Source organism: Hemitrygon akajei, chromosome 16 (assembly GCF_048418815.1).
Source record: "Hemitrygon akajei chromosome 16, sHemAka1.3, whole genome shotgun sequence".
NCBI lineage: Eukaryota > Metazoa > Chordata > Chondrichthyes > Myliobatiformes > Dasyatidae > Hemitrygon > Hemitrygon akajei.
Genome location: NC_133139.1, coordinates 24,781,225 through 24,925,403, shown reverse-complemented (window position 1 = coordinate 24,925,403; position 144,179 = coordinate 24,781,225). Strand labels below are relative to the sequence as shown.

The 144,179-nt window shown below is 43.7% G+C and overlaps 4 protein-coding genes across 4 annotated transcripts in view; all 4 read left to right on the top strand.

Moving 5' to 3' along the window:
• LOC140739841 (gamma-interferon-inducible lysosomal thiol reductase-like) overlaps positions 1-17,839 on the top strand; it is a 19,131-nt gene extending 1,292 nt beyond the window's left edge. The window contains exons 2-7 of the mRNA XM_073068434.1: positions 1,250-1,429; positions 2,070-2,144; positions 7,444-7,539; positions 11,487-11,639; positions 14,919-14,987; positions 17,261-17,839. Of these exons, the coding sequence (XP_072924535.1) occupies positions 1,250-1,429; positions 2,070-2,144; positions 7,444-7,539; positions 11,487-11,639; positions 14,919-14,987; positions 17,261-17,335 (648 nt within the window). The 3' untranslated portion in view covers positions 17,336-17,839. The remainder of the gene's footprint in view (positions 1-1,249; positions 1,430-2,069; positions 2,145-7,443; positions 7,540-11,486; positions 11,640-14,918; positions 14,988-17,260) is intronic.
• A 9,005-nt stretch (positions 17,840-26,844) lies between these two features.
• Positions 26,845-59,229, top strand: LOC140740324 (gamma-interferon-inducible lysosomal thiol reductase-like). Its single transcript, XM_073069476.1, has 8 exons — positions 26,845-26,920; positions 39,717-39,910; positions 42,069-42,245; positions 47,253-47,327; positions 51,684-51,779; positions 53,312-53,464; positions 55,192-55,260; positions 59,090-59,229. Exons 1-8 carry the CDS (start codon positions 26,845-26,847, stop codon positions 59,129-59,131), a joined length of 882 nt encoding a protein of 293 aa, XP_072925577.1. The 3' UTR covers positions 59,132-59,229.
• Positions 59,230-66,214: 6,985 nt separating this feature from the next.
• Positions 66,215-111,516, top strand: LOC140739840 (beta-1,4-galactosyltransferase 2-like). Its single transcript, XM_073068433.1, has 7 exons — positions 66,215-66,595; positions 85,709-85,798; positions 90,358-90,593; positions 95,643-95,830; positions 102,652-102,774; positions 107,634-107,738; positions 109,675-111,516. The coding sequence occupies exons 1-7, from the start codon at positions 66,472-66,474 to the stop codon at positions 109,808-109,810; spliced, it is 1,002 nt and encodes a 333-aa protein (XP_072924534.1). The 5' UTR covers positions 66,215-66,471; the 3' UTR covers positions 109,811-111,516.
• Positions 111,517-126,175: 14,659 nt separating this feature from the next.
• pex11g (peroxisomal biogenesis factor 11 gamma) lies at positions 126,176-142,869 on the top strand. The gene is made up of 5 exons (XM_073068431.1): positions 126,176-126,456; positions 135,940-136,118; positions 137,128-137,196; positions 141,502-141,747; positions 142,103-142,869. Exons 1-4 carry the CDS (start codon positions 126,217-126,219, stop codon positions 141,719-141,721), a joined length of 708 nt encoding a protein of 235 aa, XP_072924532.1. The 5' UTR covers positions 126,176-126,216; the 3' UTR covers positions 141,722-141,747; positions 142,103-142,869.
• The last annotated feature ends 1,310 nt before the right edge of the window (positions 142,870-144,179 follow it).

The window sequence follows — 144,179 nt, the reverse complement described above, 5'->3', positions numbered from 1 at the left end:
GTAAAGGTATTTCATGATTAAGTAGAACCATCTCCCATGGCTTTATCAGAGCGATTCGGAGTTACTCACACTGCTGTGGATCTTGAGTCACAAATAGGTCAAAGCGGGCCACTTTGGCAGAGCTGCTGTTCTGCACCTTATCTATAGACCAGGTGGGTTTCTGTGACTGGGCAGGAGCTTCGTGGACATCCTTTTTGACGCTGCCATTTTATTTCTAAATCTATTCAATTGGTGGAATCGATTCAAGATTGTTGAATGCGATTTTGCAAAAGAAGTGTAAAAGGAAATGAAATAATTGTATCTCCAGATCCAATGCAGCACAAAAGGGATGCAATAATAAAAAGAACGCAATAAATATAAGTACATGAGATAGCTTATATACACAGATTGATTGTATGTCCATAAAGTGACGCTAGACACAGGAGTGTCCGTACAAAAGGTGACTCCGACAGGAAGTGATAAAGGAGTGGTGCTGGGGGGATGTGGAAGGGTGGGTTGTTGGCTGGAGATGTTGATCAGCTTTACTACTTGGGGAAAGTAACTGTTTTTGAGACTGCTGGTGCTGCCATGGATGCTACGTAGCCTCCTCCCTGATGGGAGTGGGGCAAACAGCCCATGAGCAGGGTGGATGGGATCCTTCATGACGTTACTGACCCATTTCCATGTCTATAGGGGTTTCCAACCTGGGCTCAGTGGACCCCTTCCTTAATGGTGTTGGACCACAGCATAAAAACCTGATGCTGTAAAGATGCCCTTGATGGTGGATGCCCATTGTAGAGTCTTGCTGTCTGCTGTAGTTCAGTTTCCGTACCACGCAGTGACCCAGCACGTTAGGATGCTCTCTACTGTGCAGCTGTAGAATGATGTGAATACTGATCTTCATAGTCCAGCTCTCCTCAGAAAGTAGAGGCGTTGCCAAGCTCTCCTGACTGTGCAGGATGTCTTCTGGGACCCTGAGAGGTGGTGGGAGATGTGCATCCCCAGGAGTCTGAAACTGCTGACAGTTCCCACTGCTGTGTTGCCAACGTGGAGAGGGGTGTGAGTGGAGCGAGTTCTCCTGAAGTCGTTAACCATCTCCTGTTTCTTGCTGACAATCTTGTGGATCATTAGGCCGTTGATCTGGATGGATTTTTTTACGACAGGTACATGGGTACTTGACGGCTTGCATGGATTTGTTGGGCTGAAAGACAGTATCTTCTTTATACTCTGTTTGGGCTCAGTATTTGACCACCACTGCTTTCTGTTCTAGGTGCTGCACCAGTGTTTGGAGTTCAAGCAGCTGGAACCCGCTGAACCCGTCCAGGTCAGCCTGTACTATGAGAGTCTCTGCGGAGCTTGTCGAGGCTTCCTTGTATTGCAGCTTTTCCCCACTTGGGTGATGCTGAACGATGTGATGAACGTCAGTCTCATCCCATATGGAAACGCTATGGTAAGCTTTGGTCTCAGTCGATGGGGAAAGGTGGGCCATGTAGGTCCATGTTCTGTTCCCCAGCAGGTGAGGAGTGAGGCCATTCCATTTCCCTATGGTGACCGAGGCAGTTTGACTCTCCTGTGTGAAGGAAGCAATTCAGCCAAGTTGTCTCAGAGTGCCCTACGTCACAGCCTGTTGTCAACCTACACTTAACCGCTTCTGCATTCCTATTCAAACTACTTCTCTTTCCTTCGGTTCTCTCTGCATTAGAAAATCTCTGAATCTTTGTCTGTGGTGGTCTGTCCGAACAGTGCAAGTTCGGGTACTAGAAAGAACTTTAGATGTTGGGAGAAATCCTGAATTGTAGGATTGGTGGGGCCTCCACGTTTCCCAAAATTGCCCCTTAGTCACCTAGTGCTTCCTTCACTGTGGTACCAGACCCCCGGCTACAGCCACCTCCTTCACTCATTAACACTGAAATCTGTCCTGTGGTGAACCAAGTCCGATAAAACAAGAAATTGACACCAAATCTGGAGGGGTGAGATAAGATTTTGCATCAGCTCTTTACTGAGTGACGCTGGCCTGTTTTCAAACCACTCTGGGTTCTGTTGAAATCTCCCTTGATAACCCTGAAATATTTTCTTTCTGTCTCTTGTAGGAGAAAAATGAAAGTGGGAAGTGGATTTTCACCTGTCAGCATGGCGAGGATGAATGTACCGGAAACTTGATTGAGGTGTGTATTGGATCCAAAAAGGAATAAAGGGCAGGTGAAACTTTCCTCAACATCATGACCTGTGTCCTTTGGCCTTTGCCCTGCTCCCCAAGGCTTCCTGTCAGACTACTTCATCTGTTGCTTCCTATTGATCTGAATTCATCCTCTCTAATTTTCCTCCACCTTTTCTCTTCGTCCATCCCAGATTGTCCCTCTCAGCTCTCTCGAATCCCTTCAGCACGCCTTGGCTGTCAGATCCGCTCCTTGCCATCTGCTTGGGGGGGGGTCCCCTTTGTGCACCCCTGGAGAGGCAGTGGCTACTGAGCAGTGGTAGATCCTGCCTCTTCACTGATACGTCCACCCTGCTGGAGTCTGACTGTACCAACTACACCGTTCTGCCTGGATGCCTAATGGAACTGCAGAGAGCTGTGTACACAGGAAGCAGACTGATTCCACTTCTCACACCCTGGGTAAAGCAGCCAGCATAATAAAAGTCCCCACCCACCCCACACCTTCTCTCTTTTCCTGTCTCCATCGGGCAGAAGATACAAAAGCTTGAAAGCACGTACCACCAGGCTCAAGGACAGCTTCTGACTCACTGTTATCAGACTCTTTTACGATAAGGTTAAGTCTCGGCCTCACAGCCTACCTCGTTCTGATCTTGCACTTTGTTTATCTACACTGCTCTTTTCTGATACCTTTTACATATATTCTGCATAGTTATTGCTTTACCTTATTGCTTTAATTCAGTGCACTGTGTAATGATTTGATATGTATAAACAGAATGCAAGATGAGGTTTTCATTGTATCTTGGTACCTAATACTTTACTTTGTTGTCACCAAACAATTGATACTAGAACGTACAATCATCACAGCGATATTTGATTCCACGCTTTGCGCTCCCTGAAGTACAAATCGAAGTAAATATAATAAAAATTTAAATTATAAATCATAATTAGTGACAATACGTGTGAGAATAAGGAACCAATACCCGCTCATCAGACCCAGCCCACTGAATACAGTCTCTATGGAATCTGCCCTTTATCATTATGATACTCATATCATGGGGCTTAGCAGAAGCCAATCAGAAAGAGTGGTGGAACCTTACCTGAATGTTTCCTTACCCTCTCTGGATCCTGACTTTCTTCAGTTACCAAACATTACGATACTTGTCTCCAAATCCGAACAGTCCACGTTGGCTGCTTCTCTTCCATTTTCTCCTTTAGTCACCCCTTTTTGTATCCAATTTAAAATCCTCCCCCAATTGGAAACAGAAGTGCTTGCTTCATTCTTATCCAATCAGAGCAGCTCCAGCAAAGACCAGGGGTGCTCTGATACTGCTGGGACCGCCAAAGATTCTCCAGCTGCTCCTCAAATACATCTAATAACATGCCATCTCTTTCTTCAGATCTATTTATTTATCACACCTACATCAAAACATACAGAGCAATGTGCCGTTCATGTTAACAACCAATACAACCTAAAGATGTGCTGGGGGCAGCCCGCAAGTGGCGCCATGTATTCCCGTGCCAACGTAGCATGTCCACCATGTTCGGTGTAACAACACAACGAACAACAACAGCAGCAAAACAAGCCCATTCCCACACACACGCACGCACGCACGCACGCACGCACGCACGCACCTTGCTCTAAATTGCCCACTATCCAGTGCAGGAGGGCAAAAACATTCTCTAATTAAACTCTGTGTCTTCCGTTCTCCTTAATAACTCGGTTTGCCACTATCCCTCTCCCGGCAACTGGTTAAACTATTAGCCTATCCATGAATTAGTCTATTCATGGATTTTGTGTCATATTTCTCTCTTTCATTTTCATCACTCTCTTCCACTCATGACCCCTTTCCCCTATCTCACTCTCTCTCTCTCGTCTCCTTGTTCATTCCCTCAGACTCCGCCACGAGTATCGAATCAGGCATATGTCATGTTGTTTTGCAGCAGCAGTACATTGCAATACCTAGTACAGTAATAAAAACTATTAATTTCAATAAGACACATAAAATAAATTAAGTTGTTGGTATAAAAAGAGAAGGAGAAAAAGTACTGAGGAAGTGTTCATTGGTTCATTGACTGTTCAGAAATCTGATAGCGAAGGGGAAGAAGCTGTTCCTGAAACATTAATTGTGTGTCTTTAGGCTCCTGCACCTGCTCACTGATGGTAACAATGAGTAAAGGGCATATCTTGGGTGGTGGAGATCCTTAATGATGGGTACTGCCTTTTTGAGACATCACTTGAAGATGTCCTTCATACTGGGGCGTCTAGTGCCCATGATGGAGCTGGCTGAGACTACAACTTCCTGCAGCTTCTTCCAATCCTGTGCAGTGGCCCCTCCGTACCAGACGGTGATGCTCTGCACATTTTCCAATCCTGTGCAGTGGCCCCTCCGTACCAGACGGTGATGCTCTGCATGGTACATCCCCGTAGAAATTTGCTGATGTCTTTAGTGACAAACCAATTCCCCTCAAACTTCTAATGAAGTATAGCTTCTTCTTTCAACTTTGAAGTTTACTTTGAACTTTGTCATTGCATCGATAAGTTGGGCCCAGGACAGCTCATCAGAGATGTTGACACCCAGGGATTTCGAATTGCTCAGCCTTTCCACTTTTGATCCCTTGATGAGGACTGCTGTGCATTCCCTTGACTTCCCCTTCCTGAAGTCTACAATCAATACGTTGATTTTATTGATGTTAAGTGAAGGGTTGTTATTGTGACACCACTGGATCTGTCTCACTGCTGTATGCCTCCTTGTCACCATCTGAAATTCTGGGAACAATAGTTGTGTCATTGGCAAAGTTATAGATGATGTTTGAGCTGTGCCTATCCACACAGTCGTGGGTGTAGAGAGAGTAGAGCAGAGGGCTAAGCACACATCTGTGAGGTGCGCCAGTGTTGATCGTCAGAGAGCAGAAGTGTTATTTTCAATCTTCACAGACTGTGGTCTCCCAGTGAGGAGGTCAAGGATCAGTTGCAGAGGGAGGTACAGAGGCCCAGAATTTGGAACTTTTTGATTAGAACTGAAAGTATGATTGTGTTGAACGCCGAGCTGTAGTCAATAAACAGCAGCCAGAGGTAGGAATTGCCATTGTTAAGGTGATCCAAGGCCCAGTGGAGAGCCAGTGAGATTGCATCCACTGTAGACATATTGTGGTGATAGGCAAATTGCAGTGGGTCCAGGTCCTTGTTTAGGCAGGAGTTGATTCTAGTCATAACCAAACTCTCAAAACACCTCATCACAGTAGATGTGAGTCCCACTGGGCGACAGTCATTGAGGCAGCTCACTCTGCTCTTCTTGGGCACTGGTATGATTGTCGCCATTTTGAAACAGATGGGAACCTGGAATTGCAGCAGTGAGAGATTGACGATGTCCTTGAACACTCCCACCAGTTGGTTGGCACAGGTGTTCAGAGCCCTACCAGGTACACTATCAGGGCCTGACGCCTTGTGAGGGTTTACCTTCTTGAAAGTTGTTTTGACGTTGGCCTCCGAGACAGATCACAGGGTCACTGGATGCTAGAGCGATTCACACAGGTATAGTTTTATTCTCCCTTTCAAAGCGTGCATTAAAGCCATTGAGCTCATCTGGAAGTGATGCATCACTTCAATTCATGATGCTAGGTTTCGCTTTGTAGGAAGCAATCACTGCCAGGGCTAACGTGCATCTGATTCCGTACCTAACCTCAGTTGAAATTGTCTTTTCACTCCTAAGATGGCCTTCTGCAGCTTGTACCTGGACTTCGTGTATAGTTCTGGAACACTGATCTTGAATGCCACAGATCTAGCCCTCAGCACACTATGAATCTCCTGGTTCATCCACAGCTTTTGGTTTGGGTATGTCCAGTACCATCTTGAAGGCACACACTCATCCACAGAGGTTTTGATGAAGTTGGTGACAACTGTGGCGTACTCATTCAGACTCAAAGATGAATATTGTCCAGTCGACCGATCCAAGGCAGTCCTGTAAGCACTCCTCCACCTTCCTTGACCAAACATTGATTCTCACCACCGGTGGATGCTATGTATCTCACTGCTATCAGGCTGATTTTTTTCTTTAAGCAGCTATTTCCTGTTCACATTGATAAATCACATCTCAGTTTAGGAAAACTGGCCTTTCCCAGTTTAAGACCATCACTACCAGTGTATTTTGGTCCTTTTCCATAACTGCACTAGATGGACTCCTTTTATGACCATTTCCACTACCTGCAGCTTCACTTTGCAAAATTTGAAACTAACCCTCACATAGTGGACCTCTTATGTAACGGCTGAAAGATTGACCTTTCACACTGCTGCTATCCCGTTTAATATTAGGGTGGATAACATCCTGTACAATTAATGTGCTGTTTTTGTACTTCTTTCCTGTGTTACACGGGGGCGACAGAGGAGAACCCAAGGGCAGGACACTGGCACGTCAACTCAGTTGGGGAGGCTGGCGTAGACCTGAACGTAGAGCAGGAAACCAGAGGAACCTTGACAAGGAGACGGGATTCACAGGGACTCTCTAGAAACTAGAGCAGAACTTAGAACTACCGGTTCTAATCGGAACAGGGAACGAAGTATCACACGAGAATTGATCAACGAACTGGCAACCTGTGATACAGTCGCCCTTGTATTTATTTCCCAGTCTCTGATGAAGGCCAGATGTACGGTAGTTGGGTAACTAGCAGCAATTGACTGAAATTGGGGCATAATCAGGGAGAAAGAAGTGTTAAAGGGGAGCGGCCAACCGGAACCATGACATCCTGCGTCATTGCTGTATTCTAGCCAAGTATCTGGGGCCTGTGTGCTCTTCTCCCTACAGCAAGATCCCCACCCCCCCCCCCCCATTTTTATGATAGTCATTTCAATGTTTCAAAGGTTCAATTTAATCTCGGAGAATGTGTACAACCTGAAATTCTTACTCTTCACAGACATCCATGAAACCCAGAAAACTCCGAAGAATGAGTGACAGATTGTTGGTCTTTGCAGCATCTGTCTGTTAACACAATGACTGTGAAAGGCATCACTTTATTATCAGACTGTTTTGGGGATATTCAACATGAGATTCTGCAGCTGCTGGAAATCTTGGGCAGCACACACTAAGTTCTGGAGGAACTGAGCAAGTCGGGCAGCATCTATGGAGGGGAATAAACAGCTGATGTTTCAGTCCAATGAAAGGACTTGGGAGGAGAAGTTGTCTGGTTATTCCCTTCCATAGATACTGCCGAGTTCAGTGCTATTCTTCAGATGGCCATCCGGCTGCTGCAGGTACATGTAGCTGTGTCATTATTGTATGCAGTTTTTCAGTTTTTCTGTGTTTTTAAATTTTCAGGCTTGCTTGATGTACACCCTCAAGGACACTGAACGATACTTCCCCATCATTTTCTGCATGGAATCGGCACCCAATGTGCTTTCAGCTGCTCCACTGGTGAGTGCTCAGTTACCTACTGGTCAGGCATGGGCATTCCCACTCCCCACCTACCCTCCCAAACTAAGCCCATCTATGTCTCCCATGTACATCTCCATCCATGTAAAGGTCGGATGTTTAATATTTTTACAACAAGATAGGTGATTGCTGACAAAAGAAGTCGAGTTACTCAAAGGGTTTGGACTTTTAAGAAACTTTTAGATCAGCACATGGATGATCTAAAACTGGAGGGCACTGTAGGAAAAAAGGGTTAGATTGAACTTAGAGTAGATTAAAAGGTTGGCACAATATTGTGGGCTGAAGGGCCAGTACTGAGTTGTAATATTCTATTCTCAGTGGCCACTTTGTTAGGTACACCTGCTCGTTAATGCAATTATCTAATCAGCCAATCACGTGGCAGCAATCCCATGCATAAAAGCATGCAGACATGGTCCTGTGGTTCAGTTGTTGTTCAGACCAAACATCAGAATGGAGAAGAATTTGTGATCTAAGTCACGTTGATAGAATGATTATTGGTGCCAGGTGGGTGGTTTGAGTATCTCAGAAACTGCTGATCTCCCAGGATTTTCACCCACAAGTCTCTAGAGTTCACAGAGAATGCTGCAAAAAATTTTAAAAATCCAGTCAGCGGCAGTACTGTGGGTGAAAACGGCTTGTTAATGAGAGAGGTCAGAGGAGAATGATCAGACTGCTTCAAGCTGACAGGAAGGAGACAGTGACTCAAATAACCATGAGTTACAACTGCGGTGTGTAGAAGAGCTTCTGTGAATGCACAACACGTCAGACCTTGAGGTGGAATGGCTACAGAGGCAGAAGACCATGAACAAACACTCAGTGGCCACTTTAGGAACCTCCTGTACCAAATAATAAAGTGGCCACTGACTGTATGTTCTACGCTTAACCAATTAATTTAAAATGTTAAAGAAAGAAGCAGGAATAAGTTATTCAGCCCCTCAACTGTGTCCTGCCCTGAAAGGTATTTTCTCCAGTGTCATTTTTTCTGCACTTTTCCCGTACCCCTTTATTCCTCATGATGTTTAAAATCCTGCCCATCTCTGTCTTGTATATGCACAGTGACTGAACCTGCACAACCTCCTTAAGTGATGAATTTGCAGAGTCTCTACCCTCTAGGAGAGAACTTATTTTCATCTCAGAACTGAGTGATTGATCCTTTCTTTTGAGACAGTGCTCCCTGGTTCTCAACAAACCAAGCAGAGGAAACGCATTACCTGCAGAGTTTCAGCCCAGTCAGCATCTTCTTTTTCTCTCGAAGGACACTGTTGTAAGCTTTTGCAGCTTTATAGAATTTGAGTTAGGCCGTATCTGGAGTATTACTTTCATTGCTGGTTGCCCCGTTACCGGAAGGGTGCCGAGGATGCCAAAGCGGTTCTGCGAGATGCGGCCGGGATTAGATGGCAAATGCTTTAAGAAGAGATTGAACAAACTTGAGTTGTTTTCTCTGTAGTGGCGGAGGCTGAGGGGGGATCTGATCAGGGTTTATAAGATTATGAGAGGCATAAATAGATTAGACAGCCAGTATCTTTTCCTCAGGATTGAAATATCTAATAGCAAAATGTAGGTAATTAGGGTAAGAGGGTGTAAATTTGAAAGAGGTAGGCAGGGCAAATTTATCATGCCTCACTACAGGAAGGATGTGGAAACTATAGAAAGGGTGCAGAGGAGATTTACAAGGATGTCGCCTGGATTGGGGAGCATGCCTTATGAGAATAGGTTGAGTGAACTCGGCCTTTTCTCCTTGGAGCGACGGAGGATTGGAGGTGACCTGATAGAGGTGTATAAGATGATGAGAGGCATTGATCATGTGGATAGTCAGAGGCTTTTTCCCAGGGCTGAAATGGTTGCCACAAGAGGACACAGGTTTAAGGTGCTGGGGAGTAGGTACAGAGGAGATGTTAGGGGTAAGTTTTTACTTAGAGTGGTGAGCATGTGGAATGGGCTGCCGGCAACGGTGGTGGAGGCAGATTCGATAGGGTCTTTAAAGAGACTTTTGGATAGGTACATGGAGCTTAGTAAAATAGAGGGTTATAGGTAACCCTAGTAATTTCTACGGTAGGGACATGTTCAGCACAACTTTGTGGGCCGAAAGGCCTGTATTGTGCTGTAGGTTTTCTATGTTTCTATTGCTCAGACTATGGTGGGTTCTTGGAGTGCGTTGCCTGGGGTGGTGGTGGAGGCAAATACAAAGGAGGCATTCAGAAGATCCTCAGGCACATGAATGTGCAGGAAATGAAAGGATATGATCATTATGTAGTTTAGTTGGACATTTGTTTACTAGTTTGGTTGGTTCAGTACATCATTGTGGAGTGAATGGCCTACTCCGGGGCTGTATTGTTCTATGATCTAAGGCAAGCCCACCATTAGGAATCAGTTCAGCAGCAGACCAGGCTTGAACTGATGCTAGTACCCGAGACTGAAGGATTCAAAAACAAGGAGGAGGTTTCTCAGATAAAGGCCTAGGCTTGGGCAAGGTGGTGCTGAAAAAGGAGGCTGATGGTTTGGAAGGGAGGGCAAATGTCTGAAATACTTGGAAAGACTGCTTCATGTGGTTTAAACAGAAAATGTGGAGCGTCAGAAGTTAAAATCGCTCTTTGCCCACACCTTAACCAAGCAAAGCCAACTATCAATGACCCCTCAGGAGAACTATGTAATGAACTGCTTACCCAGCACATAGCAAGTCCACGAAATGAGGCATAGTTCCAAATCTTCGAGAGTGAAGCTATTGACAATGGATGGGTTGTGGGCACGGTGGCCAGGAGTTGGGGGAAGACTGGACAAAACCGGAGGTCAGATGAGACCCTGTATCCTGAGCGCTGCTCCATAAGGATTTCCCCACTTTGACTCTCGTTACCTGGACCCTGGTTGTGCAGGAGACTTAGTTAGGTAGCTGACCCTCACTTTAGAATCAAAGCACAGAAGCGGAATTAAGTGATTGCAAGTTAGCGTTGCTGTGACAAGAGGTAGGATCCCATCAACAGCTTGCAGATGTAAGGCAAGTGCAAAACCAACCTGGAGTTGCACAGTGTTACATACAGCGGAATAGTTTGGTTGACCGCACTGCAGAGAACCTCAGGGAGTGTTCCGAGTACAAGGCTGTGGGTTGCTACCGTGCCAAAGCTGGAATGCGGGTTGGGGGGCGTGGTTTAGAAGAGGTGGCTAGGAGATAGTTTTCATTGCTGAGGGTGGAACTTTAGAACAGAGATGCAGAGCAATTTCTTTAGTCAGAGAATTTAGTCAGGAATTCTTTAGTCAGTAAATCTGTGGAATTCATTGCCGCAGATGGCTGTGGAAGCCAAGTTATTGGGTATATTTAAAGCAGAGGTTGATAGGTTCTTGAATAGTAAAGGTATCAAAGGTTATGGGGAAAAGGCAGGAGGATGGGGTTGAGAGGGAAAATACATCAGCCATGACAGAATGGATTCAATGGGCTGAATGGCCTGATTCTGCTCCTATGTCTTATGGTCTTAATGTCTTACTGTAGCCTGGGCTACAAAGCAGTGGGCTCAGTGGGACTGGGGGTTAGGCGTTCAGCAATCTGAGTCTGGGGCATTTTCTGACACACTCCCACTTCCTGTTTTACAGAAGTGTTTTTGTGTCTGCAGTTCCCCTTTTTTGCACAAAACATCTGTGCTGTGGTCTGCCAGAGTGCCGAATGTCACTTTTGAATTGAATACTCTCGGCAGCAGTGGTCCCACAAGTGCAACACAGTTCCTGAACCAGCTGGCAGAGAGCCGGCTCTTGAGTCTGAACAGGGGGACTTCTCCTTTCCCCGTGCCATCACAGACTCGGGGCCCAACTACTAACCCATGGGTCCCTCTAAGAAATAACGTGTCCTGTGCAAGAGCGAAGTTCTCACACCCTGTGACAGGAGCAGTGATTCTCTTAAAGTTCGCTTTTGAAGTTACAGTTTCATTCTGTCATCTCTGCAGTGCCTAAAAGTTTACGAGCCCAATGTCACCTGGAGCGTTATCGAAGATTGTGTGAAAGGCGACTTGGGAAACAAGCTGATGCACGAGAATGCAGAACGAACTTCTGCGCTGAGGCCACCTCACAACTATGTTCCCTGGATCCTGGTCAACGGGGTAAGCTGCCAAGCTTCCATTGCTGTTACCGTCGTATCCCAGCGAGAGCAGACGCTGCACGTCTGAAACCGAACTGAGAATGGTGAAGATGCTGCTCGGGTTGGGCAGAATCTGTAGAGAGAGTAACAGAGTTGAATTTTAAGATTGATTACCTTACATCAGAATGTTTTGAGGTTTTGTTCTCCACTGTTCTTTAAACTGTTGAACAATACCAATATTTTCTCTTCTTTAAAGAAGCATACTTAGGTAAAAACAGCAACTGGAGATCTTACTAGGGATCACATGGGATATACAGCACAGAAGTAGTTTGTGCATGTGTTCCTGCTCCATTCACAGGTTCATTTATTATCAAAGTATGTATGCAGTATACAACTCTGAGATTTGTCTTCCCCAGATAGCCATGAGACAAAGAAAACCATGGAATTCAGTCAAAGACAGACGTCCACTCCCACCCCTGCACAAAACATCCAATTCTCACAAACGGCAACACGATTATCAACTCTTCACTCCACGTAAAAAAACAAATTGTGTCAAATGGCAATAGGAACATCAATCCCCAAACCTCCAAACCCCCTCCCTCACATTAAAAAACTAACAGATTGTGCCAAACGCCAAGGGTATCAAACTCCACACCACCAAACCCCCTCCCTCGCACAAAAAAGACTAACAGATCGCACCCAATGCAACAAGGGCGTCAAACCGCCAAACCCCTCCCTCGCACAAAAAAACCCAACAGATCGCACCCAATGCAACAAGGGCGTCAAACCGCCAAACCCCTCCCTCGCACAAAAAAACCCAACAGATCGCACCCAATGCAACAAGGGCGTCAAACTCCAAACCCCCTCCCTCGCACAAAAAAACCAACAGATCGCACCCAATGCAACAAGGGCGTCAACCTCCAAACCCCCTCCCTCGCACAAAAAAACCAACAGATCGCACCCAATGCAACAAGGGCGTCAAACTCCAAACCCCCTCCCTCGCACAAAAAAAACCAACAGATCGCACCCAATGCAACAAGGGCGTCAAACTCCAAACACCCTCCCTCGCACAAAAAAACCAACAGATCGCACCCAATGCAACAAGGGCGTCAACCTCCAAACCCCCTCCCTCGCACAAAAAAACCAACAGATCGCACCCAATGCAACAAGGGCGTCAAACCGCCAAACCCCTCCCTCGCACAAAAAAAACTAACAGATCGCACCCAATGCAACAAGGGCGTCAAACTCCAAACCCCTCCCTCGCACAAAAAAAACTAACAGATTGCACCCAATGCAACAAGGGCGTCAAACTCCAAACACCCTCCCTCGCACAAAAAAAACTAACAGATTGCACCCAATGCAACAAGGGCGTCAAACTCCAAACCCCCTCCCTCGCACAAAAAAACTAACAGATCGCACCCAATGCAACAAGGGCGTCAAACCGCCAAACCCTCTTCCTCACACAAAAAGCCAATAGATTGTGCCCAATAGCAACAAGAACATCAAACCCCAAACCCCTCCCTCACTCAAAAAAACTTACAAATCGCACCAAACAGCAACAAGAAAGGATGGACAAAAGCCAGAATGCCAAAAAAAACATAGAACTGAAAGAGAGTTAGATTGAACGACAGTCTACAGTCTAATCCATAAATTGCAGAGCTTTGGTAACATCCTCCAACAGCATCGAGCGAGAGAGCCTCTTACTTTTCTTCGTCTAAGCCTCTATTCCCTTCTCTCACCCATTCTTGCCCAATCCCTTAAAAACATCTGAATATTAACTTCAACCATTCTCTGTTGTGGCAAGTTCCACATTCTGGTAAAAAAGTTTCATCTGAATTTCCTACTGGATTTTTTAGTGCCCATCTTGTACTAACGCCCCTTCCTGTCAAACGTAGACGTTCTCTCACATCCACTTTGTTAAAGTTTCTTTTTGTATTAAAGGCCTCTATCAGCTCCGCACTGAAGCACATTTTCCCTAGACTGGCAACTGAGGGAAATGGTTCCAGTCTCACACAGCTCAACACACTTTGGCAGTTTCACCAGATCTAACATACTCTACTGGAACCTTAAAATATTCAATTTTGCTAAATTGCATAATGCAGATATTTAAGAATATAGTCCTAAGCTGTCTCCTGTACAGTGCTTGGCATTATTCATGATCAACTTCCATCTAGCTCTTTGTTCTCCAAGAAACAAAGTCCATTACCTTGATTATTTTGCTTGCTTTCAGCTTCGATTAGCAGTCAAGTCGGTTGTTGAATGGGTGGTGTTTAAATGTAATACTCAACGTGGTTGCCAGCAATCAATATACAGTAGTTTTATTACTTTGCTGTTTGTAGTTCATTAGTTAACAAAATAGCAATCATTATTATTATTTACCCATTCTCTAATAGAAGAGCATTGGATGAAGCTTGGGAAGTATAGGGCCATGTCTGTGAATATGCCCATTCTCACTAATTTATATTGGTGCACATTTGGCCATTGGCTCTCCCCCCGCTGTTTGATTAGGAATTACAAAAAGGTGGAATTGAAATTTCAGAACATTGCATGTGTCCGGGGGGTGGGAGGTGGTGATCTGTCAAGGTGTTGTCAATCAAGTTACTTGCGGGATTGCTTCAGGTTAAGTTGCACAGCAAAACTTACCCACGTAATGAAAACTTGTTGCGTTAGTAGTTTTATATATGGGTGACGGAGTGGAGATACGTCTCTACCAAAGGAGGTGTAGGTTCTCCATCCCGCTGCTAGCCTGTAGGTCACCCTTGGGCAAGGTGTAGCCCCCCCATCACCCCTCCCTGATTAGGGTCATGTGAAGCCAAGGGAGGTGGATGGATGTATGACCAGCTAGTGTATCTCACGAGTCCTGGTTATGCAACCACTGTTGTCAAACAGTCTCTGAAGAGTATTGATAATGGCTGGGGTCACCCGTCTTGTAAAGCCACTGCCCAGGAGAAGGCGATGGCAAACCACTTCTCTAGAAAAATTTGCCGAGAACATCATGGTCGTGGAAAGACCATGATCACCTACGCCATATGATAGGGCATGTAATGATGATAAAGATAGAATTGTCTCAGACCTGGCATTGGTTCAGTGTCTGGGCACACATGGGCATGATTTTGCTTGTGCAGTCTCCAGGTACAGCATTGTCGCGGACTTTTCAGAACCGGATTAATCGCTGAGATTATATAAAGTGTAAATTTCAGATTTTGCCCTTAATTCTTTTTGTTGAGGTCCAGTAGATTAGGAAAGTAATTTCCTGTCGGAAGCTTGATCTGACTGGGGTAAATCTCGATTCCTTTCACAGAAACACACCGATAAGTTGGAGCTCCAGGCTGTAAATTCTCTGTTTAACCTGGTGTGTAACACTTACAAGGTGAGTGGCTGAACTATTGTTATTATATCTCAATCACTGTGCCAAGAAGTTCAAGTTTATTGTCATTCAGTATACACATGTATACAACTAAACGAAACATTGTTATTCCGGGGCCAAGGTACAAAATACAATACATATAGTCATGCACAGCATAACACAGCACATGCAGTTAGAAATCTGCTTCTTCACTGTAGTTACCCACTTCCTCCAAAAAAAACTGCTGAGCCCTTTTGCCGTGACTCCATTTTATACCGTTGGCACTCTAATTGTTTTTCCTAGTGGTATTCAACATGGAGGAAACCTGAGAGAAGGCTGTAGGTGGCCACCTGGTGTGACCTGATGCTATTTGACTTCCTGGGGTCTGGAATGAATGCTGTGACCAATCTCTTCTGCCCATGTGCAAGTGTGTGTATGTGGCTTCAGGACGTGCACATTCCTGGCAATACCAGCATTTGTTGTCCATGTGACCATGTGCTCCCCAGATGAAGAAAATAGTCAGGAGTCAAACCTTGTTGGTTTCTCTGGTCACATGTGGGCCAAACTGGGTAAAGATGGTAGGTGACCATCCTTAAGTCAAGTCAAATTTATTGTCATTTAAAGTAGACATGTATACCATCAAACGAGACAAAGTTTCAAACCGGGGTATAAAGCACAGTAGTACACATATAACGCACAATAACTCATGAAAGTATGATAAAATCTACAGATGGATTAGATATAAATAAACAAAGTAAAGGCACAGAAAGGATTGACTGGTGACACTTCGGATGCGATGCGGCAGGGCATTCAGAGGACTAATGGCCTGGGGAAAGGATGTTTCTCACCCTGACCGTTCTTATTTTTATGCATCGGAGTCTCCTGCCTGATGGTAGAAAGTCAAAGAGGGTGCTGGATGGATGGGTGGGATCCTCAATAATACAGGTGTCCCCCCCCTTTACAAAGGTAGAGCATTCCTACGAATCCATTCTCAAGCCAAAATGGCGTAAAGCGAAGAACCATTAATTTATATGGGAAATTTTTTTTGAAAAGTGAAAATCCTCTTTGTAATGCAAAAACGGGTTACTAATGTAGGTCCTTTGTAAAAGCGAAGTGAACATTCGTAAAGCGGGGGACACCTGTACTAAGAGCCCTGCATATGCAGCACACCTGGAGTCCCCAATGCATGGTAGGGAGACCCCTATGATCCTCTAGGTTGTTCCCACAGTCCTTCATGGGACCTTCCAGTCCGATGCTCGGCTGCTCCCATACCACATGGAGTTGCAACTTGTCAGGATGCTCTCAATGATGCTCCTATAAAACTCACCTAAGATGGGGATGGGGGGAGCCTCGCTTGCCTCAATCTCCTGAGGAAGAGGAGGCGCTGCTGTGCCTCCTTGTTCAGGGAGGTGGTATTAAGGGACAAGGTGAGGTCCTCTGTGATATGAACTTAACTCTCTCTATGGAGGAGCTATGTATTCACAGAGGAGATGGTTCATCTGCAGCTTCCTGAAGTCCACAATGATATCCTTGGTCTTCCCCAGGTACAGACTTAGCTGTTCTTCTCACACCAATCTGCCCACCACTCCACTTCCTCTCTGTACTCTGTCGCATCATCATATAAAAGGCATATAACTTCCTTTAAATAACCCTGTGGTCTCATGGTCATTGTTCCAGATTGATTGATTGATTTTCATCTCTTGAATTTAAATTCTTATTTGCTGTACTCTGAGACTCAGACTTGCATCACCCACACTTGTCTGACGTAACCACAAGGCTACGTATTTCTGAAATGTCTCTATCTGCCGGATAGGGCCTAGACAAGGGTGATAGTGGGGCAAACAGGGTTATTGGTAACTTGGATTTCATAACTAATCTTCCAGTTTCCCCACAAATGCTTAGGTATTCAAGAAGATAGGATTGTCTTGGCCGGGGTACTTTGTTATTTCCACAGACATATGTTGCAATATTCATTGTTTTCTGGCAACAGTACAGTGTAATAAATAATATGTGCTATAAATTGCAATAAGAAATGTGTGTATATATAAGAATTAAATAAGTAATACAAAAGCAAAAACAGTGAGGTTGAGGCAGTACTGACTTGGGTATCACTGACCTTGAATAAATTCCCATTTAGGAAGTGGTTTCGCTGTGGGTGAGCCAATGCCCCAGCTTTTGCTGGTGAACCTAAAGCAGATTATGACTTAACAAGTTTCCAAGGAGTTGGTTATGCTCTGCTAATGACCTCAGTACTGCAGTGATGTTCTAGCTTACTGACAAACCTTTTTGCCCCGCAGGGGAAGAAACCAGTGGCTTGCGAATTAGCCGAAGGAAGGGGTTCATTCCCACAGTGCATGGCTCCACTAAAGTGAGCGGCGCCACCCCGCGTTAGTTTAATGTGTGTGAGAAAGGAGGTGCATTTTGTGCAGGGGTGATTGAAAGCTTCGTGTTCATCTGAGACTACTACTACTAACCAGCAAAGCTGCGGCTGCTATCTGAGTTCGCTGAGCCGCGGGCCAGCGGAGACCAGAAACTGATTTCTACTAATCTTTGCATTTTTTTAATACCCCGAACCGAATCAGCGGATAAAGTTTTTGGTAATCATTCCAGAATAAAAGGAGAGAAAAACTTATCATTTCTTTGAAAGTCAAAACACAAATTCATATAAAGAGATTTTCGTCTTGGCCCGAAACGTCGACATTGCTTCTCCCTATAGATGCTGCCTGGCCTGCTGAGTTCCACCAGCATTTTGTGTGTGTTGTTTAAAGGAAGATTTTTAAGGCTTTAATGCAATATCTCTTTTATTAAACAGGAAAAGTGTTCAGTGGAATTCATCACACTATTGAAATGAAAATAAATGGAATTATTTTAACAAATATATTTTTTAATGTATTTATTCCTGAACCTGTCCATGGTATCAGTCAATCCTCTTCAGCATTCGCCCTTCAGAAGATGTTGGTGAACCACACTTACTCCGAAGCTACTTAACTCGCTCCAGCTATGTCAGGATATATGAGGCCACATTTCTGTGCAGGACTTGCCTGCTTTTATCATTTTTATAAAGAATCATGATTTTTTTTGAGATTTGGAGATTATTGGTAAGGACAGCACTGTTCATCCATGATGTTTCCCCTTCAGGCTGGGTGAGAGGTCATCATAGGTTAAAGGTGAAAGGTGAAATATTTAAAAGGAATCTTAGGACAATCTTCTTCACTCAGATGGTGGTGCGAGTGTGTTCTGAACTGCCAGTGGAAGTGGTGGATGCAGGTTCAATAAAGAGAAGTTTGGATAGGTACATGAATGAGGGGGGTATGGGATGACATGGTCCAGGTGGAACTCGGCAGAAAAGCAGGCACATTACTTGTGACAAGACATCACTAAACTGCGTAGGTTGACTCTGTGGTTAAGAAGGCATATGGTGCATTGGTCCTCATCAATCATGGGATTAAGTTTAGGAGCCGAGAGGTGATGTTGTAGCTATATCGGACCCTGGTCAGACCCCACTTGGAGTACTGTGCTCAATTCTGGTTGCCTCACTACAGGAAGGATGTGGGAAATATAGAAAGGGTGCAGAGGAGACTTACAAGGATGTTGCCTGGGTTGGGGAGCATGCCTTATGAGAATAAGTTGAGAGGTCTCATTCTTCTTGGAGCGACAGAGGATGAGAGGTGACCTGATAGAGGTGTATAAGATGATGAGAGACATTGATCATGTGGATAGTCAGAGGCTTTTTCCCAGGGCTGAAATAGCTAGCATGAGAGGGCAGTTTTAAGGTGCTTGGAAGTAGGTACAGAGGAGATGTCAGGGTAAGTTTTTTTTATGCAGAGAGTAGTGAGTGCGTGGAGGTGGATGCAATATGATCTTTTGAGAGACTTCTGGATTGGTAAATGAAGCTTAGAAAAATAGAGGGCTAAGGGTAACCCCCTAGGTAGTTTCTAAGGTAAGGACATGTTCAGTACAGCTTTGTGGGCCGAAGGGCCGGTTTTCTATGTTTCTTATGTTAAATGACTTTGAACCACTGCAGGCCCTCTGATGGAGGAGCTGGCCCAGGTAAGGAGTTCCACTTCTTGGCTACAACTGTGATAAAAGAGGAATTTATTCCCAAGTTGTACTGTGTGTGCTCACCTTGTCCTTGTTGGTGATGGGGTCTGTGGCTATGGGAGTAGCTGTCAGAGTGGCCCTGCGGTAATCCCAGGACCTCTGGAGGTGGTGCACGCTTTGACCATGGTGAAAGGATTATATGTTCTAGGTATGGGACAACATGCCAATTGGGTAAGCCGCTTTTTCCAAGATGATGCTGACCTTTGTGATGAATGGGAAAGGAAGTGGAGCTTATTCCATTGCACTCCTGATGTATTGTCACTGGAGGAAGCCCAAGCACTGACCTGCTTTCTGATCTACAGTATGTGGCTAGCCCAACTAAGTTTATAGACGAGAGCAATCCCAATGATGTTGATAGTTGCAGAGCACCACAGCTCAGAAACAGGCCCTTCAGCCCATCTAGTCCATGCCAATCTGTTATAATGACTAGTTCCATCAACCCACACCTAGACCATAGCCCTCCACTGCCCTCCCATCCACGCACCCATCCAAACTTCTCTCTAATTTTGCAGCAGAAACTGCATCTGCAGGCAGCTCATTCCACACCCGCACCGCACTCTGGCTGAAGAAGTTCCCATTCAGGTGCCCCTTAAATATTTCACCCTTTCACCCTATGACCTATCACTCTGAACCTATGACCTCTACTTCTAGACTCACCCAATCTCAGCAGAAAAAGCCTGCTTGCATTTACTCTATCGATGCCCCTGTAATTTTGTATACCTCTGTCAATCTCCTTTCATTCGCCTACATGCAGGGAAAAATGTTCCAACCCATCCCTGTAACCCAGCAACACCCTTGTAAATTTTCCCTGCACTCTTCCAAATTTATTGATGTCTTTCCTGTAGGTAGGGTGACTGGAATTATGCACAATACTCCAAAGTTGGCCTTGATGTTGGGGACTTAACATAGAACATAGAAAAGTACATCACAGTACAGGCCCTTCGTTGTGCCAACCCTTAAACCCTGCCTCCCATATAAACCCCCACCTTAAATTCCTCCATATTCCTGTCTAGTAGTCTCTTAAATTTCCCTAGTGTATCTGCCTCCACCACCGACTCAGGCAGTGCATTCCACGCACCAACCACTCTCTGAGTAAAAAACCTTCCTCTAATATCCCCCTTCAACTTTCCACCCCTTACCTTAAAGCCATGTCCTCTTGTACTGAGCAGTGGTGCCCTGGGGAAGAGGCACTGGCTGTCCACTCTATCTATTCCTCTTAATATCTTGTACACCTCTATCATGTCTTCTCTCATCCTCCTTCTCTCCAAAGAGTAAAACCCTAGCTCCCTTAATCTCTGATCATAATCCATACTCTCTAAACCAGGCAGCATCATAGTAAATCTCCTCTGTACCCTTTCCAATGCTTCCACATCCTTCCTATAGTGAGGCGACCAGAACTGGACACAGTACTCCAAGTGTGGCCTAACCAGAGTATTATGGAGCTGCATCATTACCTTGCGACCCTAAAACTCTATCCCTCGACTTATGAAAGCTGACACCTCATAAGTTTTCTTAACTACCCTATCTACCTGTGAAGCAACTTTCAGTGATCTGTGGACATGTACCCCCAGATCCCTCTGCTCCTCCACACTACCAAGTATCCTGCCATTTACTTTGTACTCTGCTTTGGAGTTTGTCCTTCCAAAGTGTACCACCTCACACTTCTCTGGGTTGAACTCCATCTGCCACTTCTCAGCCCACTTCTGCATCCTATCAATGTCTCTCTGCAATCTTCGACAATCCTCAACACTATCTACAACACCACCAACCTTTGTGTCATCTGCAAACTTGCCAACCCACCCTTCTACCCCCACATCTGGGTCATTGATAAAAATCACAAAAAGTAGAGGTCCCAGAACCGATCCTTGTGGGACACCACTAGTCATAACCCTCCAATCCGAATGTACTCCCTCCATTATGACCCCCTGATTTCTGCAGGCAAGCCAATTCTGAATCCATCTGGCCAAACTTCCTGGATCCCATGCCTTCTGACTTTCTGAATAAGCCTACCGTGTGGAACCTTGTCAAATGCCTTACTAAAATCCATGTAGATCACATCCACTGCACTACCGTCATCTTCATGCCTGGTCACCTCCTCAAAGAACTCTATCAGGCTTGTTGGACATGATCTGCCCTTCACAAAGCCATGCTGACTGTCCCTGATCAGACCATGATTCTCTAAATGCCCATAGATCCTATTTCTAAGAATCTTTTCCAACAGCTTTCCCACCACAGACATAAGGCTCACTCGTCTATAATTACCCGGACTATCCCGACTACCTTTTTTGAACAAGGGGTCAAATTCGCCTCCCTCTAATACCATTCCTGTGGACAACGAGGACATAAAGATCCTAGCCAGAGGCTCAGGCCCCGGGGACTTACCCATCCTAATGTATTTTAACAACTCCAACACCTCCTCTCCTTAATATCAACATGCTCCAGAACATCAACCTCACTCATATTGTCCTTACTGTCATCAAGTTCCCTCACAGTGGTGAATACCAAAGAGAAGTATTCATTGAGGATCTCGCTCACTTCCACATTCTCCAGGCACATCTTCCCATCTTTATCTCTAATCGGTCTCATCTTCACTCCTGTCATCCTTTTGTTGTTCACATAATTGAAGAAAGCCTTAGGGTTTTCCTTTACCCTACTGGCCAAGGCCTTCTCATGTCCCCTTCTTGATCTCCTCAGCTCCTTCTTAAGCTCCTTTCTTGCCACCCTATATTCCTCAATAGACCCATCTGATCCTTGCTTCCTAAACCTCATGTATGCTGCCTTCTTCCACCTGACTAGATTTTCCACCTCACTTGTCACCCATGGTTCCTTCACCCTACCATTCTTTATCTTCCTCACCAGGACAAATTTATCCCTAACATCCTGCAAGAGATCCCTAAACATCGACCACATGTCCATAGTACATTTCCCTGCAAAAACATCATCCCAATTCACACCTGCAAGTTCTAGCCTTAGAGCCTCATAATTTGCCCTTCCCCAATTAAAAATTTTCCTGTCCTCTCTGATTCTATCCTTTTGCATGATAATGCTAAAGGCCAGGGAGCGATGGTCACTGTCCCCCAGATGCTCACCCACTGAGAGATCTGTGACCTGACCTGGTTTGTTACCTAATACTAGATCTGGTATGGCATTCCCCCTAGTCATCCTGTCAACATACCGTGACAGTAATCTGTCTGGGACACACTTAACAAATACTGCCCCATCTAAATCATTGGAACTAATCAGGTGCCAGTCGATATTAGGGAAGTTAAAGTCACCCTTGATAACAACCCTGTTATTTTTGCATCTTTCCAAAATCTGCCTCCCAATCTGCTCCTCGGTATCTCTGCTGCTACCAGGGGGCCTATAGAATACTCCCAATAGAGTAACTGCTCCCTTCCTGTTCCTGAATTCCACACTTAATGACTCAAAAGAGGATCCTGCTACATTACCCACCCTTTCTGTAGCTATAATAGTATCCCTGACCAGTAATGCCACCCTTCCTCCCCTTTCCCTCCCTCTCTATCCCTTTTAAAGCACTGAAATCCAGGAATATTGAGAATCCATTCCTGCCCTGGTGCTAGCCAAGTCTCCATAATGGCCACTACATCATAATTCCATGTATGTATCCAAGCTCTCAGTTCATCACCTTTGTTCCTGATGCTTCTTGCATTGAAGTACACACACTTTAGCCCTTCTACCTTACTACCTTTACACCCTTTATTCTGCTTCTCTTTCCTCAAAGCCTCTCTATATGTTAGATCTGGCTTTACTCCATGCACTTCTTCCACTGCTCTATCGCTCCAGGTCCCATCCCCCTTGCAAATTAGTTTAAACCCTCCCGAACCATGCTAGCGAACCTACCTGCAAGGATATTGCTCCCCCTCAAGTTCAGGTGCAACCCATCCAATCAGTACAGGTCCCACTTTCCCCAGAAGAGATCCCAATAATCCAAAAATCTAAAACCCTGCCCCCTGCACCAACTCCTCAGCCACGCATTCAACTGCCATCTCCTCCAATTCTTACCATCACTATCACGTAGTACTGGCAGCAATCCTGAGAACACCACCCTTGAGGTCCTGTTCTTCAGCCTTCTGCCTAGTTCCCGAAACTCACACTTCAGGACCTCATCCCTCTTCGTGCCTATGTTGTTGGTGCCAACATGTATCATGACTGCTGGTTGCTTTCCCTCTCGTACCAGGATGTCATGCACCCGGTCAGAGACATCCCGGACCCTGGCACCCAGGAGGCAACAAACCATGCAGGTGTCCTTCTCACATCCACAAAATCTCCTGTCTGCTCCCCTGACTATAGAGTCTCCAATGACGACAGCTCTCCTCTTCTCCGTCCCATCCTTCTGCACCACAGGGTCAGACTCAGTGCCAGAGGCCCTGCCACCGTGGCTCACACCTGGTCGGTCGTCCTCACCAACAGCATCCAGGACGGTAAACTTATTATTCAGGGGAATGGCTACAGGGGTGCTCTCCACTACCTGTCTACTCTCCTTCGCTTTCCCCCCTCGGACTGTCACCCAACGACCTGCTTCTGGCAACGTAGGTGTAACTACCTCCCTGTAGCTCTCATCTATGACTGCCTCATTCTCCCTTATGAGTCGAAGGTCATCCAGCTGCTGCTCCAGATTCCTCACACGGTCTTCCAGATCGCCCAGCCGCATGCACTTCTGGCAGATGTGACTCTGCGGGAGAGGGGAGTTCCTCCAAGACTGCCACATCTCACAGGAGAGGCACATCATAGTCTCAGGAGGCGTTGTAAAGCCTAACTGGGAATGAGCTCATCCTCCACCTCTTCTTGTCGAAGCCTCTCGAGTCAAAGCCTCAAATCTCCACTCCTTCACTGGCCCACTCACTCACTGGCTGCTCCGCTTGAGCTACCCCTCTATTTATTTGTTTGAGCTTTTCAAACCGCTTGGTCACCTGACCTCAACTGCCCAATCAGCTGCTTTCTGCTGAGTCTGAGCTATTCAAATCTTGATTGACTTAATTGCACAGTCCAACTGCCAAAACTGCCAGAATCTCTTGAGTCAAAGCCTCAAAGCTCCACTCACTCACTGGCCGCTTTCCACTTGCTTGAAACTGTGCAACTTTCCCACTGACTGCTAGAAAACTTCTGACCCACGAGTGCTCAAAGTGGAGGAGAGGAACTCTAGGTGATATTGACCACCTCCAGATCATGCACTGGGAAGAGACAAAGGCTGTTCCAACAGACTTGGTACTGATAACCTGCTGAATGCCAAGGGAGTTGTTGGAGAGGGCCATTGTCTGTGATGTGAATGTTAGCTTCCCTGCAGGAATATATTACTTCATTGATTAAACCAAATGGAGCTGAACGCTAGTTATCAATGAACATCCCCACTTCTTCCCAGGTAATGCTTTAGACTCGAGGATCACTTCCCAGTTTCCTGGGTTCTGAGCTGATCAATGTGGGAACCACAGACTGTCCTACAGATGGGGCAGGAGGTGGTTAACGGAGTGGGTGAGGCAATGTGCTCTTTCTGCTGCTTACACATGCCCTTGTCTCTTCCCAGTGCATGATCTGGAGGTGGTCAATATCACCTAGAGTTCCTCTCCTCCCCTTTGAGCACTCGTGGGTCAGAAGTTTTCTAGGAGTCAGTGGGAAAGTTGCACAGCTTCAAGCAAGTTGTAAACACAAATAAGATTATTAAGGGATTGGACATACTGGAGGCAGGAAGCATGTTCCCGCTGATGGGTGAGTCCAGAACTAGAGGCCACAGTTTAAGAATAAGGGGTAGGCCATTAAGAACAGAGATGCGGAAAAACTTTTTCACCCAGAGAGTGGTGGATATGTGGAATGCTCTGCCCCAGAAGGCAGTGGAGGCCAAGTCTCTGGATGCATTCAAGAGAGAGTTAGATAGAGCTCTTATAGATAGCGGGGTCAAGGGATATGGGGAGAGGGCAGGAACGGGGTACTGATTGTGTATGATCAGCCATGATCACAGTGAATGGCAGTGCTGGCTAGAAGGGCCGAATGGCCTACTCCTGCACCTACTGTCTATTGTCACATCCTCAAATCTTGTTCCCTGTTCCACAATCTCCTCCCACAGCAGAGCTGGGAACTACAATTCCTCGTGGTATTGTTCCTCATTCTGTGAACTACACTGTCTGGACTGTTGTAAAGACAGCAGCTTTTAATCAGATGTTCCGGTGTCTGGTAGAGACAATTCACACACAGGAGCTGCCTGAGGTATCCACTTTATGAAGTGTCATTCTAAAGTCCAACCTCAGCCCATTCAGCTGCTCCAGTATTTCTCTGTCAAAGTCAGTTTCAAAGCAGGGCCCTTATTTGGTGCTGGAATGAAATGCTGCTGGGAGGGTCACAGTTTTTCCAGAGGTCATATCAACTCCTTGATTGGATTCAACATCCTCTTGAACTTCACATGTAAAGCTTTCTTGGCCTCACTTGAGCAAGATGTACAGCAATTTCTCCCTTCACTTAAAACAAAAGGGAACTGGATAGGCGCTCGTAGCAAGTGCATATGAAGAAAGGGACAATGCCAAGGGTTCTACAGAACCAAAAACGACAAGTATAGGGTTAAAAAGGCAGATTGAGAGGCATGTCCACCAACAGAATGTACGAGGTTACAGGTAAAAGAACAAGGGGATTAAGAATATTTGTTGAATTGAGCAACACATGCAAAATGCAGGATGAAATCAGCAGGTCAGGCAGCAGCTATGGATGGGATTAAGCAGTCAGTGTTTTGGACCGAGACCCTTCACCAGGACTGGAAAGGAAGAGGGAAACAGCCAGAATAAGAAGGTGGTGGGGGGGGGGAGGGGTAGGGTCAGAGTACAAGATTAGGAGTTTAATTCAAAAGGCTTTCACGGAAGTGGATGCAGTAATTGATTAATTATTGAAGGAACAGTGTATGGGAGAGCACAGACAAATAGCTCAGCATTCACAGCACCAGATAGAATTACAGAGTCAGGTGACAAGGAAGCAATATTAATTGAGTCTGTACCAAAGATCATGAGACCATTTACACTTCCCATTTCAGTCTCCCACATTGCTAATAACTCTCAGGTTCCCTCACTCACCTGGACAGCAGGGGCAATTTACAGCAGCCAATTATCTACTAACCGGCGCGCCTGGGTCACAGGGAATGTGTAAACTTGGCACAGACAGCACTAGAGCTCAGGATTAAACCTGGGTCACTGTAACTCTACGATCTGCACCACTTTGCTGCCCTGATCTGCTATGTCCATGACAATTCAAGTTCCAGAGATGCAAGCAGTACAGGCAAAAGTCTAGCTTTAGACTACCCTACACTGGGAAAGAGGTTGTGATCCTTTACTCTACCAATGTCCTCATATACCTCTAAAATGTCACCATTCTGCCCCCTACAGTCAAGGGAAATAAGGCTTAGCCTTTCCAGTTTCTCCTTATAACACAAGCCTTCCATGTCCGTTAATACCTTTGTGAGTCTTTTGGCCCTCCAGGAGGACCACAGCCTTGTTGGGTTCGGAGGCTTGCGTGCCTCAATGACCAGGAGAGTGATGTTGGCTTGAGTCAGGGCCTTGTGCTTTGGCTCTCGGTCGGGTCACCCATGCCACACAGGTCAAAATGTAGAGGCCAGAGGCCACCAGTCCTCCAGGTTCGGGGGTTCAGCTCGGGGCTAACAACCCTGACTGGTAAAACAACGGAAACAGCAATGCAGAATCCTTCTTCACCTGAGTGTGACGGTATTCCCGAGTCTCCACCCAGGACTTTCATGTCTGACGGTAGTGAAGACTGAGCTACTGACACGATGAGGGAAGCCCTGAACACCGCCGGAGATGGAGGTTCCTTCATTGCTGCCCTCGACGCCACTGGTGTAATGCACAGTAAGTAAGAATCTTTTGGCACCCTGATGCACCATCAATAACTCACGCTGAGACTTAGGAAGCGAGTTATCGGCTTTTATTGACTGGAAGAATAAACAGCACTACATCCTGGGGAAAATGAGGGAGAGCAGCAGCCCACAGTCGCCTTTATACAGGGGTCTGTGGGAGGAGCCACAGGAGCAGTCAGCAGGGGGTCTGTGGGAGGAGCCACAGGAGCAGTCAGCAGGGGTCTGTGGGAGGGGCCACAGGAGCAGTCAGCAGGGGTCAGTGGGAGGAGCCACAGGAGCAGTCAGCAGGGGTCTGTGGGAGGAGCCACAGGAGCAGTCAGCAGGGGTCTGTGGGAGGAGCCACAGGAGCAGTCAGCAGGGGGTCTGTGGGAGGAGCCACAGGAGCAGTCAGCAGGGTCTGTGGGAGGAGCCACAGGAGCAGTCAGACAGGTATATCTAGTTCACCACACACCCTTTCCAGTTTATGATCCCCCTTCTTTATCTTGCCAACTGGAACAGTATGCAAAAGTCCAATTGTGGTCACACTGACGTCCTGCACAGTTGTAAAACAGACCAACTCCTGTGTTCAGCATCCTGACCAATGAAAGCAAGCAAGCCAAACACCTGCTTCACCCCCCTGTCCACCTGCGTTGCCACTTACCAGGAACTGTGCACTTGTACTTCTAGATCTCGGTTCTCCAGGGCCTGCCATTTGATATATTACCTTCCATAATGAGTGCTAATTATAGTATCAGATATGATTTCTGATACTCAAGTCCATTTTCGATCCTTAAGCTAGGCTTTTGTGCAGGTGTAAAATTTGAGCAAAAAAGCAAGGTAAAAGAATTCCCTTGTTAGAATATCACACACATTCAATACATTGAAATGTTGCCAGTGTCAATAATCCTGCAGAGAAGTTAACCTGCATCAAAGTCAAAGTCAATGTACTATCGAAGTACGTACACGCCAGCAGCTTCTCCTTGGCGTTCATTTTCCTCCAGGCATTTACTGGGAAATAAAGAGTCTATGAAAAACTATACATAAACTAACAACCAACCAATGTGCAAAAGATGGGAAATAGTGCAAATAAAAAAAATAATTACAAGTAAATAATACTGAGACTTTGAGTTGTGAAGTCCTTAAAAGTGAGTTTATAGATCATGCAAACAGTTCAGCATTGGGCTGAGTGAATTGTCCATGCTGGTTCGGGAGCCTGATTGTTGAGGGGTAGTAACTGTTCCTGAACCCGGTGGTATGGGACCCAAGGCTCCTGTGTCTTATAACCAATGACAGTAGCAGGATGGCTTGGATGGGGGGGGGGGGGGGGTCCTTGATGATGGATGTTACTTTCTTGTGGCAGTGCTCCTTGTAAGTGTGCTCAAAGGTGGGGAGGGTTTTGCCTGTGATGGACTGGGCTGTGTCCACCACCTGCCATTCCATGGCACTGGTGCTTCCAGACCAGGCTGTGATGCAAACAGTCAGGTTACTTTCCATGTGTATCAATAAAAGTTGGTCAGAGTTTTCGATGATGTGCCAATGTACGCAAACTTCTAAGGACGTCGTCGTGATGCCATGCCGTCTTTGTGATGGCACTTACATGCTGCTACCATTGAAGGTGCTTTCTTATTAATTGTTTAAATCCAGATATTTTCCCTATTCATTCATCATCTCAGCTCATTGTGGAGAGCCGCAATGGGTCCTGTACTTTTTAAAACATGTCATTGACTTTTCAAAGTGTTACGTACCCCGTAACTGGGTGTCTTACCAGCAAAGATAGAAGTGTCCGTTGGAGTCTGGTGGTACTATTTTCAACAGTGTTTATTAGTAAAAATATACAAAACAATATTAATGCAAATATACAGATAATATACATTAGCAATACTAAACCTATAAGTGTGGGTATAATAATAATCAATAATAAACAAGCTCTATCGTTGTCTAGGGGATAATGAATTGTCATATGAAAATATAAAGTTCAGTTCAGTTCATGCAGGCTGAGGTAGTTGTTGGTTGATGTGTTGTAATTGTTGGAGAGAGAGAGAGAAAGAGAGCGCGCAAACAGTAACAGCTATTGTCTTGCCAACCTTCCTTTATGATCTTGATCCATCGATGTGTTGTTGCTGTGGCCATTCAAGTATGACCCCTCCGTCCTTTAGCTAGACCGTTCTTCTGTGGTGGAATCATCACCCAGGCAAGGGTGGACACACACACAAGCCTCCACCGGCCTCGCTATAAACACTGTGAGTTAAAATTTACCGATCCTTCGTTCAGTCTCCGAAGCCCCACACTTTCCCGTGGGTGTCTGATGCTCACTAGTGTGTCTCCTGGTGCATCTGAGGGGTGTCACCCCAGACCTCACTTTTATCCCCACTCACGGGATCTCAAGTGTCAATCAGTTTTGAATGGCTTAGCTCATCAAACCAGCCCACTCCAGCTGTCCACCGAGGAATTTCAATGAATAGAATAGTATCAAGTAAACAATCCTTCTCCAAAGGACAATAACAGTAAATCAATGGCTCCTCTCCTCTCTTATCAGTAGCAGATGTTCCAACTTGTTTACCTCTTATCAGTGTCTCTCTCTCATTCTCTCTCATGAGCTATTATCAGTAACAGCTGTCCTGGCATGTTTTCTTTTGTCTCTCTTACTTCCTTGTTAGCAGCATCAAAATAGTAACGGTCTGAGATTCTCCAAAAGGGGGGCATGGGCAACTCTGCACCCTTCTGCCCATCAGAGTTGTTCATCCTTCGTAACACCCCCATCCTTCTAGGAATTTTCACCAAAGGGGAAAATTAACTAATACAGAGTCTTATAGAATTACAGAATCTAACAAAATACAGAAGTTTTTTTTAACTATAGAGCAATACAGATATACATTCAACTTACAATCTAGATAAGCTGTCAGCAATTACATTACCACTTCCTTTAATATGCTGTATCTTAATATCAAATTCTTGCAGCATCAGACTCCAACTTAATAACCTCCTATTTTTATTTTTCATGTTAGCCAGGAATGCCAACGGGTTGTGATCTGTATAAACAATTAAGGGTCTTTGCGCTGAACAAATGTACACTTCAAAATGTTGTATTGCCAAAACAAGTGCCAACAATTCCTTTTCCACGGTAGAGTAATTCCTCTGATGCACATTGAACTTCCGAGAGAAATACGCTACTGAGTGTTCCACTCCATCCCCTGCTTTCTGCAATAGGACTGCCCCTGCAGCCTCATCACTTGCATCAGTCGCCAGGGAGAAGGGTTCTAACAAATCAGGTGCCTTTAACACAGGGTGATGGCACAATATGGTTTTTAACTTTTCAAAAGCATTCTGACAAGAATTGCTCCATTCAAATTTTTCCTCCTTCCATAGGAGTTTTGTAAGTGGGAGAGCAATATCCGCAAAATTTTTACAGAATTTTCGATAGTATCCCACCATGCCCAAAAATCTTCTCAGTGCCCTTTTATTGGTGGGTTCAGGAACCTCGGAAATAGCCTGTACTTTTGCTTGCACAGGAGCCAACTGCCCCTTTCTTACCACATACCCCAAGTACGTGATTGTGGCAAGACCAGATTCACTCTTTGCAAGGTTCACTGTAAGTTGGGCTGCAGACATTCTTTTAAATAGGTTTTCTACAGCCTTAATGTGCTCCTCCCAGGTGTCACTCCAAACTACCACATCGTCAATATAAGCCTTGGTGTTGGTTAACCCTTTTAACACTGTGTCAATCATCCTCTGGAATGTCCCTGGTGCATTTTTCATTCCGAACGGCAAAACATTGTACTCGTAAAACCCGGATGGGGTGACAAAGGCTGAAATTTCTCGAGCCCTGTCCATTAAAGGAATGCACCAGTACCCCTTTAACAAGTCAATCTTAGTGATGTACCTCGCCTTCCCCATTTTATCAATGCAATCATCCACCCTAGGGATAGGGTAAGCATCTGTCTGCGTGACAGCATTCACCTTTCTGTAATCGGTACAGAATCTTATGGTACCATCCGGTTTTGGTACGACTACACAGGGAGAGGCCCACACAGAAGAGGATTCGTGCATTATACCAGCAGCTAGCATATGCTCAATCTCTTTTCCTACTAGCTTGCTCTTTTCCAAATTCATCTGATAGGGGGATTGTTTAATAGGCTGGGTCGAGGTAACAATCACATCATGCTCTGTTCCTCTACACCTCCTTGGAACATCTGGACATAAATCTATATGCCGTTTAATGAGCTGTGTTACCTGCTCCCTCTGTTCAGGCTCTAAGTGACTGACTTTATCAGCAAGGTTTGCTAAAATAACAGAGTTCTCTAATCTGGTGGGTACTATACTTATCTTTTCAAACCGCTCTGGTTCCTCCTCAACACTCCTTTCTGCCTCATCAGTTTTCATGCCTGCACCGACCACCGCGGGGGTCGTTTCATGATAACCTTTCATCATGTTCACGTGAACCAACTGGTTCGGCTTTCGTCTATCAGGTGTTTCAATCACATTATTCAGTGAGTCTATTTTCTTAATCACTTTATACGGTCCTTGAAACCTTGCCTGTAGGGGGTTGGTAACTACAGGAAATAGGACCAAAACCATATCACCCACATGAAACTCTTGCTCTCTCGTTGGTTTGTCATACCATTGTTTCATTCTTGTCTGGAAGTCTTTAAGATTTTCTTTTGCCAAGGCGCATACCTTACGAAGTCTTTCCCGGAATTTTAAAACATAGTCAATCACACTGACTTGAACGTTCGGACTAGACCACTTCTCTTTAAGTAGGGTTAAAGGTCCTCTGGGCCTAAGACCAAAAACGAGCTCAAACGGACTGAACCCCAGAGATTCCTGAACTGTATCCCTTACTGCAAATAAGAGAAGTGGTATTGCATCATCCCAGTCTCGAACGTTTTCCTGACAATAAGTTTTAATCATGGTCTTTAGTGTAGCGTGGAATCTTTCCAACGCTCCTTGGGATTCCGGATGGTATGCAGAAGCTCAAATTTGTCTCACTCCCATCTGGGTCATCATTTGCTGAAATGCTTTGGATGTAAATGTACTCCCCTGATCCGACTGTATTTCCTTAGGCAGCCCCACTGTGGTAAAGAATTTAATGAGTGCCTTCACCACCGCAGGGGTCCTAATATTCCCCAGAGGCACAGCCTCTGGAAATCGTGTAGCGGCACACATCATGGTCATGACGTACTGTCGCCCACTCGCAGTTTTAGGTAAAGGACCCACAAAATCCACAATGACTCGGGAGAAAGGCTCCTCAAAAGCGGGTATTGGTCTGAGAGGTGCCTTAGGGATAACCTGGTTTGGCTTTCCTACCACCTGACATGTATGGCACCTTTTACAATAATCAGCAATATCTTTTCTCATGTTTGGCCAATAGAAATCCTTCATAACCCTATCCACTGTCTTCTTTACTCCCAAATATCCACCTAAAGGTCCCTTATGAGCTAAGTTCAAAATTTTGTCCCGATACACCTTCGGAACTACCACCTGATGTACCACCGCCCAATCCTCATCGACCGGCACCGTGGTGGGCCTCCACTTCCTCATCAACACACCCTCCTTCAGGTAGTAACCCTCTGGCTCTTTCTCCATCTCTGTCTCAGAAAGAACTGACTCTCTCAATGCCACCAGTTCCTCGTCACGTCCCTGCTCTTTTATAAATTCTCTTCTTGCTAAGGGTAGGTCTACCTCTTCTCTTTTACTCTTTTCCACCTCCCTATCCTCCGTTGCACCATCCCCTAACCCCTCTTGGTACAGGGTCGGTAAAAACGTCTCAGCCAAATCAACACTGGACTCATTTAAACTGGTCTCTTTCTCAGCTGCCTTTCTCGACATGCTGCGAGTGATCGCGCATGCGGGATAGATCTTGGAATCCAGGGGCGGGTCCTCAGCACTCACAGGCTTGCTTGTCAGTTTCACTGCTGACCCCACCTCACCACCTGCTAAATCATTACCAAGAAGGACGTCCACGCCGTCTCTCAGTAATTCTGACCGCACCCCTATTTCAACTGGTCCAGATACCAGGTCACATTTTAAAATGATCCCATGCAAAGGCACAGCTTCTGTCCCTTTTCCTATGCCTCTCAAAACTACCTCTCCAGTCTCAGGACCAAAATCTAGCACCTTACTTAGGATTAATGACTGATCAGCCCCAGTATCTCTCCAGATCCTCACTGGAACTGGGGTTTCTCCCTCTTTCACAGACACTGTCCCTTCTGAAATAAATTTCTCACGCCCCTCTCGTGTTTTATCTACCTTGGCCTTTCTCGTCGATTTGCTTATCGACTCAATACACCCTGTAGGGACTGCTGTTTTCCCTTTTCCTGTCTCCTTCTTCGGAGCAAAGCACTTAGTTGCAATATGACCAACCTTTCCACAATTATAACAGGTCAAGCCAGGAACTTTCCTGCCAGCCTGCTTGTCTTCCTCCTTACCTTTACCACTAGCTCCCAGCTTATTCTCTACCTTAGCCAGTGGGCCTTCTCTACCGTCCCTACTGCCTTTCTGATAACTTTTATTTGAGGAAAACCTTGTCTTGTGGGTTAGGGCATATTCATCTGCGAACCTGGCAAATTCCGATATAGACTTATTCGGCTTCTCGTTCAGATACATCCGGATATTATCCGAAACACAACCTTTAAATTCCTCAATCAGAATTAACTCTCTGAAACGATGGAAATCCTCCTCCACCCTTTCTGCCGCACACCAGCGATCCAAGAGCACACCCTTCTCATAGGCAAACTCTGCATACATCTGATTCCACACTTTCTTTAAATCTCTGAACCTTTGTCTATATGCCTCAGGTACCAACTCGTAGGCCTGAAGGATAGCCTGTTTTACTTCCTCATAATTCTCAGACTTCTCCACAGACAACGCCGCATATGCCCGTTGAGCCTTCCCTTTTAATACACTTTGTAACAACGCCACCCACTGATCTCTGGGCCACTTCTGATTCACTGCCACCTTTTCAAAATGCAAGAAGTAACTGTCAACATCTGTTTCCTCGAACGGAGGTACTAACTTAAACTCCCTACTAACATTAAACTTCTCCTCTCGGTCTGCCCCTGGGACTCTTCCCTCTTGCTTTAACTTCTCCATGTCCAGCTCATGCAGCCTCTGTTTCTCCTTTTCCCTTTCCTCCATCTCCCTTTCGGCTCTTTCCTTCTCCCTTTTCACCTCTAACTCCCTTAGCTGGAGCTCATACTCCCTTTTCTTCTGTTCCGCGTCCAACCTTAATTTTTCCAACTCTAACTGAACCACCCCAACAACTGGTTTCTTTTCCGGGAACAGATCCAATGCTTCAGGTGTGAACACATCCTTGGATATATAATACTGGGCTATGGCCCTCTGTATCTCCCACTTTTTCATTGACGACTTCACCTCTGTGATATTTAAACCTTTCGCAATATTCACCAAGTCCGTCTTTGTGGCATCCTCTAGCGCCTTCAAAGTCGGATTTGCTAAAAATCTGTCTATATCCATCTTTGCTGGTTTCCCATCTGGTTACCCATGCAACCAGATCAAAGTCTGGACGTATAGCCCGATTGACTGGCCCCCCCCCCCAATTTGGTATCAAATCTCGAGACGAGGCCCCAATTTGTTACGTACCCCGTAACTGGGTGTCTTACCAGCAAAGATAGAAGTGTCCGTTGGAGTCTGGTGGTACTATTTGCAACAGTGTTTATTAGTAAAAATATACAAAACAATATTAATGCAAATATACAGATAATATACGTTAGCAATACTAAACCTAAAAGTGTGGGTATAATAATAATCAATAATAAACAAGCTCTATCGTTGTCTAGGAGATAATGAATTGTCACATGGAAATATAAAGTTCAGTTCAGTTCATGCAGGCTGAGGTAGTTGTTGGTCGATGTGTTGTAATTGTTGGAGAGAGAGAGAAAGAGAGCGCGCAAGCAGTAACAGCTATTATCTTGCCAACCTTCCTTTACGATCTTGATCCGACAATGTGTTGTTGCTGTGGCCATTCAAGTATGACCCCTCTGTCCTTTAGCTAGACCATTCTTCTGTGGTGGAATCGTCACCCAGGCAAGGGTGGACACACACACAAGCCCCCACCGGTCTCGCTATAAACACTGTGAGTTAAAATTTACCGATCCTTCGTTCGGTCTCCGATGCCCCACACTTTCTCGTGGGTGTCTGATGCTCACTAGTGTTTCTCCTGGTGCATCTTGTTACGAACCCTGTAACTTGGTATCTTACCAGCAAAGATAGGAGTATCCGTTGAAGTCTGATGATACTATTTTTAACAGTATTTATTAGTAAAAATACACAAAAATAATATCAATGCAAATATACGTCATCAATACTAAACCTAAAAGTGCAGGTATAATAATAATCAATAAGAAATAAGCTCTATCATTGTCTAGGGGATAATGAATTGTCCGATGGAAATATAAAGTTCAGTTCAGTTCATGCAGGCTGCGGTAGTTGTTGATCACTGTGTTGCAATTGTGGGAGGGAGGGAGAGGGAGAGGGAGAGAGGGAGAGAGGGAGAGAGGGAGAGAGAGAGAGAGAGAGAGAGAGAGAGAGAGAGAGAGAGAGAGAGAGAGAGAGAGAGCTATTGACTTGCCGACTTTCCTTTTACGATCTTGATCCATCGATGCGTTGTTGTTGTGGCCATTCACGTATGACCCCTCCGTCCTTTAGCTAGACCGTTCTTCCGTGGTGCACTCGTCACCCAGGCAAGGGTGGACACACACACAAGCCCCCACCAGCCTTGCTATAAACACTGTGAGTTAAAATTTACCGATCCTTCGTTCGGTCTCTGAAGCCCCACACTTTCCCGTGGGTGTCTGATGCTCACTAGTGTGTCTCCTGGTGCGTCTGAGGGGTGTCACCCCAGACCTCACTTTTATCCCCACTCACAGGGTCTCAAGTGTCAATCAGTTTTGAATGGCTTAGCTCATCAAACCAGCCCACTCCAGCTGTCCACCGAGGAATTTCAATGAATAGAATAGTACCAAGTAAACAATCCTTCTCCAAAAGACAATAACAGTAAATCAATGGCTCCTCTCCTCTCTTATCAGTAGCAGATGTTCCAACTTGTTTACCTCTTATCTGTGTCTCTCTCTCATTCTCTCTCATGAGCTGTTATCAGTAACAGCTGTCTTGGCATGTTTTCTTTTATCTCTCTTACTCTCCTTGTTAGCAGCATCAAAATAGTAACGGTTTGCGATTCTCCAAAAGGGGGGCATGAGCAACTCTGCACCCTTCTGCCCATCAGAGTTGTTCATCCTTCGTAACAAAAGTTCAAAGTCAATTTATTATCAAAGTGCACATACGTCACCCTGGGATTCATATTCTTGCTGCCATTCCCAGTAAATCCCAAAAAGAACTACAATAGAATTAATGAAAAACTGCACAAAACAAAGATGGGCAAACAAGCAATGTGCAAAACGCAACAAATTGTACAATAAAAAAAATGAAAAAAAACAAAATAATAAATATATATACCATCCAGGAAATGGTACTGCAGCACTACAATCAGGACCAATAGATTCCAGGGCAGGTTCTTCCACCAGGCCACCAGACTGATTAATTCACGCTGATACAATTGTATTTCTAAGCCATATTGACGGTTCTGTTGTACATACTATTTATTACAAATTACTATAAATTGCACATTTAGTCGAGACCTAATGTAAAGATCTTTACTGCTCACGTATGTGAGGGATGTAAGAAATAAAGTCAATTCAATTCTATATATATATAAATATATATATACAGAGAGGGAGAGAGAGGGAACATAGAGGTTTGTCAAAGTTTTAGATGACATGCCAAATCTTCACAATCTTTTACGAAAATATAGATGCTGCAGTGCCTTTTTTGTAATGGCACTTAATGTGCTGAACCCACCACAGATCCTCGGAAATGACAAAGAATTTCAAGTTACTGACCCTCTCCATCTCTGATCTCCTGATGAGGACTGACTCGTGGACCTTTGGTTTCTTCCTTCATTCATCAATAATCGGCTCTTTGGTTTTGCTGACATTAAGTGAGAGATTGTTGCTGTGGCACCACTCAGCCAGATTTGCAATCTCCGTCCTATAAGCTTTTGGCCCTCAGTTTAAGAGTTTAAGAACTTGTTGCATTATTGTGACAAATTGGACTTGGATCTTTGTTTGGGTATCATAGTATTTTGAAAGTTTCTAGAACAGAAATACCACATGGAGAAACTTACCTTAAATCTAAGGAAAAGATGAAGTTCCTATCGAAAAGGAAATGAGGAAAAGCATGTCACTAGGGTTTGCTGCATATCAAAGGACAACATAAGTAAATAAAATAAACAACAAATTAACCAAAATTGTATATGCAAGAATAGGTTGAAACTGGAATCATTTTAGGACAATAAACTATGCTTTAATTTATTCTGTCACATTGCACAATATTATCAAACAAAAATGTTAATAACTTGGATAAAATTGAATCATTTAGTTAATATTTTGTAATTTCAATAGGCAAAAAGTGTCCTTCATTGCTTATAAATTACTGTGATTGATGGAAACTATAATTGATGGAAACCATGATTGATGAAAACCATGACTGATGAAAGTAGTGATTGATGGAAGTTGTGCAATTCCAATGGAAATGATGGAAGGAAGTCAGGAGAGAAGCTGAGAGTGCCACCAGATGGTGGCTGACTATAGTGCTCACAACATTCAAATTAAAGTCAAGAAATAGTGTCATGATAACATGTTGGATTAGAGGGTAAAATTGTTATTTTTTTGTATTTTAACTTCTCTTATGGTTGCTTATAATTTAATATAATCACCTAAATATGTGAATTGTTCAGTGAATTTTCAGTAATTGTAGCATTACTAATTCTGTACTCTTGTAGAAGTTTCTCAGTAGCTGGTGTCACACCACATAACCTGACTATTTAATATTGTTTCTTATAATGGAACATCACATTATCTGTCTAGCTTTTGTAAGACAACCACTACTTCTTTGTTTGCTTGTTCCCATTTTTTCTTTCTTTTTGTTATTTGTTCTCTCCCTCCCATACAGTAGTATGAGTTGGTTACTGTTATTTTCTTTGTTCTGAACCGCTACTAAAAACGGCCGTAACCATCACATTTTATGCCTCATTCACGGCTTCTGAAGAATCTCTGGATCAAAACATCATCAGGTCCAACAATTAAGATAGTACACATTTAAGAGCGAAAGAAACTTAGATCTTAGGAGGGAACTGTTGAGAATCAAAGATATCCATGGGTCCACCAGAAGAAAGCAAACTTAAAAAGGGGAACTGAAATATATTTTACGTCCACATTGCAATAAAACTTTGTGAGGATTGATATATTTATTGGGAAACAAATCAATAACTTAGAGATTAGTTCATGCACATTGTATAAGTAGATACATTATTGATCCCAAAGGAAATTGTAGTCACAGTAGAGAGAATAAAAAATAAGTTACCTCAAACAGTCTAGCAGGAGGGGTTCATCACTTCCCCGGCTATGGGTTGACTCATTATAGAGCCTAATGGCTAAGGGTAAGAATGACCTCATTTACCACACTTTGGAGCAGTGCAATTGTCTTAATTTATTACTAAAAGTGCTCCTCTGTTCAGCCAAGGCGGCACGCAGAGGGTAAGAAACATTGTCCAGAATTGTCAGGATTTTCCATAGGGTCCTTTGTTCTAACCACAGCCTCCAGTGTGTCCAGCTTGACTCCTATAACAGAGCCCGCCTTTCTAATCAGTTTATTGTAGTTTCAATGTTTGTATTCAATGTTTGTAGTGAGATGCTGAAGATGTTCTATAGGTCAGTTGTGGAGAGCGCCCTCTTCTTTGTGGTGGTGTGTTGGGGAGGCAGCATTAAGAAGAGGGACGCCTCACGTCTTAATAAGCTGGTAAGGAAGGCGGGCTCTGTCGTGGGCAAAGTACTGGAGAGTATAACATCGGTAGCAGAGCGAAGGGCGCTGAGTAGGCTACGGTCAATTATGGAAAACCCTGAACATCCTCTACATAGCACCATCCAGAGACAGAGAAGCAGTTTCAGCGACAGGTTGCTATCGATGCAATGCTCCTCAGACAGGATGAAGAGATCAATACTCCCCAATGCTATTCGGCTTTACAATTCAACCGCCAGGAGTAAGATAGGTTAAAGTGCCGGGGTTAGGACTCAATGTATTTAAGTAAACTACTTAAGAACTTTTTAAAAGCTATTATTAATGCTTTTTGAGAGGGTGATTTTAGATGCATATCATATTTTTACTGAGTTAAGTATTGTATGTAATTAGTTTTGCTACAATAAGTGTATGGGACATTGGAAAAAATGTTGAATTCCCCCATGGGGATGAATAAAGTATCTATCTATCTATCTATCTATTGAGCCTTTTGGCATCATCTGTGTTGATGCCATTGCCCAGCACACCACTGCACAGATGATTGTACTGTCGACAACAGACAATGGTAGAACATGCGAAGGAGAGGCCTGCATACTCCAAAGGACCTCAGTCTCCTCAGGAAGTAGAGGCGACTCTGGCCCTTCTTGTACACAGCCTCTGTGTTGGTGCTCTGCTCAAGTTTGTCATCCAGGTGCATCCCCAGGTACTTGTGGGTCCTCACCATCAATAGTAAAATGGAGCAGTGCAGACTCATCATTATTCCTAATGCATGTTCTTGACCTGCAATGCAGACAATTCCTTTCCCCTCACAGATGCTGGTTGACCCATTGATTTCCTTTGGCAGTGTGTTCCTTGCTCAAGAAACACAAATATTCTACTGGAGCAAGTACCATTGTTGCTCTAAAGAACCGAATGCTTGACTCTTCCTCCTGTCCCCGAAGCCTTCCATGGGCAGCTACAAAATGAATCAAAAACTCAAGGCCGGGGTCCTGTCAGGAGTCCACGATCCACAGCTGCAGCTCAGACCACAGTTCTTCACGAGCGGTGGGTTCTCGCTCTCAGACCCGCCAAGCAGCCTGGCGTTTTGATATCTCCAGGTGCGGCTGGAAGACGTGCACCTTCGGAGTGCAGCACCGTGGACGACTCGATTCCTCGCTGAACCGTTGGGGGAGATTGAGGCAGCAGGTGGTGTACGCTGCTGTCGGAAGAGGTCCCCTGCACTCCAGTGATCTCTCTCCCCTCTCTCCCGATGGTGAGTGAGTGTGTTAGTCCTCAGGCCGGGGAACTCAGACAAGCAACGCAGCAGATTGTAACATCGAAACAGCGAGCTATTTGTCTCCCCTCTCGCTGTTGCAGGAGCGAATTCTCTCTGTCCCTCGTTAGTGAGAGAGAAGGCCTGTCTGAGATGTCGAAGTGTGGGGATGGACAGTAGTTTCTGATGGACTCTAGACCATGGTCTCTGGGGCTTTGCTATTGCTGGCATGGGGCGGGGGGGGTGGGAGGCAGATGCTTTTGCTGGAGCAATTGGAGGGGGGGAAGGGGAAAGTTGGTGCTTTTGTTGCTGCCTCTGCACGGGAGGGGGAGGGGGATTTGGGTTTCTAACATTTTCTGTTTCGAGGATGTCTGCGAAGAGGAAGAATTTCAGGTTCTATATTGTGTATGTGTTCTGACATTAAATTGAACCATTGAACCATTGAAATGGAACTAGATTGCCCGGTGTGGAATGAGATCTGGAAGTGAAGAGACCATGAACATGCATTTCAAATTGAAGTACTGGGGAGAGACAAGGTCTGGAGTTATAGGATCTGAGCAATGAACAGTTGGACAGAGTGGGCAATGGTGACCTGGAGAAACTGAGGTCAGAGATAACGGGGTTGAGGTGGTTGAAACTGTTGAGCTGAGAGACATTGTGGAGTCCCTGAAATCGCCTGACCTTTCTCAACTGGACGGATACAAGGGGAAGACTGGGTGTGATCCTGCACTGGAGCTTGCCTGGTCACGAAAGACCATACTTAACCCACAGCCCACAGCCTTGTGTAAGAGAATCGATTTTCGGTGAATAATTCACAGGCATGTACATGGAATCCCTTTTGTAAGTTAATCATCAGCGTGATACCAATGCAATCTGGACAAAATGATTTCAAGGTCAATGTGGTTTCTATCAGTGATCGGTATTTACATTTGATTACGTGCAGGTCACATGCTAAGCATCAGACAACCGAGGGATGTTGCTGGCAGGATGAACTTTCTGGTGGGGTTGCTGATTCTGTCTCTCTGGTGTTACAAACCCCGTAACTGGGTCACTTACCAGCAAAGATAGAGAGGTCCGTTGAAGTCTGATGGTACTATTTTTAACAGTATTTATTGATAAAAATACACAAAAATAATATCAATGCAAACATACAGATAATATACGTCGTCAATACTAAATCTAAAAGTGCGGGTATAATAATAATCAATAAGAAATAAGCTCTATCGTTGTCTAGGGGATAATGTATTGTCCGATGGAAATATAAAAGTCACTCAGTTCATTCACGCTGCAGCTTTTTGGTTGGAGAGAGACAGATTTTTGAAACTTGCCAGCTTTTCCTTTTTATGATGTTGATCCTTCGAAATTTTGTTGGTGGTGGCCTCTTCTTTAGCTAAGCCGTTTTTCCGTGGTAAGCCCACCAATTCCTAGGCAAATGGAAAAGGACGCACGCGGGCCCCCACCGGCTGTCGCTATTAAATGCTGTCACGGGATTTCTAGCATTTCTCCTGGTGCGTCTGAAAGGGGTTGTTCCCCAGATCCTCTTTTATCCTTACTCACGGGGTCTCAGATGTCAATCAGGTTGGGATGATGCAATCCCTCAACCAGCCCACTCTGGTCACCCCCTGAGGGCTTCAATGAATAGTACAGTACTCAATACACAATTCCGTCTCCAAGAGACAATGGCCGTTATCCGTGGCTTTGTCTTGCTGAGGGGCCAGGACACATTCCACAAACCTTGAGGATTCTCTCTCATTTCCTGGGTCCCAGACCCGAATTAATAGCGATCTTGCGACTCTCAAAAAGGAGGGGGCTACTTTGTACCCTTCGGCCCCTCAGAGTTGTGGCACGTTCGTAACACTGGGCAGTGAGTACATTTAATTTTTTACTGCTTTGTAACTCAGGCCCTGGTCTGGCCACCTGTGGCTCTCCTGTCCGGAGCAGAAATTGTACCAGTGGCCTGGGAGCCAGGATTTGGACCATCTCGCGTGCCAGGGAAGCCTCAATATGGGCATCACCCATTCTCTTTCTTACGCCCCTCTAGGGTGAGAGCAGATGTACGCCTGCAGAAACTGGAAGATGGCCGCCTGTGCACATTAGTTTATTCTACGAGACCCTGTGTCCCGACTGCCGTGCGTTTATGGAAAGTGAACTCTGCCCGACCTGGGCAAGGATGAAGGAGTTTCTGAACGTCACCCTCATTCCATTCGGCAATGCCGAGGTAACGCCTTGCACTTCGGTTGCTGCAGGCTGTCAGCTCAACCGACAGCTGCAGTCAGACATTCACAATAACAGCCGGGTTTCCTACCGCTGGGATAAAAGGATGTTTATATCACGATAAGCTGCAGACGAAGAAAATTGCACTAGATCTAATTTTCTGGTGAGAGCAGACATTATTGGAACATCAAAACTAATTAGATCATTGAGTGGGATGTCAGTTGGAATAACAGATACTTGGGAGCAAGGTACAAGCTGCAATCTAACCAAGGCACCTAGGCTGGTGTGGAGAAAGAAGGAATGTTAAAGGTGAAAATCTAATTAAAGTGTTTGGGGGATTTATATGTGGAATAACATTTTAAATATTATTTCTGTCCTAATGCCACTTTGTCCAGTTTTTATTGCATAATGGTTATGCTGAGATAAGCTGGTTGACACAAACTCCTGGTCTTTTATCGGAACGTGCTCAAATCTAAAACAAGTAACAGTTTTTTAAAAAGTGCTCTTTGGGTCAGGCTGACCCTGCAATCAACATTTGCTGAGCTCCCACAAGCCACGAGCTACAAGTTTAAGTTCTGGGGATCTCTAAAGCACTAACTGAATCCAACCGATCTGGACACTCTGCAGTTCTAGGGAATGAGGGGAGTTGGAACTGGGAAATGAGGGGGACACGGAGGGAGTAGGGATGCACAAGACATCTCGTTACTTACAGGTCTTGGAAGAAGCAAGAGCTGCCTGATAAATCATCACCAAACTTTCAAATTTATTCTAATCAACTCTTTTGCATTGATCAGCATCAGCTTTGACTCCCTTCTCCCTCCTATCCTCAGCTCTCCAACCCTACCCCTTCCTCCTCTCCTTTACCCGCAAGCAAAGATGTAGTAACCATTATCAACTCGCAGTGCTTGGATATGGTCTAATCGGATCTCTTTGTAGCTGGAACAAAGCCTCAGTCCATTCACTGCAGGAAGGCCAAAATCCATGACCTACCGTGTTTGCTTGTTCCAGCACCCAGGGTAAATCTCAAACCTTCATTGCTCCAATATTTTTGCCATTTATAAAGGACTATGCCCTGTCCCTCTTAGATCCAAAGTAAATGGCCTTAGATCTGTCAATAGTGAAACCCATTGGCAGCTGTGGTAACAATTTGCTCAATTGTTTGACATCACCCTGAGTTTTAATGCTGTATTGCACAGTCACACCATGGGTACTTGCTTATACCCACTTTGGGCTTGGCTTTATGGCTTTCTATTCAACATTTTAATTTATTTATCAATAAGTTAATGTTTGAGTTCCCTTATGGAACACCATTAGCCTCATCCTGCTCATGAGCATTCCCACCCATTCCGTCTCATCCTCCTCAGCCAAATTCCAAAGCTAACAGATAATTTTCCTTCTCTATAATAAGTCTCTTCCACAGGACAGTATTATATGCTTACAGAAATTCACATGAACAATATCCATATATAAACATGAGAAACACAAACACAAGAAAATCTGCTGGAAATTCAAAGCAACACACACACACAAGATACCGGAGAAACTCAGCAGGCCCGGCAGCATCTATGGACACGAGTAGACAGTTGACGTTTCGGGCCAAGACCCTTCTTCAAGACTAGAAAGAAAGAGAAGTCAGTTGAGGGTAAAGGAGGAAAAAGTACAAGGTGGGAGGTGATAGGTGAAACCATGAGAGGGGGAGGGCTGAAGTAAAGAGCTGGGAAGTTGATTGGTGAAAGGGATACAGGGCTGGAGAAGGGGGGTATCTGATAGGAGAAGGTAGAAGACCATGGAAGAAAATGAAGGAGGTGGAGCACCAGAGGGAGGTGATGGGCGGGTAAGGAGATAAGGTGAGAGAGGGAAACAGACATGGGGGAGCGTAATTACTGTAAGTTAGAGAAATTGATGTTCATGCCATCAGGTTGGAGGCTACCAGACAGAATATAAGGTATTGCTCCTCCAACCTGAGTATGGCTTCATTGCGGCAGCTGAGCAGGCCATGAACTGATGTCGGAATGGGAAGTCAAATTGAAATCCCAGATGGAATACCCACCAACTGCTCCTAAAACTCAATAAGGTAGTTGCCCCATCAAAAGGCTCTATCAGGTTCATCAGACTTAACCAATTTTGCAAATTCCTGTTGGTTCTCCCTCTTATCCTAAACACAGTCCAGAAATTAATTACCTTGTTCCAAAACATTGTTTTGATTTACAAGCTTATTGCTCCTCAAGCTGCTTAATTTGCTATTACTCATTTTTCTATTCACTTTATTGTGTAAAGGGTTATTTTACATTTGTGCTCCCTGGCTGTTTATTACCCAGGTCTTTGCTAATCTCTGACTTTCCCTCTCCATTCTCTTCCAATTTCGTGGTTGTGTGTTTTCACCTGCCCCTTCCCTGCCAGCAGTCCTTCCTGTCGGAAGCCTGCTCCTAGCTAAGTAGAGCCTTTGCTTTCTAATCAACCTGGTCCTTCTTCCTTGAAACTCATGTCTCCATACATCAGAAACCTCATTCCCACAACAGACTTGTCTAATAATATTTTTAAATGTTATGGAGTGATAGAACAGAAAAGCCTGACTCATCCTAGCTGGCCAAGAAAGTTACCAACATTCAAACTTACCAATTTTCTCTTTTATGCCCGTATCCCTCTACTCCTTTTCTATCCAAATACCCTTTAAATATTATCAAAGCATCTTTTAAATATTGTAATTTTATAAATTGCCTTGGAATAAAAATAAAACATTTGGTTCATTTCCAAGCTATTGACTCCTTATAATGATTACTTGATCCTGACTGAGACCTCCTCTTCCTCAGTAATCTTAATTCAATCCAAGTCCCTTTAGTCACTGAAAATATTTTTTTAAAGGCAGCACACAACTTAACTGATTTCCCAATCTATGTTCTTTGATGCAGAACATAGAACACTCCAGCACCATGCAGATTCTTCAGCCCACAATGTTGTCAGTCTTTTAACCTACCCTAAGATCAATTTAAGTCCATCTCCCACCCCCCATCCTCATCACATTCTACAGGGGTTGTATTGAGAGCATCCTGAGCAGCTGCATCACTGCTTGGTTCAGAAATTGTACCGTCTCGGATCGCAAAACCCTGCAGCGGATAGTGAGGTCGGCTGAGAAGATCATTGGGGTCTCTCTTCCCGCCATTATAGACATTTACACTACACGCTGCATCCGCAAAGCAAACAGCATTATGAAGGACCCCAGGCACCCCTCATACAAACTCTTCTCCCTCCTGCCGTCTGGGAAAAGGCACCGAAGCATTCGGGCTCTCACGACCAGACTATGTAACAGTTTCTTCCCCCAAGCTATCAGACTCCTCAATACCCAGAGCCTGGACTGACACCTTGCCCTATTGTCCTGTTTATTATTTATTGTAACGCCTGCACTATTTTGTGCACTTTATGCAGTCCTGTGTAGGTCTGTAGTCTAGTGTATTTTTTTTTCCTGTGTTGTTTTTTATGTAGTTCAGTCTAGTTTTTGTACTGTGTCATGTAACACCATGGTCCTGAAAAAATGTTGTCTCATTTTTACTGTGTACTGTACCAGCAGTTATGGTCGAAATGACAATAAAAAGTGATTTGACTTGACATAACCCTTTCCTCCTACATAGGCTTCCATTTTTCTATCATCCATGTGCCTAAGAGTCTCTTAATTGTCCCTAATGTATCTGCCTCTATCACCACCTTCATGTTCCACACACCCTCACCCTCTGTGTAAACAAATTAGCTCTCACATTCCCCCTATACCTTCTCCAGTCAAAATTATGGCCCCTTGTTTTTGTGCCCTGGGAAAGGGTCTCTGGCTGGCCACTCGATCTATGCCTCTTATCATCTAACAACTCTATCACGTCACCTCTTAACCTCCTTCACTCCAAAGAGAAAGGCCATAGCTCACTCAACCTATCCTTATAAGATAACATAAGCTCTCCAATTTGTGCAGCATTCTGGTAAATCTCAGCACCCTCTCTAAATCTTCCATATCCTCCCTATAATGAGGCAACCAGAACTGAATATGATGTTCCAAGTGCGGTTTTGTAGAGCTACAGTATTACCTCGTGGCTCTTGAACTCAGTGAAGGCCAACACAAACTTCTGTTATCAACTTTGTCAACTTGCGTGGCGACTTTGAGAGATCCATGAATGTGGACCCCAAGACCCCTCCATTCCTCACGCTGCCATCAAACTTGTATTCTGCCTTCGAGTTCGACCTTCCAGGTGAATCGCTTCACACTTTTCGGGGCCGAACCCCATCTGCCACTTCTCAGCCCAGCTCTGCATTATCTTTTTCAGCATTGTCTGACTGAAAACTGACATTTTACCTCAGTGGAACACAATGGTGCGCCACTTCTGCTTCAGTTTGTAAATATGACAGTGCACTTCCTGCTATAAGCACCCAGGTACATGCTCTGCGGCAAGGGTGCATGCGTTGACATCAATCCCCATCCAGGGTACTGTTTGCAGTGTTGCAGAGGAACTTGCTGTACTCACAGAGCAATAGACTTTAGCATTCCTGGGACATCCTGGTCTCCTCAGTGCAGTGCTGGAAGTTGAACGAGTCACTAACAGACGAATGCAACTGAACCCTAATCCTAATCCCACCTCGTCCACACCAATACTCCCCCAATCAATCCCTGATCCCAAAGAGACCGCTTTTAAATCACCTCCCCCTCCAAATGCCCATCCCCAATCCTCATAAACATCACTACAGAGCCCTCCCCTGCTCATGTCTTTTGCCAAATCCCACCCAAACCATTCAGTGTCCAGTTTCAAACCAAGTGTTGGTCCCAGTGCAGGGCTGACTGCGACTACAAGCAATCCCAAAACTCGAACCACTGAGTACCAGGTAGGATTGGCACAGACCAGTTATTGGTGCCTTGGCATCTCCAGCCACTGCGTTTGTTTATTGTGATGATATCTTGTCTTAGAGTATTTGATGTTACACTAAGCTTATGCCTTCTTGCCTCTGAATCTCAGACACCCTTTGTTTCACTCCACAGGTGATCCAGAGCACCCAGAGCCAGCAGTTCCAGTGTCAACATGGGAGGAAAGAATGTTTAGGAAACATGATCCAGGTACAAGTCACGTGTTGCAGTAAATGATATAGCCACGAGAATCGTTGTCATTTAGCTTAGCCGTGCAATCCTTGTGTCCCAAGCACCAACCAGCCTACTGAGCTACATTCATACTGAGCTACTGGGCACAAGAACGAAGCTACTGGCTAGAGTTCACACTCCTCAGTATCTTTTTGAGATCCATTGTATCTCCTAGGTGTTTGTTTGAGAGCCATTGCATTTCCTCAGTGCCTGTTTGAGATCCATTGAACCTTCTCAGTGTCTGGTTGATAGCCATTGTATCTCCTCAGTGCTTGTTTGAGAGCTATCATACCTCCACGGCGTTTGTTTGAGAGCCATTCTGCAGGACTGGACGTGGACAACCTGCCGATCTATACAATATACAACATGTTCCCTCCATATCTGCAATTCCTTTCATCACTTCACCTCCATCTCCCTTGTGACTCAACCTTCCCACCTTTCAGGAACAGGAGAGGCCATTCTGCCCCTCAAGTCTGTTACATCAGAACCTGACAGCTGCAATGAAGGATATACTAACAAAATATTTAGAAATAACAGAAATAAGCAGCACCATTTTGGATATATGAACTGGGATATCATGTTTGACTAATCTACAGTGGTTGTTAAGGGTGTGATTGGAAGAATAGTTACAAGGGAGTCAATAGTGGTGGAGCAACAAATGCTACTGGAGGAACTCAGCAGATCAGGCAGCACCTAGAGAGAGAAGTGAACAGCTGATGTTTTTGGGCCAAGACCCTTCATCAGGACTTGCTGAAGGTGGTGTTTTCAGATTTTCAGAAGGCTCACAATAAGGTTCTACACAAGAAGAGAGGGTTAGAATACAGGAGTAAGAATGTCTTGTTTAATTATACGGGGCCACGGGGAGACCACACCTGTAATGTTGTGTATAGTTTTGGTCTGTTTATCGAATAAACTTGTCATGGGTGAGTGCAACATCACTGACGATCTCTCCTGCTCCCTCAACACCACCGCTTTAGTCAAGAGAGCCCAGCCGCACCCCCACTTCCTGAGGAGAGTGGGGCAAGCGAGGTCCCCCCACCCCCCATTCTCACTATGTTCTACCAGGGCACTGAGAATGCCCTGGTATCACCATCACCATCTGGAAAGGGAATTCCAATGCATCAGATCGCAAGACCCTGCAATGCATAGTGAGGACTGCTGAAAACGCCATCCTGCACTGGGCACCTTTCATCTTTTATTGCTGCTCTTTCACATATTTACACCACTGTTTGCTTTACTATAATAGTGCCAGTAGCATTGAACTATCTTACACACACACACCTCACACTTTATGCCAATGTGTCGATCCTCAAGCTATGCCCCTCAGAGACTTGTGCTAATATTATTCTGTAACTACATAAGCAGTGGATGAATATATGCGCTTCATATGTGTTTCAATAACTTAAAGATTAAACAGACTGGATTCAGAGATGGCAGCTTTACTCTATTAAAAACATTGACTACACTAGGCCTATGTTCTCTTCAGGTTAGAAGAAAGGAAAGCAACCTCAGGAAATACAGCTCGACAGGCTGGATACAGGGGCTGATGTTTCTTTGGCTGGCGAATCTAGAACTAATACTCAGTCTCAGTAAAAGAGGTAGCTGATTTAGAACTGAAATGATACTTCTTTAGACAGAAATTGCTGAATCGGTCTACTCTGGGTGATCAGCCACTGAATTAATTTAAAGATTGATTTCTGGATATTAAGGAAATTAAGTGACAGAGGGAGAGTGCAGAAAGATTAAGCCAGGATCAATCACAAACTCGAGCCAACTTGAAAATCTGCTCTTCCTCCTACCTCTCATGTTCTTAGGGTAACAGAAGAGATTGAGGGAGAAGATCAGCTTTATTTGTCACATGTGAGTACTAATTTATAGCGAAATGTGTCTTTTGCATCAAGTTAAATCAGCAAAGACTGTGCTGGGCTGCTCACTAGGTTTCCGGCACCAACGTGGCACCCTCGAAACTCACTAACCCTAACCCGTACGCTTTGGAATGTGGGTGGAAACTGGAGCACCCGGAGGACACCCACATGATTACGGGGACAACATACAAACTCCTAACAGCACTGTCATAGCGTTCCATGAACCGCTGCGCTTCTGCGCCGCCATTCACAGCTCCCTGAGCCTGTTACACAGCGTCAGCAGCCCTCATGCGGTAACGCAAGAAGGGAGACACCCGTCCACTGGAGGTAACGTTGAGCGTCGATGTGCAGTTTTGGATGTCGCTGCCAGTGGTGCCTTCCATCGCTGCTGATCATTGAGGATGGACTGATGGGACAGCAGTTGGTTTGCCTTCGGAGTTTGCTAATTGGGTTATTGTTATCACATGTACCAACAGGTTTCAATAGGTACATTTAATGTCAGAGAAATGTATACAATATACATCCTGAAATTCTTTTTCTCCCCAAACATCCATGAAAACATCCAAAGAATGACTGACAGTTAAATGTTAGAACCCCAAAGCCCCCCCCTAGCAACACCCCCTCCCACGCACGAGCAGCAAAAGGCAATGACCCCCCCCCCCCACTCCGCCACCAAGCACTAAAGTGTGCAGCAAAACATCAATAAAGGCACAGACTTGCAGTACCCCAAAGACTGCTCGTTCACCCGGTAATTCAACATACCACAGGCTCTCTCTCTCCCTAATAAGGGAAAAAGAGGTGTTCCTATTTCGCAGTGAGAGGGGAGACAACAAAACAACGTGCTAATTTATGGTGTTAAAAGTCTGTTGTGTCGCTTTTTCTGGGCACACAGCCAACACAAGCCGGCTGCTTCCGATCTTCCTCGTTCTCCTGCGACGCATCAGTCATCAGCAGCGGCACCAGCCTCGAATCCGCCCGCCTTCAGAGCCATGAAAATCCAGATAGGGCAGATTGAGAGACTAGTAGTCAATCTTTATCATTCAAATAATCTGATCGACAGTGCCCTGACGCAGACGTACTCAGGCTAGTTGTTAGATGCAAGTGCTGTGACAGTGTAACGGCTTGGCTAGCAGCCAGCTAGTTCTGGAATGCAAGCTTTCAGTTCAACAAAGCTACAGCTTCCACAGGGGGATACATTCACGGAAACAGCTGCCAATCCCAAAAACCGTGAATGTCACTCATTACTTTACAGCTGTGGTCTGCAGAGCCGATTGGGCCTTTTAGTTAGCTGGGCGAGTTACCCTGAACCCTCTCAAGATGGTAATTTGTGAGGACACAGGTAGAGGCACTAACTCTGAACACTAATTACTACTTTATTAGTAATATACATGTTTGGAGGGGGGGGGGGGTTATACTTTTCACCGCCTCAGTAAAAAAATAAAAAATGAATGTGACACTGGATGATTTTCTCATCAATGGAAGTGTACAAGTTGCATCAGAAACTGCAAGGACCACAGGATGTGGCTAGTGGTATCATTTCTATATATGGGTTCTGATCACTACGAATAAGTGGTTTCAGTGGGAGTCAGATGTGAATACATCATCTCCATTATCTCAGTCCATGACATCCTTTCCCAAATTCACTCCAGGGCTATCTTAAATCCTAACTCCTTGCTGCGGAGGCCAGAATCACCCCAATCCTCAGTCTCGATATTGTCCATCTATTATTCGATGTCCATTTCGTGCCTCTAGTAAGCGTTGGAACAAAATGTTCGGTAAGTCAATAACATCTTCGGTTTTGATTGGAGAAGGTTTTTCAGTTGTTATTTTATGGATTCCATGTAAGAGACTTTTGGGACCAATGTTTCCAAATCAAGTTAACTTTTTTATGATTGCACAAGTACGGGGGGGTTACAGGAACGAGGAAAAACTTACTTGGAGCAGCATCACAGAGATTCAGAAAACAATACTCAGAGCATCAATTATACATAGATTATACAAGACTAAAGGAAAAAGACAGCACAAACCATTAACTTTTAGTTTGCTGGGAGAGTTACCCTGAATCTGCTCAAGATGGCTATTTGTAAGGACATAAGTAGAAGTACTAACTCTGCACTAATTAGTACTTTATCAGTAATGTAAATGTTTGGGAGGGTTTGTACTTTGCATCATTTCAGGAAAAAGATATAATTGATGTGAAACTCCCTCAGGGATTGTCTGAGTGTCAGATTTACTGCACTGGATGATTTTCTCATCAATGGAAGTGATTAATATTTTTTGAAAATAAGTAAAGACTGTTCAGTGGCTCAAGATTCTGATGAGAGGTCATCAGCCTGAAAAGTTTCTTTCTCCATAGGTGCTGCCTGATCTACTGGGTGTTTCTGAGATATTTTGATTTCATTTTAATTAAAGGGAGGTTCCACAGTGCTTATTTCCTGTAACCTTCACACCAAGTCTTTTCCTTGGGCAGAGCTGTATGATTTATCACCTGAAGAACACGTCCTCTTACCTGCCAGTGATCTGCTGCATGGAGTCTGCCCATACGGTGCTCATTGCAGCACAGCAGGTAAGTTAAGATCTAGCCAAAGATCAGTCCGCTCTTGGAGTAAGGTTCAGTTGTTAGGAGGTTACTGGAGGGAACTCTGAGGGACAATCTACCACCACTTGGGTAGTCAAGACCTGCTCAGGAATGGTCAGTATGGTTTTGTGTGTGAGAGATCATGTCTGATAAATCTTTTGGAGCTTTTTGAAGAGGTAACTAAGGGATATGTGAAGGTAGGGCAGTGGATTTTGTCTAAATGGACTTTAGAATGGCCTTTGACATGGTTCTGCATGGCAAACTGATCTGGAAGGTTAGGCCACATGGGATTCAGGGGGAGCTAGCAAGATGGATTCAGAATTGACGTAACGGTATGAAGCAGAGGGTGATTGTGGTACGTCAATTCTCCGATTGGAGGTCTGTGACTATTGGGGTCAGTATTTGGATGTCTGATATCTTTATTTATGTAAATGATTTCGATACAAATGTACATGGCATTCTGTATTGTCAAGTTGGGTGATGATGCAAAATCAAGGGCTCTTGTTGATAGTGTAGTGGGTTGCAATGAATTGCAAAGAGATCTTGATCTGTTGGGGAGATGGGCTGAGGAACAGAAAATGGATTTCAATTTAGGAAGTGTGTGAGGAGATGCATTTTGGACATTCCAACTAGGGTAGGACTTTTACAGTGAATGGCTGGGCACTGTTGAGTGTCGTGGATCAGAGGGACTAGTGAGAATAAGTGCACAGTTCACTGAAAGCAGCCATGAAGATCGGCAGGGTAAGGAAGAAGGTGTTTAGAATGCTGGCCTACATCAGCCAGGTCATCAAATTTAGGAGTAGGCTCCATATATTGCAGTTATATAAGTTATTGGTGATGCTGCAAGGGTCACATGAAGCCATGGGAGCAGGTGGTGGGTGGTTGAATGAACAGCCGGTGCATATCACAAGTCCTGGTTATGTGACCACTGATGCCAGGCAGACAATCTCTGAAGAGTATTGGTAATGGCAGGGGTCACCCGTCTTGTAAAGACACTGCCCAGAAGAAGGCAATGGCAAACTACTTATGTTGAAAAAAATGCCAAGAACAAGCATGGTCATGGAAAGACTGTGATCGCCCACATCATTCGACACAGCACAAGATGAACAAGCTGAAGATTCTTGATCACTAAAGACGTCAAAGGTAATGGGCTGAAGGCAGGAGAATGGGGTTGACAGGGATAATAAAGCAGCCATGATAGATTGGTGGAACAGACTCAATGGGCCGAACGGCCTAATTCTCCTGCTATGTCTTATGCAGACGGACAAGGTGCAGACATTTGTTGCTTTAAGGTAGCCATGGGTGGTCCGAAACTGGCCAAAGCATCAGGTAGCACAGAGACAACGTCTAAGGCCCTGGAGACTCTCTAGCTGCTGATCCCACTCTTATCATTTACGGAACGGGCCAAGTGTTTGCCAGAAGGAGTGAGCTAATTAAACGAGAGGCTGTCACCGCAGCAGACTGTTGTATGCCCCAGTGAGCCACGTGCACCTACTTCTGAGGAATCATTTTTCTTCCAGTGCCTACAAGAGCACGCACCATCCGTGAGCTGGGAGATTATCAGTGACTGTGTCAATGAAGACCTGGGCTCTCAGCTGATGTATCAGAATGCTCAGAGGACCAATGAACTGGAACCACCACACCACTACGTCCCTTGGATCTTGATCAATGGGGTGAGGAGTTCTGAAACGCTGGTAATAAATCCCTCAGTGTAAGGCCAGTAGAAACATTTCATACTTTATTATTTAGGTAGAACAAGTAACAATTCTCAATATTTGGAAAAGATTTAAATTTTTCCCCTCCCCTGATTACAAAGTAATTTGAGGCGCCACATTTCCACAACTGCTGATACTTATGCAAGAAGGCTTGTTTCGGCTAGTTTCCACAATCCGGCATTTTGAATCCAACAAGAGGCACTTTCAACCTTTTAAAGAAACTCTCACTCTCCTAACCTCTTTAGCGAACTGCAGCGGGCCAGATGAAGGATTTGAAAGCCACAGGTTTTCCTGACAGTTATGTGGGGTTCATTAATGATTACGTGACCATGTAAAGCAAGGGATTACAAAATAAGCAAATTCTCTGGTGCTGCTGATCTGTAAAAAGTTGAACATCCTTGTCCTGAAGCCCCTGCTTTCTTCCAGATGCTGTTGTAACCAGGTCCTGGCTCATTTTCTGACCACCCACAAGTACATTACATTATGGATTTCTGCCTTTATTTTAACCAGCAGTAGTTGCACATTTTCATGTGATGCCTGGTTTCAAAAATAACTTACTTTCATATTTTCCCCTGGCCATTCAGCCCATCAAGCCTGTGCTGGGCTAAATCCTGTCAGCCTAATCCCCCCTCTCCCACCCCACTTAGTTTCCTGTGAAATGAATTTACAGTGCCAATGTTCCTGGTGGGTTTAATTCATAGAAGACATCTAAATTTTCCAATCCCTCCAATGCCCATCTTTGTAGTCTACTTCAGCCTGACGACCCCTACAGTAGGGTTCCCAACCTTTTTTATGCCATTAACCAAGAGGTCCCTGGATCCCTGCCCTAGAGAGATCTATGCTCCCTACTTCTCTTTTGTTCCCTGGATGCAGTCATTCTGCTGTCGGCAATCTTCAATTACCCAACCCCTAAACTCTGCAGTTACCTCTCTAAACCTTTCTCCTTAAAACCCTCTCCTTCAACCTCCATTGTACATCTGTCCCAATATCTCCAAGTGTGGCTTACATTCATTTCAGTTTGACAATCACAAAAAAAAACACCTTTTGCTGTGTTAAATGTGCTAAATAAGTAAATGCAAGTTGTTATGACAGTCGCCTCTCAGGTGGGATTAGTGTTGTGACAGAATTCACTGACGCCCTATCTGAAGATGGAACAAGCTGTTATGTTCAAGGCCTGCTGTGCCAGTTGCAGGGTAGATTTTCAGCCATTGGTAGAGCCAACAGGAGGCCTGCTCTATGTTGAGGGCCAGCTCTTGCTAGTGGAAGGGTGAGGGGCCTGGTATGGTGGCTGAACAACTCAAAGTTGCCCTTAACTCCCATCCAGCCTATTGACATTCTTGGGCGGTGTCCTTTGCCAGGAAGGTACCAAGCACACCAACAGTTTTCACAGTGAAATCTTTAAGGAATTACAAAGTATTTGCTCTGGCCCTCTGGATTCTCAATTGCAATTCGTTTTCTAGACTCCTACCCCAGTCATCCCACACATTGAGGAACATCTCATTTGGTGGAGATTTGATAATCTTTAAAGCTGACAGAAAACTCCCTTAAGGGGGAAAACTACTGCCTAATCTTGTCAAAGAGGAATTTCCCTCAAGCATTCATTTGGTATTTTCTGTCCTTTTTTTAAACCATCTGAGTAAAGTAGCTTGTTGTGCGATATGGGTGACTGAAGTCTCTTTACTCAGGAGCACTCTGAGGACATGCAGCACCATGCAGAGACTGACCTATTGGACCTAGTCTGTAGGACCTGCACAGTAAGTAAAAGTCAAATTTCATCTGGAATTTAGGACTGAATAAAACAGTTAATTAATTATTAGTCATGAACCAATCTATAAACACACAATCCAGTGCACATCTGCAGAGAAAATCCCACAAACATCGTGGGTGTGGTTTTCTAACAGTTAGGTTCAGCTAAGTTTGGGCCCCATGTCTAAGGAAAGATGTGCTGGTCCTGGAGAGGATCCAGAGGTGGTTCGCAAGAATGATCCCAGGAATGAAAGGCAATGTATGAGATGTACTTGACGTCTCCCTGCCCATCACCTGTCTTTGATGGATGAGGGGCGATCTCATTGAAACCTACTAGATTCTGAAAGGCCTGGGTAGATTGTGCACAGACAAGATGTTCCTGTAGTAGGAGAGGCAAGGATCTGAAGGATTAAAGGATGTCCTTTTAAACCGAGAAAAGAAGGAATCTCTTTAGCCAGAGGGTAGTGAATCCATGGAATTTGTTGCCAAAGAGGGCTGTGGAGGCCAAGTCATTGGGTGCATCTAAGGCAGAGATTGATAGGTTTTTGATTGGTAAGGCAGTTTGGGGAAATGAGGAGAAAGTGAGAGAATGACTTTCAGCCATGATTGAATGATGGAGAAAATGTGATGGGACAAATGGCCTACTTCAGCTGTTTTATCTGGAACTGCCTGGCAAATCAGACATTAGATCTGCAGAGGAAGAAAACATCTGATGCCTTTCAAAACAGATTTATGATCTTTTAAACCACTCCTTTATTTTGTACTTCAATTTTTCATTATTTATAGCTTTTTAAATTACACGTGGTATTCCCCTGGCTCAAATGTAGACAATTAGGGACTAAAATCGTAGACAATTAGGGACTAAAATTGCTATTCTCCAGCTATACATAAAGTGGATTACATTTCATATAAAACACATTGATAGGTAGAACCAAGAACAAAATTACAATTACTTTAAATAGATGGTTTAAAACTTGGGAATAAAACTATAACTGGACGTGATCTACTTCACTGGGAGAAGTTCCTCTGGAGTGAGATTTCCTTCTCTGCAATGGACTCAACAACTTTCTCATCATGACCTGATGCCCAAAAGAACCACAAACCTGCTTGTCTCGGTAGACCCGTTGTTTCTGCTTGTTCCTGCCCCACTGAACTTATATCTGCATACCTCGACGCAATTTTATCCCCCCTGGTTCAGTCCCTCCCTACCTACATCTGGGACACTTCACACACTCTTGATCTTTTCAAAGATTTCAAGTTCCCCGGCCCCCAATCATTTTATTTTCACTATGGATATTCAGTCCCTATACATCCCCCAACAGGAAAGCCTCAGAGCTCTCAGTTTCTTTCTGGACACCAGACCCAACCAGTTCCCCTCCACCACCACCACCACACTCCTCTGTCTGGCGGAACTCTTAATCATTTCTCCTTTGACTCTTACCACTTCCTTCAAACAAAAGGTGTAGCCAGGGGCACTCACATAGGTTCCAGTTTTGCCTGCCTGTTTGTTGGCTATGTGGAACAGTCTGTGTTCCAAGCCTACACTGGTATCACTCCCCACTCTCCTACGCTGCATCGACGACTGCATTGGTGCTGCTTCCTGCACCCATGCAGAGCTTGTCGACTTCATCCACTTTGCCTCCATCTTCCACCCTGCCTTCAAATTTACACTTCTCTCCCCTTTCTTGATCTCAATGTCTCTGGAGACAGCTCATCTGCTGATGTCTATTAGGAACCCACTGATTTTCACAGCTACCTGAACTAAACCACTTCCCATCCTGTTACATGTAAAAACACCAACCCCCTTCTCTCAATTCCTCCATCTCCATCACATCTGTTCTCAGGATAGGCTTTTCATTCCAGAACTAAAGAGATGTCCTTCATTTCAGTCAGCTGGTGGCACAGTGAGATCAGCGCCGAGCTCGAGAACGGAGGTTCCCGAGCTCGATCCGGTGACAGACCGCTCCCGAGCGCGCTCTCCATCCGTGCTGGGTTGATGTCGAGCTCACAATTCAACCTCGTAAAAAATAGCACTGCCACCTCCAGTTTAAATTCCCACGCAGAATATTATGGAGGATCAAATACCCAAAGAAAGGGCCCTCCCCCCCATTTTCTGCTTTCCACAGGGACCACTCCCCCTGCGATTCTCTTGTCCATTCTCACTGATCCTTCTCACTGATCTCCCTCCTGGCACTCATCCTTGCAAGCGGAACAATTACTACACCTCCTCCCTCACTACCATTCAGGGCCCCAAACCGTCATTCCAGGTAAGATAACACTTCACCTATGAGTCAGTTGGGATCACATGCTGTATCTGGCGCTCCCAGTATGACTTCCTGTATATCGGTGAGACCCGACAGATTGGGAGACCACCTCGCTGAGCACCTATGCTCCATCTGCCAGAAAAAGCAGAATCTCCCAGTGGCCACCCATCTTAATTCCTCTTCCCAATCCATTCTGACATGTCAGTCCGTGACCTCCTCCACTGAGGCCACACTCAGGTTTAAGGAGCCACACCTTATACTCCGTCTGGGTAGCGTCCAACCTGATGGCACGAACATTAACTACTGAAATTTACGGTAATGCCCCTGCCCCCTCTCCTTCACCATTCCCATTCCCCTCTCACCTTATCTCCTTTCCTGCCCATCACCTCCCTTCCTCTGGTGCTCCTCCCCCTTTTCTTTCTTCCGTGGCTTTCTGATCTCTCCTATCAGATTCCCCCTTCCCCTGTCCTGTATCTCTGTCAGCAACTCAACTTCCCAGCTCTTTACTTCCCACCCCCCCCCCCCATTTTTCCTATTACCTTTGGTTCTTCCTCTCCTCCCCCAAATTTCTTGCTCTGACTCCTCATCCTTTTTCCCCAGTCCTGGTCGACTGACTGTACTCTTTTCCATAGATGCTGCCTGGCCTGCTGAGTTCCTCCAGCATTTTGTGCGTTGCTTGGGTTTTCAGCATCTGCAGATTTTCTGTTGTATGTGACTGCCCAAAAGCAACGTTACTGTCTCTCCCGAGGAACCAAAGCTCTAACTAGCTACAAGTGTCTTATCTTTTGTTTTGCTATGACTGTTGAATTTTCTTTACAGTAATAAAGATAGGTCCGTAAGACATCGGTGCAGAATCAGACCTTTCAGCCCATCAGGTCTTCTCTGCCATTCCATTGTTTGATCCTGGATCCCTTTCAACCTCATAAACCTGCCTTCTTTCCATATCCTTTGATCAGGAAACTGATCAACCTTAAATTTACCCATGGACTTTCTTCCACCGCAGTCTGTGGCAGAGCATTCCACAGATTCACTACTAAACGAATCCTTACCTCTGTTCTAAGGAGGAATTTTGAGAGTGGATAGCCCCCACCATCGGAAATATCCTTTCCACATCCACCCCCTCTAGTCCTTTCAACACTTGGTAGGTTTCAATTAAATCCCCCTGCATCCTTCTAAATTCCAGTGAGTACAGGCCCAAAGCTGCCAAACACTCCTCGTATCTTAACCCCTTCATTCCTGGAATCATCCTCGTGAACCTCCTCTGGACTCTCGCCAATGACAACACATCCTTTCTGAGATATGGGGCCCAAAACATCAAAAGGTCAGTGAAAACATCAAGATTTTGGTTGAGATTTTATACTTAAACTTTCTTTGAAATAATATTTTCCAGTGCCCTAAATTGCCTATTCAGGGTGAGGAATGAGCTCTGAAGCCTCCTCTGAATGCACTGGGATTTCCTTTGACCAGGAACCATGATATATTGGAATAATGATGCGTAAGACAGCACACAGACTTCTAAAGTGTGCTTTGGTGAGTTCTGTTAATTGCTTTGCCCTCACGTTGCATTCAACAGGGTCCCCCACCGAAGATTTGTGATCGAAGTGTCAGCACCTAACACTCAAAGCTCAAAACATAACTGTTCTGCCAAATGGGAAGCTTTAATTAATAAACTTCACTCTACCTTCCACCATTTTATAACTCTTTTCAGATGTTATACTATGTTCTGTATATCCGATTTTGAAAATGAAAACTATTAAATCAGAAAATCTTTGATTCAGATTGTTAAATTTTTGTTTTTCTCTAATATCTTCTTTATTCTGTAACCAAATTAAATAGGATTTTACAAGTGTTTTCCTGTAGTCAGTTTTTTTTTTGCAGATGAGGGATAAAGAATAAAAACATTTCTGAGGTTGGAATTCATGACAGTGGAGACTTGATTGATCTTTCCCAGTTCCTCAGCCATTATCCCTTAAGCACTGAGAGGGAGATGATGAATTGTAAAGGAACAGACCTAGACCTGGACGTTGTCCAGTTGGCTACTGTGAACCACTCTGCCCAATTCCCCGTTACCACTGATGTAATGGAAGTTGGGCAGCTGGCTGGCAGCACCACCACCTAGAACCAATTTTACCCTGAAATTTCCTGCCAGATTGCCACGTCCTCTGGCCATCCCACCAAACACCATCTGCCAAAATGCCTACGAACAAGCCTGAACTCTTCAAAACTCAAAGTAAAATTTATTATCATAGATACATGTCACCATGCTTTTATTAATGCTTTATTAAAGCTATTATCAATGCTTTTTGAGATAGTGATCTAGATGCATATCATATTTTTACTGAGTTAAGTATTGTATGTAATTAGTTTTGCAAAAGCAAGTGTATGGGACATTGGAAAAAATGTTGAATTTCCCCATGGGGATGAATAAAGTATCTATCTATCTACCACCGCAAACAATCCTGCAATTCTTCTTGCTGCGGGCTTACCCAGCAAACCTTTCGAATAGTAACAGGATTAATAAAAGGGCAAGCAGAACACAGGAGACAACAAACTGTGCAAATACAAATAAATAGCAATAAATAACAAGAGCATGGAATAACAAGATAAAGAGTCCTTAAAGTGAGATCATTGGTTGTGAGATCACAGTAGATGAGTGTAGTTATCCTTTCATTCAAGAGCCTGATGGTTGAGGGGTAGTAACTGTTCTTGAACCTGATGGCAGCAGTGAGTAAAGAGCATGGACCTGGGTGGTGAGGATCTTTGATGATGGATGCTGCTTTCCTATGACAGCGTTTCATGTAGATGGGCTCTGTGGTTGGGAGGGCTTTACCCGTGATGCACTGGGCCGAATCCACTACCTTTTGTAGGACTTTCCATTCAAAGGCACTGGAGTTCCCATACCAGGCCGTGATGCAGCCAGTTCTCCAACCCCATGCGAGAACGTGTAAACTCAGCCAGCATAGAGCACTGACGTGGGGCACAATCTTCCCACCAGTTGCTTTATTTTAGCCAAAGTAACAAGTACAAGTGATGTTAATTTCCCTCTCTGCAGAGCTTCAATGGAATCGCAGTTATAGGAATAACCTGTAAGGCATCTCATGCCTGCCCATTCGTTTCTTTGGAGTATTTTTCAGAGGCATCATTGAGTGGTACCTCTCTGGGGGCATTGTGATTTCTGCTGTATACACAGGTCATAGGGTTGTACAATGCGGAAACAGGCCCTTCTACACCAACTGTTGCAACCATCTATACTCATCCCATTTACCCATGTGAAGTCCATTGCCTTCAATGCCTTGGCAAAGCTCTTGTCTGGATGCTTCTCAAATGTTGCAAAGGCACCTGCTGCCACCAGCGCATTCCGGATTCCAACCACATTTTGTGGAATGAGTTCTCTCCTCTTAAATCTAAATCCTCTTGCCTTAGTCATGGGTAAAATATATTCTTACTCTCTATCTCCCATATACTGTGTATACCTCATTCAGGTTACCCTCAGCCTCCTCTGCTCCGGGAAAAAGCAAACCTAGCCTATCCACTCTCTCCATATGAATGGAAGGCTTGGGTTAACTTAGCAGAGGTTCCCAAACTGGGGTCCACGTACCCATCGGTTAATGGTAGGGTTCCATGGCATAATTAAGAATGGGAACCCCTGACTCAGAGGAAGGGAGGGATCACTGCTGTCTGGTAAGCCATGAGAATTTTTCTGGCCAGGGCTTGAGGGCTTAATTTTCAAACGCTTTTTTCCCTCACACTGTCAGGGGTTTGCTGACTATACTTAGAACATAGAACAATACAGCACAGTACAGGCCATTCTGCCACAATGTTGTACCGACCCTTAAACCCTGCCTCTCATATAACCCCCCACCTTAAATTCCTCCATATACCTGTCTAGTAGTCTCTTAAATTTCACTAGTGTATCTGTCTCCACCACTGACTCAGCCAGTGCATTCCAAACACCAACCACTCTCTGAGTAAAAAACCTTCCTCTAATATCCCCCTTGAACTTTCCTCCCCTTACCTTAAAGCCATGTCCTCTTGTATTGAGCAGAGGTGCCCTGGGGAAGAGGCGCTGGCTGTCCACTCTGTCTATTCCTCTTAATATCTTGTACACCTCTATCATGTCTCTTCTCATCCTCCTTCTCTCCAAAGAGTAAAGCCCTAGCTCCCTTAATCTCTGATCATAATGCATACTCTCTAAACCAGGCAGCATCCTGGTAAATCTCCTTTCCAATGCTTCCACATCCTTCCTATAGTGAGGCGACCAGAAATGGACACAGTACTCCAAGTGTGGCCTAACCAGAATTTTATGGAGCTGTATCATTACCCCATGACTCTTAAACTCTATCCCTCGACTTATGAAAACTAATACCCCATAAGCTTTCTTAACTACCCTATCTACCTGTGAGACAACTTTCAGGGATCTGTGGACATGTACCCCCAGATCCCGCAGCTCCTCCATACTCCCAAATATCCTGCCATTTACTTTGTACTCTGCCTTGGAGTTTGTCTTCCAAAGTGTACCACCGCACACTTCTCTGGGTTGAACTCCATCTGCCACTTCTCAGCCCACTTCTGCATCCTATCAATGTCTCTCAGCAATCTTCGACAATCCTCAACACTATCCACAACACCACCAACCTTTGTGTCATCTGCAAACCTGCCAACCCACCCTTCTACCCCCACATCGTTAATAAAAATCACGAAAAGTAGAGGTCCCAGAACCAATCCTTGTGGGACACCACTAGTCACAACCCTCCTATCCGAATGTACTCCCTCTACCACGACCCTCTGCTTTCTGTAGGCAAGCCAATTCTGAAACCACCTGGCCAAACTTCCCTGGATCCCATGCCTTCTGACTTTCTGAATAAGCCTACCGTGTGGTACCACATGTCTTCAATTGGAGGTAGTTACTGAGATACAGGAAGTAGCCCGTGGAGAAACATCCTGTCTTATCCAACAGGCAAACACAGGCTGACACAAGTCCCTGTAGACTATGGTATGTGTGTAAGAGAGTACGAAGATGTTTGCATTACCTGCACGCACTATTACACTAAGTCATTATACCTGGTTTTCATTAACCTCACTTCTATCAGCCTAGAAAAAGCATGAAGCATTCTGCACTTAGCAGAGGCTTGAAACATTAGTGTCAAAAAACATCATCTTATATGGGAAGTGATGCTTTCTAAAGTTACGAAATTGTTGATACAAGGAAACCCTCAAGATAATGTGAAAGTCACAAGCTACGGCAATGACTTAGATTGTGTCAGTGACAATAGTGGCAGATTTACAGGTGATTGCTCCAACTACTTTCCACTCTGCAGGAGGTGTACATGTGGAGGCAGGTTCGAAACTATGTATTTACATGAAAGGTTAATTCCTCCTCACAGGTTCTGCCTTCTGTAATTGCAATCTGCCTCCATCCTGTTCTCCACACCTAATGACACATCTCTTTCTATTTATGTCCTGTGGTGAATCAAACCTCTCACAATAAGGAATTTTTTTTTTCCGACATTGCAAACCAAACAGAAGATTGTTTTAGATTCCCTTTTCTGCACAGATCAGCAAACATTTCAGAATGACATAAGAAATAGCGGTCGAACAAAGTGAATCTTCTAACTAAGTATAGTCTGTCTCACAAATCTACAATTTACATTGTTTTGGTATAACTTCGGAAATTACCGATGTATTGGAATGCTTTCCTTTCTCTAAGTCAGGGAATCCCTACCATTACCCAAGGGGTGCATGGACCCCACTTTGGGAACCTGTGCTAAGCTAACCCAGGCCTTCCACTTACAAGGAGAGAGTGAAACTCAGCTCTTCTAGACTCTGAAATGCAACAGAATGCTGAGTAACAAATACAAAATGCTGGAGGGACTCAGCATCCATAGGAAGGAATGAAACATTCCATGTTTTTCGGACTAGACCTTTCGTCAGGACTGGAAAGTAGTGTCTCAGAAACTGCTGATCTGCTGGGGTTTTCACCCACAACAGTCTCTGGAATTTACAGAGAATGGTGCGGGAAAAAAAACAATGAGCGGGCAAAATGACTTGGTAATGAAAGAGGTCAGAGGAGAGTAACCAGACTGGTTCAAGCTGGCAGAAGGGTGACAGAAATTCAAATAACCACGCGTTAGGAGCTGGTGGTGGACCTGAAGAGGGCTAAGGCACCGGTCACCCCTGTTTCCATCCAAGGGGTCAGTGTGGACATGGTGGAGGATTACAAATACCTGGGGATACGAATTGACAATAAACTGGACTGGTCAAAGAACACTGAGGCTGTCTACAAGAAGGGTCAGAGCTGTCTCTATTTCCTGAGGAGACTGAGGTCCTTTAACGTCTGTCGGACGATGCTGAGGATGTTCTACAAGTCTGTGGTGGCCAGTGCTATCATGTTTGCTGTTGTGTGCTGGGGCAGGAGGCTGCGGGTAGCAGACACCAACAGAATCAACAAACTCATTCGTAAGGCCGGTGATGTTGTGGGGGTGGAACTGGACTCTCTGACGGTGGTGTCAGAAAAGAGGATGCTGTCCAACTTGCATGCCATCTTGGACAATGACTCCCATCCACTCCATAATGTACTGGTTAGGCACAGGAGTACATTCAGCCAGAGACTCATTCCACCGAGATGTAACACTGAGCGGCATAGGAAGTCATTCCTACCTGTGGTCATCAAACTTTACAACTCCTTCCTTGGAGTGTCAGACACCCTGAGCCAATAGGCTGGTCCTGGACTTATTTCCACTTGTCATGATTAACTTATTATTATTTAGTTATTTATGGTTTTTTATATTGCTATATTTCTACACTATTCTTGGTTGGTGCGGCTGTAACAAAACCTAATTTCCCTCGGGATCAATAAAGTATGTCTGTCTGTATAACAGTGGTGTGCAGAAAAAAAAACATCTTCGAGCACACAACACGTCGACCCTTTAAGTGGATGGGCTACAGCAGCAGCAAACTGCATGCATACACTCAGTGTATATGTCACCATATGTCTGGAGATACATTTTCCTGCAGGCGTTCACAGTAAAACAAAGAAATACAATAGAATCAATGATAAACTACAAAGTCTGACAAACAGCCAATATGCAAAAGACGACGAACTGTGCAAATTAAAAATACTGAGAACGTGTACGACTGAGAACAGCGCTCAGCAAAATCACACAGAACACAAGTGACAAAACAGCAACAGCTAAACAAGCCTTGTTCCTTCCTCCCACCCATCACCCACACGTACACACACAAAACACCAACCACAGGACAGGTTGCTGCTAGTTGGAACAAACAGACTAAAAGTCAGAACGAGAATCAGAATCAGGTTTAATTTCACCGGCATATGCTGTGAAATTTGTTGGCTTAGTGGCAGCAATGCAACGCAATACATGATAATAGAGATTTTTTTAAACTGAGAATTAAAGAGAATTAGTGCAAAAGTAAAGAGGTAGTGAGGTAGCATTCATGTGTTCAGGAGGAAGGGGAAGAGGCTGTTTCTAAATCGTTGAGTGTGTGCCTTCAGGCTTCTGTACCTCCTTCCTGGGAGTAGCAGTGAGTACCAGGAATGAGGATGAGGGTCCTTAATGACTGATGCCCCCTTTCTGTGAGTGTTGATTGAGGACAAATTTTACAAATTTGGTTTCCCCTCAGAGATCAGGCTGGAAGATTGCACAATCCCACACCGGGGCAACCAAATGGGACCACACAGTAATTCCAAAGAGTAAACCTGAGCAGTGATGAAGGAAGGTTAGAAAGTATATTTCTAAGCATTATGGGAATTGTGACTTATGAAGATGGTGCTGAGATCAGAGAACTTAATCTTAAATAAAAGTGGAGAAGACTCAAAAGGTTCAGATAGCCCATTCCTGCTATCTTTTGTGTTAACTTCGAGGGGGGGGAGGAGAACACAGGGGTAAGGGGTGGTGGGAAGGGGGAGAGGAAAGAGAGGTGGGGGTATGGAGGATGGGGGAGGAGGAGGACGGGGAAGGAGGAGGAGGAGGACAGGGAAGGAGGAGGGGGTGGGGGGAAGGAGGAGGGAATTGGGGCAGGGAGGAGGGGGAGGGGGTGGGGAGGTGGGGGAAGGAGGGAGGGAGGGCAGTGAGGAAGGAGGGCAGAGGGTGGGAGGGGGGTGGGGAGGAGTGAGGAGGGAGGGTAGGGAGGGGCAAGGGGAGGAAGGTGTAGGGAGGCGGGAGGGAGGAGGGGGTTGGGGCGGGGGGGAGGGGTGGGGAGGTGGGGAGAAGGAGGGAGGGAGGGCAGTGAGGAAGGAGGGCAGAGGGACAGAGGGAGGGAAAGCGGGCAGAGGGTGAGAGGGGGGTGGGGAGGAGTGAGGAGGGAGGGGCAAGGGGAGGAAGGTGTAGGGAGGCGGGAGGGAGGAGGGGGTTGGGGCGGGGGGGAAGGAGAAGGGGGTTGGGGCGGGGGGGGGAGGGGAGAAGGAGGGAGGGAGGGCAGTGAGGAAGGAGGGCAGAGGGACAGAGGGAGGGAAGACGGGCAGAGGGTGGGAGGGGGTGGGGAGGAGTGAGGAGGGAGGGTAGGGAGGGGCAAGGGGAGGTAGGGAGGCGGGAGGGAGGAGGGGGTTGGGGCGGGGGGGAGAAGGAGGGAGGGAGGGCAGTGGGGAAGGAGGGCAGAGGGACAGGGAGGGAAGGCGGGCAGAGGGGTGGGAGGGGTGGGGAGGAAGGTGTAGGGAGGCGGGAGGGAGGAGCGAGTGGAGTCTTCAGGAAACACATACGAAATGCTGGTGGAACTCGTCTGTCGAGAAGAATAGAGGATCACCGCTGCGGGCCCCGACCCGTCACCGGGAGACTGGGCTGTCGGGGGTGAGAGTCAGCCGGCGAGCAGCGAGAGGAGAGGCGGGCTGATCGGAAACTCCGCCCCGCCTGAGCGACAGCGAGCGGCAGAGCGTGAAGCCGAGCCGGGGGCGTCTGGAAGGCTCGGCGGCCGTCGGGCTCCCGGGATAACGCGGCGGGGATGAAGGGCAAGCTGTTCGCGGCGCTCACCTTCTCCTGCGTACTCAGCGGGCTGCTGCTCTACAACCGCGCTGGCGGCGGCCTGGGCCAGTGGAAGCAGTCGGCGACCACGGAGCGGGTCAAAGGTGGGTCAGTGAGAGTGGGGAGCGGTCGGACGGACCCGGTCGCCGGCAGAAGGGACGAAGGGAGAGGGAAGGAAAGGAGGACCGGAGCGGGGTCTGAGGGGAGAGGCAGGGGCTGGGGCTGGGGAGCAGAAGAATGGGGAAAGGTTGGACAAAAGTGCGGAGGAGAGAAGTGGACAGACAGGAAAGGGCCGAGGAGCAAGAACAAGAAAATCGGAGTAAGAGAGAAAGAAATAGGGGGGCGACTGACTAGAGTCAAAAAGGGGAATAAAATAAGAGCGCAGTAAGCGAGAGAGGGCACAAGAGGGATGTGTGTGAGTGTGTGAGTGTGTGTGTGAGAGAGAGAGGAAGTAGAGTCAAGATGGGACAGTGTTGGATCACTTACCCCGATGACCCCTCTGCTGTTTTCTTCCCCAAAGAAAACGGCAGGATTCGGAATCTTTCACGAATAGATTTGGTTGAAGGAGCGGCGTGGCCGCAGAAACTAAGGGTCGTTTTAATATACATTTTTCATCTTTTTGAAAAGCAAACTGGTAAATAATTTGCGTAGTTTAATCATTGCATCTTCACCTTTCATCTTGACCTCCCGAATCAGATTGCTGGCAGGTGCACGGTCAAGTCTTAAATGTAATTCTAAACTTTAATGCTTTGTGGATTAAAAGTGGCACTATCTGTACTCTCAAGACTGGGAGTGAATATGGAAAACATTCTTCCTGTAGCGAGACATTCTTCACCCCGCCCAATAGTATAATATCGGTCTATACACGTGCTTGTATGTCTTTGCCTGTTGGACTGGGTCTCTGCGGCTTCCACCTGGAGTCGGAATGGGGTCTAGAAGGACCACCATAGAACTGTTAACTCAAGGTGTGAGGCGCCTTGAGAAGAAAAGAGCATAAATAATTAATGGTTGCAGATCAAAATGGAAGGGTGCAAGTTTGGAAGAGGTCTTAGAATTGGATTGGCAGACGGAATGCAGGCTGGGTCTACAATTTGGCAAAGCTGTATTCCTAGGAATCTTGTATGAAGGTCTTAATGGCTCTTTTTCTAAGCAATCAGAAATTGAATGACAATGCATGTGTGACTTTTCTAAAAACTTATTCACTCCTGATGTAGAACTGGGCTGGTAAAACACCATAAGTAAGGCCCTTCAGATGGGAAGTGGGTAAATACTTGTCAGAATTTATGGAGTGACATCTTGGGAGTGGGACTGAATAAATATTTGCACTAGGAGTTCATATGGACACTGTGTCGAAATGGTGCCCTTTATTGTGCTTCCTTGCGTCAGAGAAGCGGGGATAGTAGGGAAGGTTACAGAGGGGTTGGCAGGAACTTGGAGATTGCAATCACATGCATAATCGCCATTGACGTGGCTTCAGTGTTAATGGCTGAAGCGGTCTACCCCTGTAACTATTTCTATTTTTGTACATGCTGTTGGTGGGAATAAAAAAAAGAACTATGAACGCTGGAAATCTGAAACAATCAGGGCGCTGGAAACACTCAGTTGGTCAGGCAACGTCTGTGGAAGGAGAACAAGTTGAACTTTGAGGTCTGAGACCCTTCGTCAACTTTGGGAAAGAGAAATGTGAAGTCCTTCTCCCTTTCTGGGTAGGCTGCCTGCCTGGGCTGCTGACTGTTACAGCATTTCTCTGTTTTTGTTTTCTTTTTTGGTGAATTTGAACCTTTTTACATCATTATCCAGCTCCTTTATTTAAAAACCTTGCATTTGTATGCAGCTGCCTTTACTATTTATAGATTGCAGTCGTCCCTGTGGACGGTGCCTATGCAAACCTTGTAATTGCATTTTGTTCCCCACCTCTTCCAGTTCATGGACAGTGGAGCTCAGACTGGGGGAATGTCAATTCTGACAGTGACTTTTCAAAGGGATTCTAAAAGCAAGAGCTGGAAAGTATGTGTTTAAAATGACACATTTATTCCCTGTATTCTGACCCTGTACATGAGCAAGATAATAGGCATTTTTTCAGTTTGCACTGACACCTACCTTCTGGTTTCGAAGGTGATTCAGTCCTCGACCAGAGTCTTGGTCATAGATCCCAATGTGTTGCAGAGAGTGTGCTGCACGGTTGAGGGGTAACTGCATTCTGAATGAGATATCTAAATCAGTTTTCCCTCTTAGGAATCTTGTCTTTGTGCTGATTGGAGTTTGAAGGGTCTGGGTCTGTAGTTGCTGGGGTTCAGAAGAAATCTGATTGAAATCCATCATATATTGAAAGGCCTGGATAGAGTGGATGTGGAGAGGATGTTTCCTATACTGGGGAGTCTAGGACTGGAGGGCATAGCCTCAGAATAGAAGGATATCCTTTTAGAACATGGGGATGAAGTGGAACTACTTTAGCTATCAGGTGGTGAATCTGTGGAACTCATTGCTGCAGACAGCTGTGGCGCTCAAGTCATTGTGTGTATATTTAAAGCAGAAGTTTATGATTGCCAAGAGTGTCAAAGGTTACAGGGAGAAGGCAGGAGAATGGGATACTAAATCAGCCACATTGGAATGGTGGAGCAGACTTGATGGGCTGAATGGCCTGATTCTGCTCTTGTGTCTTGTGGAGTAAGTTCTGGTAAATACTTAATACTTCCCCAACTAGTTTTTCCAGAAACTTGTACTCTGCGTATCCCATCAGCTCTGCAACAGGATTAATGTGGGGCAGAGCACTAGATGCTCTTTACGTGGTTTTTGACAAGGTTCCATATGGCAGGCCAGTCTGGAGAGTGAGGTTAGATGAGATCCAGTGTAAGGTAGCCAATGGAGACCAAAATTAGCCTGACAGGAGGGGCTGGGAGGTGGTAATGGGAGGGTTGCTTTTTAGATTGAAAGCCTATGACCAATGCTGTGCCTCAGGGATCATGCTGGGGCCCTTGTTAGTTATTTATTAATGATTTACATAAAAGTATTGATGGCATGATTAGTAAGTTTGTGGACAATGTAGAAGCTTGCCTAAGGGTACAAGATATCTAGACCCACTTGGAAAGAGGGTCTTGAATAGTAGATAACTTCTAACTTGGACGAGTGTGAAATGATGTATTTTGGTAAGTTAAATAACAGGTCAGGAAGCAAGACAAATGAAGGCACGATCACCTGGAGAAGAGGCATGCTTAGAAAGCTGTTCTTGGACTACAGTTCGGCATTTAACACCACAGTCCCCTCCCCCCACCCCCAGCTCGACGAGAAGCTCAGATATCTCGGCCTGCATCCTGCCTTGTGCACCTGGATCCGGCGGGTGTTAAGGATGAACACCTTCACCTCTGCCCGTTTGACCCTCAACTCAGAAGCCCCCCCCAGGACTGTGTCCTGGGCCCCCTCTATTCCCTATACAGCCACAACTGTGTTGCCACATGCACCTCCAGTCTGCAGATGACACATCATTGATAGGCCTGATTTCCAACAATGATGAGACAGCCTATAGAGGAGAAATCAACGCCCTAACACTGTGGTGCCAAGAAAGCAACCTCTCTCTCAATGGTGAAAAAACGAAGGAGTTGTTTGTGGATTACAGGAGGAATGGAGACAGGCTAGCCTCTATTGACATCAATGGGACTGTAGTTGAGAGAGTGAGTAGTTTCAAGTTCCTCGGTATACACATCACCGAGGATCTCACCTGGACTGTACATACTGGCTAGTTGGTGAAAAAAGCACAACAGCGCCTCTTTCACCTCAAGGCTGAGGAAGTCCGGGTGAGTCCCCAAATCCTCAGGACTTCCTACAGGGGCACCATCGAGAGCATCCTGACTGGCTGTGTCACTGCCTGGTACGGGAGCTGTACTACCCTCAATCGCAGGGCACAGCAGAGAGTGGTGCAGGCAGCCCAGCGCATCTGTAGATGTGAACTTTCCTCTTTTCAGGACATTTACAACAGCAGGTGTGTAAAAAGGGTCCGAAGGATTGTTGGGAACTCCAGCCACCCCAACCACAAACTGTTTCAGTTGCTTCCATCTGGCAAATGTCACTGCAACATTAAGGGCAGGATCTGTTGGCCTGGTGCTTCTTTCACCAGGCCAACAGATTTATCAATACACATTGATCTGATTGCATATCTGACTGTACTTTGTACCTGATGTATATAAAAGAATTATGTATACAATCCTAGTGTTTAGGCAATACCTTTCCACATTTTCCTTGTGCATAGCAGTGGAGACGCAACATAAAGATTTTTACTCCCTCATGTTGAGAGATGGATGTAAAATAAAATTCTAACTATTCTTTGTCTTGTTATTTCATGTTCTCATTGCTTATTGCTATTTATTTATATTTGCGTTTCAACAGTTTGTTGTCTTCTGTGCTGTGCTTGCTCGTTCATTGATCCTGTTACAGTTTCTATTCTATAGATTTGCTGAGTATGCCCACAGGGAAATGAATCTCAGGGTTGTATATTGTGACATATATGTACTCTGATAATGAAATTTACTTTGAACTATTTCCATTTTAACAAGTAAGACTCCATTCCCCACACATAGATACAGTGTATTTCTAACTATCCGTTTTTGGCCTGGCGTTTCACATGATGAAATAGTGCTTAACATTTTCCAGGAATGATTTCCTTCAGTAAATTAAAAATACCTGCAGCAGGGAGGAGTGAGGCTTTATTAACCAGAGACCAAGAGTTCTGACAACTAAATGAGTAACTTTGGTATTCCTGTCTTTATATGGAAGAAACAGCCTACTTAGTAGTTTGCAGTTAAACTTGGCAATATTGTCCCACACACCTTGTATGGGAAGACTATTTTTTAACTGCGGCCACCAAAGTCGTATGTTGCTGGACTCATGTTGTCGTTGGCCACGCTCAGCTGTGAAATGTTTGCCATCACTGAGAAAGATGCTCTGCGAGTTCAAATTCTTCCCTTGTATGTATCTTAACTTGGAGAGACCCCAAGCAAGCATAAAGTAAGAATTAAAAGACTGAATTTGTCTACTAATACCTTCATTCAAGCTCCATGGAGTCGAGAAACGGCTGCACACACAAGATGTATTTACCTCAATGTGAGATGTTTTTAGTTCCAAGTTTTAAACAGTAGAACATAACAGATTATCTATTTACACTCCACATTATAAACTGGTTCTCTGCTTCACTTTCTGAGACAGAGTGTAATGTTCTATGTAAGATCTTTGTGTTTTTAACACTAGAATAGTATGCGTTTCAACGCCCTTGATGGATTTGGATAGGGACATGTCTAAACTTGTTAGGCAGACAGCTGTGAGTATGGAAGATTCTATGCTATCCTTATGTAATGACTTGAGTTTCATTTTGGGATTTCTATAGATGTAAATGATTGTGGGGTTTTCTGCCTGTGACAGTATTCATTGTTCTTGCAAATTCTCCCTTTTTTAATAAAAAAAATTTGTAAACCAGCACATCTAATTAGTGTGCACTGTCTGTTGAGTTGTTCCCATATGATATACAGTAGTGGCTTGGCTGGCAAGCTTTTTTAAAGAGTCAACCACATTATTGTGTGTCTAGAGTCAACTAGAGACCAGTCTGAGGAAGAGTGTTTGAATTTGTTCTGCGGATTAAATTAGCGACATAGTTTTTTATTAACTGCTTGTAGTTCCATGGGCCCATCGGTGTCACTAGCTTTTTATTCCATTTTAATTATTTATCTGAATTTAAATTCTCCAGCTGCCATACCAGGCTTTCAGCTCCTCAGGATCATGGATCCATGTATCAGGACTTTGAATTTAATAGTAGGGACCCAGCAAAAGTACAAAAAAAACACTCCGGTAAAGCAACATCACAAGAATGTTCGTTTGTGAGGTTTTTCCCATCCTCAAAAGGTGTAAAGTACCTTCAATAGAATTATCCCTAACATGCTCTAGCGAATTGCTTGTTGATATGCAAAGTTCACTTTGGCAGAGATTAATTCAGTGATTCAGAATGATGAACTACATGCAAAGTATGCTTTGATTAAAGAAGTATCAAGTACAATCGTATAGGGTCTTCTGAGTGGAGAATGGGGTCATTCAGACCATCACTGAATAGCGTAGTGGTTAGGGCGACCCTATTACAGCTTGGAGTTCGGAGTTCAAACCTGCCGCTGTTCTCTAAGGGTCCTCTGTACGTCCTCCCTGTGGGTTTTGTACCGGTCTTCCAGTTTCCTCCCACAGTCCTGCGACCTACCGGGTAGGTCAGTTGGTCATTGTATATCGTCCTGTAACTAAGTCAGGGTTAATCAGGTTTGTCAGGGATTGCTGGGGTGACGTGCTGACCAGTTAGAATGTGCAGTAAATACAAACATGCATTCAACTAGCACAGCCTTGTACTCCAGAACAGGATAGAAATGTGAAGCAGTCAACTGCCCCTCAATCTCCCACCTTAAACTCCACGCCTCCTCCACAGTCGACAGAAAGTAGCTTCTGTTTACAGGTAGTTTGGTGGGAACCTTATTTGATGTTAAAAGAATTAAAAGAAACAAAGTTGTATAGACTGTTTATCTACATAACCACTAAATGTGAATTAGAATCAATTGGTTGAGAGTGTAGTGGAGACCAATTCGATCTCAGCTTTCAAAGGGGAATTGCATATGGAATTTCAAAAGGTAAATAAGCACAGGGTTATTCACTCAGTGGGTACTTTATTAGGTACACCTGTTCATTAATACATACATCTAATCAGCCAGTCATGTGGCAGCAACCCAATGCATTAAAGCATGCAGATATCGTCAAGAGGTTCAGACCAACCATCAGAATGGGGAAGCGATTTTTTTACTGTAGAGTGATTGCTGGTGCCAGATGGGATGGTATCAGAAACTGCAGATATCTTCAAGACTCACTCCGTCTAAAAGGAGATACAGAAGCCTGAAGGCACACACTCAGCGATTCAGGAACAGCTTCTTCCCCCTCTGCCATCCAGTTCATAAAAGGACATTGAGCCCATGAACACCACCTCACTACTTTTTTATTATTTCTGCTTTTTGCACTATCTTCAATTTAACTATTTAATATACATATGTATACTTACTGTAATTGATTTATTCACTTTTTTTCTATACACGTATTATGATCTATTACAATGTACCACTGCCGCTAAGTTATTTCAAGACATATGCCGGGGATATTAAACCATATTCTGACTCTCCTGGGTTTTTTCACACACAATAGCCTCCAGAGCAGGGGTTCCCAACCTTTTCTATGTCATGGACCCCTACCATTAACTGAGGTGTCCATGCTCTAGAGTTTACAGAGAATGGTGCAGAAAATTTTTTTAAAAAATTAATCCAGTGAGGTGCAGTTCTGTGGGCAAAATTGACTTGTTAATGAGTGAGGTGAGAGGAGAATGGCCGGACTGGTTCAAGCTGGCTGGAAGGTGACAGTGACTCAAATAAGCACAAGTTGTAACAGTGGCGTGCAGAAGAGCATCTATAAATACACAACACGTCAGACCTTGAAGTGGAAGGGCTACAGCAGCAGAAGACCACGGGCGTAAACTCAGTGGCCACTTTATTAGGCACAGGAGGTACTTAAGGAAGTGGCCACTGTGTGTAGGGAAAGAACAAATAGGTTGGGACTAATTGCTTCGTGAAGTCCTTCATAGAGCTACTCAGTGACGGTCTGAATGACTCAATTTTTCGCTTGGAAGACCATATGATTGTGCCTGATATTTTAAATCCAAGCATGCTTTGCAAATATTGACATCAAATTATTCCAGAGTCTTCTGTCCTAATTGCTCATTTAATTGTCTGTTCTTGAGCGTAGCAAGATACTGCTGTAGAACAAAGATAATTGAATAACATCAATGTGATATGCCTTTGAGTATGGTCTAGTGGTTACCTAATATAACTTCACGTGGTTAATTATGGTCTACAGCTAAAATAATACGTCTGCATTACCTCATTGCTTTTTGTGGAATCTCGGTGTGTGACAGAGGAGTGGGAACAGGTTATTCAGCCTCCTGAGCCTACACTGTATGATCTGGTTGGCCATCAGTCTCGATACCATTGTTCTCACCCTCTCCCTGCACCGACTGATGCTTGCCTATCTCATTCAGTATAGTCAACAACTTGGCCTCGTCAGTCAGTCAGTTTGCCTGGCATTTAGGGCAGCAATGAATGTCTTCCAAATCTGGTGGTGTTCAATAGCTTCCTCTTGGTTTTCACTACTGTCAGTCATGCAAGTCCCGGGTGGGGACTGGGGAATACTGCCGCACTCAGAAGTAGAAGGATTCTTCATTGCTATTTTACCAGTCAGGGTTCTTGGCCCTGAGCTGTACCTTGAACCTGGAGGAATGGTGGACCACCCTTCATCTGCCCTCTACTCTTTGACCTGTGTGGCATGGGTGACCCTACCCAAAGCCAAAGCATAAAGCCCTGATTCCAGTCAACGTAGCTCTCCGAGTCATTGAGGCACACAAGCCTCCAAACCATGACAAGGTAATGGTCCTCTTGGAGGAACTTGGTCTTGTTGGGATTCTAATAGTGAATTTCACAGACTCACTGCCCATTGAATATAATATATTTCAGTCCTAACTCTCTTGTCTTGTAAACTGTTGCTCTGTATTCTGGCATATATTAAGTAATGCATTTAAAACATCCTTTGCTTTCTAAGCTGAGTCAAGTCCATTGTTGTGGGTATGGAATTGTGTAGAGACCAGTCTGAGGAAGAGTGGAGGATCTTGTTCCGTAAGACATTGGCCATTTAGCCTATCGAGTCTGCTCCACCATTTGATCATGGCTGATTTATTCTCCTTCTCAGCCTCATTCTCCCGCCTTCTTCCCATAACCTTTGATGCCCTGACTCCTGAAGAACCTATCCACCTCTGTTTTAAATACACCCAATGACTTGGCCTCCACAGACGTCTGTGGTAATGAATTCTGCATATTCACTACTCTCTGGCTAAAGAAATTCCATTTGTTTCTAAAGGGGCATCTGAGGCTGTGCCCTCTGGTCCTAGACCCTCCCATTATTGGAAACATCTTCTCCATGTCCATATTTGGTAGATTTCAATGAGATTTTCCCCCTCATTCTTCTAAGCTCCTGTGAGTACAGGCCCCAAAACCATCACATGTACCTCATACTTTGATCCTAGGAGTGAAAGGGTTATTTTCATAAACCTCCTCTGGACCCTCTTCAATGACAAAACACATCCTTTCTTAAATAAGAGGCCCAAAGCTGCTCACAATACTCCAAACATAGTCTGACCAATCCCCTAGGCTTTTTTTTTAACAACATAGTACTTTCATGGTGCCTTTGAATTTTCACACTTCAGCCCGGGAAGCATCCTCCCTATATCCAGTCTATCTTGTAGTGTCGTAACTTTATAGGTTTCAACTAGATCTGCTCTTACTCTTTAAAATCTGAGAGATTACAAATTTATTATTCTAATCTCTCATGTTATACAAATCGTGAATTTGCCTTTGCTTCTCTCCCTTCACAGTATGTAAATGCAGGCCGGAACTGCACATGTGGCATAACATAGACAGGCTGAAGGGTGAAAATACAAAGGCACCATGCTGCTTTTTTAAAAGAAAGTCTAGGGAATTGGTGAGACTACATTTGGAGTATTGTGAGTGTGGTCTTACCAAGATCCTGTGTAGTTGTACAGCACCAGGAAATCTTTACTTTTGTAATCAGTGCTGCGGCCACAGGGCTCCCGATTTCTGTGTTCCGCCCTGGTCTAGGTTCTGTCTGTGGATTTGTGTTTTTCCCCATGTCTCTGTGGTTTCCTTCCTCATCCTGAAGTCACACGGGTAGGCTACTTGCCCGCTCTAAAACTATCCCTAGTGTAAAGCAGGGCAGAAGTACCAGACAGCAGTGAAGAGGGGGAAGTACACTTGGGAGTATGAAATAAGTTACAGAATTGGGGAAATGGGACTGAGTGCGTTTCTATGTAAGAAGAAATTATGAAGGCCAAGATAATTTTCTTCACTGCTTATTTACTTTTAATGTCTGGTGTACAAAGAACCCCCAGCTCTCTTTGTACATCAGCAGTTCCTGATGTAGCACCGTTTATATCATTTGTCACTTTGTTTTCCTACCAAGGTGTATAACTTCACATTTTATATTATACTGCGTCTGTTAAATTGCCATTAAGCTTCTTTGGAGTGTCTTTACAATCCCACCCAGTTTAGTAGCATAGGAAAATGTCAATGTTTTTATTCCCTCTTTCAAATTATTCTCATTGATAAAGAGTAGCAGAGGCCCACTTCTTCCCTGTGGTATCCCAGGAGCCACCCCACACAAACAAAACACCTTATTCCTACTCTTATGTCAACCAGATTTCAATCGAGGCAGCAACATTATCCCCGGTACGCTATGTGCTTTCATTTTACTCTCCTTTTTAGTAACTTCAAAAATCCTCTGAAATTCCAAAGTCACCACATCCACTAATTCTCCCTCAACTATTCTACCAGTTACATCTCTCAAAACAAAACTCAGATTTGGTTAATTGTCAAATAAGTTTTCCCTTCTAGAAATCAGCCAGCTTTTGTCTAATTCTGTTGATGTTTTTTCCCCAACTCCCTGGTAACCTTATCCTTTATCATTAGTCTTTGGAATTTGCCTCATGACTGATGTTAGGCTAATCAGTCTGTAGTTTATTGTGAAATAATGCAGCTTCATTTCTCATCTCTTGATTTTTCCATAATCTGTAGAAATTTAAGAATGGTAACAATGCAAACCGCTATCTTGTCGTACTCTGGGATGGAAATTATTGCTTAATTGATTGGCCATTTTCTTTCCATTATGCATTCTCCTATTTCTGACTGGGGAGTTTTTTTCCCCTCTTTATATTGTTTATAGAAGCTTGCAAAATCCACTTAAGTTTTACGCAAGTTTAACTTTAACACTCTGCTATTGTTATTAATCCTTTGTTAAAATCTAAACTCCACCCAGTCATGAAGTTTGCTATTTTCTCTGGTCATCTTGTTTCCACCGTTCTGCTTTTTAGATCTAATGCTATCCCTAATCTTTGTTGATCATGGCTGGGTCATATTTTCTTCTGTATTTTTTTTATATCTATAACTGTTGTAGTTTCTGTTCTAGTTAACATAATGTTAGTCATTTCTTATTTACTGTCACACCTTTTTAAAGACTAACATTATTCATACCTTGGTGATGTGTCATAAAATTGCACTCAGTGGCCATTTTGTTAGGTACACCTGCACTGCTGCTCGTTAATGCAAGTATCTAATCGGCCAATCATGTGGCAGCGACTCAGTGGACAAAAGCATGCGGACATGGTCAAGAGGTTCAGTTGTTGTTTAGACCAGACATCAGAGTGGGGAAGAAATGTGATGTAAGTGTCTTTGTGGAATGATTGTCGATGCCAGATGGGTGGTTTGAGCACCTCAGAAGATGCTGATCTCCTGGGATTTTCACGCACAACGATCTCTGGAGTTTACAGAGGATGGTGTGAGAAACAACCAACAAAAGAACATGCAGTGAGCGGTGGTTCTGTGGGCAAAAATCCCTTGTTAGTGACGGGTCAGAGGAGAATGGCTGACAGTAACTCAAATAACCACACATTACAACAGTGGTGTGCAGAAGAACATCTCTGAATTGTTGAACCTTGAAGTGGTTAGGTTACAGCAGCAGATGAGCACACTGGGTTCCTCTCCTGCATCCAATAAAGTGGCCACTGAGCGTATACAATGTAGCATATTTGTAGGGTATCTTGAGCAGATCCATAAGAAACAGGAGCAGGAGTAGGCCATCCAGCCCATCGAGCCTGCCCCACCATTCAATAAGATCATGGCTGATCTGACCATAAACTCAGCTCCATCTACCTGCCTTTTCTCCATAACCCTTAATTCCCTTACTATGTAAAAACCTATCTAACTGTTTCTTAAATAGATTTCGTGAAGAAGCCTCAACTGCTTCCCTGGGCAGAGAATTCTAGTTCCTATCAAAGTGCTGCATTTTATAATGTTTGGTTTGGGAGGGAGGTAGGAAAAGAATCTGACTTTGGAAACTTTTTCCCTGGTCCATTTAAAATTATTTTCTTGGAAACAGGAAATGTGTGGAATTCTCCAATTCAATATTATTTATGTCTACATCTAACAGTTTGAGTTTTCAATGTAATATTATGCCCTCAGTGCTCAGTAAACATGAAACCACTGTTAGAGTTGTTGTGGATTTATCTGGGTCTATGACACTTCTGTTTTAATCTGATTAGCATAGATAGACCAGGGCAGACCTGCAGCAGTGCCTTAATGTGAAAACATACTGATCCTTCATACTGGCCAATTTGAAACCCTGGGCCTCCTGTGCGTGAGTCTTAACCATGCAGGCCATAGCTGTGCATGGTGGCAGCTCAGAAATGGGCAATAAATGCCAGGTCTTCTCACTGGTGCCCATGACCTGGGAATTTCTGTAACAACAAAACTCTGCCTAGCGTCCCGTGTTTCGTTTTGTGAAACTGGCACTTAAAGGGCATACAAAGAGTTTCAAATCTGATTATATAAAACCTCAAAATGAAGGTCCATATTAGAACTAGTTTCTCTCTGCCTGTTTCCAAAACTCTTGACTTCAATTCATGAATACTATTCAACAGAAAGTAAGCCAATTGGATATTTAATCATTGGTTAAATAAGCATTTGATAGTACTTTCTACCAACCCCCTCCCCCTTCCATTCTTCAGTCTGGCTCCACTCTTACTACTTCTCTTTTCCTTGCCTGCCTATCACCTCTTCCTGATGCCCTTCCTCCTTCCATGAACCGCTCTCTCTCCTGTCAGATTCCTTCCTCTTCAGCTCTTTCCCTCTTCCACCTATCACCTCACAGCTTCTCATTTCATACCTCTGCCCCCACCCCACCTTCTAGCTTGTACACCTACTCCCCCCCCCCAACCCACCTTCCTTTTCCTGACTTCTCCTTCCTTTCCAATCCTGGTGGAAGGTCTCGGCCTGAAACATTGACTGTTTATTTCTTTCCACAAGATGCTGCCTGATTTGAGTTTCTCTGGCATTTTATATGTGTTACTCTGGATTTCCAGCATCTGCAGAATCTCCTGTGCTTACCAACTCGATTAATGTGCTTTTGGCTTGCTGTCATGAATGAATGTTGAACTAGTTCTGCCTTGCAAGTCCAGTCATGGCAGACATTGTGATGCTGTTGCGTTGCAGTGAATAGTCTTTCCCACTCGATGCATAATTAAAACAGACCTGTGAATAGCTGATGCAGTAAGTTCAGCCGATGTACTCAGCTCATAACAATGTTGAACTTCAATCCATTGATTTAAGTCCTATCTTAAGCATTGTCCTACATGACGGTGTGATCCAAAACACTGTTCTTTGGAATGTAGAAATGTGAGCAAACCAAGTGGCCCTTGCCTACAAATATAGGTTTAAAAAGGGCCTGAAGGATCATTGGAGACCCGAGTCACCCCAACCACAATCTAGTCCAGTTACTACCATCCGGGAAGTGGTACCGCAGCATAAAGGCCAGGACCAACAGGCTCCGGGACAGCTTCTTCGACCAGGCCATCTGACTGATAAACTCGTGCTGATTTGAGTGTATTTCTATGTTACATTGACTATTCTATTTATTATAAATTACTATGATTGCACATTTAGATGGAGACATAACAAAGATTTTTACTCCTCATGTATGTGCAGGATATAAGAAATAAAGTCAGTTCAATTCAATGTAAAGGGAACATTGCTGTCCCACCCATTTAGATCAGTCCCTGCTGTTCTCAGTACACTGAAGTCGTACAAGGGAAAAACCATAAGATAGATGATAAAGTGCAAGATTATGATGAGGTAGACTGTAAAATCAAGAATCCATTTTATTGCATCTGTTCAATAACAGAATGATACAAGCTGTTTTAAGTCTGGTGGTAGATGCTTTCAAGCTTTTGTGCCCCCTACTCTTTGGGAGGGAGGAGAGAAGAGAATGTTCGGGGTGGGTGGGGTCCTTTAAGTTGGCTGCTTTACTGGGGCAGCAAAAGGTATAGGCCGAGTCCATGGAGAGGAGGATGGCTGGTGTTCTGAGCTGTGTCCGCAGCTCTGTGGCTTCCTGCATTGTGTCATGACGACACTATCGGTAAAAGAACATTGGCTTCAGGAAGGGCGGGGGGGGGGGTGCACATGATCCCAAGTTTACATCAACAGTGCTGAGGTCAAGAGGGTTGAGAGCGTCAAGTACTTAGCAGTGAGCACTGCCAACAGCAATTGTAATACCAAGCCGTTGTGCATCCGAGAAGCTGCTGGCCACCGGGGAAATGCTGAGTTTCTTTAGCCTCCTGGGGAAATGCCGGCACTAGTGAATTTTCTTGGTCATGGAGTCATTGTCATTGTTCAATAGCATGGCAGGATGACCCGTTTGCAATTCTCCAACTCACTTCGGACTGGATTGGATTGGGCTTGGCCTTAGCTGGATTTTAACTTTATGAATGAGAAGGCTCCCAGAGACCGTATTTGTTCATGAAAGACGATAAGTCTTGAGCCATTCAGCATTCCTCAAGTGAACTGCAGCCTGGAAATTTGGCTGTTGCTGCTCAGGGAGTTCAGGGAACGGTTAGAGTTAATGAGCCGTGGGCAAGCTGTGTTGGGGCTGTAAGCGTGGTATCGCATGCACAATCCTGACTGATCTGCTTTGATGCAAAACGGCGCACTTCCCTGTATGCTTCAATGTACACATGACAAATAAAGCTAATCTTTATCTTTTCCTACTGTGAAATAGGACCTAATGGCTACTTGATGGGTTAAAACTCCTGTTTTCTTTTGTTGTATAATTCAATAACTATAATTCCCCAACTCCCTTGGTAGGATTCAGTCTCTTTACTCAGTGTTCCTGGATGGTAGTTTCAGTAACTAAATCATTATCCACCCCTACAGACTCAGCCATCTGAGCCAAGTTGATATCTCCCATGAGAGGGCAGCATGTGACATACCTTGAGGATCATGAATGACTAGGCAATTGAAAGGCGCAAACAACCTCAGCAAACCCTTTGGGGCACATATCTTATGATAAAGTTGTGCCCAAGTCTTTTGGCAGTACCAAAGTCAGATGGAGAGGCTCCATGCTTAAATCGGCAAGAAAACCTTCGATAGTTTGCTCGCCCGAAGCTTTTGAGGTCACTTTCCTTTCTGCCAATAAGAAAGTGCCGCTGTAATCCTTTGAGTTAATACTTGCTTGGTGCAGCTGCTCCAAGCAGACTGTCTTTCAAACAGAACGTGCTGTCAGCTGGAAGCCTCTGTATTTGGACTCGGCTTGAGCCAGCTCCACTAATGTAGGTGGAGCAGGGCAGGGTCAAAGAACAGAGTACTGTTTAGAATGAGGCTGCCAGTACATTTGGTAAGGGAGGAGGACCGGTGAAATGCAGTAGATTGGTGTTTGTTTTGTGAATACAGTCTTGGAAACGAGTGAGGCTAACAAGACTGGCACCTAAGAAGTTCAAAGTATATTTATTATCAAAGTATGTGTATACAGGTATGTTTCAATGTACTGCCTTCAAATTCATTTTCTTGCAGGTTTTTACAGGATAACAAAATAATATAATAAAATTTACAAAAAAACACTATACTTTAACAAACAATCAATGTGGAAAAGACAACTGAGCGGATAAGAATACTGAGAACACAAGTTGTGTAGAGTCCTTGAAAGTGAGTTTGAAGGTCAAAGGAACAGTTCAGAGAGGTGGTGAACCAGGTTATTCACGCCAGTGCAGGGACCTGACAGTTGTGGGTAATAACCTTGCGGAGTGGGACCGAAGGCTCCTGTACCTCCTACCCGATGGTGGGAGTGAGTAAAAGGCACGGCTTGAGTGGTGGGCGTCTTTGGCTGCTGCTTTCTCGTGGATACACTCATTGTAAATGTATGGATGTTGGCCTTCCTGAGACATCTGGAAATCCAGGTCGCGCACACGAAATGCTGGAGGAACTCAGCCTCTATGGAAAAGAATACACTCGACATTTCAGGCTGAAGCCTTTCATTGTGAGAAGGTCATCGGGGTCTCTCTTCCCGCCATTACGGACATTTACACGACACGCTGCATCCACAAAGCAAACAGCATTATGAAGGACCCCACGCACCCCTCATACAAACTCTTCTCCCTCCTGCCATCTGGGAAAAGGCACCAAAGCATTCGGGCTCTCACGACCAGACTATGTAACAGTTTCTTCCCCCGAGCCATCAGACTCCTCAATACCCAGAGCCTGGACTGACACCTTACTGCCCTATTGTCTTGTTTATTATTTATTGTAATGCCTGCACTGTTTTGTGCACTTTATGCAGTCCTGTGTAGGTCTGTAGTCTAGTGTAGTTTTTTTCTGTGTTGTTTTTTACATAGTTTAGTCTCATTTTTACTATGTACTGTACCAGCAGTTATGGTCGAAATGACAATAAAAAGTGACTTGACTTGAAACCCATGCAAACTCCTTACAGACAGCGACGGGAATTGAACCTAGGTCGCTGGTGCTGCAGAACGTTGTGTTGTGTTAAAGTGACTTGACTTGACTTGCTGAAGTGTCGTGACCAGAAACGCTGACGGTTCACTTTTTTCCGTAGACACTGCCTGGCCTGCAGTTCCTCCAGCATTTTGTGTGTGCAGCTGTTTGCCCAATTCTCAACAAATGAACATAAAATACTGGAGGAGTTAACAGGTCAGACAGTATCTATAGAGGGAAATAAACAGTTGACACTCAATGAAGGGCCTCAGCCCAAAATGTCAGCTGTTTTTTTTCCTCTATAGACGCTCCCTGACCTGCTGAGTTCCTCCTGCACTTTGTGTGTGTGTGTGTGTGTGTGTTGCTCAAGATTTACAGTATCTGAAAAATCTCTTCTGCCTCAGTGATTGAAGTAGTCCACACCCATGTGTAGTTTGACCTGCACAGCTTTCAGACGTGGGCTGATGTGTTACAAGAAATATTTGGCAGTGGTCATTTCCAAGAATGGAGAGTCAAACCGCCACCCTTGATATTCAGTGGCGTTACCATTAGCACTTTCCCTGCCATTAACATCCCAAGGGTATTCTTGAATAGACCTGTGGGATTGAGAAGACTGGTTTTTGTGGTGACTGACCTGACAGACAGATTGGGTGGGTATTTCAGAAGGCTATACATAACCTCTTATTTATAACTGCAAGAGATTCTGCAACTCAGAGGCAACACACACACAAAGTGCTGGAGGAACTCAGCAGGTCAGGCAGCATCTATGGAGGGGAATAAATGGTGGATATTTTGGGCTGAGACCTTTCGTCAGGACTGGAAGCCAGTATAAGTAGGTGGGGGGAGGGGAAGGAGTACAAACTGGGGGGGGGGGGGGGGAGTAATAGGTGAAACCAGGGGTGGGGAGTGGGAGTGAGGGATGAAGTAAATCCAGTAATTTCTCTCCCCTCTCCCTTCTCTCATTTTCCATCCCCCATTCTGGTTCCCCTCTCACCCCTTCTCTGCACTTGCCCATCACCTACCTCTGGTGCCGCCCCTCCTTCCCTTCAGAATGCTGCTGCTTCAGCTCTATACCTCTTCCACCTATCACCTCCCAGCTTCTTACTTCATCCCCATTTCCCCCTCACCTGGTTACGCCTATCACCTGCCAGCTTGAATCTGTGTTTCCCCCCATCACACCCTTTTCTGTCTTGTTCCCCCTTCCTTTCCCATCCCGATGAAGGGTTTCAGCCTGGAACATTAACTGTGTATTCCCTTCTAGATGCTGCCTGACTGCAGAGTTCTTCCAGCACTGTGTGTGTGTGTGTGTGTGTGTGTGTGTGTGTGTGTGTGTGTGTGTGTGTGTGTGTGTGTGTGTGTGTGTGTGTGTGTGTGTGTGTGTGTGTGTGTGTGTGTGTGTGTGTGTGTGTGTGTGTGTGTGTGTGTGTGTGTGGCTGAGGAGGGATAAGATAAGGGGCCTGAAACTGCCCTCAATACGCCAAGCGCGATCCGACCAGTGCTTTAAAGTCTCAGTATTGCATCCTTGCTTTTCAGAATCAGGTTTAATATCACTGGCATATGTCATGAAATTTGTCAACTTTGTGCCAGTAGTATGATGCATGTTAATATATTTTTAAAAACTAAGTATATATGTTGTTAAATAAGTAGTGCAAAAACAGAAATAAAAAGTAGTGAGGTAGTGTTCATGGGTTCAATGTCCATTTAGAAATCGGATGGCAGAGTGAAGAAGCTGTTCCTGAATTACCGAGTGTGTGTCTTCAGGATCTTGTACCTCTTTCCTGGTGGTAATAATGAGATGAGAGCATGTCCTGACTGGTGGGGATCCTTAATGATGGACGCTGCTTTTCTGAGGCACCGCTCCCTGAAGGTGCCTTGGACACGACAGAGGCTAGCACCCATGATGGAGCTGACCGGTTTTACAACTCTCTGCAGCTTACTTCGATCCTGTGCAGTGGCCCCCGCCATGCCAGACGGTGATGCAGCCAGTCAGAATACTCTCCACGGCACATCTATAGAAATTTCCGAGATTTTAGGTGACATATGAAACTTCCTCAAACTTCTAATGAAACATAGCTGCTGACATGCTTTCGTCATAGCTGCATCGATATGATGGGACCAGGTTAGGACCCAGGAACTTAAACTTGCTCACTCTCTCCACTTCTGACCCCTCTATGAGGACTGGTGTGTGTGTTCCCTCGACTCCTATTCTAGTCATCGTAGAATGAGTGTTAACGTTGCCAGTTAACCGGATGGCCAGCAGAAAACAGGAGCACCTGAGGGAAAACACGTGCAACTATGCAGAATGTGCAAACTCCATGCATGGACAGGGTTCAGAACTAAAGCTGTGCTCAAAACATCCTCCCTACCTTCTGTGCCACAATACCAACCTAAACGCTGCTGTTCCACTCCGAGCAAGGGTTCCCACAAGTTCATGAGCTTGCTGCTGGTTTTAGGGGAGAGCTCTTTGTGATTGTCTGATTCAAGCTTAAAGGCACGGCTTAACACTCAGAAATATTTAATATTCAGACTAGCCTTTATCCATCACTGGATGTAGATCTCAGGATTTATTGACTCTTGTTCTTTGTACCATACAATGTATTGAAGAACCTCTTCAACTGCAGTCAAGGCAGGAAGTTGCCCTAACCTTTTATTGTAACGTCCCTGTGACTAAGATGATGTGGGTGTCAATCAAATCATGAGCTTCTACAACTCTAGTCATTGAAGTTTCCTCTCCTTGAGTGGTTTAACTTACAATTCACTTTCTTTTTCCTCTCTAAACAGACGTTTCAACTCCAGACAATGTGACAGTGGTCCCCAAACCTTCCAAACCTGGCCAGTTGGAAAAGTGTCCAAATGATCCACCGGAACTTGGTAAGCATTGTGCCAAATGATAGTAGAAAGGCATGCTAGGAGCCACACTCATGTCCCCATCTACATCAACAGAGCTGTACTAGAGCGTGTATCAAGCTTCAAATTCCTTGGTGTCCACATTTCCGAGGATCTCACCTGGCCCCTGAACTCCTCCATCCTGATCAAAAAGTTGTAACAGCACCTTTATTTCCTGCGGAGCATCAAGAAAGCTCACCTCTGTCCCAGGATACTGACGGACTTTTACCACTGTATCATTGAGAGCATACTCACCAACTGCATCTCAGTGTGGTATGGCAATTGTCCTGTATCGGACAGCAAAGCACTCCAGCGGGTGGTGAAAACTGCCCAGCCAATTATCGGCACCCAATTGCCCATCATTGAGAACATCTACCATAAACGCTGCCTGGGCAGGTGAAAAGCATTATCAAGAATGCATCTCACCCTAACCATGGACTTTTTACTCTCGCCCCATCCGGTAGGCGCTACAGGAGCCTCCGCTCCCGCACCAGCAGGCACAGGAAGAGCTTCTTCCCTGAGGCTGTGACCCTGCTGAATCTCACATCACAGTGCTAAGCAGTATTGCACCCATATTGTACTGTCTCAGTACTTTTATATTTGTGTGCTGTAGCACTTACTTTTTATTCACAGTTATTTTGTAAATAACACTATTCTTTTCATTTCTGGTTAGATGCTAACTGCGTTTCATTGGCTTTGTATCTGTACTCGGCACAGTGACAATAAAGTTGAATCTAATCTAATCTAATAAGCACAGAATATTCAGACATTCTACATTGGTGAGCTCCGCCATAAATTGGGGGACCACTTCATCGAGCACCCTGCTCCATCCACCAAAAGTGGAACTGCCCGGTGGCCGAATGTTTTAATTCTGCTTCCCATTCCCATTCCAACACAATGAGGCCACCCTCAGAGTGGAGAAGCAACACTTTATATTTGTCCTGGGGCAAACACGAGGAAATCTGCAGATGCTGGAAATTCAAACAATACACACAAAATGCTGGTGGAACGCAGCAGGCCAGGCAGCATCTATAGGGAATTTTTGGGCCGAGACCCTTCATCAGGACTAACTGAAAGGAGAGATACTAAGAGATTTGAAAGTAGTGGAGGGAGGGGGAAATTTCACCCAAAATGTCGACAGTGCTTCTCCTATTGATGCTGCCTGGCCTGCTGTGTTCCACCAGCATTTTGTGTATGATATTCGTTCCTGATGGTATGAATATTGTTTTACATTCATAGCTGCAAGCTGCATCTCTCTCCCTTGCATCTGTCTTGGAGTTAGATTTGACCTTTTGACCAAGTACGCTGTCAAGACATCCCCATGGCATTCCCCCAGCTCCGTCCCTTCTCAGCCAATCTTCCAGAAAGTTCATCCCATTCATTCATTTTCCACACACCAGATAATTCCCATCTACTCTTAGCTACCTATTTTCCCCCTTTCCATTCGAAACTTCGGAGCCCTGTGTCCTCGTGCACACCAAGTCCCATTTACCCATTGCCTTAGCAAACCCTGTCTTACATTTGACTCCCAATTAAATGAGTCTCATCCTGTTTTCAAATCTGTCCAGGCCTTACATCTCTGTATCTGTAAACTCCTGTAACCACTAATTTTTGCACTTCCCTATTTCTATTCTCCCTGAATTTAATTATTTCATTATTAGTAATTCTTCTTTCAGTTGCTAAGTACTTGAAGCATCTCACTGCTTCAATCTGTCGTTCCTCCTTTAAGAGTGTTCATAATCTTCCTTTTTGATTAAGCTCTTAGCCACTAGACCTAATATTTTGAATTCTGTTTGAAAACTGGTACTGCAAAGGAATGGTCATTGTTCTACAGCATTGAAAGTGCCCTATAAATCCACATTGTTTTTGAAAGATTTAAAAGCTTATGATAGTCAGAAAGGTAGAAAAGATAAAGATTAACCTTATTTGTCACATCAAGACATTCAGTGTAATGTGCCATTTGTGGGAACTGCCAACAAGTCCAAGGGTTGCGCTGGGGACAGTCTGAAAGTGTCACATGTCATCAAAGCATGCCCACACCTTGAATATTTCTTCTGTGCCTGTGATTTAAAAATAGAGCTGGGATAGGCCATTCAGTCTTTCTCATCTCCTCTGCTCTTCAATAAGATTATGGCTAATCTTTCCAGAAGCGCTGTTCCACACAAACTCCATATCTCTCACTATCAAATAGCCTACTGACTGTACTCAGAGTCTCCACCCTTTTTGTGAAGGCATTGGTTTTTATCTTGCGCCCTTGAGGAAGAAGTTAGATCCCAGTGGAGATAGTACCGGGTACAAGGTGCTATTCTAGCTTGGCTCACAAGGAGTCAGAAAACTGAGTTCAAAGTTCACTTCACAGATAAAAGTTTAAAAAAAACAATACTGTGAGAAAGGATCAGGTTTATTATCACTGGCATGTGATGTGAAATTTGTTAACTTAGCCGTATCAGTTCAATGCAATACATAATCTAGCAGAGAGAGAGAAAACAAATAAAATAAAACAATAATAAATAAACAAGTAATTCAATTACATATATTGAATAGATTTTAAAAAACATGCAAAAACAGAAATACAAACACGAAGAAATCTACAGATGCTGGAAATTCCAGCAACGCACACAAAATGCTGGTGGAACGCAGCAGACCAGGCAGCATCTATAGGGAGAAGCACTGTTGACGTTTTGGGCCGAGACCCTTCGTCAGGACTAACTGAAAAGAAAGATAGTAAGAGATTTAAAAGTAGGAGGGGGAGGGGGAAATGTGAAATGATAGGATAAGACCGGAGGGGGTGGGGTGAAGCTGAGAGCCGGAAAGGTGATTGGCAAAAGGGATGCAGAGCTGGAGAAGGGAAAGGATCATGGGACGGGAGGCCTAGAGAGAACGAAAGGGGGAGGGGAGCACCAGAGGGAGATGGAGAACAGGCAGAGTGATGGGCAGAGAGAGAAAGAAGAAAAAGAGGAGGGGGGGAAGCTAAATACATCAGGGATGGGGTAAGAAGGGGAGGAGGGGCATTAATGGAAGTTGGAGAAGTCAATATTCATGCCATCAGTTTGGAGGTTACCTAGCTGGTATACACTCCATCAACCTGAGTGTGGCTTCATCTTGACAGTAGAGGAGGCCATGGATAGACATATCAGAATGGGAATGGGACGTGGAATTAAAATATGTGGCCACTGGGAGATCCTGCTTTCTCTGGCAGACCGAGCATAGGTGTTCAGCGAAACGGTCTCCCAGTCTGCGTCGGGTCTCACCAATATATAAGAGGCCGCACCAGGAGCACCGGACGCAGTACACCACACCAGCCGACTCACAGGTGAAGTGTTGCCTCACCTGGAAGGACTGTCTGGGGCCCTGAATGGCGGTGAGGGAGGAAAAATAAGAAATACAGTTTTTTTTTAAATTGAGATAGTGTCCAAAGATTCAATGTACATTGAGGAATGGCAGAGGGGAAGAAGCTGTTCCTGAATCGCTGAGTGTATGCCTTCAGGCTTCTGAACCTCCTACCTGATGGTAACAGTGAGAAAAGGGCACGCCCTGGGAGCTGGGGGGTCCTTAATAATGGACGCTGCCTTTCTGAGACACCACTCCCATAGATGTCCTGGGTACTTTGTAGGCTAGTGGCTCCTATTGGAGTCAAACTGAAGTCTCAAGTACCCTGGTAGCTAATCATGACACTAACAACAATTGTCTTTGGTGTCCTGGGCCAATGTTGATGTTCTGGCTAACACTGAAACAAGTTACCTGCTCATTCCTCGCTACCTGAGTGTCCTGACAGCTAGCATGTTTTATAGAATACGGAAATTACCACACCAGATGGTGGGTGTGCTTCTGAAATATAAAATACTTGGAATAGCCTGAGGTTGGAGAGCTCGTCACGTTAATGCTTTTACGGTTTCCTGGAAGAAATACCTTCAAAACATAAAACAAGAAGTTGCTCCATTTAACAAGGCTGGTTGAACAATGCAGATAAGTTGCTAGTTCATTGCTGTTTGCAGAAGTGCAGAGCCACATTTCCTATGTGTCTGCTGTCTGCGATGTTCCAACATAATGTAAATCACCGGAAGAACGTACAAGCAGTGTCTGTAAAGAGTTTGTACATCCGCCCTGTGACCATGTGTGTTTCCTCTGGCTTGCTCCCACAGCCCAAAGACCTACTATTTAGTAGGTTAACTGGTCATTGTAAATCGGTCTGTGCTCAGGCTAGTGTTAAATTGCTGGGTGGCACAGCTCGTTGGGCAGGAAGGGCCTGGTCTGCGCTGTATCGCTAAATAAACAAGTATGCCTGATAAACTCAGAATCAGATCTAATATCACCAGCATATATCATGAAGTTTGTAAACTCAAGGGTTTTATTACTGTTTAACTGTTGACTGTACATTAACAGCTCACTAATCTGGTTAACTGGCTTGGCCCTGAGAGAAACCTGTAATATACTCTTCACAAAATGAGTTTGCAGTGTTTCTGAGAGGCGTCCCTGAGCAAATGTTATTCTTTTATCTGTGATTGAGGTGAATTATATTAATCAAGCCCTTTTCTGGTTAACAGTTGGCCCCCTGAGGATCGTGTTTGATGAGGAGCAGACGTTGGAAGAGATAGCTAAATTAAATGCGTACGTGGCATTTGGAGGACAGTACAAACCAACTAACTGCACCCCTCTGCAACGCATTGCTATCATCATTCCATTCCGCAATCGTGATCACCACCTGAGACACTGGCTCTACTATCTTCTCCCGATCCTACGCCGGCAGCAGGGAGATTTTGGCATTTATATTGTTGAGCAGGTAGGAGAGACTGGGGACAACCAACGGATGTCCAAGAGAGCATCTGCAGATGCTGGAAATCCGAGCAACACGCACAAAGGATGTGTCCTGCCGAAGGGTCTCGGCTCAAAACGTCGACTGTTTACTCTTTCCCTAGATGCTGCCTGACCTGCTGAGTTCCTCCAGCATCTTGTGTGTGTGCAAAGGATGATAAATTTTATTTACTTGGAAAGACGAGAAAATCTTGGCTTATTCCCCTCAGTGTGGACAAGAGAAGGAGGGGATTTATTTTAAGTATTCAAAACTGTTGAAGGGTTTTTAAGGTGTAAATGAAGAAATGATCCTAGTGAGGGAGAAGCTGGCAACCAGAGTCCAGATGAAGGGTCTCAAACTGAAACATCATCTGTCCAACTCCCTCCATAGAAGCTGCCTGTTCTGTTGAGTTCCTGCAGCTTTTTATAATTTCTGCAAATTCCAGCATCTGTAGCTTTTTTTTTTGGTCTATGGAACAAGAGGGCACCAGTAAGTGATAGGAGAGATGCTGAAAACATTTTTAAATTTATTTGTTCACTGGTTTTGGATGTTGCTGGCAAATCTGACCCCAAACTGAAGAGTCAGTCATATCGGTGCAAGTTAAGTCACATATAGGCCAAGGCAGATGCTGCTCGGAACAATATTAGTGAACCACGCTGTCTTTCGCAGACAGAGGTTTTCTCATGGTCACGCAATCAGGGTTCTTTTTTAAATATCTGGATGTTATTCAGTTATTTGAATTTAAACTCGTCAGATTCTAACGCGTCTCATTGTCAATGTCCAATAACTTTGGCTCCTAGTCCAGTAGCTTACTCACTAAGCCACTTTAACATTGACCCTCATACTTCAGGAAGATGATGTTATCTGGAACCTACTGCCTGAAAAGGTGAGGGAAGCAATTCAGTGATGTTCGAAGGGGAAGTTAGAGCAATTTCAAAAGGAATTCAGAAGACAAATTCTCGTGTGTTTTATTGTGGGCAATTAATTGGGGGTGGGGGGATTCATGAGGCTTAGGATTTTAAAAGGATGGTTTCAGCAAATTGGCAGAGGTTCCTCAGTTAGAAGTTTCACTGTGCTGTAAGATGTTATGGAATAATTGAACAACAAGAGGGAGGGTCAGAACAATGTCAAAACTGTAAATCTCCAAACCACACCTTGGAAGCAGGTCTTTGGGACACAGAAGGAAGGCACATGGTGGAGAAAGCAAACGGAGGAACCCACAGAGAAAGGGGCAATTTTACAAATGAGTACTATGAAAATGGGAATCGAAATATTTGACTTGAAAGCAAGATGTAGGGCCAACTAATTCCAAAGGCATATTTAAATCTGGTATTGAGACGTATCATCATGACCAAAGTCATTGCATTTCCAGGTCATAGAAAAATCCTAAATTTTGTTTATGATCGTTGTTTGTTATGTCTGCTCTCTCTCTGTGAAATAGGGACACCTCTTTTTCCCTTGTTAGGGAGAGAGAGAGCCTGTGGTATGTTGAATTACCGGGTGAACGAGTAGTCTTTGGGGTACTGCAAGTCTGTGTCTTTACTGATGCTTTGCTGCACGTTTGAGTGCTCGGATGGGGGTGCAGATACATTTTTGCTGGCAGGGGAGGGGGGTCGTTTCTTTGCTGCTGCTTATGCATGGGAGGGGGTAGCTGGAGTGGAGGGGGCTTTGGGGTTCTAACATTTAACTGTCATTCATTCCTTGGGGCACTCCTCTGTTTTCGTGGATGGTTGCGAAGAAAAAGAATTTCAGGATGTGTATTGTATACATTTCTTTGACATTAAATGTAACTTTGAAACTTTTGACAGACTGGGAACCAGAGAGATGTTAGATATTGGACACGAAGGCTTACAACAGACTAACCGGCAATTATGTTGAGAAATATGTACTATAATGTGATCCTTTGTTATATCATCTTGTCCCACTCTCATCTCCAGCACTGCTTGATATAAGTTCACGTGAACACAAGACCTTTATGCCTTCAAATGATAGTAATCAGCTTTAGAAAGATGCTGAGCTACAGGAGGAGGGATTTAAATCCTGTTCCAATAATTTATTTCTCTCATTTTGAGAGGAAAAAAGATGTACAACCAACTAAAAAAGGAATAGATGGTAATGTTGACAGATTACAGGGAGTAAGGTGGGAGGAAGCTCTTATATCACCCAGAAGCCAGCAAGGACCAACTGGGCAAATAACTTGATTCAAGTTATTGCTGAATTGTTACGCTGCAGACAGAAGCAATTCTGTCCATTGAGACTGCAATTCCATCAATTCTATTCTCGATCCCCACCAAAACCCTATAATTGATTATTTTTCAAGTGTCTACTTGGTTCCTTTATGAAGGCTTAGACAGCACTCGCCATGAGTTCTGGATCACAAGCACACTCAAGCTCATAAAACTAAGAAAAAGCAGTTTTTTCATATCTTTTGCTTGTCACTATACATCTGCTTCTTGAACCATTTGATAAATGGAACAATTAAGTTTGTCTAAACCAGTCACTGTTGTGCACATCTCCAGCAGATCTCCTGTCAACCTTTCTTTGCTCCCAGGAGAACAACTCCTGTTCTGTAACATCAGAATCAGGTTTAATATTACTGGCATATGTCGTGAAATTTATTATCATTGCAACAATACAATGCAATATAATAATAGAGAAAAAAAAGATTACAGTACAGTCCTGCCGAAGGGTCTCAGCCAAAATCATCAACTATACTCTTTTCCATAGATGCTGCCAGGCCTGCTGAGTTCCTCCAGCATTTTGTGTGTGTTGCTTGGATTTCCAGCATCTGTAGATTTTTTTTCTTGTTTCTGATTGGATTACAGTAAAGACTATTGTGTGTTGCCTTGTCTTACTTTTTCTGAAGTCCAGAATCAGTTCTTTGGACTTGCTTTGAGTACAAGGTTGTTGCTGCAATACCACTCAACTAGTTGATATATCTCGCTTCTCGTCACCATCTGAAATTCTGCCAACGATAGTTGCGCAAACGGTATATAGATGCCATTTGAGCAGTGCCTAGGCATGGGTGTAGAGAGAGTAGAGCGGTGGGCTAAGTACATGTGTGTAAAGTGCGCCCGTGTTTTTTGTCAATGAGTTGGAGATGTTGTTTCTGATCTGCCCAGATTGTGGTCTTCTGCTCTTCTTGGACACTGGTATAATCGTTGCGGGTGGGAACTGTAGCAATGAGAGATTGAAAGTATCTTTGAACACGCAGATCAGATCAGATAGATCACAGTCAGATAGCTGAAGTTCTTACTTCCTCAAATATTCTAGAAAATCTTTCCTGCCCCATCTCTAAGATCTTTGCATTGCTGTTAAGGTAGGATGACAAAAATTAAGGTGAGATTCAATTCTGGTGTAGCCAGCTTTACAGGTTCAACATGCTTCTGCAACCTGGATCCCATATGCTTTGATTCTGTGCTGGGTATTAGTGTAACTAATGGAGGAGCATGTGCCTTAAACAAATTTAGCTGGGCTGTAAAGTGAGTGAAATGGATTCAGTCCCCAGATGGTGTACTGTATTTCAGATGGCCAAACATTGCTAAATTCCAAATAACATTTTGTTTAATAATTCAGGCAAATAAACATTTCAAATTTCCATTAGATCCAGCAGGGGAAAATTGTAGGGAATTAATCGATAATTCTGACAGATGTCCACATGAATGTTCTCCATCTACATTCGTTGCCCCTTCACTTATTTCTTGCTGATGTTTTTTTTGTCTTACTGAAAAGGTGTGGGTTGAGGGGAAAAAATATTTTGCAATGTAATGGGGTAAGAAAACTGATTTCTTCCCGATTGATGAAAAATACTGCTCAGCCACCTTAGGAAGGAACTGATATTTAATTGGTGTGGATGATTTTGCATTTAGGATTATTTCAGTTTAGAGGGACTTCCCCTGGACATTGCCCTTGTGCTGTTTTTCAGCGGCATTCTCCACTCACTCCACAACACATTGTGCAAGTGCACATTGGGTTTTATTTTTGATGAAGATACGGCTGGATGTTTGTTGGTTAGAAAGAAAGCAAACAATATGTTGACAGAGGCAAACACGAGGAAATCTGCAGATGCTGGAAATTCAAGCGACACACACAAAATGCTGGTGGAACACAGCAGGCCAGACAGCATCTATAAGGAGAACTGTCAATGTTTCGGGCCGAGACCCTTCGTCAGGACTAACTGAAAGGAATATGTTGACAGAGGATCCTTTACCTTTGCCTCAGAGGGAAGACAGTTTAGCTGCTGAATTAAGAGGATGCAACACTCCCTGGTTGTTAGCATGGATTTATTTTGTTCTTTCCAGCATTTATTGCAAGTTCCTGTGAGGAAGATTGCAGTGAGACTCCGTCTTGGCCTGCTGCATTCTTCTGGTGAAGGCACTCGGACAATCCTGACGAAGGGTCTTGGCTCGAAACGTTGACTGTCTAGTCCTTTCCGCAGATGCTGCCTAATCTGCTGTGTTCCTCCAGTATTTTGTGCGTGTTACTCTGGATTTCCAGCATCTGCAGAATCTCTTGTGTCTATCTGATAATCCTGTTGGATTTTTGACCCAGAGATGATGAGGGAATTGGAATATATTTCTGGGCTGGAATATGGTGTGAACTTGGGTCTCAGGTGGGATGAGGAAACATGGGAATGGGAGTGCTACTTGTAGAACGAAAGCTAATGCCATACTCCCAAAAGCCCAATCTTCTGTACTTTCCCTTGAACTCGCACTCATGAAATCCTGTGGTCCAATCAGCTACTTTCCACAGCCTTTACGCAAAGTTGTGTACCTCGTACCTGAGGAAACATGGTACCCAATTTGCACATAGCAAGCTCTCACAAAAATGAAGTTTGTTGATAACCAGATTATTAGTTTAATATCACGAGATCACTTCTGGCTGGGAGAGCACTGCATTGTTTAATCGTTTGTAATGATACCTTGTTTGTGTGTGTGACTGTTGCTAGTTATAAACTAGCAAAGGGTGGTGTGGGCTAGGCAAAACCTCGGGGATCTTGCGGTTGCTGTAGCTAACCTGTTTGTACTTTTACTCCAGGCTGGTGATGGAACATTCAACCGAGCCAAGTTGCTCAATGTGGGATTTGCGGAAGCTTTGAAAGAGAATGAATATGACTGCTTTATATTCAGCGATGTTGATATTATACCGGAGAACGACAGGAATCTTTACCGCTGTAGCGCAAATCCGCGTCATCTGGCCTGCGCTATGGACAAGTTCAATTATCGGTATGCAACTAAGCTCTAAATTTCCTTTGTCTCTGAATCGTATATTCTCCATCTAGAGCATGAGCTGTTTCTCTTTCTGTGGATACTACCCTGTTTGCTGAGAGTTTCCAGAAATTTCTACTTTTGTTTCCAAAGCCTTCTTTAAAATAATTTTTTACTCCTCCAATGGTGGGAAGGGAATAGGTAAAAGGAAGATTGTTACATCTCCTGCTGTTGCATGAGGGAATGCCGTGAAAAGATAAATGGGAGTTAGCGAAGGTGGAAGACTGAGGCAAGGAAGAAATGGTCCCTCTGGAATGCTAAAATGGAAAGGAAAGGGAAGATGCTCTGGTATCTTGTAGAAGATGGAGGAAATTATGAAGGATGATCCATTGAATATAATGGCTGTAGGGAACTCAAACCTTGCTTGGGATAGCAAGAGAGGGGTTGTGAATAGAAAAGCAGACATAAGGGAGATGCACATTAGACAGATAGGAAATTAGAGGGGTACGGGCCGACCGCAGAAAGATGGGACTTGATCAGGTTGGCAGCTGGGTTAGCATGAATGAGTTGGGCCAAAGGATCTGTTTCTATTCTGTAAAACTCAGACTCTGAGTGCCAGGTCAACTTCAGAGGTGAGGACACTGGGAAAAGATCGTAAGCACTGGTGTGAAATGTATCGAATTAGAACTGATGCAGTGCAGCTGAAATAAAAGGGGGAAATGGAACCCTAGTTTAGGATGGGTGACAGTGTAGTCAAGGTAGCTGAAGTGAATGGTCCTAAGTTCGATTCCGGCCGGCCCCTTACACACTGGGTTGAGTGTCAAGCTAGCAACTTGGCCTCCATTTTAAAAAAAATACTGCAAAAATGCCACCTGATGTGCCACAAGAAGTGAAAAATAACAACAATATGTAGCGTGTGTCACCAGTTTGGGAGCTGACAACAAATCTGGCAAAGTCTTCCCGTAGCCGTTTTATAATCAGCCATTAATAACTGTACTTGTAAGCTTTGGGCCGTGAAGTCAACGGGACGATCTGGATGGTTGCGCTGGTAGGGAATGGGGAGAGGTGGAGGGAAGTCTGGAAGATAGGGGGAAAATGAAGAAAGAATGGAGGTGCTGTGGAGGCAGAGGTGGCAGCATGAGGGAGGGACTAGGAGAAAGAAACCTGGTAGAAAGGCTGAGAGAGGGAGCAACTGAAGGAGGAAAAGGGTCAGTGTGATGCATGTTACCAGGGAGGTGGCGTCAGGAATAGGCCATGTCAAGAGTGTGTGTGCTTGCCTGCACGTCTTCAAAGTCAGTACAACAGAGCCTAGTCTCCCACCATCTTAGAACTCTTTTGAGACCTTGCTATGTCAAACTGTGGGGTAGCTGGTGAGCGACTGTCACACAACATTGTAAAAATCAATTCACATGATCCCTCTCCGCTTCTCTGAAACTGAATGGAACCGTGATCAGGAGCCTTAGGGATAAAACTCACTTGAAATAATGCTGTGGACAGTTTTACAGCTACCTGAGGGAGAAGATAATATCATTCCGAAACAGCCAACATTCCCTGAGTCGCTGAATTGGTAAATCAGTTTATTTGCATTTTGAATAGGACTTGTACCCATGAAATTGGTTTGAAGATGCAGATGCTGCCACTCACAACACAAAAAAAGCAGTTTTAGTAACTACCTTACTATTTATTTTCTTCAATTATTCTAATTTGTTGAGCTTCTGTCTCTTCCACGCACTCCACTCAAGTTAAATAAAGCAAAACTAATGTGAGATCTGGTTTGATTGGTTGCTTTAGCAGATATTGGACTCATCAAATGATCCAAAGGGTGAGTAATTGGAGTAATGAAGGCTGATTTCTAAAATCTATTGTGGGAGAGCTGTGGAATTCACAAGTTTGCCAGAGCGGAGTCTATTTAAAGTGGAGGTTGATAGGTTCGTGATTAGTAAGTGTCAAAGGTTACAGGAAGAATACAGGAGAATGGGATTGGGAGGTAAAATAAATCAGCTGTAATTGAACGGAAGAGCAGATTCAATGGGCTGAATGCTGTAATTCTGCTCCTTTGTCAGTGTGAGGACCATTGTAACTGCTACAACAGACTCGGTACTCCTAATCCTTGACTCAATGCCTTTGAATACTTACAGGTTGTTAAATCACTTATTCGGATTTAACATTTGTTATCCAAGGAAAATTTTTGAGCGATTCTGTGAATTGATTTAAGATGTTTAATTTGATTCGACTCTTTATGGCTGTGGTGTTTGGAGCAGTAACAAAGCTCCTCTACCTTTCTCAGTTTCCAGCAAATCTTTCAATAGATCAAGTAGATGAGAATGTCATAATTAATATCATATCAGAGGGTAAAGATTACTAACCCTGTTATATACAGTAAGTTCTTACCAAAATCATGTAATTTTCCTTGTTTCCTCACAGCCACATACTAGATCGCTGAACTTGGCTGCCACAGCCCGTGTTATATTCAGCCATCTCATTTTTGAGGTTGTATCTCAATAATCTGCTGTGATCTGAACTAGCTCTCCTGGTTCATTATCCTTGCACTTCGAAAACCAGCTTGATGTTGAGAGTCTTCAGTTTTCCTGCTTGAAGTTTCCTTTCAGTGTTTGCTACACTTGGCGGTCCTGCAAAACGACTGCTGACGGCCGTTACACAGTATTTTTAGTTTAGAGATACAGCACAGTAACAGATTCTTCCAGCACCCCCCCCCCACCCCTCATGAGCCCACGCCCAATTACACCAATGTAACTAAACTGCTAACCCGTATGCCTTTGGAATGTGGGAGGACACCCCCACAGTCACGGGGAGAACGTGCAAACTCCTTACTGACAGCGGCAGAACTGAACCCAGGTTGCTGGTATTGTGATAGTGTTGTGCTAATCACCACATTACCGTGGCAGCAATTGATATTTCTGCTGCTGTTTCTATAATGTGTTTTGTCTGGGGATAGGTTGTTGTCCTTATTTCCCCCACCTGGCAGTTTTAACCATTTTCTACCTCCCCAGCCTAGTCAGATATAGATCTAGACCAGTACAGCACCGGAACAGGCCCCTCGTTTGTTTGTCAATACCTCACCATTCTGACAGACAGGTAGAAGAGCTTTGTTACTGCTCCAAACACCCCAGCCATAAAGAGTTGAATCAAATTAAACATCTCAAATCAATTCACAGGCACAATGTTGTGCCTATCCAGCTAAAAGTGAATCAAAACCACCCCCCAAAAACTAATCCCTCCTACCATGCCCATATTCCTCCATCTTCCTTGTATTCATGTGCCTATCTAAACACCTCTTAAAAGCCTCTAATGTATTTGCCTCTACCACCGTACCAGGCAGCGCATTCCCAGTATTTACCACTCTGAGTAAAAGAGCTTGCCCCTCAGATCCTCTTTGAACCTACCCCCTCGTGCCCTCTGATGTTAGACATTTCCCCTTGTCTATCTATGCCTCTCCTAACCTTATAAACCTCTATCAGATCTCCCCTCGGCCTCCATCGCTCCAGAGAAAGCAGCCCAAGTCTGTCCAGCCTCTTGTGGTAGCACATGCCCTCTAAACCAGGAAGATCCTGGTAAACCTCTTCTGCACCCTTCCCGAAGTCTGAACATCCTTCCTGTGCTGGGGGTGAAATGTATGCAATGCTCCAGATGTGGCCTAACCAGAGTTCCATAAAGTTGCAACATTACCTCTTGACTTTTGAACTCAGTGCCTCAACTAATAAAAGCAAGTATTACATCAGCCTTCTTAACCACCCTATCGGCGTGTGTAGCCACTATTAAGGATCTTGCTCTTAACAGTGTGCTGTCTCCTTGCATTTGCCCTTCATGGTGCAACACCTCACATTTGTCTGGGTTAAACTGCATCTGCCATTTCTCTGCCCATTATCTGTATCGGATTGTATTCCTTGCCAGTCTTCTACCCCATCCACAACTCCACCAATCTTGGTATCAGCTGCAAAACCTACTAACCCAACAAGTGCTACACCTGCCCTTACACTTCCTCCCTCATCACCATTCAGGGCCCCAGACAGTCCTTCCAGGTGAGGCGACACTTCACCTGTGAGTCGGCTGGTGTGATATACTGTGTCCGGTGCTCCCGGTGTGGCCTTTTATATATTGGTAAGACCTGACGCAGACTGGGAGACCATTTCGCTGAACACCTACGCTCGGTCCGCCAGAAAAAGCAGGATCTCCCAGTGGCCACACATTTTAATTCCACGTCCCATTCCCATTCTATATGTCTATCCATGGCCTCCTCTATTTTCAAAATGAATCCAAACTCAGGTTGGAGGAACAACACCTTATATACCGGCTGGGTAGCCTCCAACCTGATGGCATGAACATTGACTTCTCTAACTTCCGTTAATGCCCCTCCTCTCCTTCTTACCCCATCCCTGACATATTTAGTTGTTTGCCTGTTCTCTATCTCCCTCTGGTGCTCCCCCACCCCTCTTTTCTTTCTCTCTAGGCCTCCCGTCCCATGATCCTTTCCCTTCTCCAGCTCTGTATCACTTTCGCCAATCACCTTTCCAGCTCTTAGCTTCATCCCACCCCCTCTGGTCTTCTATCATTTTGCATTTCCCCCCTCCCCCCACTACGTTCAAATCTCTTATCTTTCCTTTCAGTTAGTCCTGACGAAGGGTCTCGGCCCGAAACATCGACAGTGTTTCTCCTTATAGATGCTGCCTGGCCTGCTGCGTTCCACCAGCATTTTGTGTGTGTTGTTGTTTGAATTTCCAGCATCTGCAGATTTCCTTGTGTTTGCACCTGCATTTTCATTCAGGTCTTCAATTAATCAGCTTTGTTGAATCTGCTAGGAGCAAAAGCTCGCACCAGTGCAGAATTGAGGTTCATTAAAACAAGCAATGTGTCTACTATAGCAAGGCACAGCCACCAAGCTGCTGTACAGACACGGAATGGTGAGGTATTGACAAATAGCCCTGAAGAACCTTTTCAGAATTTCTGACATTTACACTGAAGTGGAGCTAAATTAATACATGTGTTTTTATCAATAACCTTTCATTCTGTTGTATAATCATCATGATTTTGCTGTGTGCTTCTGTACAGATTTGTGTATTCAGTTAAAGCAGCTTTTTTTCCTGGTATTTTTCCCTTCCAAATATTATCAGTCTATTCCAAACAGTCTTGGCAATAAACTACCTTAAAGGTTGGTTTCCTTGGCCATTCCTCTTTATGCCATTTCTGTTTACATAGAATCAGAAACAGATTTATTATCATTGGCATGTGACGTGAAATTTGTTACCTCAGCAGCAGCAGTTCAATATGCAATACATAATCTAGCAGGGAGAAAAAAAAATGAATAAAATAAAACATAATAAACAAGTAAATCATTTATGTATATTGAGTAGATTTTTTAAAAATGTGAAAAAGCAAAATACTGTATATTTAAAAAAAATTAGGTTGTGTCCAAAGCTTCAATGTCCATTTAGGAATCGGATGGCCGAGGGGAAGAAACTGTTCCTGAATTACTGAATGTGTGCTTCCAAGCTTCTGTACCTCCTGCCTGATGGTAACAGTGAGAAAAGGGCATGCCCTGGGTGCTGGAAGTCCTTAATAATGGATGCTGCCTTTCTGAGACACTGTTCCCCAAAGACGTCCCAGGCATTCTGCAGGCTAGTACCCTAGATGGAGCCCACTAGATTTACAACCTTCTACAGCTACTTTTGGTCCTGTGCAGTAGCCCCTCCATACCAGACAGTGATGCAGCCTGTCAGAATGCTATTTCTATGTTATATTGTCGTACATACTATTTATTATAAATTACTATAAATTGCACATTTAGATGGAGACATAACGTAAAGATTTTTACTCCTCGTGTATATGAAGGATGTAAGTAATAAAGTCAATTCAATGACACCGACCTACACTCAATGGCCACTTTATTAGGTACCTCCTGTAACTAATAAAGTGGCCACTGGCATCCATGATCCACTGCTGCTGTAGCCCATCCACTTCAAGGTTCAATGTGTTATGTGTTGAGAGATGTTCTTCTGCTCACCGCTGTTGTAACATGTGGTTATACGGGTTGCTGCCTCGTTCCTGTCAACTTCAACTGGTCTGGCCATTCTCCTCTGACTTCTCTCATTAACGAGGCATTTCCGCCGACAGAACTGCTGCTCACTGGATTTTTTTTTTGTTTGTTTTTCACGCCATTCTCTGCAAAGTTGAGAGCCTCCCGTGTGTGAAAATCCCAGGAGATCAGCAGTTTCTGAGATGCTCACACCACCCTGTCTGGCACCAACAATCATTCCACAGCAAAGTCACTTGCATCACACTTCTTCCCTGTTCTAATACTCGGTCTGAACAACAATGAACTTCGTGGCCATGGCTGCAAGCCTTTATGCATTGAGTAGCTGCCACATGATTGGCCACTTAGATATTAGCATTAACGAGCGGGTGTACAGGTCTAGCTAATAAAGTGATCCCTGGGAGTATGTAAGGATAAAGTCAGGCTACTAAAAGCTGGACAAAGACCTGTGTCGTTTTGGAGCATCTCGGAATGGGTGAAGAGGTTTGCGGTCAAAGTCCAGAACAGGCCGCTAATGGCATGGCCATCATTGGAAATGTAAAGCCGGTGACATTGAAAATTATTGCTGAATCTTGTTGGAGTAGGACAGAGAATGGAAGAGCCAAGGACTGTCAGTCAATGGTACATCCTGTTTAATCTTTCACTGCTCAGTCTACTCATTTATGGAAGATAGTTCAATATCCAGTTGGACTTGGGTGTGCTTAGACTAGATTCGTTCCCGTTTCACCGGCGGTTTTACACCATTTGCCATCCAACATTTATTTTCTCCTCTCCCTCCTCCTCAATGCAGGTTACCGTATACTGGCTATTTCGGAGGGATTGTGGCTTTTACCAAGGAGCAGTATTTGAAGATAAATGGTTTCTCCAATAATTATTGGGGCTGGGGAACTGAAGATGACGACACATACATGAGGTAAGAATGAAGCAGGTGTCCATAGTTAAATATAGGAACAGGACACTGTCTGTTCAGTGGTCTTCCCTGTACTCTCTTGGGTAATATCCTCTAATCATTTTTGCCATGTGTTAAAGTTTACACTGATGAGATTTACGTTTTGTCAAAAACTTTTGCAGTAATCATAAACCTTGAACTTGAACATTGACTTTAAAGATTGGGAAGCTTCTCTTGATGTGTTTTGAGCCAATAGGAGTGGGGTGCAGAGGATTTGCTGGCTGCTGGTTGTGGAGGACCGACTTTCTCTTTGGCGTTATGGGGTGGGGGGGACCGCAAAGAAAAGAGCCACCAGGACCATCACAGAGGCTGCTAAGTGAGCCTCCAGATAACATATTTTATGTAATATGTGTGTGTGTGTTATGTAAATTCGGATGACGTTTGGTGTAGGTCGGGCCTTGCTGTAATGGACATTGTGTGGCACTCCCCGAGAGCTGATAAAGCTAAGATGCAGTACTCCCATGCTCCAGCCGCTGCAGTGCTGCAGCACTCTTAGCAACACTGCAGCAGTAGTGCTAGGGGTGCTGCACCACTGCGGTGGCTGGAGAGTGGGTGTACTGCACCAGCTCTTGGGAAGTCCATTGCAGCAAAGCCTTAATGATCGGGCCCTAGCCTCACTTCGTATGGTGTGGCGCTCCAAGGTATTGCTCCATCCTCTCCATCGTTAGATCAGATGAGCGTGCGGTTAGTAAATTCACAGACGTCTGGGGGCATGCATGAAGCACAAATTGAGTTTCTGCCTTTTGCATGAAATGCAAATCTCAATTCTTCCAGAAGGGCATAGAAGGCCAGTGAGACTACTAGAAGAAATGCAAAGCCACTCGCCCTTGTCCAGCTAATATTTATTCTTAAAATGGTGTTTATTAATACTGATTAGCTCCTCATTATCACGAGATTGTTTACGCAGCATATTTGCGTGAGCAGGTTGTAACGTTGCTTTAGGATAAACTTATGAAAACACATTTAAAACAGATTGTATACCATGAAGCTTTAAAGAAGAAGTTGAAAAGAAAATGTGTACTTGTCATGCTTTTCACAACCTTTTTGCCTTGACTCGGTGTCTTACATCCTGTGATGTTCTCCTGACTTGTGGTTGCCTGTGTTTTGGGAAACATGCTAGTCAACTTATCCAAAACAAGCTCGCACAATGTCATGTGGAACAGATGGTAATCTTTAGCAGTATTAAATGATGATTGAATATCAGCTGGAGGGTGAAGTCTGTTGCTGCTTTCCAAATTAGTGTCATTGGATCATTTCCATCCTGCTGAGCGGCCAGACAGTTTGGCTGTCATCTCAACTGAAAAATCCATGAATGCAGAATTATCCATTCTTTGACTTTGTGTGCTTTTGAAGTATCAATGGAATCTCAGAATTATTCCAAATATACTTCAGTGAGATCGTCCTTCCTTAGTGGTGAGAAAAAGAGGAATTTATTGCACAGTAGAACAAAGAATTTTTATTCACTTTTAAGAACTGTTAAGAATGTATATTTTAAAATTGCAAGATACATTGAATGACACACACAGAGTGCGAGAGGAAAGCATGTCAGGCAGCATCTATAGAGGGGAATGAACAGTACAGATTTTGGGCTTGAGACCCTTCATCGGGCCTGGAAAGGAAGGGAACAGAGGCCAGAGTAAGAAGGTAGGGTGAGGGGAAGGAGCACAGTATGACAAGTGATAAGTGAAACCGGTTGAGGGGGAGGGTGGTGAGGTGAGGAAAGGGAGAAATAAACTAAGGCTACATCCACACTGAGCCGGTGAATTTTGAAAACACCGGTGTCGCAAAAAACGTGATAGGTGTTTCTGAAAACACCTCTGTCCACATTAAAACGGGTATTTGGCGAAACTCCTCCTACTGGGCACGCGCGCAGGACACAGCTACAGAAAACAAGCGAAGAAGAAATGGTATGTTATTTCCGTTTCCTCCTCTTAGTTCAAGAAAACAATGAAATGCCGCACTGCCGCCACAATCTGTTCCGGCACGTCGTGACAGCGTTTTTAAAAAGCTCCGGTTACCCCGTACACACTACACCACTCAGCCAGCGTTTTCAGATTTACACACTCTGGAGAGCGTTTTAGATAAGCTCCATTTTTGGGGGAGGAAAACGCCATTTCAGTGTGGATGGAGGATCAAAACAAAGAGAAAAAGCTTCGGTTTCAGATTTATCCGGTCTAGTGTGGACGAGGCCTCAGAAGATGGGAGGCGAAGGGCTGAACAGGAAGAATTCTGATGGGAGGAGGACAATGAACCATGGAAGAAAGGGAGGGAGAGCTGGCACCAGAGGGTGATGATAGGCAAGTGAAGAGAAGTAAAGGGGTGAGAGAGGAACCTGAATGGGGAATGGAAAAAGAGAGAAGGTGGGGGGTGAAATTACCAGAGGATACAAAAATCGATGTTCAAGCCATCAGGTTGGAGGCTACCCAGGAGGTTGCTCCTCTAACCTGAGTGTGGTCTCATCATGCTAAAGGGTCTTGGCCTGAAACGTTGACTGTTTATCCCCTTCACAATTTGGGAGGTTGGACGATTGGATGTTAGTTTTGGAGGGTCTAATAAATGAAGGATGAGGGCAGTCCAGTAGAAGTTTTAGTTTTGAAAGCCTGTGATTTCTGGAAAAGCAAAGACATCTGTTGGGCTGGGGATCGGAGAGGGCAACATTGAGAATCAGAATATTAATTAACTGATGAGTGCTAGAATTAAATAGCTGTCAGCTGAGAGGGAAAACAGTTTCTGGGCTTAGAACGAATGGTAGGGTGTTTGAAGGAATTTGTGTGAGGCGTTGAATGATGATAAGGTGGGTGTGGGCACAGAAACCCTGCGAGGTGCTGAGCTGGTCCCTACTGGGTGTGCCAAAAGCACCCCTCGGGCCGCACCCTGTGGCCGGTAGGTCCCACCTGTCCCTTGCTGGGAACATCACCTTCAAAACCTCTGTTTCATGGCAAAGCTGGAAATGGATGCAGCAGTGACCAAATGCAGAAACAGTGAGAATTTACTCTATTTGTTATAGGCAATGTTGAGGCTTATGGCAGAATCATTCTCTGTCTCCTGCCCCCATTTTCCTCAGAAAAGCTCACCGAGGAATCTGCTCTTTTTTTTTCACTTTTCATCTTGCTTTGTTCCCCAACGCATCGGTCTTCTGTATCCCCACTCCACCTCCAGCTCACAACCCTAGCTGCTTTCTCATTCTTCTCCATGTTCCCCCCCACACCCACCTCTCTATTGCCTGTTCTGAACCCCTGCCTTGTACAATTCCCCCACTATTGTTTCTCACTTCCTCCATCACAGCCTTGTTTTTTTGCCCATTCCCAGTCACCTCGTATCTGTCACTCCCTTGCTGTCCATCTCATCCAAACCCAGCCCCTCTAACCATCTCGCTCCTGACCCTCTCTGACACCCAATGCTGTCACGACTCACTCAACCCCAGCTCCGTTATCTCATGCCCATTGCCCCATCTCATATCAGTATCATCCTTCCCAACCTCCATTCTCTCGGTCTTCCTTCCCAAGAGCCTTGCTCCACCCTTCAATCCTCACTGCTATCTCCACTTCAAGCTCTACCCACAGAGGCCATTTTATTAAATACACCTCATTAATGCAAATATCTAATCAGCCAATCATGTGCCAGGAACTCAGTGCTAAAAGCATGCAGACATGGTCAAGAGGTTCATTTGGTGTTCAAACCAAACATGCAAGAAATGTGGTCTAAGTGACTTTGACTGTGGTATGTTTGTTGGTGCTGGGCAGAGTGGCTTGAATAACTCAGAAACGGCTGATCTCCTGTGATTCTTCATGCACAACAGTCTCTAGAGTTTACAGAAAATGGTGCATAAAACAAAAAATATCTAGTGAGCGGCAGTTCTGTGTGCAAAAACGCCTTGTTAGTGAGAGAGGTCAAAGAAGAATGGCCAGACTGGTTCAAGCTGACAGGAAAGTCACAATAACTTAAATAACCAAATCTTACAACAGTGGTGTGTAGTGGAGCATCTCTGAACGCCCACTTTGTCAAACCTTGAAGTGGATGGGCTACAGCAGCAGAAGACCTTGAACATACACTCAGTGGCCACTTCATTAGGTACATTTTGAACAACTGTAATCTTCCTTTACCTAATAGTAGCATTTGTACCACTATTCAGCTCTTTGGTTACCCATGATTTCCATTTCTCTCCCACTGTCTCCTAGTCTCCTCATGTTCCTCTATTTTTAGGACTTGCAGTGAAAAGTCAAAACTGTTTGGGAACTTTTTTAGTCACTTTTTATTATATCCTTTGTTAGTTCATACTTATGTTTGAATACATTGCTGTTCACTCTCTTTTTTTGTACTGAAGATGCTAAAACTCCATCTTGTCAATAAATAACAAGACAGCTGGTTCTTTGAACTGCCAACATTTTGGTGCGCAATCTTCTTTTCAAGAAGGGCAGGAATTTTGTTGTCACCTCCAGCCCAACAATTCTCTGTTCTTTTGATTCAGATTGTTTGGTGTCCATAACTTTTAACCCCTCCAGTGGTTTAGCTTGTTTGGCACAACATGGTGGGCTGAAGGACCTGTTCCTGTGCTTTACTGTCCTGTGTCCTATGGTGAATGTGCCTTCATCTGCCCAGGTTCAAAGTTTAAGCGTTCCTTCCCTGTTCCTTTCAACCTCTCTTCCCTCTTTAAGACACTCCTTTTAAAGGTTGCCTCTCATTTTCCATGTGTGGTTTGTTAAGAGATTTTGTTTGATAATTACAGAACATTCCAGGAGCAGTTAATATTCTTAGTAAAACAAGATTATAAGTTGTGTTTATCAAACATTGCGTTAAGGAAATGACTTTGTTCTAAATCATAGAGTGAAATTGAACGGCATGACTGTTGACCGGCCTGATAGCAACATTGCAAGAACCAAAATGATACGACATGAAAGAGACAAAGGAAACGAGGTCAATGAGAAAAAGTGAGTCAGTGGCTGTCATTTTCGAACAGCAGTATTAAAGTAAAGTTATATCAAAAATCAAATATTGCTTATAAAGGGATCATTCAAATTGTGTGGTTATTAGGACTTGTGACTTGGAAGTAAACAGGTTAGTGAGTTAATTATCCTCCCAGAGGGTTACTGAATCATTAAATTTCTCTGCCACGGAGAGCTGTGGAGGTGGTTATTGAGCGCACTTAAGGCGGAAACGAGCTTGCATTTTCTTTATTGGGAGATGGAGGGTTAAGAGAAACAGCTAAAACAATGGAGCTGAGACCGGATCACATTTGCTATGTTCTAACTGAACACCACAAAAGGGATAAAGAGGCCACAGGTCTTAATTATGTTTTCATCATCTTTGCAGGCAGTGAATTCCAGATCATAACTGTTTTGCTTTTTTTTTAAAAAAAAAGCTTTTCCTTGCATCCCCTTTGAATTTTGTCCAGCATTTTTAATTGGATACCTAGTCTTTGATTCATGAGCAGAGAGAACTATTTATTCCTTCTAGCTGGGTCAGTCATGACGTGGTGCATTTCTGTTAAGTTTCCTCTCAACTTCCTTTGCCGCAAGAGCAGCAATCCCAGCTTCTCCAGACCACCCCAGTAGCTGAAATTCTTTTCTAATACTCCTATAAATATTCCTCATCTGAAAGTTCTCAAGCCAATCTAATATGGAGAAAGAGGTTATTGTAGTCGAGGGAATTTATGTTCTTTTCTGTTATCTGCACACCATGTTGAGGGGGAGTCATAAAGTACTGCAGGATGGGAACTTTGGCATATTCTGTTTGCTACTCTCTTAAACAAAAGTGACTTGCTGGGTTCTGCCCACTGATCCCTGCTGATCCACTAGGAAATTAAGCACTCACCAGCTCGGTTGCAATAATCTTTTGGCTAAATGGATTAACATAGTTGTATCTTAATACCTCAAGCTGCTACTTGGCAGAAAGGAACACATTGATTGAACTGGTGTTGGGGATACAAAGTCCCCTTATGTAGTGGGAAAAGGAGAGGAAGATGGCATACCCACCCCCCCCCACTCCTGAACCATTGATAGTGGTGAATTAATGGGGCAGATGCTGGCAGGCTATTTTCCCTTTTTATTGTAGTCCAGAACAAGGAGATGAGGGGTCATCCATTTAGAATGGAGGTTTAAAAAGAAAATCTTCCTGGATGTTGAGAATGACTCTCTACAACACCTCCCCCCGCCCCACCTTGAGAGAGATGTGAGTGCTCAAATGTTGTGCTTTTTCAAAACTCGAATCAATAAGTTTAAAGACATTAAGGGAAGCAAACAATCTGGGGAATGGATCAGAAAACTGAATAGAGGATTTGCCATGATAGGGCAGCAGGATAGTGTAGTAGTTAGCACAATGTTTCACAGTACCAGCGATACAGGTTCAATTCCTGCCGCTGCCTGTAAGTCGTTTGTACGTTCTTCCGTGACCGTGTGGGTTTCCTCCGGGTACTCCAGTTTCCTCCCACAGTCCAAAGATGTACCAGTTGGTAGGTTAATTGGCTAAGGTAAAATCAGGGGTTGTTGTGCAGTGGGGCTCAAGAGGCTGGAAGGGCCAATTCCACACTGTATCTCAATTTTTTTTTAAAAATTAAAAATAAATCAGTCCTGTAATGATCTTGCTGAATGCTACCTACTACTCTTTGTATTATGAAGCAATGAGTTGGGTTAAGAAACATTACTGAACAAAAGTACAATGAGACTAAATACAGGATTGGGAAATGAGCTGTAGGTTTGAGGAATAATAGGGTGGATGTGAAAGAGACTGGGGGAAAAAGTAATGTTGCAGGATTTTTCAATTGAGGGCACTATTTGAACCAGATTATTTAGGCTGCTCCGCGCATTGTTAATAACTTAATATGAGATTTAATATCAGTGTCTTAACTAACTTTTTCTGTATTTCCAGTTATGTTGTTTATAACAGGATGAAATTTACAAGGCACCATGATGGCTACAAATCCCTTAAATATTCAGTCATCAAAAAAGAAAAAACACAACTTTTCACGAAGATTACAGTCGATATTGGAAAACCTGCATCATAGAGAACTGGAAGAGTGCCTTTACCACCACCATTACGAGTGGAATTAACCAAAGAAGTGTGTGTATGTGTGTGTGTGCTGCCTCGGACCACTGTTCAGACACTTAAACACACTAATGATACACATGCAAAATGACTCGAGTCTCCTCACTTTAAAGGAAATGATCCATCATCTCTTGCTTCTGTGAATATGGGGGAAGAGGCTATTAAAGTATGTCTGCCACAACCTTTTCTTGGGGAGAGAGAGGGCTCTTAATGCTGCTCAATAATGAAAACAGCAAGAGATTGTGAATGAGCTCTTGCTCTTGACTCAGTGATATCTTGCATTAATTCTGTCATTCATTTTTCAAGTATTTTTCACTTTTTGTTTGGACATAAAGGGGTGGGATCTGTTTGATTGTAGGATTCAAGGAGGATGATGACTTGCAGGAAACACTGTCTCATTTGCAGCTTCTCCTCCATCTTTATCTGGCTAGTAACCAAGTCTAAGGAGGAGGGATGAGAGTTCTTTGGTCCCTCTTGGACTCTGTCAACTCTTGGGAATGACTCGTGTTTTGTTTTGCTAATTGGTTAGTTTTATTTTTCCTGGATGACATTAGGTTCATTGTTGGCGTGTGGGATGGTTCTGTTGATGATGGAGAGCAGAAGTCTATCGCAGTTTGTATAGGTTGTCTCCACCCATTTTCTCACACACGTACACCCCCCCACCACCACCACTAAGACCACAGCCACACATCACATCACCCCTGTCCAAAGTGACCTTGACTGTTGCTTTCATCATGCTGGCACTCAGTTCTCTGTTAATTTGCAGAGGCCCCGTCTCTGGAAAGGTGCTGATCAATGTCAAGTAATATTCCTTTGGCACAGTTTATCCTTTTGCTCTTCACAAAAGTGCCCGTTTGTAGCGTGTGATATCCAAGATGAGTGTAATCCAGTAATAGTAGATTCAAGTCTTAACTCAAAAGTTGAGATGCGAGCTTTCCGATCGGAATTGAGGCGGGGAGACCTGGCTAAAATTTCTTTTATTGTAGCGACAAGGTTACTCAGACACACAATCAACCTTAACCATCTCTGTACTGAGCATGCATTGAATCTGTGATCTTGTGTAACTTTCAGACTCGGTCTTCCACTGAGCAGAGTTGTTACCAGATGAGCACCTTGAAATGAACACTATTTTTATATAATGTGTTCTCCAACTTTATATTCCATGTTTACAAAGCATTCTGTAAATTCCATAATCATGGAAGTTGACCAACTCAATTTCTGCTTTGCATCCTCTTTAATATCCTCCAATTTATGTTTGAAATATTTGCAACTACACTATTTAACTGGGATAGGGAGAGGTGACTGAAATCTTTTTAATCCTCCAAATAGAGTGTCCACCACCCACGTTCCTGGAGCATCATTGTTCACTTTACTTCCAGCCAATGGCAGTGATGAAAAACTCATTGAAAGCATGCTGACCATTGTGCAAGGTCTCTTGCTTTTGAGTTGCTGAACTGTTCATAACTTTTTTTTTAAAAAAAGCAACAGTTGTAAATGAACCAAAGATAATTCTGCAAAAATGTATAAATTAAACTTATTTGTAAAATGGAATGATATTTATTTAAATGTACAGCAGAGTGAGGAAGCTGAAACTCTGCAGGTTTTATGGCAATTGTATTATGAATGATATGGGAGATGTGTGAAATATATTTTTAATGGACTGTTGATTATTTTATTTCTTTGTAGTTTTATTGGTTCCAAATTCTGAGAAAATATATACTCTGCTTTTGCCCTGACTGGAATAATATTCATCCACATATGCGGCATCCTCTGATTCTCATTTCTCAAATTCCACTCGCCCTGTGGCCTCGGTTGTTTAATCCAGCAAGTAGCTGGGCCACCTAGATTGGGAAAGGTCAACCTCCAGTTCCCAGTGCATGCTGAAACAGGAGTACAAGGGACACTGCAGATGCCCTCAGCTGTAGGGGAAGAAATGTTGTTCTTCTGAAAACTCCAAAGTTTTCTGCTTCCATTAGAATTTTTGTTAAAGCGTTGACTAAAACTTGTCTTCACCACCACATCTTTACCTCGCAAATGTCTTCAAAACCGCCTGGCTTCCAATTGAAATTCCAACTTCCATGTTTCAGGTGCACCAAGATTTAGAGGTATGTTCATGATGTTCAACGTTCTTGAATCATTGTTCTCAATCTCCTCTTACTCTTTCACTGACTCTTATTTCAAGCGGGTCCCTAGACTACTACATCCATTGGCACATCTGATAATTCAGGCAAGGACATTTTTTCATTCCTTTAAACAATTCTAGCAATGTGGATTTACCTTGCCCTTCAGTGGTGAAAGCCCTTGACGGAGTGGATGTGGAGAGGATGATTCCTATGGTGGGAGAGTCTAACACCAAAGGACACTGCCTCAGAGTAGAGGGGCGTCCTTTTAGAACACAGATGAGGAGGAATTCCTTTAGCCAGAGAGTGGTGAATCTGTGGAATTCGTTGCCACAGGGACCTGTAGAGGCCAAGACTTGATATATATTTAAGGCAGAGGTTGATAGATTCTTGATTGGTCGGGGCATGAAGGGAGAAGGTGGGAGATTGAGGCTGAGAGGGAAAATGGATCAGCCATGATGAAATGGTGGAGCAGACTCAAGGGGCCAAATGGCTTAATTCTGCTATATTTTACAGCCTTATCTATTCATTGCTAACTATTATTTTGATATTGATGTTCAATAGTTCTATTTAATATCAAAGAATGTATACAACCTGAAATTCTCACTCTTAGAATCCACAAAACAGAAGAAAATCCCCGAAGAATGAATAACAGAGAAAAGTAGAAGCCCAAAGACCTCCCCCACCCCCAATGCACAACAGGCAGCAGAAAGCATCAGTCCCCCCCACCACCACCTACCCACCATGCAAACTACAGCAAAGCCCCCAAAGAGTTTGTGATCTGGTCCTCAAAAACCACTGTTTGTCTTAACAGTTTAACATCCCACAGGCTCCCTCTCTCACTATTGGTGGGGGGGGGGGGGGGCGCGGGGAAGAGAGAGTTATCATTCCTGCCACCTCGAGAGGGGAAGCCAACAGCTCGCTGTTTCGATGTTACAGTCTGCAGCGCCACATTTATTTTGAGTTTGCCCCAACTCGAGAATCAAACGCAAACTCTCTCACCATAGACAGCGCGATTGCTCGAGTGCAGAGGCCTCCGACGGCCACACCCTCTTAAAAATGATCACACACTGAACATCAGACCATTGTCACCCAGGCAGTCACTGACATAATTTCCTCTGGAGAATAATAGCATTTAATTTTGTACATCTCTGATCCTGAGGGCCCCTTTCTAGCTTCTCCAAAGATCCCTGAATAAGACTAATCTAGGAGAACATTTCAGCCAGTGTTTGTTCCCAGAAACAGGCTGGCTGGTGGTGTAGTGGGATCAGCACTGGACTTTCAGGCCTGAGTTCAAATCCAGTTGGGTCCCAACCTGGGCAGCAGCAGTATCTGTGCAGAAGAAAGGCCTGGCAATCTACTTCCGTATCTAGCCACGAAAACTATACTATCCATGGGGTCAGCATGAGTCAACGGCATTCAACAGGAACAATGCTGCCAAAGGGTTTCGACCTGAAACGTCATCTGTACTCTTTTCCTACCTGCTGCAAGGCCTGCTGAGTTCCTCCAGCATCTGGTGTGTGCTTGGCTCTGATTTTCTCTTGTTTGTGATGAGGAACAATGCTGTTGTAGGAGAGTGAAACACTTTCAATCCCCCAATAACAAGATCCGGCGGAGCTGTTAAATGTGAGGTAAATCTTCCATTAGTTTGCTCCAGTCTAATTTCCTAATCATGGCTGCCCTTTCTGTCTTTCCATCTTTTGGCTTCAAGTGAGTGAGTGAGAATATAATACCAAATTGGGGATGTTTTTGTATTGGCCTGAGAATGTCCAAACGAATTTAACAAGAGGGACTTTGAATATTCTGTAGATTTCTATTTGTTTGGTCTGCACTGCCGTCAAAATCCTGCAGCTTACCAATTCTGTCCAATTTAAGAAATTTCTGGAAATCTTGAGTAACACACGCAAAATGCTGGAGGAACTCAAAGTCAGGCAGCATCTATGGAAGGGAATAAACAGTTGACACATCAGCCAAGACCCTTCAGCAGTTCTGCATATGATACATTATTCTATCTGCTTTCATCTTTGGATACTTACAAAGTAATTGATGCATTTTAAGCAATTCTACCTAGGATTATGGAAAAATATGGTTTCAAAACTGTATCATTAAATTTGAGGGATCCTTACAAAATAGAGGAATAAAATCAGAAAATATTGGAAATACTCCAGAAGGCCAGGCATCATCTGTGGAGAGAAAACCAGAGTTTCAGTTCAATGATCTTCCTTTAGAATTGGGAAAAATGAGAACTGGCGTTGGCTGGAATTGCAGGGGAAGATGTGTAATCATGCATGGGGGAGGTCAGCGATGGAGTGGGAGCACAAGTAGTTGGTACAGGTAGTGTTGGCTTTCTGAAAAAGTGGAGTGAAAACTAATTATTAATATGGGAGGCTTAAGATGAATGGAATTTGAAATGCCATAAGAGTGGGGAAAAAACTGAATGGAAAACATGAAAACTGGAATTGATGATTATCAGAAATTGTTGAATTCAGAATCGAGTCCTGAAAGTTGTAATGTGCCACGCTGGAAGATGAGGTGCTTTACTTGACCTAATGTTGAGCTTCATTTGAAAAGTGTTAGAGGTCAAAGGTAGATCAGAGAATTAAAATGAGAGGGAAGTGCAAGTTCAAGATAAATCTTGCAGTCAGAAAGATCTGTAATCGGCACAAAAGAAGATCACGCACCAAGAATTTAATTCAGTATACTAAACGGGAAGTTATCTGAAAAGGAACTTGGCTGAAAGCAGTGTTTGGGCCTCTGGGTGACAGGAATGAAGTAAAAGAGCAGGTGGTGTACCTTACTTGTTTTTGCATAAAAGAGCCGCAATGTTTGGGGTTTGCTACGGTCAAAGTTTTCCATATAGCATGTTGTTCTTCAAATCAATCTGCACTCTTTTTGGAATTAAACTTGAAATGTGCAATAAAAAAAAAACAAAGTGCTGGAAACATTTAGCAAGTGTTGAACTGGGTAATGTCTGCATAGAACACAAGTTATGTTTGGTATCACATTTGTTTTGGGATTTCTGAGTTAACTGTCCACCAGTAGAGGACCTGAGTATGCAAATCCCACGTATTAGTCTTTGCAAGAGTTTGCACTGTAATGGATATGAATCATGTGTTTTTATGATTAATGAAAATATTCTTTTATTCTGACTGATGAAAGAAAAGTTGCCCTTTACTGAGGAAACATTTTCAAAGAGAGTTTAATTTAAATTTGATGAGCTATGAAATTTCTGCATTAAACTTGCAATTAAACAGGTCAGGAACTCCTAAGTGGAAAGATTTTAATGAGTTTATAGAACATAGTGCACAACATGGGAAAGGGCATTTGTGGGGGCTAGTTGATGCTTGCAACTGATGCCAACCCAATGCATGCTAAAGTAATTTCCTCCTCACGAGGCCAAAACTACTTGTATTTAGAAACCACAGCCCACATTGGCAAAAATGTTCTAGAAATATATGCCTGTTTATGCAGTTAACCCACTCCATATGAGAAAATGCACAAGATTAGAAAATGTACGGATGAACTCAAGTTGGCTGTATCTGAGTTGTGTAAGTCTAGGCTGATTCTGATTCTGCAATGAACAAATGGCTAAGCTAGATTTAGATAGCCTCTCCATACTTAGAATATGGTTTTAAAGCCACTTTTTTTGAAAGAGTAGTTCCTGTTGTTAGGGAGTCCATTTTTCAGCCAACCACCACAGCAAGAGGGCAAAATAATTTACGTCTTGCTTGTTGGAGGAATGTTGATCGAGGCAGAAGAATTCTTCAAATAGCTTTCAGGAGGTTCAGTATCCTCCAGTAGGAATATGTGGTAAAGTGTCACATTTACAAAATTTTCATAGGTGGTACGATATTCTCATTCCACCGAGATGCAACACTGAGTGTCATAGGAAGTCATTCCTGCCTGTGGCCATCAAACTTTACAACCCCTCCCTTGGAGTGTCAGACACCCTGAGCCAATAGGCTGGTCCTGGACTTATTTCCACTTGACATAATTTACTTACTATTATTTAATTATTTATGGTTTTATATTGCTATATTTCTACACTATTCTTAGTTGGTGCAACTGTAACGAAACTCAATTTCCCTCGGGATCAATAGAGTATGTCTGTCTGTCTGTCTCAAAACTATTAATACCAATGTCAGTAAGACTGAAAGAGTGCAGAAAAATTTACAAGGATGTTGCCAGGACTTGAGGACCTGAGTTACAGGGAAAGGTTGATTAGCTTAGGATTTTATTCCCTGGAATGTAGGAGAATGAGGGGAGTTTTGATGGAGTTATACAAAATTATTATGGGCAGAGATGGGGTAAATGTAAGCAGGTTTTTTTCCACTGAGTTTGAGTGAGACTAGAACTAGAGGTCATGGGTTAAAGGTGAAATGTTTAAGGGCACCATGAGGGGGAACTTGTTCACTCAGAGTGGTGAGAGAGTGGAACGGGCTATCTGTGGAAGTGATGGATACAGGTTCGATTTCAAAACTTAAAAGAAGTTTGTGTAAGTATATGGATGGGAGGGGAATGGAGGTCTATTGTCTGGGCAAATTAAGAGTTCGGCATGGACTAGATGGGCCAAAGGACCTGTTTCTGATCTGTAGAATCTATGACTCTATCTCATGATCTCATTCCAAGGGCTTTGTGCCTATGGAGATAGTGAATGCAATGGTTATTGTTTTATTTAGATATACAGCCCAATCAGCCCATGCTGTACAACTACACCCAAGTCACCAGTTAACCTACTAACCCATAGGTCTTTGAAATGAATAAGACCATAAGACATAGAAGCAGAATTAGGCCATTCAGCCCATTGAGTCTGTGCCATTCCATCAAGGCTGATTTCTTATCCTTCTCAACCCATCCTTCTGCCTTCTCCCCATACCCTGTGACACCCAGACTAATCAAGAACCTATCAACCTCCACTATAAATATACTCAATGACTTGGCCTCCAAAGCAACCTGTGGCACTGGATGTTGGAGCTTCTGAAATGATATAGATCCGACAATAATTCACTACAGATTAAGGGCGACAAATCCACCCCCCCCCCCATTTAGAAATAACTGTAAACAGGAGAGGAGAAAAAAGAAACTAAATCTGTTAGTTTGACGTTAGTAGTTAGGAAATGGTGGAATCCACTAGAAAGGATGTGATTTTATGGCATTTAGAAAATGATCAAATAGTCAACGTGGGTTTAAGAAGGGGAAAGCCTTTAACTAATATCCTTAAGTCATTTGAGGAAGCATCTATTCTGGAATGGTGCAGTAATAACAGGGTTGTCGTGATGGGGGATTTTAGTTTCCCCAATATTGATTGGCATCTCACTAGAGTGAGGGGTTTAGATAGGGTGGAGTTTGCTAGGTGTGTTCAGGAAGGTTTCCTGACACAATATGTAGATAAGCCTACAAGAGGAGAGGCTGTACTTGATCTGGTTTGGGGAAATGAACCTGGTCAGGTGTCAGATCTCTCAGTGGGAGAGCATTTTGGAGATAGTGATCACAATTCTATCTCCTTTACCATAGCATTGGAGAGGGATAGGAACAGACAAGTTAGAAAAGCATTTAATTGGAGTAAGGGGAAATACGAAGCTATCAGGCAGGAACTTGGAAGCATAAATTGGGAACAGATGTTCTCAGGGAAATGTACAGTAGAAATGTGGCAAGTGATCAGGGGATATTAGCATGGCGTTCTGCGTAGGTACGTTCCAATGAGATGGAAGAGATGGTTGGGTCCAGGAACCATGGTGTTCAAAGGCTGTTGAAAATCTAGTCAAGAAGAAAAGAAAACCTTACGAAAGGTTCAAAAAACTAGGTAATGATAGAGATCTAGAAAATTATAAGGCTAGCAGGAAGGAGCTTAAGAATGAAATCAGGAAAGCCAGAAGGGGCCATGAGAAGGCCTTGGCAAGCAAGATTAAGGAAAACCCCAACCCATTCTACAAGTATGTGAAGAGCAAGAGGATAATAGGATAGGATCAATTAAGTGTGACAGTGGAAAAGTGTGTATGGAACTGGAGGAGGTAGCGGAGGTACTTAATGAATACTTTGCTTCAGTATTCACTATGGAAAAGGATCTTGGCAATTGTAGGGATGACTTACAGTGGTTAAAAAGCTTGAGCATATAAACATTAAGAAAGAGGAAGTGCTGGAGCTTTTGGAAAGCATCAAGTTGGATAAGTCACTGGGACCAGACAAGGTATATCCCAGCCTACTGTGAGAATCCAGAAACAAGATTGCTGAGCATCTAGCAATGATCTTTGCCTCATCAATGGGGATGGGAGAGGTTCTGGAGGGTTTCAGATGTTGTTCCCTTATTCAAGAAAGGGAGTAGAGATAGCCCAGGAAATTATAGACTACTGAGTCTTACCTCAGTGGTTTGTAAGTTGATGGAGAAGATCCTGAGAGGCAGGATTTATGAACATTTGGAGAGATAGAATATGATTAGGAGTAGTCAGCATGGCTTTGTCAAGGGCAGGTCGTGCCTTACGAGTCTGATTGAATTTTTTGAGGATGTGTCTAAACACATTGATGAAGGAAGAGCAGTAGATGTAGTGTATATGGATTTCAGCAAAGCATTCGATAAGATACCCATGCAAGGCTTATTGAGAAAGTAAATAGGCATGGGATCCAAGGGGACATTGCTTTGTGGATCCAAGACTGGCTTGCCCACACAAGGCAAAGAGTGGTTGTAGATGGGTCATATTCTGCATGGAAGTTGGTGACCAGTGGTGTACTCAGGGATCTGTTCTGGGACCCCTTCTCTTCATAATTTTTATAAATGATCTGGATGAGGAAGTGGAGGGATGGGTTAGTATGTTTGCTGATGACACAGGTTGGGGGTGTGGTGTATAGTCTGGAAGGCTATCAAAGGTTACAGCAGGACATCAATAGGATGCAAACTGGACTGAGAAATGGCAGCTGGAGTTCAACCCAGATAAGCGTGAAGTGGTTCATTTTCGTAGGTCGAATATGATGGCAGAGTATAGTATTAATGGTAAGACTCTTGGCAGTGTGGAGGATCAGAGGGATCTCGGGGTCCGAGTCCATAGGATGCTCAAAGCAGCTGCACAGGTTGACTGTGTGGTTAAGAAGGCATATGGTGCATTGGCTTTCATCAACCGTGGGATTGAATTCAAGAGCCGAGAGGTAATGTTACAGCTATATTTGACCCTGGTGAGACCCCACTTGGAGTACTGCGCTCAGTTCTGGTCACCTCACTACGGGAAGGATGTGGAAACTATAGAAAGGGTGCAGAGGAGATTTACAAGGATGTTGCCTGTATTTGCGAGTATCCCCTATGAGAATAGGTTGAGTGAACTTGGACTTTTCTCCTTGGAATGACAGAGGATGAGAGGTGACCTGATAGAGGTGTATAAGATGATGAGAGGCTTTGATCGTGTGGATAGTCAGAGGCTTTTTCCCAGGGCTGAAATGGCTAACACAAGAGGACACAGTTTTAAGGTGCTTGGAAGTAGTTACAGAGGAGATGTCAGGGGTAAGTAAGTTTTTTTTACGCAGAGAGTGGTGAGTGCGTGGAATGGGCCGCTGGCGACAGTGGTGGAGGTGGATACAATAGGGTCTTTTAAGTGACTCCTGGATAGGTACATGTAGCTTAGAAAACTAGAGGGCTAAGGGTAACCCTGGGTAATTTCTAAAGTAAGTACATGTTCAGCATAGCATTGTGGGACAAAGGGCCTGTATTGTGCTGTAGGTTTTCTATGTTTCTACCTAGTGGAGTAGTTGTGGGGTGAGCCAGTGAATGTTCTTTTTTTTTCTGGCCAATGAAAGAAAATTGTTATCCTTCTCCCTCTCAAACTGCAGGGTGAATTCTATCATATGATCACTGTCTCCCAAGGGTTCCTTTGCCTCAGGCTCCTTAATCAAGTAATCACAACACCCAATCCAGAATAACTGATACCTGAGCAACCACAAGCTGCTCTAAAAAGCCATTTTGTAGGCATTTTACAAATTCTTTCTCTTGGGATCCAAAATGAACGCATCCTGATATTCTCAATCTAACTGCATACTGAAGTCTCCCATGACTATCGTTACATTCAACTTTTGACATGCATTTTCTGTCTCCCATTGTAATTCGTAGCCCACATTCTGGCTACTGTTCAGAGGCCTGTATATGACTCCCATTAGGGTCTTTTTGCACTTGCAGTTTCTTAACTCTGCCCACAACGATTCTACATCTTCCAATCCTATGTCACCTCTAAGGATCTGATTTTTTTTTAACCAATGGAGCCAAGCCACTCCCTCTGCCTACCTGCCTGTCCTTTAGACAATACATATCCTTGGAAGCTAAGCTCCAACATGACACAGTGATGCCCTCAACGTCATACCTGCTGATCTCTAACTGCACTACAAGATCATCTTCCTTATTTCATATACTACGTGCATTGAAATATACCCTGGTGCATACTAAAATGTATCTAACATACCTGTTCAATTTTTTTTTCTCTGGCAGCCAGTTCCATACATATATTAGCTGCTATGTTTATATAAGAAAATAAAGTTGCTCCTCTGGTTCTTATTAAGCCTTCCCCTTCTAATCTAATCTTCGACTTTCCAACCTTGGGGGAAAGTCAATACCCACATGTTGTCACCAATGATTACCGTATATATAAATCTATGAGGTCACTCCTCAGTCTTGATTGCTCCAAGGAAAACGACCCAGCCTTTGACTGGAAATCAGAACCCAGTTTGCAACTAACCATAATCTATGATGAACAAGAGAAAATCTGCAGATGCTGGAAATCCGAGCAACACACACAATATGCTGGAGGAACTCAGCAGGCCAGGCAGCATCTTTGGAAAAGAGTACAGCCGACGTTTTGGGCCGAAACCTTTCGGCAGGACCATCTATGATGCCAATTTTAATGAGGGAATCAAATATGACATTTCACATTTGATTACGATAACAGTCCAATATGACAAGGAAGCTTTAAGGAGAATTGAGTCCTCCGTTGGTCAGTATCAACCATGGATATTGTGTTCTAGCTGTCTAGATACACAAGCCTGAGCAGTACGGTAGGGAGAGAAAGCTGTTGCCCGTGCAGCAAGCTCCTCCTCTCTACTCATCTGATGAACCCCTTGGCACCAGCAGCATTACAGGAGTTGCCAGTCAGCAGGGAACTGCCTTAGGGACTCCAGCTCCAGATTTTCCCTTGGGGTTTACTCCTAAAACCTTCCCCGTGAGTGTGTGTGGCTGCCAGGCAGCGGAGATTTGAGATCAGAGATTTCATTCTCCTAAATGAACTGCCAACCACAGCTGATGAGCCTCATTGCCTGAAGCGACTAGTTTTAAGGTGCCAGTAACCCACCTTTGCCTCTTCTCCTGTCAGTAGAAACTGTTTCACCAGGCTTAGTATCGAAGCCATGTGTGAATTCTAGGAGCTGGACTTGGTCGACAGAGGCTATTTGAGGTGCATGCCATGGTAATGAGAGCTTGTCCCCATTACCACCCTCAGCTATAACAACCTTAAGGAACTAAGGAGACAGGCTAACTAAATAGACAGCTTCATGGCAAAATATATTATGAGGAAAAATATAGAGTTATCAACTTCAGTAAGAAATCAAAATGCTTATAATTATTTTTGAATAGTAACTGCAATTTAGGCTCAACAAGCATTATGAAGCCAAATGATATGTTGCCCTTTATTGCAAAGGGACTGAGCCAGTTTACGTACAGTCAATAATTAGAAACAGGCTCATGAAACATGAAAGTACAAGACGAAAAGGTATTGTGAGTCTACACATGAAATACTGTGCACAACATTGGTCTCATAACCCCCCAATTCTCATCAAAAGAGTGCAGCAAAGATGTGCTCAACTAGTTTCAGGGAAGGCAGGCCAGCCATTTGAGAAGAGATTGAATAGCTCAACTTCTATTTTCAGGGGGTTAGAAGAACGAGAGATGAACTCATTGAGATGTACAAGACATGCAGTGACAAGGTGAATGTTTACACTTGCTATGGAGACTACAGCTATGGGTTACAGTCCCAAAATAATGGATAGGACTTTTACAGTACCAATAAAATAAGAAATTTCCTGATTTGTAGGGTGATGAAACTCTATACAAGAGAGCTATGGTAGTTTGATAATTAAATACACTGATTACAGACACTGATAGATTTATGGAGGAAGCAATGGATTTGCAGATGATAATGGTTAGAGGCCATTTATGATCTCATTGAATACCAGAGCAGATATGAATGAAGGTGAATGATCTAATCCAGCGATTTCCTGTGTAATTGTGTTCCTCGGTGTTATACAAAGCCCGGTCTTTGTTCTTCATTTTCTGGTGTGGAGCTTTGAGTTTCTCACATCTATGAGCCAAGGTGGGTGTGTACCGACCCAAGGTGTCAAGGCAAAGAAATGCTGAAAATATGCAGGCAGACCACATATTGTCAAAAGAGTTATTTACATTAGGGGCAATAAAATCAAAGAATGCTGGGAATACTCAGCGAATTGGGCGGTACCTCTGGGAAGTGAAAATCAGCAAAATACTTCAGGTCCATGACCTTTCAACAGAATTTGTGAATATATTTAGATTACAGTGTTGATGAAGGATCTTGGTCTGAGATATCAACTATTTATTTACCTCCATAGATCCTGCCTGACTTGCAGATTTCCTCCACCATTTTGCATGTGTGTTTTTGTTCCTTTCGAATAATGACCATTAATTAGTTTTAATAAACCATATTTTTTCATAGTCACGAGGTGTTTGAGTTTTTTTAAAAAGGCACAGCGAGAAGCAGTTGAATTGGGGGAAAGGAAAACATAAAACTGTGCTTCTTCAAGAATGGCAGAGACTGTCAAGTTTGTTTTAAAAAAAAGGCAGAAACTGGACAAATTCATGGGTTCATAAACCGAGTACCGGGTGATGATCATCATAATTGTGAAAAAAAGGGAAATGGTTGGCTACATCAGAAAGAATACTGAATACTGAATAGACTGAACAGCATTTTAAAGCAAATGGAATAGCTAATAAGAAACAAGCACGAGTTTTGGTGAGTGCATTGTGTTTAAAGACATAGTTTGCCTAGGTGTTTGACTGTTCCAACCAAACCAGTCGAAATGAGCTTTGCTGATATTGCAAAAGCAATGCAGGAACATTTAGGACCTAAACCATTGTTGATTGCAGATTGCACTAGGTTTCATAAATGGAATCAAAAGAAGGGGTGTCTATTTCAGTGTACATGACTGAATTAAAGAGATTTTCCGACCATTATCGTTTCAATGATGGGTTTAATAATACACGGGATTATTTGGTTTGTGGAATCTTACAAGAAAGCATTCAAAAAATGGTGCCTAGAGCACATTTAAAAGAGCAGTTGAAATAACTGTGTCAAAGGAAACAGCAGATAGAGATACAACTGAGTTGCAGTCAGGAATGAAAGGGAACATGAATAAAATTGCAACATCTAAACAGAAACCGGCCTGGCTGAACAAGTTGAGTTACCATTGTGGCACAGGCTAACATACACCAAATCAATGCAAGTTTAAAGGCAAAATTTGCAGAAAATGAAACAAAGTAGGACACATACAAAGAGCAAGTAGGGCAGACAAAAATAAAAGGTCTGCACAGGGAAAAGATAAAGATAAAAAGTTGTGTTGCAGTTTGGTCACGGCTAGAATCAACTCTGCCTCAGGAAGGGCCTGGTCCCACTTTAATTTGCCTATCGCCACAATAGGTCAATGGTGGATGCAACCTCAATGGCTCTTCACACAGCCTTAGACCTTCTGGACAATACAAGCACCAATGTCAGGATGCTGTCCACTGAGTATAGCTCAGCATTTAACATCCTCATTCCTACAGTCCTGATTGAAAAGCTACAGAACCTGGGCCTCTGTACCTCTCTCTGCAATTGGATCCTTGACTTCCCAACCAGAAGACCACAATCTGTGCGGATTGGTAATAACATCTCCTCCTCGCTGATGATCTACACTGGTACACCTCAGGGGTGTGTGCTTAGCCCACTGCTCTATTCTACTCTATACCCATGACTGTGTGGCTGGGCATAGCTCAAGTCCCATCCATACAACCACAGTTGGCAACATTTCAGATGGAGACGAGAGGGCGTACAGGAGCGAGATGTATCAGCTAGTTGAGTGGTGCGGTAGGAACAGCCTTGCACTCATTGTAAATAAGAAAAAAGAGCTGCTTGTGGACTTCAGAAAGGGTAAGACGAGGGAACACAAATCAATCCTCAGAGGGATCAGACTGAGCAATTTTAAATTCCTGGGTGTTGTGGCGAACTACATATACCTGTCTGGACACGCCCCCCCCTCTCCCCCCCGCTGACTGCTCCTGTGGCTCCTCCCACAGACCCTGGTATAAAGGCGATTGGAGCCACAGACCCTTCCTCAGTCTCCAGGATGTTGTGTGATGGTCACTTGCTGCTTGTGCTTTCTTCCAGCCAATAAAAGCCTACCTTAACCCACGTCTCAGAGTTATTGATGGTGCATCAGGTGTCGATATCTCTGAGAACCTAACATCGATATATGGTCCCAACATATTGACGCAGCTATTACGAAGGCAAGATGGTGGTTATATCAGTTATATTTCATTAGGAGTTTGAGAAGATTTGGTTTGTCAACTAAAACACTTGGAAACTTCCACAGATGTACCATAGACAGCATTCTGACAGGCTGCATTACTATCTGGTATGGGGGGGGGGGGGGCGAGAGCTACTGCACAGGACCAAAAGAAACTACAGAAAGTTGTAAAGTTAATCATTTCCATCATGGGTACTAGCCTCCGTACTATCCAAGACATCTTCAAGAAACGGCGCCTCAGAAAGGCAGTGACTGTTATTAAGGACCTCCATCACCCAGGACATTCCCTCTTCTCATTGTTACCATCAGGAAGGTGGTACAGAAGCCTGAGGGCACACACTCAGTGATTAAGGAACAGCTGCCCTCTGATTTCTAAATGGACATTGAAATTATGAACACTATCTCACTTTTTAAAAATTATTTCTGTTTTTGCAATATTTTTAATTTCACTATTTAATATACATATATATTTACTGTAATTCATTTTTTCTGTTTATCATGTATTTCATTGTACTGCTGCCATTGTTAAAAAATTTCACGACATATGCCAGTGATATTAAACCTGATTCTAATATGATTCTGATTTTGCTTCCTCCAATAACACTTTATATAGATATGCTCAATAGTAGAGAGGGCTTTACCCATGACAAACGAAGCCATATCTACTACTTTTCTATTGAAGGGCATTGGAGTTTCCAAACCAGGCTGTGATGCAGTCAGTCAATACACTCCCCAGTTCCAGATGTCATGCCAAATCTTCGCAAAATCCTAAGGATGTAAAGGTTTTCTTCATAATTGCACTTACTTGCTGGGCCCAGGACAGGTGCTTCCAAGTAATAAAGCCTAGGAACTTGAGGTTTTTTATCCTCTCCACCTCTAATCCTCCAATGAGGAATGGATCGTGGACCTCTGGTTTCCTCAAGAATAATAATACTCTAGTGAAATAAATGGACCTTCCTAAGATTGAGATGCACTAACTACAAGAAAAAGGAAGCAGAAGAAAGTTATTTAAAACGGTCAGAACCACTTCCTGTAGACCCAGAGGCAACTCCTACAACCACCACTGAAGAGGGCCCAGAGCCTGAGGTTGCTTCACAGCCACAAGTCTCACCTACCAAGCAGAGTGATTTCCCCCGTTATCCCACAAAAATAAGAAAGCCTCCTCGGTGATTAAATATTTAGGCCTGAATAGGGAAATTTAAAAAATGACTATGCTGTGGATGTCTGTATAGTAGTTGTATCATATAGAATACTGTGCATATAGTTGAGATGCATTCTAAATTGTGTTGGAATTTATAGCTAAGCCGTTGTATATATTGTATAGTGTTGTATATTTAATATTTCATTAGTATTTCAGTTATTGTTTGATTACGGGTTACGTGATTGCATACGTCATGACGCTACCACGTGATCCGTACACGTCTCGCTAGAGGTAAACAAACGACTCGCATCTCTAGTTTTCCCTTCAAATCCCGCCTTCCTCCTGTTGCTAAGTAACAGCAAGACGATTGGCGCATGCGTAAATCCAACCCAACGGAGGCTCACAACCGACTCCGATATCCTGGCGTGCAATTGGATGGTTAAGAACAAGAGGGCGTGACTGCAGAAATGTACATGCGCCATTGGTCAGTACACGTGTCACTCACGGTTCCCATTTGAGTCCAAACTCCAGCAGAGAGTTCACCTGAGCATGGAGGCGGTGGTGAGCGCGTTAGAGTCATACCGGGGCCGGGACCGATTAGTGCGCACCGTCTGCTACAGCGCCAGGCTGCTGGGCAGTCTGCAGTTGGCATCGAGGAATGGCCGCCCAGAACTGGACCGCCGGCTGCTGCGCCTGTCGCAGGAGCTCAGCAATTGCCGAGCAACGCTGCGGCTCTTTGACGACCTGTCCATGTTCCTGTACTCGCGAGAATACGGCCTGGGCGCCGCGGTAAGGGCCTTGCAGATATGGGGTCTGGAATCCAAAGCATGAGACCTGGGGTGGGACCTGCAGAAATCAAAGCCAGGAGTCCAGTCAATTCCTCGAGTCTGCTGCACCATGTAGGATGTACCCTGTCCTCAACAGTACTCTCCTCGTTCCCCCAACTTCCCCATGGTTATATATCAAGTCAATCTGCGCCTTGCATGTATTCAGTGATTCTCAGTGGGTCAGAGAATTCTGAAGGCATGCACCCATCAAAGAATTTACTCCTCATCTTCCTCTCTGATGGGCAAGCTTATCACTGCCCTAAATATCCTTAATCTAAGGGAAACCTACTTCCAGCATGCATCCTTACAATTCCACGTAGAATCTTCTATGTTTCAACAAGGTCATCACGTGTTTTATAAGTGTGCATATCGCCCTAACCTTTCATCTTTCTTGGTGCCCTTCATTCAGGAAACAACCTCTACACTATCACTGATCCAACTATAGCCGTTTTAACATAATTGAATGGTCTCTAATGTGATAGACTCTTGACTTCACAATTTACACCATAAGACCTAGGAGCAGAATTAGGCCATTTGCTCATCAAATCTGCTCTGTCATTCCAACATGGCTGTTTTATTATCCCTCAGAATCCATTTTTTCTGCTTTCTCCCCATAACCTTTGACACCCTGATTCCTTAAATATACCCAATGATTTGGCCTGCCCAGTCATCTGTGGCAACGCATTCCATTGGTTCACCACCCAGTATCACAAGAAATTTTTTGTCATCTCGGTTCTAAGTGGACGCCCATCAATTCTGATGCTGCCGTAGACTTCCCCCACTCTAGGAAACATCCTCTCCACATCCACTCTATATAGATCTTTCGCTATTCAATAGGTTTCAATGAGATGGCCCCTCATTATTCTACACTCCAGTGAGTATAGGACTGGCATCAAACGCTTCTTACATGTTAACCCTTTCATTCCTGGGCTAATTCTCATGAACCTCATCTGGACATTCTACAACGCCTGCGCACGCCTTCTTAGATAAGGGGCCCAATACAGCTCACTGTACTCCCAAGTGCAGACTGACCAGTGCCTTATAAAGCCTCAAAATTACATCCTTGCTTTTGTATTCTAGTCTTCTCGAAATGAATGCTAATGTTACATTCACCTTCCCTACAATGGACTCAACCTTCAAGTTAACCTTTAGGGAAACCTGCAGGAGGACTCCCAAGTCCCTACCCAGCTCTAATTTTTGAATTTTCTCCCCATTTATGAAACAGTCTATGCCTTTACTCCTTCTGTCAAAGTGCATGACCACACAGTTGTATTCTAACTACCACTTCCTTACCTATTCCCCCAATCTGTCCAAGCCCTTCTGCTTCCTCAATATTACCTGCCCTTCTATCGATCTTTGTTTCATCTGCAAACTTGGCCACAACACCGTGAATTCCTTCGTCCAAATCATTGACGTACAACGTGAAAAGAAGCAGTCCCAACATTGATCCCTGTGGCATACTACTAGTCACCAGCAGCTGACTAAAAAAGGCTCCCTTTATTTCCACTCTTCGCTTCCTGCCAGTCAGCCAATCTTCTATTTATTCGAGCACCTTTCCCATACACCATGGGCTCTTATTTTCAGTTAAGTAGCCCCATGTACGGCACTTTGTCAAAGGTCTTCTGAAAATCCAAATTAACAACATAAGGCTAACTGGCCTGTATTTCCTTTCTTCTGCCTCCCCTTAAAGAGTAGGGTGACACTTGCAATTTTCCAGTCCTCCAGAACCATTCCCGAATCTATTGATTCTTGAAAGATCGTTACTGTTTCCTCCACAATCTTCTCATGCTGACTTTTAATGGTGGTTGGCAGTCCAACTTAAAGGGGCATTACCACCACCATCTGGACATGAGTGTGGTGTAGAGAGTTGGGAAATAAAACCTCTACTAGGCCTTTATCAAATGAAAACTAAATTACCCCAGAAAGCTGTATAGATTGTAAATAATGAAAGAAAATATTGCAAATTAAAGTCACTTCCATGACTTAGTAGTTTTTAAATGAAAGTTATCAACCCCCAAAGATGGTAGTGCAGTCTGCATTTGCTTTCTTTCAATCTTACATGCTTCACATTGTAAAGATGTGAACTTGATGACAAAGCCTACACCCCCCCAGAGTTATGTTTTCCAACAAGATATAAGGAATAATTAAGCATTGTATGCCCATTTCTGTCGGGTCAACATAATTCCTTCCCTTCTTGTTATACACCCTTCTCCCATCAGTCCAACAATTTTATGTATTCTGTAAAGGCACATTATGCACATTATCCCACAAATTCTGCCGTAGTTCCCTAATTCTTAGCCCACCAACCCCTTAACTTCTGATTTGTGAAGTGTAAGATCTAAATCCACAGTTAAACTTCTAACAGCTTTTTTGGCCAAACAGTCAACCCATTCATTCTCCTCAATGCCTCTATGCGCAGGGACCCATTAAAAAAAGGCATGGAAATCAATACTTTGAATATGAAATAAAGTTTGAAGAGCATCCAGCAGTAAATCTGACCACCTGCTGGAATGACCTGTTTTAAGATGAGTCAAAACCGGAAAAGAATCTGGACAAATTACAACTTTGCAAGGACAAATTTCCTCCACCAATTGTAAGCCCAAAACCAATTCTGCTGTGTATACTGGTAAATGGTTAGTAAGACATTTCTTTATTGTTACCTGTAATTCAGACACAAAGACAGCCACACCAACATTCCCAGTTAAATTATCTTTTAATCCATCAGTAAAAATGGTTAACATATCAAAATAATTTTCCTTAACATAAAATGAACCAACAGACTCCCAGGCATATCAGGATCCTTGGACTTCATTAAATCACACTATCTGAAGTCAACTAAAGTCATTGGAAAAAGGTGAGGTTACTGAGAAAACTACAGTGGGACATATTGTATTACCCAGCAAACCCATATTTCTAGCGTGATAAGAACCAAGCCACCCAAAGCTAATAACGTTCTTCCTGTGATGTTTCCAATAGTCTTCCAACACACTTTTAACAAGATGATAATTTGTTTGTCCCCTCAAATTAATCCAGTGTGTTAACATCCACCTCTGTAAGGGTAAATGTCCCATTTCAACCAGTAAAGCCGAAACGGGAGACGACCTTACTGCACCACAACACAGGCTTAAAGCCTGTGCTTCTATCACATCCAAACATTTCAAATTTGAAGATGAAGCTGATCCATAAGCCACACACCATAATCAAGCACAGATGTAATTAAACAAATATAGATGGTCAACAGAGATTTTTGTGTAGCACCCCAAGAATACCCTCATAGACACCTAAGTATATTTAATGCCCTTTTACATTTATGAGTTATTTTACTTATATGGTGCTTCCATGTCTGCTTATTATCCAGCCACATGCCCAGAAATCTTACCACTGACACTTCTTCAAGAGTTTGACCATATAATTTCAAATCCAGTGCAGGTCTATTGATCTTCTTTGTAAAACACATAACTTATATTTTAACTACTGAAAGCTTAAAACCCCATCTATTTGCCCACTGTTTGACCTTATTAATCACTAATTGCATTCTATATACAGTTAAATTGAAATTTCTACCTCTGATCCATAAAGTGCTATCATCTGCAAAAAGTGATTTACTCACCCCAGTACCCATCTCAGAGAAAATATCATTAACCATAATATTAAACAATAAAAGGCTACAAATACTTGTGGGGTCCCATTCTTTATCTCATAGTGGCCTGAATATACCTTACTTATCCTTACCAGCATAGACCATCCAATTAAAAGACTCAGAAAAAAAATATATAGCCTTCCTCTCACTCCTAATTTCCATAACGTAATCAAAAGATCTTGCCTCCATAACATATTATTTTGTTTCAATATCAAAAAATACTGCTATTATAACTTCATTATTTATCTGTGGTTTCCTAATAACATCTTCCAAACATAAAACTGAACCCAATGTCATTCTATCCTTCTGAAACGTTCTATCACCTCATTTATCCAAAATAAAATTCAGCTGCTCTATTACCATACATTCCATAAGTTTATACAAATGGACGTTAATGATATTGGTTTATAACTAAAGGGATCCGACGGGTTCCCAGGTTTTAGAATAGGCAATACTACTGCCATTTTCCATGAGGAGGAAAGATGGCCTAAACTCCAAATATGATTCAAAAATTTTAATATTATGAGAGTTGTCAGCCTTGTGTTTAAACATACAGTAACATATATCATCCTTTTCTGGAGCAATCTGACCTGTACCATTAATAACTTAAATTCACACAAAGAAAACTCTACATCACTAATCCTGTTATTGCGACAGCTGACTTCCAACACAATGTCTTCAGCTACCTCTTTCAGAACCCTGGGGTATAGTCCATCAGGTCCAGGTGACTTATCTACCTCAAGAATTTGCAGTTTCCTAAGCACCTTCTTCATAGTAATAGCAATGATAATTCACTTCTGCCCCCTGACATTCTGACATTCTGCTAGTTTCTTCCACAGTGAAGATGTGGAAAATGCTGAAGTTCCTCTTCTATTTCTTTACCCCTCTCCCATTACTATCTTTCCAACATCATTTTTCAGTGGTGGGATGTCCACTCTCGTCTATTTTACTCCATATACATCTGTAAAAAATCTTATTGGCATCCTCTTTTACATTATTGCACATCTTAACTTCATATTTCATCTTTTCTCTCCTTATGGCTTTATTAGTTGCCTTCTGTTGGTTTTTACAGTTTCTCAATCCTCTAATTTGCCACTAATTTTTGCTCTTTTCTATGCCCCCTCTTTTGCTTTTATGTCAGCTTTGACTTCCCTTATCAGCCGCAGTTGCATCATACTGCCTTTAGAATACTACTTCTTTGAGATGTATCTATCCTGTACCTTCTGAATTGCTCCCAGAAGCTCTGCCGTCATCCTTGCTCATGTTTCCTTCCAATCAACTTTGGCCAGCTCCTCTCTCATGCCTCTACAATTCCCTTTACCATTGCAATACAGATACATTTGACTTTAGCTTCTCCCTCTCAAATTGCAGGGTGAATTATATCATTTCATGATCACTACCTCCCAAGATTTCCTTTACCTTAAGCTCCCCTATCAAATTTGGTTAATTACACAGCATCCAATCCAGAATAGCTGATCCCTTCATGGGGCCAACCACAAGCTGCTCTGAAAAGCCATCTTGCAGGCTTTCTACAATTCTCTCTCTTGGGATCTAAAATCAGCACCAACCTGATTTTCCCAATCTACCTGCATATTGCAATCCTCCATGTACTTTTGACATGCATTTTCTATCTCCTGTAGTAATTTGTAGCCCTCATCCTGGCTACTGTACAGAAGCCTGTATATAACTCCCTTCAGGGTCTTTTTACCCTGGCAGTTCCTTTACTCTACCCACAACAGTTCCACATCTTCCAATCCTATGTCACCTTGAAGGATTTGATTTGATTTTTTATCAACAGCACCACCCCTACCCCTCTGCCTACCAGTCTGTCCTTTAGGTACAATGTGTATTCTTGGATGTTAGGCTCCCAAGTATAATCTTCTTTCAACCATGACACATTGATGCCCACAATATCATACCTGCCAATCTCTACCTGTGCTGCCAGATCATCTACCTTGTTCTGTATACAGTACTGCGTGCATGCAAACAACTTCAGTCCTGTATTTGACACCCTTTTCAATTTTGTACCCCTATTACACAGCAACTCATCCCACTGACTGTGATTTTGCCCAATCACCTGCCTGTCCTTCCTGACAGTCTAACACTGCCTCTGTTTGTATACTAACTGCCCCATCCTCAATCCTATCACTCTGTTTCCCATCCCCCTGCCAAATTAGTTTAAACCCTCCCCAACAGTTACAGCAAACTTGCTCAAAAGGATATTGGTCCCCTTAGGTTCAGATGTAACTTGTCCCTTTTGTACAGGTCATACCTTCCCCAGCAGAGATTCCAGTGATCCAGAAATCTGAAACCTTGCCCCCTGCACCAGTTCTTCAGCCATGCCAAATCATTCACAAGGTTAATTCCCGGAATGGCGGGACTGTCATATGTTGAAAGATTGGAGCGACTGGGCTTGTATACACTGGAATTTAGAAGGATGAGAGGGGATCTGATTGAAACATATAAGGTTATTAAGGGATTGGACACACTGGAGGCAGGAAGCATGTTCCCGCTGATGGGTGAGTCCAGAACTAGAGGCCACAGTTTAAGAATAAGGGGTAGGCCATTTAGAACAGAGATGCGGAAAAACTTTTTCACCCAGAGAGTGGTGGATATGTGGAATGCTCTGCCCCAGAAGGCAGTGTATGATCAGCCATGATCACAGTGAATGGTGGTGCTGGCTAGAAGGGCCGAATGGCCTACTCCTGCACCTACTGTCTATTCTATTCTTACCCTCACTGGCGTGTGGCACAGCAGCAATGCAGAGATTATTATCCTGGAGGGCCTGCTTTTCAGCTTTCTACATAGCTCCCTGAATTCTCTCTTCCGGGCCTCCTTCCTTTTTCTACGTATGTCATTGGTGCCAAAATGTACCAAGTCTTCTGGCTGCTCACTCTCCCTCATCCGAGATGTCCCTGACCCTGACACTTGGGTGGCAACATGCCATCCAAGTGTCTCTTTCACACTCACAGAATCTACTCAATTATTTTGACTCCTCAATTATGGAATCCCCTATCACTCCTCTTCTCCCCCATTCGCTTCAGAGCCACAGCGCCAGACTCAGTGCCAGAGACCCAGTTGCTATGGCTTCCTCCCGGTAGGTTAACCAAAGTAGTATACTTATTATTGAGGGGACCGGCCACAGAGGTACTCTGCACTGGTTGCCTATGTCCTTTCCCTCTCCTAACTGTTACCCAGGTACCTAACCTGTAACCTAGGGGTGACTACCTCCCTGTAGCTCCTATCTTATCATCTCCTCAGTTTCCTCTATGGGCTGAATTTACCATCCTTAAATAGGACCGAAACAGTATACAGTATTTCAAATGTGGTCTCACCAGAATCCTGTAAAGTTAGCTCAAAGCATCTCAGTTTGTATACTCCTTATTCCTGGCAATAAAGGCCAATGTTATTAGCCTTAATTACTGGCTGTACCTGCATGCTACCTTTTGTGTCTCATTTATGAGGAAACCTTTTAATTGCAACATATCTCACTCTGTTTCAATATAATTTTTCTTCCTTCCAAAGTGGATGGCTACATATTTAACAACGTTATGTTCCAAATTCCTTTCCACTTACCTAACCTACCAATATACGGTAGGCTCTTTGTGTCCCCATAACAACTTAGCTAATCCAGCTCCCTTTGTACCTTAAGCAATGGCAGAAGTATATCTGGTCCCTTTACCATTATACCATGTTGAGTCTGTTGCTTCTGGTGTTAGCTCTGCAAGAATGGGTTCCAGCAATTTCTCATTGACATTTATTAGACTGACTATCTTGAGTTTCCTGCTCTTTGTCTCCCTCCTCATACCCACTCCTTATTGAATTGTGGTATTATATAATGACGTTTTTTCAGAATCAGGTTTACTATCACTGGTAGTTGTCATGAAATTTGTTGTTTTGCAGCATCAGTACAGTGAAATACATGATCATCAAAACTATTAATTACCATAAGAAGTACGTATTTTAAAAAATTAAGTTAGTGCAAAAAGAGAGGAAAAATTCATGGATTTATTGTTCATTTAGAAATCTGATGGCAAAGGGGAAGCTGTTCCTGAAATGTTGAGTGTGTGTCTTTAGGCTCCTGTACCTTCTCCTTGGTGGCAGCAATGGGGAGAGGGCATCTCCTGGGTGAAGGAGTTCCTTAACAATGGATGCTGTCTTTTGAGGCTGTCCTGGATGCTGGGGGGGTCTAGTGCCCATGATGGAGCTGGCTGAGTTTCCAACTTCCTGCAGCTTTTTCCGTTCCTGTGCAGTGGCCCCTCACTACTAGATGGTGATGCAACCAGTTAGAATGCTCCCCACGGTACATCTGTAGAAATTTGTCAGTGACTTTGGTGGCATACCAATTCTCCTCAAGCTCCCAATAAAATGTAGCCACTGTTGTCCCTTCTTTGTAAATGATTGTTTATACCATGTTGAGTCTATTACTTCTGGTGTTAGCTTTGTAAGAATGGATTCCAGCAATTTCTCATTGACATTCATTAGACTGACTGTCTTGAGTTTCCTGCTCTTTGTCTCCCTCCTCATATGTTAACGATATGTTGGGCCCAGGATAGACCCTCAGAGATGTTGACACCCAGGAACCTGAAACTGCTCACCCTTTCCACTTCAGATCTCTCGATAAGGAATGGCGTGTGTTCCCCTGACCTCCCCTTCCTGAAGTCCACAATCAATTCCTTGGGCTTGCTGACTTTTGAGTGCAAGGTTGTTGCTGCGACTCCACTTAACCAATTTTTAAAATAATTTTGTAACTAGAATGAATAAGGTAAATGTATTTCCAAAACATCTTTTAGGGCTAAAAAAAATGTAAAGGCTTTAAGATTAAGTAAAATAGAAGCAAACCAATTAGCTTTTCATTCAAGGTCTTTATTCTCAAGCCATCACTAATAAAAAGCAGGAGGGTTGGATGCAATTTGTATTTGGATGCCGGGGCATGGAGCAGAAGCTCAGTTGCACTGACTTCAGAACTCCACTGGTTCCTAACTTCCTTGTTCTAATAAGCAAGCACAGAAATCAAAAACGAGCTGGCCATACAGTACAGTGAGTTGTCTGTTGTCTATGGACCTACCAGATGAAAATGCAGCACCACAGGTCCAGCAGAGGACAGCCATTATCATAGTGCAGCCTTTACATAGAATTCTCCTACTTTGTGACAAAGGACAGGTAGTATGTCTTAACAATGTTGAGCAAAATTGGGTAGTAGCTCTGGAGTCATCTTCCTTTGCAAATTCCATGGGATTAATAAGACATAGCTGGAATCAGAATCAGGTTTATTATCACTGGCGTATGTTGTGAAATGTGTTAACTTTGCGGCAGCAGTACAATGTGTTACATAATAAATAAACAGAAAAAAACTGACTTGGAGAACGTGTGGTAATATAAAATAGTTAAAATAAGTCATGCAAACAAAAACAAAATAATGTCCATTCAATGTCCATTTAGGAATCGGATGGCAGAGGGGAAGAAGCTGTTCCTGAATCACCGAGTGGGTGCCTTCAGCCTTCTATTCCTCCTTCCTGATGGTAACAATGGAAGAGGGCATGTCCTGAGTGGTGGGGGCATTCATCAACTGGGTTTAATGTCACATTCAAATGGCAGTACAGTAACAGTGAAGACATACTTGATGTTACTCACAGATTTTGGAAAGGATGTCTGAATATTTTGTGCAATGTTCATTTTGGGATTTTTTTCCTTTAGCATCTTGGGATGGCCACGGAGGCCAAGCCTTTAATTTGATTTGACTCATGGGAAACAAAAAGAAAATGTGACAACTGGAATAATTTTACCATTTCACTCGCTTTGTAGGAGGAAGATGCTGTTGTTCGCTGGTTGTCCATAGTTGCAAACATGGCAGATCAGCTCTTCTACCCCTGTGAGCACCTGGCTTGGGCTGCAGATTACAAAATCCTCAGTGTCAGCTCTAGCAAGTGGTGGACACTTAGTAATGTGATGTGGAGTCTGTCGCTGTTGCTGGGAACTTTACGGTGACTGTCACATTAAAAGTCCTCTCATGTTCTGTCACATAAAGCAGTTCCATTCTGAAATGGGATGGAAGCGGAGCAGTCAGCTTTCACACAGCAGTTACATGAGCAATGACTAGAGGTTTGGACTATTGATGAACATGAGTTCAACTTCCACATTAGCCATTCAGGCTGTCTAAATTAAATGCAATTGAGTTAAAATTCTTGTGTGAAAAGGTAGAACCAGTAAACTGGCCTTGAAGCTATCAAAATGTAGACATTTTCACCTGATTGACTGATACTTTTAGGAAGGGAATCTGCAACCCTCATGCAGACTAACCTAGGTGAAACTGTAGATCACAGCAGTTCTGACATAGCCTGGCAGTAGGTTTAAAGACAGTTAGAATTGAGCCTTGCTAGTGATGACATGTCTGGACCAAACCACAGTTACATTTCCTCTGGACATTTTTAAAAATAATGCTGATGGAAGTTTTTGCATCTTGAGGTGACTATTTAGATTCAGATTCAGTTTATTGTCATTTAGAAACCACAAATGCAATGCAGTTAAAAAATGAGACAACGTTCCTCCAGAATGATATCACAAAAGCATATGACAAAACAGACTACACCAGAAAATCCACATAACGTTTAGCAATCCCCAGTCCAGAGTCCAGAGAGGCTGCTGCGTATTAATATCACGTTACCATCTTAGCACGTTCCCTGGAAAGGAGCTCCAAATCCACCAGACAAAACAAGACCAAAAACTAAAGCTACAAGACCTGCACAAAACCACATAGTTACAACAGTGTAAACAATAGCATAATTGATTAAAAAAAACCCAGACCATGGGCACAGTAAAAATAGTCCAAAGATGTTAAAAGAGGCTTCTCTAACTCAACAAGTTAGCTCACCGTTCTAAGTGTTTAGTGATGAGGAAAAGAGAGCTTCTATTATTTAGAACTTGATAATAATAGATCATCAAAAACACCTGGGCTGAATGAATTAATTTTCCTTTCTCTTCCTTACCTAACAGATCTTTAAGAGTTCTGCAGCTGCTAAAGAAAACATTGAAAAGGGATCAAAAGGGCCACCTTGGAACAGAGTACGGTGAAAATACTTTTCTGTTTGTATTGAATGCTGCAACAGTGTCCAAAGGCAAAATTAACACAAATAAAAACAGAGAATGCTGGATATACTCAGCAAGTCAGGTGGAAGTAATGGGTCAGCTCCTGAAACATCAGCTTTGTTTCCCCACTGCACAGATGCTGTCTGACCTGCTGAGTATTTCCAGTACTTATTACTCATGTTTGAGATATTGAATTTCCATCTGAATATTTTGCTTTTCAAGAAACTGATTTAGTTGGGTTAGGTCCTGGTTTGGTTTAGTAAAAGTCAGGAGACAGATAAGAAGAGATGAACGAGAAAACTGTTGAATGTGGTTACTTTACTCTGCATTGCATTGAGGTGGAAGAAGGACTGACAGCTGCATCTTTCAAAGAATGGATAGGAAAGGTCCGCAATGGCAGAGTGGTGAAGGGTAACATGCTGTTACAGCTTGTAGAACCACTGCCTCACAACTCAAGTAACCGTTGTTCAATACCGACCTCTCAGTTTAGTATCTGCAAACTTTGAAATATGGCATTACTCCTTTCAGTGAAATCAATGGAATATGTTAAGCCAGAGCATCAAACTCTGCAGTACTGACTAGTCACAGCCTGAGAAAGACCCATTTGTACTCACACTTTGCTTTCTGTCTGTTAACCAGTTTGCAATCCACATTACCTCAGTTCCATGCCCTATATACTTGTTGACCAACCTCCTGTATCAGACCTTATGAAAATCTGAATACACCAAACCCATCGGTTGTTCCTTATCTACTTTAATAGTTGCATTCTCAAAAGTTCCAATAAATTAATAAAATTCCCTTTGATAAATTCTTTTCTAGATGTTTACTTATTACATACTGTATTATAAATTTCAGCATTTTTCATACTACTTTCATTTTTAAAATCTTTTTTAATAATTATTATTGAAGATTAACAAAAATTCTGATGATGTCAGACTGACACATTGGTAATTCCCTTTTTCATTCTCTCTCTCTCTTAAATATTGTCACAATTTCTATCCTCCAGTCTTCAGAACCACTGCAAAATTTATAGAATTTGTAAATACTATAACCGGTGCATCAGCCATCCATGTAGCCACGCTTTTCTGCCGGATGTTCAGAGATTATCAGGTTCATCCTGAGAACTTTAGTGACTAAGTGTTAGGAAAATTAATTTGCTTAGGAATTTCAATTAAAGTTTGTCACTAATAAATTGGACACGGACTTCGAAGTGATTAGAGAATACCTCTATTCATGAATAAGGGAAGAATGACTCTCTAACAGTGCGATTGTCAGGTCTTCCAAAGCACAATAGTCACAGCCTTTCTTATACATGCACACAGAAAGTCAATTACATCAGTCAAAATTAAAAAATGAGTCCTGCACGTCTTATCAATTCCCATGAAAATGCCAGAGGCAGTTTCTTTTCTGCCCACAACACGCAGAGGTTGTCAGAACATCCTTAAAACTAAGATGGATAATTGCAAGTGTGCTGAAAAACCAGGCCAAATGGTGAGTCTTTATTTATAGTATAAAGAAGGTTCATTAAACCCTTAGATCCAGTAAGTCATTAAAGTACAAAAATATAATTTGTTTTATATGTTAGTACCAGACAGGTGAAGGAAAACCATACACACTGTTTAATTGTCAGAACCTTGACAGCCCACAGGGTCCTCCCTACAATTTTTGACCTTCACTGTCTCCATCTTGTTTTTTCACTGGTGTGTTATGCAGTAAGGTCAGCACTAGGCATATGGTTCAGGGTGTTAACAACTCAGATATTTTAACCCTTTATTCAGAATTTTCTTCCACAATTAAGTCGTAGCCTCGTGGTGGTATACAGCAATAGGCTAGAGGGCAGTACCACATAGTCTTGTGTTTGCAGCAGTAGGCTAAAGGGCAGCACCAGGATTCTCTGCTGATCCAATACAGACACGCAATTCTATATTCTTATAGCGGTATTTACCCGACCCAGTTGACCAAAATTCTCCACACTAAGGGTACCAAGCAGAGTGGAACACCTATCACCTTGTGTTTCTCCCTCCCCTCCCCGCACCTTTTAAATCTACTCATTTTTTTTTCTCCAGTCCTGCTGAAGGCTCTCAAACTTCCACTAATGCTCTCCTCCCCCACCTTCACCATTCCCCATCCCCTTTTCCCTCTCTCACCTTATCTTCTTGCTTGCCCACTGCCTCCCTTTGGTGCTCCTCACCCCTTTCTTCCATGGCCTTGTGTCCTCTCCTATTAGATCCCCCCTTCTCCAGCCCTGTACCTCTTTCACGAATCAACTTCCCAGCTCTACTCCATCCCCTCCCCTTCCTGGTTTCTCCTATCACCTTGTGTTTCTCCCTCCCCTCCCTCCAACCTTTAAATCTTCTCCTCATTTTTTTCTCCAGTTCTGCTGAAAGATCTCGATCTGAAATGTTGACTGTACTCTTTCTTTAGATGCTGCCTGAGGCTGTTGAGTTCCTCCAGCATTTTATGTGTTTGGCTTGGATTTCCAGTATCTGCAGATGTTCTCTTGTTTGTGATTGGGTGGAATTCAAGTAAATTGATATAAATATTGCGGGAATTAATGCACCCAATACATCAACTGGATTGGGGATCACGCCTTATGAGAATAGGTTAAGTGAACTTGGCCTTTTCTCCTTGGAGCGACGGAGGATGAGAGGTATTGATCATGTGGATAGCCAGAGGCTTTTTCCCAGGGATGAAATGGCTAACAGGAGGGGGCATAGTTTTAAGGTGCTTGAAGTAGGTACACAGAGAGTGGTGTGTGTGTGGAATACACTGCCAGCGACCGTGGTAGAGGAGATACAATAGGGTCTTTTAAGAGACTCTTAGAGTACATGGAGCTTAGAAAGATAGAGGGTTATGCAGTAGAGTAATTCCAGGCAGTTTCTAGAATAGGTTACATGGTCGGCACAACATTGTGGGCCGAAGGGCCTGTAATGTGCTGTAGATTTATATGATTTTATGATCTAAAAGACTTCAAGTAAAATGTACTTAACTAAAAAATGGAAAGGAAATGTTTGGATTGAGTTGCAGGGAAGAGGGAGCCAAATAAATACACAAAAGATAATGGAGAAGAAAGTCTTGTTTTTTTGTGTGGTGGGATTCCTGTTTCTGCACAATACATTGAGTGGGTGAGAAAGACCTAAATGCATACAAGTGAAATGTCCACATGTTGTATTTGAAATTACCCCTTTTATATTATTTTGGTCCAATTTCAGTAAACAGAAATATGCAGTAAAGTTCACAAAAGCAGCCCAAGAACTATGAAAATGGTAGAAACATTCAGCAGCTCTGATAAAATGAAGTACTGACACTTGGGTAAAAAACACTTCATAGAAATATGGAAGAAAACATTAGTTTGAAGTTACAGAGAGGGGTTGGGGGTCAGCACAAAGTGCTGCAGTCTTAATGAAGGTGTCTGTTTAATGAGAATAGCTGGAAGGAGAGAAAACAAACAGAACCTTTGAGAGTAACATCAGAGCTTTTGAAAGGAAATGAAACCGATAAAAATTTGGAAGTGCCTAGCAGATGAGGCAGTGTCTGGAGAGAAAAACTAAATTGATGTAACAGATGATTAACCTTAATATTAACAGATAGTTAATAGATCTGGTTAGTTCTGACAGAAACTGGAAATTTTAGCTAACGGAAATGATTATTGAGTGCTGGGACTGCAGTGTGCTCAGACAGAAGATGAGGTGCTTGTTAGGACACAGTGGGGTGCCATACACATACAGGTGGGAGGGGACTGGTGAACCAAATGGATGGGCAATTGGAATCTCAGTGTCACCCCTGCAGACTGAACAAGGGTGCCTTACAAAACAGTCACCCAGTAGACCACGTCCCAACCAGCGGGTGCACTACGCTAGATTGAAAGATGTGCAAGTGAACTGGTGCTTCACCTGACAGTACTGTTTGGGTCCCTGGATGGTGAGAGCACAAGAGTGGATGTTGCATGAAATGCCCTCATAACTCTTTAGCACTACAGGTGTCCCCCCCTCCTCCCCTTTTATATAGAGTGTTCCTATGAAACCTTTCTTAAGCTGAAATGGCGTAAAGTGGAGAACCATTAATTTATATGGGAAAAATTTTTGTTAAAGCAAAAATCCTCTTTGTAATGCGAAAACAGGTTACTAATGTAGGTCTTTTGTAGAAGTGAAGTGGCATAAAGTGAACATTCGTAAAAGGGGGGACACCTGTATTATCCAAAGAGGAACTTCTTCTCTGATGTGTCTGAGGATTCATTATGCTTCTTTAAATACCTAAAGTAAATGTTTTCCCCCATTCTAGAGAACTGAGGGCACTGCACAAGTACCGGGTCCGGAAACGAGCAGAAACCCTCAACCTCATCAGCAACCTGAGTGACCTGGCCAATGCTGTGCATTGGATGCCAGCTGGCTTCCTGTGGGCAGGACGCTTCCCGGAGTGGCTGGTCGGACTATTGGGCACAATCTCTTCCCTGATCAGTCTCCATCAGATGTGTGTGAGCAATGCCAGCAAGGACCCTTGAGAAGATGGTTTCTTCACATTGACCTGGTAATCCAGCAATGGGATAAGGAGTTCACTTGATTCCAGTGTGTTTTGTTGTGCTCTGGGGTAGGAAGTCTTTGGCCATTGTTTATTTTTTTGGTGGGGGTGCAGATTGAGGTGGGAGAGAGAATAATTACCTCTCACCCTCCTCATACCACTGAATGAAGCCATTGGGCTAATACTACCAAGGTGGAGCAGGAGCATTGTGACTTTATCCCACTGAAGCCTTGTTCTGCTTACATATGGCTTCTTTGACCTGATATCTAGCTAGCATTTCTCTTCCTTTATGTTTTCTTCCTAGCGTAAGTATGCTTTGTTACACTTTATTAACAATCTGTCTCTTCCTCCTCCCAACCCATAGAGTCAAATCTCTTGCCACAGAAAGAAAAATCCAGTTACATTTATTCACCAGGGCTCTTTGATAAGTTTTCAAGCTTTCCCCATCACCTCGTGGACAAGACTGCATCAAAGTGGGCAGTGAAAGTCTGGGATCCAATTTCTGACCTATGCAGTGGATTACTAATCCGTCAGAGACTGGCTCTGGATCACTGATTTTTGCCAATCATGGTTAAGGCTTGAAGAAGACTTGAGAACTGGCAGACTCTAGGAGAGACAGCTTCCTGGAGAAGAGCAAAGGTTCAATACCAGTCTGAAATAAAGTTTGGCAGCCTGTGGATGTATTAGTTTAATTCCACTTTATTTGTCGGTGATGTGATATAAAATATAAAATGGAAGAAATGTTTGATGGGTCAGACAGCGTCTGTACACAGAGAACTGGTCAACATTTCAGGTTTTTCATCATAAAGGCTTACAGTTAAAACAATCTATCATCAGAGCATACCTCTGTGCGTTCACGGATGGTTTTTGTTTGGAGAACATTCTGCCAGGACCCACACCTGCTCCAACATACATTGACTTCACTAGGAAACACTGAACTGCTGTTGCAGGAAGGATGTATTCACAGAAACACAGAAGTAAAATAACAGTAAACTGTCAACTAATATAATGGAATGATAACAGAGGCAAAAACACAATTCACAGCACAAAGATGAAGGATATCTCAGGGAATTTCAATTTCAAATACCTTTTAAAATGTAATTTTCAATAAAATCCTTATTTTACACTTAATCGTGTTATTGAAGATTTTTAAAATTCCAAAACCTTTATAGCATTTGGTAAAAGTTAAAGTTGCTGCTTTGGCACCAAAGAAATGTTAATTTGCAGGACATGGTTGTAACTGGTAAGACCAACACTTGGTGCCTAATCCAAATTATCCAGAAGATGGCGACACTGAGCTTCCTTTCTCAACTTCGATATTCAGTTTTGTTGAGTGCCACATGCCTCATGGTTTCATTCTCGTTTTATTTAGGATAGTTCAATGGAATAGAGAAGGTGGCTGGGCTATTTTAATGACTATTTCTCATCAATTTTAACGTGGAGAAGAGTATGGATGCTGAAGAAACGAGTGATGTCTTGGATGCTAAAGAAATGAGTGATGTCTAGTGAGGAGGCATTGGTGGCCTGTAAGAGCATTGTTGGTGGTGTTGAGTGCTGTCGAGTCGTCATTGACCCATGGCGATGGCGACCCTATGGACAGTGTAACTGTCCACAGGGTTTTCGTGGCAAGATATGGAAGGAGGTTGCCAGGCCTTTCTTCCCGGCTGGGTTCAAACTCAGGCTGGGACCCGGCCAGATGCTAACTCGGGACCATCCACCCTGAAGTCCAGTGCTAATTCTAGATGCTATATTCAGAAATATTTTGTTCATCTTTAGCCACAGCTGAATTTCCATAAGACTGGTGGATGATAAAGTTGTACCATTACTTAAGAAAGGCGGCATAGACAAGCCAGGGAACAGTGGTGGGAAAGTGGAAGGGATCTGTCAACATTTGGATAGACTATTGTAATACAACTTTGTGCATGTGATCTAGAGATTTTCAAAGGGGTTATGAGGAGCATTGATGAGGGTAGGGCAGTAGACTTTGTCTATAAAGGCATTAGCAAGTCCTTTGACAAAGTCCTGCATGGCTGTTTATTCTGGAAGGTTAGGTTGCATGGGATCTAGGGAGAAATAGCTAATTGGATGCAGAATTTGTTTGATGGTAGGAAGCAGACAGTGGTAATCAAGGGTTGTTTCTCGGACTGAAGGTCTAGTGTGTCATGGGTAGGCCCTGGACCTTTGTTGGCTGTATATGTTCAAATCATGGTTAATATGTTTGCAGAAGACACTAAAATAGGTAGTGTAGTAGATAATGAAAAAGGTTATTAAAAATTACTGGGAGATTTGATCAATTAGGTAAGAGTGAACTGGGACAAGGAATAGCAAAAGGTTTTGGATGTGGATAAGTGTGAAGTGTTGCATTTCGGGAAGTCAGACTGGGTGGCAATCACACAATGAATGGTCACACTCCGGGAACTGAGAAACCTGGGAGTTACAAC

Bases quoted from the DNA above. Each gene is read 5' to 3' on its own strand.
- LOC140740324 (XM_073069476.1), top strand. From the start codon at position 26,845: ATGAGGGAAGCCCTGAACACCGCCGGAGATGGAGGTTCCTTCATTGCT. The intron at 51,780-53,311 runs GTAAGTTAAGAT...TTTTTCTTCCAG, and splicing joins TGCTCATTGCAGCACAGCAG to TGCCTACAAGAGCACGCACC. The intron at 55,261-59,089 runs GTAAGTAAAAGT...TGCATTCAACAG, and splicing joins TAGTCTGTAGGACCTGCACA to GGTCCCCCACCGAAGATTTG.
- LOC140739840 (XM_073068433.1), top strand. From the start codon at position 66,472: ATGAAGGGCAAGCTGTTCGCGGCGCTCACCTTCTCCTGCGTACTCAGC. The intron at 66,596-85,708 runs GTGGGTCAGTGA...CTCTCTAAACAG, and splicing joins GACCACGGAGCGGGTCAAAG to ACGTTTCAACTCCAGACAAT. The intron at 90,594-95,642 runs GTAGGAGAGACT...CTTTTACTCCAG, and splicing joins GCATTTATATTGTTGAGCAG to GCTGGTGATGGAACATTCAA.
- pex11g (XM_073068431.1), top strand. From the start codon at position 126,217: ATGGAGGCGGTGGTGAGCGCGTTAGAGTCATACCGGGGCCGGGACCGA. The intron at 126,457-135,939 runs GTAAGGGCCTTG...CTCGCTTTGTAG, and splicing joins AATACGGCCTGGGCGCCGCG to GAGGAAGATGCTGTTGTTCG. The intron at 137,197-141,501 runs GTACGGTGAAAA...CCCCCATTCTAG, and splicing joins AAGGGCCACCTTGGAACAGA to AGAACTGAGGGCACTGCACA.